At 39.4% G+C, this 131,035-nt stretch overlaps 3 protein-coding genes and 1 long non-coding RNA gene across 4 annotated transcripts; 2 read left to right on the plus strand and 2 right to left on the minus strand.

Annotated features, from left to right (window-relative positions):
• Positions 1-1,765: 1,765 nt before the first annotated feature.
• On the minus strand, positions 1,766-19,510 carry ATP6V1D (ATPase H+ transporting V1 subunit D). The gene is made up of 9 exons (XM_021004657.2): positions 18,901-19,510; positions 13,231-13,348; positions 12,366-12,445; positions 11,324-11,391; positions 10,616-10,660; positions 10,005-10,108; positions 9,372-9,438; positions 3,707-3,785; positions 1,766-2,474 (listed from the first exon to the last, which is right to left on the minus strand). Exons 1-9 carry the CDS (start codon positions 18,939-18,941, stop codon positions 2,333-2,335), a joined length of 744 nt encoding a protein of 247 aa, XP_020860316.1. The 5' UTR covers positions 18,942-19,510; the 3' UTR covers positions 1,766-2,332.
• Positions 19,511-19,640: 130 nt separating this feature from the next.
• EIF2S1 (eukaryotic translation initiation factor 2 subunit alpha) lies at positions 19,641-38,716 on the plus strand. The gene is made up of 8 exons (XM_021004656.2): positions 19,641-19,797; positions 23,482-23,723; positions 30,110-30,189; positions 32,314-32,465; positions 35,110-35,216; positions 35,962-36,059; positions 36,410-36,553; positions 38,184-38,716. The coding sequence occupies exons 2-8, from the start codon at positions 23,483-23,485 to the stop codon at positions 38,307-38,309; spliced, it is 948 nt and encodes a 315-aa protein (XP_020860315.1). The 5' UTR covers positions 19,641-19,797; position 23,482; the 3' UTR covers positions 38,310-38,716.
• A 3,271-nt stretch (positions 38,717-41,987) lies between these two features.
• PLEK2 (pleckstrin 2) lies at positions 41,988-59,839 on the minus strand. Its single transcript, XM_078151541.1, is given in 10 exon segments — positions 41,988-43,284; positions 44,219-44,297; positions 46,304-46,387; positions 47,314-47,415; positions 47,651-47,838; positions 48,199-48,282; positions 48,285-48,289; positions 49,345-49,526; positions 51,365-51,529; positions 59,498-59,839. Coding segments are annotated over 10 exon segments (1,065 nt in total). The 5' UTR covers positions 59,546-59,839; the 3' UTR covers positions 41,988-43,156.
• Positions 59,840-60,713: 874 nt separating this feature from the next.
• LOC110220580 (uncharacterized) lies at positions 60,714-75,662 on the plus strand. Its single transcript, XR_013485465.1, has 3 exons — positions 60,714-61,378; positions 63,592-63,658; positions 74,099-75,662. It is a non-coding gene; the product is annotated as an uncharacterized LOC110220580 (long non-coding RNA).
• Positions 75,663-131,035: the final 55,373 nt, after the last annotated feature.

A 131,035-nucleotide genomic window follows, 5' to 3' on the forward strand; every position in this document is an offset into this window, starting at 1 on the left:
ATTTAATTTATAATTCCCATTTAAAAATTCTTCCAGAATTTCTGTAGTGCCTGTTGAAATCTGTGATTTTCTTTAAAATGGTGAAGATTCTTTTTTTTCTGTTTATCTTGAGTGTCTTTGGCTCCCTATTTCTTATGTTTGTTTATTTTTCCAACCTTCCTTCTTATATCGGGCCTCTTCTGTTGTTATGAGATTTGGGTAATGTGCACTGCCTTCTACAAGGACCTTGGTAGTGTATAACCACCACCTGCCCCTGGTAGTCTAATGCAGGGTACATCCCAACTGTTGCTCTCCTGGGCCCCAGTTTGCTATTAAAGGGACACAGCTGCAGTCCCCAGGAAGGCCTGCCTACTCCCTGCCTTAGCTGTAAGCTTTTTCCCTGGCTTGGCCCTAGTCTCCAAGCTTCATAAGGAAGTGTTCTGTCTAGATCCCTTCTCTAGTGCCTCCAGGATTCTGGATTCTCCTTGGATTTCTTGGCCATTTTTGGGGTTTGCTGCTTTTTTATCCTTGTTGGGAATAGTTTTAAGAGGGCCAGACTATTCTGCTTCCATTCATTCTGCCACCTTGAGGAGAGTTAGGTCAAACATGTTATTTATTACAAATATTCCTTACAAATACTGAGAAATTATCTTATCTTTAATTCTCCAAAGAAAGAATTTATCACTTTAGATAACTCTGAACTTTAGTATTCAAGGGACAACAAATGACCTGCACTTTGTACACCTTCTACTTCAAACAGTATTGTCATAAATAATAGAAATGTAAAGTAAAACAATTCAGACCCCTTTTCCTAGAGGGATAACTTTGCCTTTTGTGTAAACCTGGGTAGGTCATTTAACCTAAGTGCCCTTAGGTCATTTCAAAGCTCTAACTGCAGGTCTTCACAGTTACAGGAAAAAACTTCCTCACCTATAGTTTCCTGTATCTATGAAATAACAGGTCTAGACCCCTGCCACAAAAAAAAAAGATGGTATATAAATGTAACAGAATATTACTGTACCATAAAAAGCATTGAGGTGACAGTGGGAAAAGTGCTTAGTCCAGCACCTGTGTTCAAACCCCAGCTCTGCCCTTACCATCTTTGTGACTAAGGGAATTGAACTAGGTAGCCTCTGCAGTCCCTTCCATCTCTCTATCTATGATCCTAAGAGGTGACAAACACAAGAATTTCTGAGGAATGTGATGCAGATTACTAAATGAATTACAGTTAAGTCACGCAGAATAAAGTAAAAAGAACCAGAAACAACAACCGTTAACAGTGAAAAGGCAGTTGAACTAAGATCGACTGTAATGACCAATTTTTGTCCCATATAACATATTTTTAAATGATGAAACACTTCCTCTTAAGAGGTAAAAGATTATGGCTTCAGATTGAGGCATAAACTATCAGAAACAGTTGCTGTCTGTTAATTATTTTTGTTATAAGGGAAGGTTTAAGGGGGAAGTCAAGGATTGTGTATATATCCAAAAATCACTGCCATAAAAATATAAGTCATCAATATAACATTTTTAAGAGGTAGGCTTTAGGGGCAGCTAGGTGGCGCAGTGGATAGAGCTTGGGCTTTGAAGTCAGGAGGACCTGGGTTCAAATCCACCCTGACACTTGACACTCATTAGCTGTTGTGACCCTGGGCAAGTCACTTAACCTCATTGCCTAGTCGTCCCCCTCTCCGCCCCCCCCCAAAAGAGGTAGGCTTTGGATAACATTATTATATACAACGTTCCAAGCGGAATAAGGCATCAGAATAACAGCAAATAAAAGAAGTCATTTTTAAATTATTTTACTCTGCTTATACTACAGTTACATAGGAATTGGCAGAATTTCTTCCATAATGGAGGGGAAAGTGTTCTTCCATAGGACTGAGACCAGCCATGCAAGAAAAAAAAGATGTGACGTTGTTCACACAATACTAGATTGAAGCACCATGTGACAAAAACACAGGCTGAAAGTAAATCAAAACGATGGCTGTGTATGTAGGAGTCAGGCTACATATCCGCATGAATCACTGCTATTTTCAAAGGAATGTTTTTCAGATATGATTAAAGCATACACCACCACAACTGTTTATATACACAGACCCAGAAGGGGATAAACATCGGTAGGTCATAGTTCTACTGGCTCCTAGGCTGGTCAATCACCACTAAACAGCAGTCAGTCCTACAAATGACTATTATGATCATGATCTCTCCAAATAATCCCAATAACTTCACAGCAGCCAGTGGGACTCTTGGGCTATAACAAATAGCCCCATTACATATAGAACCTGGATACCATGTATTGTAAGAAAACCACAAGGTCAAGGTCTCAAAGATGACTACGGAATAGGAAGGGCTATTCAAACAGAAGATCGTCATCTTTCTCTTCAGCCAGTAGATTAGCAGGCTCCAACACTTCTCCAGCTGCTTTCCGTAACTCCAATTCTCTCTCTGTTTTTTCTTTGAGAACCTTCTTCTTCTCCTGTATTTTCTTTAACCTGGAGAGTAAGGAAAGTTTTTCCAGAAGCTACTCAACACTAAACACTAAAAGAGACACCACAGCTACAACAACCTGCTCTCTCCCCCCCCCCAACAAGGATGATCAACACACAGACAGAAATAATCCTAAGCTACTATTTTAATTTTAAAATAATAATAAATAAGCAGAATTCGAAGCTTCTAACATTCAAAGTTCTGAGTTATTAACCGTGAACATATTAACTACAGGTCTCTAATAAGCATCTAAATTGAGGTATTCAATAAAATTCTAGATCATGAGTCCAGCCAGTCTAGCCCCTAAACTAGTAGTTCTTGACCTTTTTTGTTATAAATCCCTTTAGCAGCCTCAAGAAAACAATGGACCCCTTCTCATAAAATATTAAAATAAACCTGACAAAGTAAACCAATTACAACGAAATAAAAGATGTATGTTTTCTCCCATTCAAGTTCATGGTTAAGAACACCTGCCCTAAAGACTGTAGTTCTAAAAGCATCCAACAATGGCAATGATACAAATAACACATTCACACTGTCAACAACAACAACCACCACACTTTTGGCATTCTCAAAGCCCTTCCTCCGTCATCGAGGCTTCCCTGACTGCTGCAGCCTTCACTCATCGTCACCCCTCCAGATTCCCCACTGAACTTCACTACATCTTGTACTGTGCTGTTCATGAGCTGTTTTAAGTACACTGCCTTCTCTCCCTATTCCCACAATATACAGTACTTTACCCAGGATACTATAACATGTCACTGGCTGATAATAACACTACTGTCCGCCCTCCCTTCATTTTAGGGATTTTAAAGTGAAACAGTTGCACGTGACAGCATTTTCATCCAGTGTCAAGATCATCGTTTAGAGCTGGAAAGGCTCACACAGGTCATCTTATCTGACTACCTCATTTTCCAATTGGGCTAAGAGAGGTTCAGTTACTTGCCCAAGGTCATATACAGAGCAAGAAGATGGAGCTGTGGTTCCAAACCTAGCCCTCCCTCTCCTAGGTGTCCTAGGACACCACTCAAGTTACAAGAAGCGACTATGTCTAAGGAAGCAAAAGCACACCAACCTTCAAATTAAGAGTTCTTGTTTTCAATGATACCCTTATGCTTTCTATTTATCAAATCAAAGACAACTGAAAAGGCTAAATAGGAGATGTCACCATAGGCAGCAAATATTATATTTGGATACCGGTTGTATCCCCAATCATTGAGTGCCAAGCCCAACAAACCTATAAAACTCTTCACGCTCTCGTTCATCCAGCTCTGTGATGATGTAAGTAAGTGTACGTTCTATCCGGGGAATGATCACTAGAATAATAAAAGACACAGTAAGAAGGCACATTATCTTCACATCCTCTTCTCTCAATAAAATGTTGATGCTATGTTACAATGATACAATGTTACAATAATTGTACATTACAATAATTCATCCTTAATAAAAAAAAAGAATAAGTTAAGGAGATAAACCCATTCTAATACTAAGGCCCATGCAAATCACTTTTCTTTTGGGGGTATCAGTTAACTCATTTGAAGATATGAATAATACTTGCTCTCTCCCTACCTAGGAAAGACCTAGGAAAACTAAAGAAATGTAAAAGCTTTCATTTCTTTAAAAGGCCATGTAAAGACCAAACAATCAAATAAGGAAATAAGTTGAAATTTAATTCTAGAAAACATTTACTATTATGCAAAGTGATTTCAATGTCCATATCCATTGATTCCAAAATTACATGGCTAGGCATATACACCAAGGAGGTCAGTGACAAAAAAATGCCCCCCCCCCAACATACACACCAAAATATTTACAGCAGCACTTTTCATAAGAAAGAAGTAGATGCTCATTGACTGGAAATGGTGAAAAATAATTATGGCACACAAATGCAAGGGAATTATTGCTGTGATATAAAGAATATCATGTGAAAATATCATGAACACAGTAATATGGGAAGACTTAGGAATGATGTAAAATAATAGAACTAGTAAAACAATAGACAAACGGTAAAAATGCAAATGGAGAGAACAAAAAGAAAAATTGAAACTGAATGCTGAGAAATTTATAAAGAAGCAGCTTGGCCCTAGAGAAGAGATATGAAAAGGTACCTCACCCCAATCCTTTTATCTACAGAGCGTGGTACACTGCATTTTTCCTTTTTTTAAAAATTTAGTATAAGAAATGTTTTAGGCTGGGCCTGACTCAGATCAGTTGTCTAATTATTTAGTTTCAATACCAGAATGAATACACTCATAGGTCATTCAACAGTTAACAAAAAAGAGATTTATTTAGCCATATGAGGAAAACATTATTTAATAAAGATACGCATCAAAGATACTGCAAGCTGCTTCAGGTAAGCAGAGCTCCCCTATATCCGAGTTGCTCACAGCGGTCTGCAAAGAATCATTTTATAGACCATGGAATTTTTCATGAAGTTTGTACTCAAGTGACCAGAAAGTAATGTCAATGTCCTAAACTATTAGTCACCTAAACCAATTAAGTCTCAAGAATAGTTTAGCCTTTTAAGGAAAAATAAATCTACCTTGGATGGGAGTAGGAAGTTAGGATTACTGTTTCTACCAAATAATGAAGATATAAATAAAAATCTATTAAAATAAATAAAATGAAATGTGCATATTCTTTGACTCTTTCTGCTAGGCATATTATACCCCCACCTACCCCCCCCCACCCGGAAGTCAAAGACAGAAAAAGAAGGTTCCATCCATATGTGCCAAAATTTTCATGACTATCCTTTTGGGAATGAATACAAACTATAGCACAGAAATACAATGGAATATTACTTAACCATAAGAAATTAGAATATAAAGAATTTTTAAAAAACATGAAGAGAGAAGCAGGACATTTACATTTTACATCTAGATTTTCAAAATCTAGAGGGAGGTAAAAACCAAAAAAGAAATAGAAGCAATTGCAAAAAGAAAAATTTTGATTACATGAAACTGAAAAATTCTTGCAGAAACAAAACTAATTCATCTACACTAAAAAGAAAAACAATCACGGGGGGGGGAACTTTGCATCAATCATCTCAAGTAAGGGCTTGATTTCTGTGATATAGAAAAATAACAAATATATGTAAAAAAAGTCATTTCCTAATAAATAAGTTGTCGAGAGACATGAACAAGAGTTCTCAAAAGCAGCCTTGGAGTCAGAAGACCTGAGTTCAAATACAGTCTGAGACACTTGACACTTACTAGCTGTGTGACCCTGGGCAAGTCACTTAACCCTGACTGCCTCACCAAAAAGGAAAAAAAAAAGAGAGAAGAGTTCTCAAAAGAACTGAAAACTATTCAATATATGAAGAATACTCTAAATGATTAAGAGAAATGCAAATCAGAACAACCACAAGGTTTTACTTCATACTCAGAAACTTGGCAAAGGTGAAAAAAGATTATTTTAGTCAATATTGGAGAGGTTGTGGAAAAACAGGCCCAATAATACATTAGTGGAGAAGTTGTGAACTAGTCCAACCATTCTGGAAAGCAATTTGGAACTAGAGCCTTTGAACCAGTGGAACTACTACTAGGCTTATACCACAGAAATCAAAGGAAAAGGAAAAGGACACACACACACACACACACACACACACACACACACACAGCTGAACAAATTACAGTATATGAAAATAATGGAATACTATTATATCATTAGAAATGATGAAAAGGATGATTTCAGAGGATTTATATGAAATACTGCAGAGTGAAGTGAGCAGAATCAGGAGAACAATTTATACGATAACCACATTATAAAAAAAAAAACTCTGGAAGATTTGAAAATGTCGATCAACGCAATGACCAACTATAATTCTAGAGCACTAATGTAGCCTGTTCCATAGACAACAAACTTGTTTTCATCATAAACCTCCTCCTCTCCCACTCCTCCTTCCATCTTCTAGTAATCACTGAAATCTGGCCGCCTCCCTGGTCACCCTTTCCAGCACTGACTGTACCTTCACTCATTCCCCTCTGCTCACTTGCTCCTCACTGACATTTCCAGGTTCTCCTCCTTCACTCAGTAATGTCTCCTACACTGAGGTTCATGTAATTCATATCTGCCACCCAATCAAAATCCTGATTAATTACTGCTGACAGATAAGGTCACTCCCCTTCCTTCTTCAACAAGTGTGGAACCTGGCTCACGATTTCTCTCTCTTCCTCAACACTTGTCTCATAATAGGGAATTTTAATTAATTTAATATTAATTAACACAGACCCTCCTTCAAACACCCTAACCACTCAGCTCCTCAACCTACTCCTCCCTTCTGACTTCAGCCACACACAACGATGGTCATTCCCTTAATCTTGCCATCACCCAGAAATGCAACACCACCATATTCAAGAATTCTAAAATCCCCATTATCTGGCCATAATTTATTGGCTCTTCACCTTTCCCTCTGCCTTCCCTTTCCAGACCCTACTCTTTGTCCATTCTATGATCTCCAATCTTTCAGCCCCTCAGTTCTCTCCCAGACCACCTCCCCTGCATTAGCCCCTCTCCTCTTTCCCTATCTTGACCCACTGATCAATCAGTTAAACTCTATATTATCTTCTTCTCTTGAATTCCTGATTTCCTTGTATCACTGTGATATAAGTCTTACCTCATGGACTGCTCCCACAATTCACTACCTTCACTCCTATATACATCATGATGAAAGAAGGGGCAAAAAGAAAAAAAAAATCACACAACTGTTCCAACTGGGTGCACTACAAATTTATGTTATACAACCTCAACTGGGTCCTCGTTTCTGTTAGACAATCCTTTTACATCTTGCTTACCAACTCACAATCCTACTCCCCACGGCAGCTCTTCCAAACATTTTCATTCCTCTTCAAACCTCCCATAGTTTCCCCTTACTCCCTTCCCCACTCTCAGCTGAAGACCTTGCTTCATATTTTACAGAAAAAAATTGAGGCCATTTGCTATGAGCTCCCTTCTTTTCCCATCTTCCTCATCTCCTATCAGATCCTTCTGCTATTATCTCTTCCTCAACCCTCGTCTCACCTCTTCGGTGGCCTTACTCCTTTCCAAGACTAATCCTTTTATATACATGGGTGATCCCATTCCACCCCACCACCTCCAACAGACTGACCCCTCTATCATTCCCACTCTATTCCTTATCTTCAGTTTCTCTTTATTGGATCTTTCTCTACCGCCTACAAACAATGGCCATGGACTCTGCTCCATCCTCAAAAAACCCTAACTTGATCCTTCCATACCCTCTATCATCCTGTTATCTCTTTCTGTCCTTTGTGGCTAAACTTCTTGAGAAGGCCATCTATAACAGGTGCTTCCACTTTCTCTCCTCTCACTCTCTTCTTAGTCTTATGATATGGATTCTGACCTCATCATTCCATCTAAGCTTCTCTCTCCAAAGTTACCAATGATCTCTTCATTGCCAAATCCAATGGTTTTTTTCCAATCCTCATTCTTTTTGACCTCTACAGCTGTGACACTGTTAATCACTCTCTCCTCCCTGATATTCTCTTCTCTCTAGGTTTCAGAACATCACTCTCTCCTGGATTCCCTCTTACTTACCTGAAGCCTCCTACTCTGTCTTCTTTGCTAGATCCTCACCCAAATAACATCCTCCAACTATAGGTATACTACAGGGTTCTGTCCTAGGCATCTTCTCTTCTATACTTCCCCCTCTATACTACTTCATCAGGTAATCTCATCAGCTCCCAAGTATTTAATCACCATTTCCATGCTAATGCATCTCCAATGTACCCATCCTGCCTCAGCCTCTCTGCTGACCTCCAATCTGATGTCTCTAACCGCCTTTCACACATCTCAAACTGGATATCCAGTGAACATCGTAAACTCAACATGTCCACAGTGGAATTCATCATTGTTCCCCATGAAAGCTTTTCCCCTCCTAACCTCTATTACTGTCAAGGCCAATGTCAGCTTCCTAGTCCCTCAGGCTCACAAACTAGGACTCATCCCGGATTCCTCACTTTCCATCTGCAAGCTGTTGCACGTCCCCTTTTCTCCTCTGGCATTCTCACTACTCTGGGGCAGGGCCTCATCATCTCATGCTGAGACTGCTGCAACAGTCTGCGGGTGCATCTGCCTGCCTCAAATCTCCCCCCACTCCACTCCATCCTCCATTCAGCGGTCAGGAGTCAGAGTTAATTTCCTAAAGCACAGGTCTAACCATGTCACACTCGTATACTCAAGAAACTCCGGTGACTCCGTGTCACCTCCAGGATCAAATATAAAATGCTCTGGCCTTGCCAAATAACCGACACTCCCTCCTCACTCCCAATCTCCTTACCCTTTACTACCTGTTATGTACTCTTTGATGTAGTGACATTAGCCTCCTTGCTGTTCCATGATTGAGACATTCCATCTCTGAGTTGTGGGGATAGTCCCCCATATCTAGAATGCTCCTCCTGCTCATCTCTACTTACTGGTTTCCCTGGCTTCTTTCAAGAACCAATTAAAATCTCATCTTCCACAGACAGTATTTCCCAACCCCTCAATGCCTTCTCTCTTTAAACTGTTTCCTATATATTCTGTATGTAGCTTATTTGTATTATTTGTCTTTTGCCTCTTTTTATGTCTTCAGCACTTAGCACCGTGCCAAGACATAGGTGCTTATTAAGTATTTACTGACTGAATGGGCTTCATACAGCTTATGAGGCTCTTATTCTAGGCAAAGGATGGATTGAGCACATTTAACAAGGACAAAACTGGGGCCTGAAATATGTTAAATGTTCAATGTTTTGTTTTGGGAGAACAGTGGTACAGAGAACAAGGAACAGATATGCATATAATAAAGAACTAAAGAAACACTGGAGACCTTGGGAATTCGTCCTGTGTGTACAGTGGGTTCCAATACTCTTTTTGAAACCACTTCTTCTAGAGCTGCTCATACTCACCATGCTCAATGGCATTCACCCGTCTGTTCGTAATTTTAATGGCCTCATCCAGTGTAACAAATGAAGTCTAAGACAAGACAACAAATTATAAATAAGCAAACTTTTGCTCGTAACCAGTATAATCAACTCGTCTGGCTCAGCTCCAAATGCTGAAACAACTTTTTTGGAAGCAAGCCCACTTCTTGAGATGTTTTTAAAATGCAGATTTCTAATAAACATTGGAGTCCTACAGAACTGTGACATTATTGCATTTTAACTCTGATTAAAATTAAATCACTTCAACCAAACCTGTTAAGAAGACCAAGCATGTTAAGAAGAAAGAGGAATAATGGTAAAAGGATGTGTATACATATTAATAAGAACAAAGTCATTCTTCTACAGTCTTTTAGATGCCATTTTCTATGTTTAACATATGAAGTCTTGTCAATCATACTAGCAAAATACTTTGACAACAGCAAACACTGGAGATGACAGCATAAAATTCATTTCACCTTAAACGAGCAGACCTTAGATTTGTTTCCTATTTATTCAGGTTCTCAGGAAGTTTAAGCACTATTTCTTTGCATGCTACTCAGGTTCAAGATTCAACAACTGGAAACTGGACTTTTTAGTCTTCCTGACACTTATACCGACCTGCAGTGATGCTAGCTCCACCAGCAGCTCCACTGCTTTGGCATAATTCCTCTTCAGTTTGGCCAGCTGTTCCCCACCTCTGGCCAAACCAGTCAATTCATAACCTAAAATTAACCAGTGAAAAAACATTACAGCAAAAAGATAAAAAGTCAACACTTTTCCTCTTATTTCTATCCCAAGAACATAACACATCTAGAGGCTGAGAGTTGCTTACATTTAGCAACTCACAATATGACTAAATCAAAAAACATGTACTCAGTGAGAGGTGGGATTTCCTTTCAATTCCAAGGAATGCAACTGAGCATAAGAGAGCTGATGTCATCTTAGCCCTTTGTAAAGGCCTTTGTCCATCTTTCACGTAATAGGTACTTACTGTCTGTTCAATTGAACATCAAACTTCTGTCTCTCCCACCATATACAACACAAGGAAATGGCTCAATAGCACTTACCTCTTTCTGTGGCAGAGACCATTACAAAAATAACTACAGAATGGTCATCTCCAAGGAGTTCCATCCTACAATGTGCTCTATAACTGGGTTCATTTTAGGAGAATCAGAATTACCCAACTGCACAGTATGCAGGCAACAAAAGATAAACAATTTACTACTTACTGTCAGCTCCTTCTTGATAATGTTCAAACACTGGCAAGGTGACACCTATAAATACAAGTTTATTAATATTTATAAAAATAACTCAGGAAAAACAAAGTATAATTATCTGTACTGATCTTGGAATCTTTTTCATTTTTGCCAAATCCTCAAAAATCATGGGAGTGGATATTCGAATTAGCCAGTTTCTACTAAGTGTGGGGAGTTCTCCCCTTTCATAAATATTGATAGGACTTTCATCTTCCAACAGCAAAAAACTCTTCTGGTTCCTAATAGAATGGCCATGTCAGTGAAAAGTGGATAAGGGATTGTCTTCTATCTTTGTCAAGAACTGTGCCTTCCACATAGTAACTCTTTAATAAATTCTGGTTAACGGGGCAGGTAGGTGGCACAGTGGATAGAGCACCGGCCCTGGAGTCAGGAGGACCTGAGTTCAAATCCAGTCTCAGACACATAACATTTACTAGCTATGTGATCCTGGGCAAGTCACTTAACCCCAATTGCCTCATCAAAAATCAAAAACATTTAAATAAATAAATAAATGAACAAATAAATAAATAAATAGATAGATAGTTAGATAAATAAATAAATAAATGCTGGTTGAAGTTAATTTACTTCTGAGTAAAAAGTGAAAACATCTATTTGGTAAGCAGCTCAACTGAATAATTTTATCCTGCCTCTAAAAATTTCTAAAAGTATAATAAGTCTTACCTGCTACATTATCTTTCTTTGCTCTGATCTTCACTTGGGCTTTGTTCACATTCTGAATAACAGTGGTACTACAAAGGAAAAAAAATATTAAATTTTATTTTAACCTGGCTAAATTTTCATGAGAAAAATTAACCTAAAGGACCCCACTATTTCTAATTTTTACATTAAATTGTAAATGAGAGAAAGAAGAGTATGGATTGGGGCTTAACATTAATCACTGAAAAACTGCAGTCAGAAGAATGAGGACAAACATTCCCTCCTGCCAGGTTCAGAGAACAGATATTAAACATTATTTTTTAATTGAGAAAAAACTAATAAATAATAATTTGAGAAGTAAAGTGAAATTATAGATCTATAATTATGTCACAGAAGCTAAAATATTTCCACTTGCATCGGAGATGTATCTATGTGAAAAATACTCTTACCTTAATTATAATATTTTGGTAGTAAATGGTGTCTAAGTTACATTATGCTATTCTTTTCTCGCAGGATTTGGTCATTAAGAAGCCAATTAATAAGTGCCTCATGTTTCTATCCTGAGTCTTACCTAAATGAAATGCTGTTAATTTTGTTAACACAGGACAACAGGACTCTGTAGGATTCCCGAATCCATTTATAAAATATACAAATTATTATTGTTATATAATAACAACTCTCCAGTTCCTTCACCCTCATCCTCCCTTTCAATTCTCAGGATACCATCTGTTCTAAAGTCAGTATTGAGTAGTTATCTTGTCAGAACTATTCACTGAGCTGCAAAAATTATGGAGTCTATTATTTAGGTGACAGTATGTTAACACTAAAAGAATTTAGTCATTTTTAGGCCAAATCCCCCAGACGAGAAAACAGACCTAGAAAACCTAGAGAGATATAACTTGTCATCTAGTGAATCAGAGGCAGAGCCAGGATACAAATGGAAATCTTTGGACACACCAGCCTATTCACAAAATCCAGGATTACTCCAAGGGCACTAGCAGGCTGTGGCTCTGGAAAGCCACCTACTACTTATTTTTTACCTAATGTCCTGTGTAGATTGTCTCACCTGAAGTCACCAGCTGTGAATTTGGCCTCAGCAAGGGAGAAAGCAGCTTCCCGCATCACTTCACCCATTAGCATTTTGGTCTGTCAAGAATACAAATCAAAAATTGACAAAACTAAGCTGCTTATAAGGCAAGACTTTGATAAGGTCAGGGTGGAAAGGGACCCTGGGGGCCACTTAGTCCAGACAGGCCAAGAGTTGGTCATCTGTCCAGGTATTACACTGGTAGCAATCACAGCGACAGGAATCTAACCAAGGTCCAACTGAACATGGACTCACTGGTCTTTCCGCACTGCGCCATGCTACCAGCTTGGTGCTCTATAATGCCATGCATACTGTGTTATTAACCTAATAACATCAGGGCCAAAAGATTTATTCCCATTTTAGCTTGAGATGTTTGATTTATATCACCAGAAATGTGAGAGAAAAATGAAATTTTAAAAAATCTTCTTATTGTTGTATTTTTACATCACAGTCATTGCCTATTAAGCTCCTCCGTATTAAAAACAAAACAATTAAGCCAAGTCAGCTGACACAGAAATGATATTTGATAGTGTATACTAAATTCCAAGGTAGAAGCATGAATTTTATGAACAACCAACATTCAAATTTAACTACATTAATGGAAAACGGAGTGCACAAGGATAAATTATTTCCACTGATGTTTTAGAAATTTGATGTTTCAATGCCCTTTTCCTCAAACTATTTTCCAATTACTAGTAAGCAAAACTGATCTTTCATTTTCTTTCCCTTTAATGAAAAGTGAGATATTCAAGTCAGGAAATAACAAAGCTAAAGATAAATTAAAGCATAATCAATCATACTGAACTCTCATACAATTCTGATTAAAAAACAAAACTCATAGTACCTCAATGATCTTCTTTAAGATCTGCCGAAATCGAAGAGTCAAGGCATCAGATTTTTTCTTTAAGAGATTTCGGCCTGTCTGTGCTCCTTTTAATCGAGCCTTCATAATGGTCTGTGCCCTAATTCCAATAGAAATAATCACAGTTACACAAAATCCTTAATATCATCTAAGAGAACAAGATCATGCACAAACATTTCCCACACAAATTGGCAAAATTACACTCTACCCAGCTTTGATGCCATGGTATCTAAATAAGGTTGCCAGGCAGACTATCCACTACTTGAATGTGCAAGTTTAATTGATTTTTCTAACTCTATAGGTCCATGTCTCTATTAAGATGCTAAGAAGAATGCTATGTAGCCTGTAAACATGCCATATTTATAATGAAGAAAGAACTAAATTACAACTGAAAATACTCCTTTTGCATCTGCAATTAGTTCTGCCTAGCTGTAATGGAATGTAAATAAAAATCTGTTTTTTAATGTCAGCTTAGTATAAGTGATGTGACTTGTGCAATAAATTACATTTTCTGTGCAAAATTTTCAACTGCCTAAGAGTATTTTTAAAATCAGACTAGAGAGCACTTGAAGATCTTCAGTTAAGACCCCAAATACCAACCATTATGTAATATGCTTAATTTTAAGGTTCTAAAGAAATGTGAGCTATTATTATTATTATTATTATGAGAGCTAGTAGCTGTCTAATAAATGTGGAGTTGCCTAACAAGCTGAAATTATACGGCATTTTTCCTTCCCGTTCTCCTCCTCAAAACTTAGTATTAGTTTAAAAGAAAATAATAAAAATGATTATTCTAACTGCAATGGTTTAAAGAAATTTTATTATTAAGGTCAATAACATGCAAGATTAGTAATCAATTATACAACCTAAGGACTCAAAACTGTTTTATGAGAGAAGGTATACCTGTACAGCGCTGGGCAAGTCACTTCCCTTCTCTGGGGCTCAGTCTCCTCATCCGTAAAGTTAGGAGGCTGCACAAGATGACCTCGTTTATAAAATAAGGGAGTTGGACTAGATGACCTTTAAGGCCCCTTCTAGCTATAAATCAATGATCCTAAGCTGCTGCATGTGACACAAATGCTGAATCCAAAATATATTAGTTTTTTTTCTTCTACTGATTTTCAAAAAACAAACAAACAGAAATACCATTGGAATCATTTTAGCTTTAATGATAACATTGGCTGGTATAATCAATGACACTAAAAGAAAAATGCCATTGTCTAAGTTCTTGAGTAAATATGAGAATTTGAACCTTATAAACTAGAGATGAGAGGCACCAGGAGAGTGACTTCTTTACATTATAAAGAGACTAGTTTAAGGTTTGTTTTTTTTTTTTTCAGTTTGTATCTTTAAAAGAATTAAACACAATTTCCAACTGCACATCACGAACTAGGTCCTGCTAACCGGGACTGGTTCAGTTTCTTGCCTAAGCAGGAGGTAACCATCTGAGTGTGTACAATTCACAAACCACACTGTTTACATTCAGAGTCAAAACTATTTCAAACATGATTTCACCTTCTGATACTAGAAACCACAATGTAGCCTTACAATCATTGTTGAAAGCAATATTTTAACACAGATGAGTTTAGCAAAATCCTTTTTTCTCCAAACTCTAAAGTAGTTTATTGGAGACTTAACTAAGATAGACAAGAGTTTCAAGAAGAAATTAGTATCAGATGTTAACAGAGGGCAGGGACACAGAAAAGGTATAGTTTCAGCACTACAACAGAGACAAAAGTCAAGACTGCCAGGGAATTATGAGGTAATGGAAGCAGGAGATGGATGGTATTCTTTTTAGATCTAACTTGATGGGCACCAAATATTGACAGAGAGATGAAAGTGAGATAATTGGCACTAGAAAACTCTTTCGCTTTCTAGTAATTTCTCTAGAGTCAACATTTTTAAAGTACAAAATACAGAATGTGTTCTTACATACTGAATAAATAGTTATCCCCGCTAAAGGTTATGGTACTCCATAACCATTTTATCAGTTACCAAAAGGAGTCAAGCTGCTCAAAATATACTTCTATTAGAGCTTCTTAAAAGCAAAAGGTAATCTGCCCAAAGCCTAAAAAATATTCAAGAAACCTCCTTGGTTTTCACTATTTATCTTCAAATCCAGCCTGCCTCTAAGCAAAGGATCTTATTTTGAACTGAATTCCTTCTTAACCGGAGTGTACAGATTAGGGCATTACACTGAAAAGAACACAGGATTTGGAATCAGAGTTTCTGGGTTCAAATCTAGATTCTGCCAATACACGGCAAAATGTATGGTCTTAGGAAAGTCACTTAACTCCTCAAGGGGATAGTAATAGTACTTACCTCTCAGGGTTGCTATTACAGTACCTGGCACATAACTCATACTAGTAAGTGCTAGTTAATGATTATTATTTTTATCTGTAAAATGATGAAGTGGGATGTGCACCTAAAGTCCATTCTAACTCTAAATGTTATAGATGTCTTATTTCACCCATTCTACTTCCTACAATACTAAAGTATCACAGGACTATAACATTTTGACACAATGGTTTTCTGGAAGTACAACTAAAAAGCAGACCAGCTTTTGCTAGATCACAACCTGTTATGTATATAAGCTTGTATTATTTATTATTCTGCACACTTTACATGTTTTTATTTTTCTGGCAAGAGTGGTAAAGGTACCATCAACAGCATTTCACAACACTATAAATGAATAAGAATAGCTAGTATTTATATATGATGTTTTACATATATAATCTCATATGAATCCTGTGAAGAAGGTATCACAGGTGTTATTATTCCCCATTTTTCGGATGGAGAAATTGAGGCTCAGAAGAACACGACCTGCCCATAACATTTATAGCTAGTAAATGTAAGAGGTAGGATTTGAATCCAGATCTCTACTGATTGCAACTCTAGCAATTTTCCCATTACTCTCCATTTTTGCTAATGAGTTGCTTCTTTCTTCTGAGCTCCCCAGATTTTCAAAATGAAACATCTCAATTCCACAGCAATTCACTCCCACTTTGAACTGTGGCCTTCAGCTTGTATGATGATAGTTTTGTTTCCAGCTGAATCAAAGACATCTGACCGTATGACAAAATGTCTGTGCCAGCCCCTGGAAGAACTGATGTGTTCTGACAACAGATTACTCCCTGCATTTGAATCTTTTCCTCATCAGCAGACCCATACACATACCAATCACGCAGTAATTTCCACATCCACACAACTAGCATTTCCTAGCCTAAAACCTGAGAGGCCTATTTTCATGCCACAAATTTTAAAAATATAGACGGTTTGGAAATCAAAAGAGAGACAACTATAATTCAAAGTAGTTGTAAATACAAAGAATCCTCTGAGGAGGGTGGCCACGAGTACATTGTTCTCTAACAGAAAGCAGCCCACGTTCTTAAAAGTGCAGTTTAATATTCTGGCCTTTAAGGGGACTTCATTTTCTAGCTTTGCAACCTGCTTAAGAAAACTTTCCAAAATTGCTATTTAATATTTTCTTTCACATGCACTTAAGTAAATATTGGCCAAAAGTCATCTCATTCGCAAGAAGAGCAGGAGAAAATTATATTGCAGTTGTAAGATCACTGGCCTCAAAGTCAAGAATCCTCAGTTCCCCTTAGTACTTGGGTGATCTTTAGCAAGTCACTTCTCATCTGCAAAATGAACTCGACTATTTGGCCTCTACCTTTCCAGTCTTAATAGTCTGTGAAATCAAACCCAGCACCACCACAGCACGGAAAGGAAGACGTAGGCTACTCACTAGAAAATAACAGTAATAAGGATACTAGCTAACATCTACACAATGCTTCCTATATGCCAGGCGCCATCTAAATGCTTCACAATTATTACCTCATTTGATCCTCACAACATCTCTTTGAGGTACTTGCTGTTATTATACTCATTTTACAGCTGAGGAAACTGAATTGCTCAGGGTCACACAAATAGTGAGTCCATATCTGAACTCCAGTCTTCATAACTCCAACCCTGATACTCTTTCTTATCTATTGAGCCACTTAGCCTGCCCCAAGTTCTAGCTTGGATTCTCTGCAATACAGGCTAACAGCACAGAGGCGGAAGACTTCAAAAGTCATTTAGTACATTTTATGAATAAGGAAACTCCTGTAGGCCCCTATAGCCTCTAGGCCCCAATAAAAACTTAAAGGCATTTACAATCTGACTCCAACCTGTTTCCAGACCTGATTCCCTGTTATGCACTCTAGACAGGCACAGCCAAACTGGCTTTTCTATACTTCCTCACACAAAACGTCCCTCCATTCAGCCTATTTCCCCAGGCCTGGACTGCATCCCCTCCTTACCTCAGGCACTTAAAATCCCTAAATTCTTTAAAGCTTAGCTCAAGCACCAGGAAAAGGCTTTTTCCTGATTTTCCCCAAAGTAGCCTGTATTTACTTTTTTATATACAAAAGATGGGCAACTAGGCAAACAGAACTAGCCTCAGAGACACCGAGACCTAGGTTCAAATAATAATATCAATAATAACAACTAACATTTATATAGCACCCACTTATGTGCCAGGAACTGTGCTAAACCCTTAACAAATACTATCTCATTCGATCTTCACAAAAGCCTTGGGAGGTGGGTGCTATTATTATTCCCACTTTACAGATAAAGAAAGTGAGGCAAACCAAACTTAAATGACTCGCTGCTGCCCACCCGCCACCCCCCCCTCCCCCCATGCAGCTAGTAAGTGTTTGTCACTTTATCTCCTGGTACCCATCCCAGGCAACTATGGGCGTAAGTTAAACAGAAGATACCTTTATGCACTGGTGGAGGGAGTTTAGTCATTCAAAATTCCCTAAATCAATTACATTATTTATACTTTCTCTATCTTTTATCTTATTCTATATTTAGTATGTACTTATAAGCTTCTCACAATACAATGAAACTCTTTTAAGTATTTTTGTCTTTATATCCTCAGTCCCAAGGATTTTTCTTTTTTGGATTGGGCCTATAATTTTAATTGCTATAGGAACTCATAATGAGGAAACTACTGAGAAAAAGCAACAGAGGATCTTCAACTTCGTAGTCTTAAAGCACTGATCACACATAGTAAACACTTATTGTAAGTTGGTTGAGGCTCAGAGAGGTAAGTCACCTAAGACCACACAATTAGTAAGAACTGTGGCTTGAACTCCAAATCCCAAAATCTTTCCACTATACCACTCTACACCTTTCTTTCTTTCCCTGACCTTCTGTAAAAAAAGACCAGAGAAGGAAAAAATTACCCTACCCTTACTGGGCGTATTCTTAAAGAAGAGAAAATACATTATAAGTTATTGTGAGCTCTTCGTAGGATGGCACAAGTACAGGATATTGCTACCATTCACTGTTCCTCCCGCTGAGTTCATCAGGCCTCGGGAGGCTAGCTTCGGGATGTGCACACATTGAGGGGCAGGTCTTCAGTCCTACAAAGTACGTAAGAGGCCCAGGATCGGGACGCCCCTCTCCCGCCGGGGAGAGGAATGGAATAAAGAGGATCACAGCGTCTAGGTCCTAGGGTTCAAGGAGAGGACCCTGGGGGCTGCCTGAAAAATAAGGAACCTAGGCAACGAGATGAGGAGGGAAGGGCTGCTGAGGTCTCGGGGAAGCCGCGGGCTGAGGGGGACAGGAGGACAGGAGTCCTCATTCACCGCCACTCACATTCGCGAAGGAAAGATATCGATGCGGTCTTTGCCAGACATCCCGGCGGGCTCTGTCCAGCGGCGGCAGCTCGGTCCCGGGCCTATCGCTTCTGGCGCGCAAACCTCCAGCTGCTGCCGAAGTCCTCCGCCTCCTCATACAGTCAGCTGGAAAAGGTCACCTGATCACCTTCGCCGCAGGCTAAGCGGAAGCGGCTTCGGGCAGTCCTCTTCCGGTTCCGTCCGCTACTGCCGGAGGTTGAGGGCCGGGTGAAGAGAAGTGAGGAGAGGAGAAAAAAAAAGGGGAAGGGAGGAAATGCCCGGATGTTAGTGACAGGCGCACACACCTCGAAAACAAAACATTTCACACGCCTGCCTTGACCCCTCCCTCTAATTCTCCCCCTCCTCCCGCGGCGAGGGCACTAGGCACGACCCGCGCCGTGTAAAGGAAGGGTGAAGCAGTGGGGGAGGGGGTGAGGTAACATCTGCTTCCGCTCCGACTTTAGCCGCAGCGCCACCTGGCGGTCGGGAAGATTTTGGTAGCAGTTCATCGATTCAGGAAAGGGAGTCGGGTTTTGACGCCCGTTCTGGGCAGTTTCCTTGGCGGAAAATAAGCGGGAGCGAGGAAGTGCGTACTTTCCCCTTTCCTAAAGGTCAGCAACGTCACCCACTTGCCCAGCGCCCCCTCCCTCCCGGGAAGACTGAGACTCTATGGTTAAATAAAGAAAAAAAAAGGTCTCGCCGACGTCGGCGCCTGCGTAAGGGGTGAGGGGTGGCCGCGCAGGCGCAGAAAGCCCGGTCTCAACGCACGCTGAGGGCAGCGGCGGCTGGTTCTGGTGCGGCCCGAGTTCTGGGCATCTCCCGGAGTGTAGAGAGCGGCGCGGGGACCCGGTTCGGGACCCTCACTCACAGATTTCAGGTGACTCCTCCTTCCCTTTCAGTTCCCCCCGTCCCATTCCTCTGGGGCGAGGACAGGCAAGCGAGCGGAAGCGCTGGGCCGGCCGGCCGCCCGCTGCTGTCCTCCCTCGTCTGTCCCTGCCTCGCGCCGGCAGCCGTCGCGGCCTCGTGGCTGGCGAAGGCGGCCGTGCGGAGGGAGAGGCGCTCATGGTGAGACGGGCCCGGAGGGGGCCGCTTCGGCCTCGGCCTCGTGGGCTCCCGGGAGAGGCCTCGTGGGGGGTGTGGCCGCGGCGGCCGGAGAGCTCTGTGACCTCCCACCCCCTCCACATTCGGCCCTCCCGGAGTGGGGACCCAGGCGGCTGGGTCTGCGGGGACTACCCGACTTCCGGGCTTTGTGTGCAGGGGCCTCCACCGCCCCCCCTTCCCAGGCCCTCCCTCGTTCCGCCCGCCAGACCCTGGGCCAGACGTGCTGCTGGGGGAATCGGGGACCTGTCGTTCCAACCTCTGAGAGTACGACGGGGCTGCTAGAAAAACCCTGAAAGAGCACAAATGGGCGAGCGAGACGTTTATGGGCCCGGTCTCCGGTGTCTCGAAAATCCAGGGTTTAATTCTATAGGGATAACCCTGAAGTAGAAGTGGTGAAGGAGCGCTGCTCTTTTTCGTTAGGATCGGGAGTCTCAAATCTGGGGTCATGTTCATCTCGTTGTACAAATGGAAAAACTGGCTCTGGGAGGTAGAAGTGACGTTGCCCGAGGTCTTGGCTTAATAAGCTGTAGAGTTAGAATCGTGGTCAGGTTGGCATAAAGTTGGCTGTGCTGTGATTTCGGAATTCTAGAGTTTAGCGTTTTCAGTTTTGTGTTTGAACACATCAGTGAAATTTCACTATCACATACAGCGTCCATTCTGTGATCTTTCACAATTTTTCCCGAAAAGTCGATTACTTGCCCTGCCTGAAAATTAGTTGCAGTTTATTTTGTGTAAGTGTAGCACAGTGGATGGAGAATTGGCGTGTGATCCAAGGAACCTGGGTTCGAGTCTCACATCTGAGGCATACTGGTTGTGTGACTCCGAGCAAGCCACTTAATCTCTCGGTTATGTGAGCAACTCTCTGGAAGAAAGTGCAGCATTTCCTTGTATCAGTAACATCATAGGTCTTGCCCCTAGCTGTTATATACATACAAACACATTCTCTCTCCTCTCCTTCCCTCTCTCCTCCTACCCCTCTCTCTGCTCTCTCCTCCTCTGATAGGACGTAAACTCCTTAGGGATAGGCCGCTTCTTTTTTAATATTTGTAAGGAGTAAGAGGTTAATAAATGTTCAATAACTGAGTTTTTGTAGTATAAGAAATACTGTTTCATTTTAAGTTTAATGTTTTTTTTTTTTTGGCTAGGCAGTGGGGTTAAGTGACTTGCCCAAGGGTCACACAGCTAGTAAGTGTCATGGTGTCTGAGGCCGCATTTGAACTCAGGTCCTCCTGACTCCAGGGTCAGTGCTCTATCCACTGCGCCACCTAGCTGCCCCTCATTTTAAGTTTAAAGGAATGTCTAAGATAATTTTTTTCTCCATTTTCTTACTAAATTACTTTTTGAAGTTTGAAAAATAGAAATATCTTAATTTTAGCCATTTGGGAATTGTTTTTTTCTTAATCTGTTATATGATGGGTTAACTCCTTGTATAGTGCTCATAGCTGATAAATCATCTTCATAGCTATACCCTCATTTACTCCTATAAAGTAGTATTAACCCTATTTTTCAGAGAAAGAAGCTGGCTAAGCAATTTTCCCAAGATCCCATGACTAAGTAGCAGAACTGACCAAAATAACCAGCCTGCCATTGAACGCCAAGGCATCACAGTTCTCTGATTCAAAAGAATTTATTAAGTTGTTTGATGTGCGGTATTATTTATGTGGGATTTGGTAAGGCAGCAAACTTTTATGTGTAATGAAATACCATGTTATTTTATAAGTAGAAGCAGTGTGGTGAAGTGGATAGACTGCCGATTCTTAGAATCAGGAAGTCTTGGGTTCATTCACTCTGTGACACTTAGACCTCTGGGCAAAAGTCACTTTACCTTGTTGTGCTTCAGACAACTCCCTGGGGCTTTGAAATAATGGATTTCTTGAATTCTATATTGTAGAGGAAGTTCTCACATTCATTGGATTGTGATGAAGTAGAAATGTTTCTGGTGTTTTCCAGTAGATTATTTTGGCAATTGTGCGAAGGATGGTTAGAGAGGGAGAGACAAGGCAAGAAGTTATGAAGCCCTATCACCATTGAAATATTGGAAATTGAGAATGCAAAGGCTTCAGCATCCCCTCTTGTGTCTACCATCCTGCAACTGAACCTAGTGATGGAATAATATAGAAAATATGACCAGGAGAGTTGTGGTCCCAGAGATTGTTATTATTTCACAAGTATTGCAATGAGAACTAGAGAGTATCCAGAAATGGAAACACTGGAAATACTAATTCTCAGGAGCAAGAAGCATAATGGAAAAATAAAAAGCTGTAAGAATTGGGGAAAGGTCACTATTGCAAGGCAGGATGAACAGCTACAAGGAACAAGAATAAAAGGACAGCCAAAGAAGATTTTGTAAATAACAGGGAAGAGACTTTTCACTGCACTGAGTGGAATGTGTGACTTGGTTGTGTGATTTTTCACCTCATGTCTTGCAAGCTGGACAAAGATGTCTTCCGAAGTGGTTAGACCTTATCTTCCTCAAGCAGATACCTCCCCATCCAAGTTCGATGAAGAGAAGAAGCCTGATGAAAACACTACAGTTGCAGTACCTTAATCTTATTCAATAAAGCTATTTACAGTAACTGGGTTAGTTATATTGGGGGGTTTGGGGGATCATGGCTTGTGTTTACAGTTAAGTATAGGAGTAATGAGAAAAGTGGAAGGCAAGACAATATTTTTTTTTAAATTGGAGAAATGGACTTGCATCTGTGGTATTGAATGTAGAAAAGTTACAAGACACCGAGGGATCTCAACATGGATGTATGAGCAAATTCAAGTGGCAAAAGAGAAAGAACCTCCTAGAAAAAAGTGGCATTCGGGGTTTTTTTGTTTGTTTGTTTTTTGTGGCATTTAATTAAGCTAGTCCTTCTATGTGTCTGAAATTATTTCCTTGTTTGTGATAGTGTTATCACAACTCTTTTTTCTCCTCTTAATATACGTGGTAACACCTGTTTTCAGAGAAATTAAGGCTAGGGTGAGGTGGTTGTCTTTTGGTTGGATTTTTAAAAAATATTTTTTAAAAAATTACAGTATGAGTTTTAATCTTATCTGCTGTGAAGAAAGCATGCTTCTGGTTTTACTTCCTTGACAGACTAGAACATATTTATAACAACAATGCTGCCCTACCCATCGTTTGATATTGCTTAAAATGGGAGTATTAATAGTACTTTACTCCTGGGCAATACCTTTCATCCTTAGTTCTCAGTGTTTTACAGACACTAATTATTTTTACAGTATCTCCTTGAAACTAATGGTAAAGACACACCCATGCGCCACAAAAATCTTTAGCAAAATTAGAAATAAAATTTGTTTCTTCATAGTGTACTCAGAAAATGGTTAAAATTTGAAAATAAGCAACACTTTTTTCTTTTTGGTGTCAAGATATAGAAATTTCGCCACCTTAAACCTATAAACTTTGTGTTGGCTTCCGTCTGAGCACTGTTTGGTTTTTTCATTCCAATTGCAGAATGCCAGGACTAAGTTGTAGATTCTACCAGCACAAATTTCCTGAAGTGGAAGATGTAGTAATGGTGAATGTACGGTCCATTGCTGAAATGGGAGCTTATGTCAGCCTATTGGAATACAACAATATTGAGGGCATGATTCTTCTTAGTGAGCTCTCTAGAAGGCGTATCCGCTCCATTAACAAACTCATCAGAATTGGCAGAAATGAATGTGTGGTTGTCATTAGAGTGGACAAAGAAAAAGGTAAGTTAAAAATGAACTAGGAAATTGTTCTTGATTTGAATGTCGGAATCACGGTTTTTGAATATTTTTGTAAATTGTCTACTTCAAATAAAAAGTGTCAAGTACTATTTTTTTTAATAAGCATGGCTTAATCAACCCCTTTTATGGTGTATTTCTTTGACTCCTTTAATAACCTTCCCTTCTGTATAAACATTAAAGCAATTCTCATCGAAGAATTGCAGGCCTGAATTGTAAAATCTACTATCACAACTTGCCTTCTTCTCACTCATTCCCACATGCCTGCATTTTCATCCCTGTCTGTCTTCTTTCCTCAAGGCCCACCTTAGCTGACACCAGATTTGGTGGTGTCATGGATTGATGAGGTCTTCCCTAATTGAGCCACCTAAAAATGATTTCTCCATACTCGTATTTCCCAAGAAAACTACCTGCATCTTTCCTTTGCATTCATCACAACTCCATCTTTATACTTATGCATGCATTTCATGCAGTCCCTAAGCTCTTGCATGGAACTATCCTGGTTTATCACCTGTGTATTCCCACTGCCTTGCAGCTGGTAGGTACTTATTAAATATTTTGGGTAATTTGGAAGGTGTGGTAATGATGAATGTTAAAACAATCAAATGACATTTATTAAACATGATAAGCTCGTAATCTAAGCAAGAAGATAGATACAACATGTACACATGTCAGTATATACAAAATAAGTAAACAGTGATTTGAGGGGAAAGCACTAACCAGCAGCTGGGGAGATGAAGAGGGACTTTATATAGAAAATAATGCCTTAGTGAGAGAAGTAAGGAGGGAGTGCATTTAGCCTGTGCAAAGGCACACACCACAGGAACTATAGAAATGGAACACTGTGTATGAGAAATGGGAAGGTTTGTGTGTGTGGTGGGAAAGTGTGTAATCAGTCCAAAAAGTTAGGATGGAGCCAGTTTGTGAAGGTGACAAGAGTCTATGCTTTATCCTAGAAGTAGTAAGTAACTACTAAAGTTTTTTGAGTAGAAGAATAACTGTTTTAGGAAAGTCATTTTGGCATCGATGTAGAGGATGGTTTGGACAAGAGAAAAACTTAAGACGGGGTGACAAATTAGGAGGCTGTTGCAACAGTCCAGGTGAGATAAGGGCCTGGACTATGTGTTGTTCAGTTGTGTCTGATTCTTTGTGACCCCATTTGAGGTTTTCTTGGCATAAGATACTAGAGTGGTTTGTCACTTCCCTCTCCAGCTCATTTTAAAGCTGGAGGAAACTGGGGCAAGCTAGGTGAAGTCATACGGCTAGTAAGTGTCTGAGGCCCGATTTGAACTCAGGTCTTCACTGTACCACCTAGCTGCCCCACTGTGTCACGTAGTGAGTAGAAAGGAGGAGACAGGTACAAGAAATGTCGTTGAAGTAGAAACAGCACAATTTAGCACCTTATTAGTATGAGAGGGGAGGGAAAGAGAAAGTAGAAGGGGCAGCAGCATGGTTGGGAACTGGGTACCTAGAAGGACAGTGGTGTTCTGGATAGAAATAGGAAAATTCAAAAGAGGTCCAGGTTTGAGGACATAAATAATGGATTCACTTTTGAATGTGTTTAAAATATCATGCTTTCCAGTTCAAGATGTCAAGTAGATACAGAGTAGTGATGTCGAGCCTGGAGCCCTGTAAAGACACAAGGGCTCCATATATAGTTATGGGAGTCATCTGCATTAGCAGTGATAATTAAACCTGTGGGAGATGATGTGATCACCTAGAAAGAGATGATAGAGGGATGAGAGAACAAGGCCCAAGACAAAACCTTGGAGTATTCCTGAAATTAGGGGCCATGAAATGAGCCAACCAAAGGAGACTTGAGAAAAAGTGATTCTGTAGGTAGAAAGAAAAACCAAGAAAGAATAGTGTCACAAAAACCCAGAGAAAAGAGAGGATCCAGGAAGAAAGCATTGTTAACACTGCAGAGAGAACAAGGAAGGTGAAGATTTGACAAGACTGTTAGACTTGGCTATCAAGAGACCATTGGTGACTTCAGAGAGAATAATCTGTTGTTATAAGATTGGAAATCAGATTGCAGAGGGTTGAGATAGGTAACTTTTAAAAAATAGTTCCTGAGAAAGGGATAATACAGGGTATGTTAGGACCTAGTGAGTTGTCTTTCCCAGGATGGGAGACACTTTGACATATTTGTAGGTGCAAGTAGTAGATTGAAAAGGGGAATGAGGGTTCACGTAGGGAGAGCTTGGTGTCCTGGTAAGTAGAAAGGCTGTCTGTGCCAGAAACTAGAGTAAAGGAAAGAGACCATGTTAAAGGGATATAGGATAAAAGGAGAAGGGTGAGTTGAAAGTCTCTCTTTTCAGTAAAATATGAGACTAAATCTTTTTTTTTTCCAGTAAACTAAAAAAAATCACCAACAAACATGAACATTTCCATACAGCAAAGAAGGTCAGAAAATGGGGATTGTATATAAAACCACGGTTTGACTACATCTAGTTTATTTCTGTTAAAGTACATTAAATCCAGCAGTAGGAACAGAAAGGAGCCATATAGTGGGAGTGTTCCAGAGTTGGAATTTGGTGAGGAATGAGTGGTGATTAGGAATAAGGGATTTGACCTTAGAAAGTAGTGTAGATTTGAACTGGCTAATTAAGGGACTGAGATTGGGAAGAGAGGAGAGAATGAATGCAGAGTTGAGAGCTTATTGAATTTATACTGTCCAATATTGTTTACCACTTCTTTATGGACCATCTTATATTACTCTGTTTCACATGTTTAACTTCTGAAGGAGATTATAAGCTTCTTGAAAACAGGGACTTGGTCTTAAATTTCTTTTTTCTCCTTCATGGAACTTCCCATAATGCTGGCTACCTAGCCAGGTACTCAATAATAATCAAATAATAATTTGATACCATTAACTAAGCCTCTGTCTTTCCTTTTTAGATTTAGAAAGCTAGATAATTTCTGTTATGTCCTTTGGGGACAGAATGTAGTCTTACACTTTTTGTTCCTTCTGTTATACACTTCCCAAAGTTGTTTAAAGGGATCAGTTTAACTATTTAGTTGATTATTTTTCTGCCCAAAGCAAAAACTGACAAAAGAATATAGCTTTTTGTTTGTACTTCCTCTTAGGCAACTACCACTGTCTTGATTGCTTGGACAGCTTTTAAAATTATTTTTGTGTGTATATTTCTATTCCTTAAGAATAACTAAGTTGGGAATTTAAGAGTGTAATTGTAAGAGTAATTTAAGAATTTGTAGAGTGCTTTACAGATGTATCCTTAACCAAATAGCAAGGTGTCATCTCTATTTTATTTATGGTTGAGAAAACTGAGGCACAGAAAAATAAAGTGGCTTTCCCATAGGCACACAGCTGTTATCAAAGGTGAGATGAGGGAATCTTCCTGATTCTTAAAAGCTGTTACTCAGCATTGTAAGACCTGTGGTCTAATTCATATGTGCCCATCCGTACATACTTCATCTTATGCAGCTCTATTTGTGTCCTCAATAGGGCCGGATCCAGCATGCCACGGGCATTTCTCTAGTTTCTTTGACACTAGGGTAGGTCCCAGGAGAACACGTAGCTCTCCATCTATTATCCTTCCCCTTTCATTACATGACTGGCCCACCTCCGCTTTCTTTTGTTTGCTTCTTTGATGATGTCTTTTGGTATGTAATTATTGTTTTTGGCAGCATATCGTAGGCTGTTAAAATCCAACATCCACCTCTCCATTGATGTTTACCCTTGTTTCAGGGTAAAGCTTGGGGTCATTAAAAGTACTGCTCAGCTTCCAAAATGCAATCCAGTCAGTTTCCTTTCTCCTATAATTTGTTCATTCAGCCAAGTATCATAGTCTGGACAACAGTCATTTTTAATCCATTTGTTTTTTCTTGTGGGGAAGGTGAAGCCAAGCTCTAAGTGATTGTGGCTTTCACATGCACTGCTCTGGGACTCAGTGCAGCAGGCACATCTGGCAGACAGAAGCATCGGTAGGATCTGAACATCTAACAAGAATCCCTCTTTCATTGGGACTCTTGCTTGAACTTCCTCACTGGTTTTGATAGATGTCTTTGGCAAGTTTGTGTCTCTCTATTGATATTACTAATTAAAGGGGCAATGAAAAAAGGCATATAGGTAGCAGATGCCAGCCTCCAGGTAGAAAAGTCATGGACTCAAGGCAGATGGGGAGTGGGGGTGGGAGCAGGGTATGGGCAGATGGATATAGATATGGACATAGCCTATGTGGGATTCGTTTTGACTACACGTGTTTGGGGGGGGTATCTTGTTTTCTCAATTTGAGGAGAGGAATGATAGAATATGGCCCTGGTAATAAAATGAAATTAAAAAGCAGATATCAGAGAAAGAACTATGCAACTTTTATTTCCATCAAGGAGAACAATCTTCTAACTTAAAAAAGTAGAGCAAATTTGGTTAGAACAAAATTGAATCCCAAGATGGGTAAGGAAAATAGTAAGGATGCCACATGATGTCATGAAAAAAGTACTGGGTGACCGATCAGGTTAAGTTGCATTCTAGTTTTTCAACTTATTAGCTCTGCATTGTTGACTAAGTCACTTAGACAGCCTCAGCTTCTGCAAATGTCTCTATTTTCAGAAGAGAGAAGGTAAATTCAAAAAAGTGATAAATCAGTTTGATATGCATCTAGGCAAAATTACATAGCAGGTTATTAAGTGGTAGTTTTTGAGCATTTAGAAAGGGTGGCAATAATCACTGAGTTAATATTGGTTCATTGAAAACAAGTCATGCAAAACCAACATTGCTTCCTTTCAGTTCAGTTCAACAAAAATCTAAGTGCCTGCTTTATGCAGACCACTTTAAACAACAAAGGAGGATACATAAGACATTTCTGATCTAAAGGAATTTAATTTAGCATAGGAATTAGGCATACACAGATAATACATGAAAAGGTTGTTAACTGGCAAGTATTGGGTTTAGGAAGACTTTCTGGAGAAGGTGGCACTTGCATTGGCCTTAAAGGATAAATAGGAATTTAACATGGAATTGACGGAAGAGAGGACATTCTAACATGAGTAAAGGTACAGGAACAAACCTCAGAGCATATTTGGGGACAGAGTGGCTTGGCTGGATTATAAATAAAGCACAGGTAGGAAATAATTTGAGAGGAGGCTTAAGGACCTTGAATTCCAGGCAAAGTACACTTACTTCTGCTATAACACCTGTTTCAATAGGGTAAATTTGTTCCAGTGTGAGTGACATATTAGGGAACGTTTTGAGCATAACACAAATTTCAAGTTTGCTTCTGCACCTCCACAAGTAAGCTTCAGGTCTTTGTCAAAGTAAAGGGCCATATTTATTGTATATCTTCTGGTGTAGTAGGAGCTGTGAAAGGAGAAGAATTGAGGCTGGTGCACATCACTCCCTTGCCCTTCTACTATATGGCACAGGCTGACCAGCAGCCTAGGGCTATTGTATTATTTATTGTATATTACTGTATTTATATTATTATATATTATATACATTATATATATTATATGTTATTGTATTTCTTAACCAATTGACATTTATAAAACTGTGCTACAATTTTTTATTATGTTCCTATCTTTTTTGAATGTGTTACTGACAAGTTTTGGAATGTTATTCCCCAAACCCATGTTTTCCATAAGTTCTGTTGTTTTATTGCATAATTTTGCATAGCATATATTGAGTTATAGCAGAATGACCTATAATATGACATTTAATCTGTAGGCAGTAGGAAATGACCAGAAAGTTTTGGACAGAGTAGACATATATAAGGATAGATTGGAGAGAAGTAACAACATAGGCAGTCAAAATGGAAAAATGTAGGAGGGTTAAATAGATTTGTAGAGTCAACAAGCATTCCTAAAGATTGCCAATTGATGGATTAACCTGGGCTAGGTATCTTTTTTGTTGTCACTGGGCTCTGATCTTTGCTTTATCCTTCTCTTTTTTTTTTTTCAACAATTTGCATGACCCCATGTTCATCAGATTTTCAGATGGCACAAATCAATGAGAGATAACCAGTGTGAATGTAATTTATTAGGAAGCATTCAAGATTGAAGAACATCTCCACTAGTAGTTAATAATATTCTGAAACTAGCAAGCTGAAATATGCATGGGACAAATGTTAAAGTCTCACATTTCAATTTGAAAATAATGTTGAGGGAGACTTGAATTCACAGTGGATCCATAGGATTATAGGTTTTAGAGTACCCAGTCTCCTTTGTATAGAGAGAAAACTCAGATTTAAGTTAAGTAACTTATTTTAATCCATTCAAGAAGCAAGTAGAAGAGCTAGGAATTGAAATAGGTCTTCTGACTCCAAATTCTGAATATTTATCTTGAGAGTAAAAGTTGTGATCTCAAGAACATTGTTTGGAAATCCTAATTTTTCTTAATTTCCTCACATCAGGATATATCGATTTGTCAAAAAGAAGAGTTTCTCCAGAAGAAGCAATCAAATGTGAAGACAAATTCACCAAATCCAAAACTGTAAGTTTAATATTAGAAGAAAACTGTTTAAATCAGTGTCCTTTGCAACCAGATTGCCTTCCCATAACTCAAAGGAACATACATGATTGATGGCATGTTATATTTTGAAATAATATGAAATCAAGACTAATTTCAAGAGAATATTCATTGGTTAGGTTGAGGACAGACTAGTGGCTCTAATAGATATTCCTACGTTTGCTGTTGGCTTTAAAATTGTTAAAAGAGACTCTTGGAGTCAGAGAGGTTTCACAATAAGGAGACCTCAGCGATGATATGCTACAGTTTTATATCCAGTGTAAGGAAGTTAGTGTTGAAAGTTATTGTTTTAAGGTAGCTTTTAGCCAATTTACATGATTTCTGCTAGTTTTGGTTGGTGGCTAATTAGGTAGTCCCCTTTTCTGTAAATTTTGGAAGTTTAGCCATTTTTTGGCTCCTTTTGGCTCTTTTCTTTGGGGATGAGGATCACAGATACATCCTGCTTTCTGTTTTAAGGAGGAGTAGGACTTGGGTAACAGCTTACAAGATCTCTGAGCTTGGAAGGACAGCAAAGGATCTGTAAACTGGTTTGTTGTTATTGCTGTTTTTGCTTTTCTGGTTCCCCCCACCCCTCCCATTTAGTCCTTTCTGGAAGTGTCCCTGCATGTCAGTCATGGGCCAGGAGAAGCCTTGAGGTAGTAGAAGCACTGACTTGGAGGCAGATGACCTGAGCTTTACTGGCTCTGGTACTTAGTATGTAAGTGCTGTGTGAACCATGCAGTGTTGTATGAATGCCAGTTATTACTATTCATTGTGTATCTCACTAAAGCTCTACCTCAGAGGCCTCAGTGTGGTGTGCAAGCGACTCTGGGTTCATTAGAGCAGTCATGAAACTGTCTACTACAAATTGGAGCTATAATGCAGTCTGTGTGGAGGAATACCCACATGGATCCTTGAAGTCTTGCCCATTTCCATTGATGCATGCTTCATCATTTCTGTGTTTTAGTTTTTTATCTTTTGCCAACTCCCATCCAGATTCACTACCCATACCCATGTTTATGTTGTTTGTTCCATTTTCCTGGGATCATAATTTGTCTTTTGTACCATTGGTTCTTTTTTTGTTCTAATTTCAGAGGTAATTTTCTCCCTTGTCCCATGCCCTCTCTAAAATAATGTCAAAATCCCAATAAATTAATGGTTAAAAAAAAAATTGCTGGTTATCACTTAATGTTACCTTTGTGATCCTTGGCAAGTGATTCGACTTCATTGGTCTTCCTCATCTGTAAACTGAGGGAGATGAGCTAGATAGTTTATCTTTTCTATCCCTAAATTCTATGAGACTAAAAGTATGAAGACTTGAGCTTTCTTACAGAAAAAAATAATAACCACTCAAGTTTATTTTCTTACGGAGAGAATGCATATTGCAGATAACATTCCTTTTTTTTTCTTTTTTTTTTTTTACAATTTTTTTGGGGGGGAGCGGCTACGCAGTGGGGTTAAGTGACTTGCCCAGGGTCACACAGCTAGTAAGTGTTATGTGTCTGAGGCCGGATTTGAACTCAGGTCCTCCTGAATCCAGGGCCGGTGCTCTATCCACTGCACCACTTAGCTGCCCCAAGATAATTCCTTTTGATAGCAACCTTTAATATGTGCAGAAAGCTTTATTACAGAAACTCTTAATTGTTGTATACTCAAATGAACTACAGCAAAATGTTGAGTTCTATATTAAAAAATCCAAATGTTATGTTACATTCATAGGAGATGTTTCTTGAGTGGGCTATAGCAGAGGTGTCTGGGAGAAGCTGCCTCTAGGATCCATTCTTTTTGAGTTTGACACCATTGATCTACACTGACTAAATCACAGATCCAGGACCTACCTTCCCTTTTCCCCAAAAACAAAAAATTATTTACCTGCTTTATTTGGAATTGTATCTGAGAGGGAGAGTAGTCTTGGCTGGTGCCACACACACGCGCACACACACACACACACACAGAGCTTTAATTTCGTTTCATTTATAAATTAAATGGGGGAAGGGAATGAAGACTGTGGAGCAACATCACCAGGAAATTAACACAGTCTAAAAACCAAAGTGATGGTAATGCAGATGAGTGTTTTTCAAATTGTTAAACCTCCCTTTCTGATTCTAGGTTTATAGCATCCTTCGCCATGTTGCTGAAGTGTTAGAGTACAGTAAGGATGAGCAGCTGGAGAGCCTATTCCAGAGAACTGCCTGGGTCTTTGATGACAAGTACAAGAGACCAGGATATGGTGCCTATGATGCATTTAAACATGCAGTCTCGTAAGAATCTTTTTAAGAAATTGCATTTCTGCTCTCGTAGAAGGCAGGTGCAGAGTCTTAATGCACTTGTTAACAACATTTAATAGTTTAATAATATAGTAAAATCTTGTTCTTTCCATCAGTGCGAATCAGCAACTAGTTTATAACTTAAAATCTTAGGCAGTTACAGGGAACACTGAGAAGTTAATTGACTTGCTCATGTAATTACTATTTTTTTGAGTGAGAACTTGAACACCAGGTCTTCCTAATTTCAAGTCTAACCCTCTGTCTTCTATGCTGCACTATAAACAGATTTTGCACTCAACAAATACTGATGGAATAATAGCTCTGTACCAAAAAAACCAAATCTTGATATTTAAAAGACTGAGATTGCTTTAAAGATATGCAGCTACTGCCACTTTTCCTCTTGAGTTGCCCTGATTTTAAAATAGGCAAAAATTATTCTGTGTTCCATTTTCTTACAAGTCATCCTAAATGGAAGTCACGTCCAAGTGGTTCTGTTTGCCCCTTAAAGTAAGCAAGCTCTAATCCTTACAGGAAGTAGATTTCACAGTTGAGACTGATCTGACCCTTGCCCGTTCTCTGAATGAGCAGGCTATGTTTTTCCTTTGCTTCTCAAGGATTTCCTGAGATACTTAAGTTGATTGTCAAATTCATTTAGCTGTGAGCATTCTCTAAATTTAGAACCCTGATTGGTCCCTTAATGCCTAGATTTTGACCTGTGGGTTTTCAAGATGAATTTTAGACCAACCATACAAAAGGCCTTGGTGTTCCTTCTGTTGATATGACAGTCAAACATGGGAGACTTGTTTAAGGCAAAGAATTTGCATATTTTATTTGTGTGTTGCTTATTATACTTTTTTTAAAAAGTACATTCCACATTTTTTTCAAGTAAGAAATTATTTAGCTGATATTTACATGCTGCCTTAATGTTTACAACGTATTGCATATTCTAATTTGATCCTTGCAGTGCTCCTTTGAGATAGATATAGGTATTGTCCCCATTTTACAGGTAAGGAAACTGAGATCTAGAATGATTAAGTGATATACTCGAGGTCACATAGCTAGTAAATGTCAGGAGTAGGATTTGAACTGATGACTCCAAATCTTGTGTTCTTTGTTTAGACTGAACGTCACAGTCTCTCATTTCCCACTGTATTGAGTAGGGGCATTGCTGGCGGGAACGACAGCAATATAAGAATACAGAGAGGTTCGAGCCTTTTGATTTGCTTGTGGCTACTCCCACAATTTCTATTTTGATGTTGACCTTCAAGATTTTGTCTAGGTTAATGTGGCATATAATCAGTCAACCAGCATTTATTGATCACCTCTTATATGCCAGGCACAGGTTGTCACTATATTTCCACTTGGCTTAATGAGCGTTTGATACATCTAAAATTCCTTTTAATTCCTTCTTTAGATTAAATTCTTAAAAGCATAATTAGAAAAAATAATTAGGGGCTTCTTTGTTCTATGGCCACACAGGTGTTTGAGGTGCCATTCCAGGGCATCGGTATTCCATTTCCATCCACAATAAGAACAGATTAATAAATAAGTAAAATAGTTCATGGTTTGGTATTTTTTTAATAGTTGCAAGGTAATCTAGATGTGTTCAATATGAATCTTGGTGCTTTTGTTCTGTCTTACTATTACTACCTTCCTGTACTCAACTAGATGAATATCATTACATTGGACTTTTGCATATGAGGTTCTCTCTTGAAGACTAAATAGAAAGAAAAAGGAAGTGATTTGTTAAATTTATTTTCAGCCCACTGGACAGTCTGGATTTCCCATGTACCTTTTAAGGAAATAATACATTAATTTTAAATGTCGCCATTTAAACAGTGCTTACTAGGTACCAGGCACTGTGCTGAGAGAGAATAGCCTCTGCCTTTAAAGCACAGGCAACATGCGTACATAAGTATAGGCAAGATACAAGCCAGGTTAGGCACTACTAGCAGCTGGAGGGAGCAGGAAAAGAACTACTGCAAAAAGAGATGCCTATAGAAGAAAACTGGAAAGGTAGAGAATAACTAGGCTGGGGAAAGCTTTTAAGTGTCAAGCAGGAAAGTTTAAATCTGATCTTAGAGGCACTAGGGATCCACTAGAGTTTGTTGAGGAAACATGGTCATATTGGCACTTTAGGAAAATCACTTTGGTAGTTGTGTAAAGGATGGCTTGGAGAGGGAAGAAACTTGAAGCAGGGAGAAGAATTAGGATTGTTGTAGTAATCCAGGCAAGAGGTGATGAAGATGGTAGTTGTTGAGGGAGAGAAGATGACATGTACGAAAAGATACTGTAGAGTTAGAAATGAGATTACAAAGAGGGTATATTATTTGCAGAAACTGTCAGAACTTAGTATGTCATTGGAAAGAGCTATGAGTATGTTCAGATATATTAACAGTAGTAACACTTTTAGGGGTGGCTCTAATTACAAGGTGAATTTAATGAAGCAAATTTGTGAAGTGCAGGTTACTATGCCAGGCAGTGTAGAGATAGTAGATACAATGAAATGTTAGAAGAATTAGAAAACTCCTAATTAAATTGCCCATCTTCCTCAGAGCCCCAGAAATTTTGTTTCTAACAATTTGTATGTAATATCACAGTCAATATTAGCACATTCAGTTTTTTAAATTTGCTTCAGAGACCCTTCGATCCTGGATGGACTGGATTTGAATGAACGTGAAAGACGAGTGCTGATTGATAATATAAATAGGCGCTTGACACCACAAGCTGTCAAAATCCGAGCTGGTAAATATTAAGTTGTTTTGGTTTAAGATTTCGCATTCATTAAGAAAACTTTTAATAATGAATCTTACTGGATAAAAAATTTCTGGATAAGCAAATTGAATAATAGCCAACATTTATATAAAGTTTGCTCTGTGCCAGGCACTGTGGAATTATTATTTCAATTGATCACAACAGTCTTCCAAGGTAGGTGCTATTTTGAGGAAACTGAGGCAAAGAGGTCACGGTCACATAGCTAGTAAGTCTCTGAGGCTATATTTGAACTCTTTGTCTTTCTGGCTCCAGGACCAGTGCTTTATCTACTGTGCTACCTGGCTGCCCCATATAGTAATGTATAATGAAAAAGTATTTGCAAACATACCAGTCTTTTGATCTTTACCAGGAAAGAATACTTAGAATATACTATTTTGCTGCTATTGAATTTTCACAAAATTTATATGTTGTAGCAATGAAGCCTGTTACAATTATCAATTCAGCAAACTCAAAAGTGATTTCTTAAATTTGGGGGGGGTAGTTTAATCATTAGAAGAATTTGTGTAAAGATGAAGGGGGGACATAAGCTCTTTAACTTTATGAGTAATAAATGATGAGATTACAAAATAGTGTAGCTTCCATTTTGTTGTGTAGTTGAGGTAAATGAGAATTCATGGTATGAGATATTATATACAGAAAATCTATGTCAGATTTTTAAAACCTTAAAATCTTTGGACATTCTATTCACGTTAATTCACTATTATCTATTTCTTAGATATCGAAGTGGCTTGTTATGGTTATGAGGGTATTGATGCTGTAAAAGAAGCTCTGAGAGCAGGTTTGAATTGTTCCACAGAAAACATGCCCATCAAGGTAAGTGACACCCAATCCACATAAAAATCTAGTCTTGTCATTCTATTTTCCTACTTCACAAGAAAGCAGTTTCTTTTTTAGTTCATGTATATTCCTTATATTAGATGAGTTTATGACTGACCATGATAATGTGGGGTTTTTTTTCCCCTTAATCATAAAATAAGGCAATTGCTCAGAGGTAAGATTGTATGGAAAGAGACATTGAGCACTCAGGTCTGATGTTCCTAAACTAAATGGTATTTTAAAATAAGAAGGATAGGACTAATGATTTAATATAATAATTTATACTGTGAAGAGAGTTTCATTGTATTCAGAATTTGGTGGAATTATTATCTTCCCTTCTCTTGTAGATTAACCTGATAGCACCTCCTCGGTATGTGATGACCACTACAACCCTAGAGAGAACAGAAGGTCTGTCTGTCCTCAATCAGGCTATGGCTGTCATCAAAGAAAAGATTGAGGAGAAAAGAGGTGTCTTCAATGTTCAAATGGAGGTGAGAGAGGTTTTATAAGGCTCCTAATTAGTGCCTTGGTTATTTATATGCCATTAAACTTTTAACTTTCATGGTGAGAAATGAAGTATTATGGCTATTCTTATTAATAAAATTTACGTGTACCTGAATGAGCAAAATTTTAAAAATTAAAATCAGATACAAGTATTTGGACTAGTATTTTGGATTAATAAGAGGAGCTGTCAGTGGAAAACTATTCATTTCTGTGGCTCTCAGATCTTATTAGAGGGTTTTTTTGTTTTTTTTTAACCCTATTTATTTATTTAGTGAGGCAGTTGGGGTTAAGTGACTTGCCCAGAGTCACACAGCTAGTGAGTGTTATGTGTCTGAGGCCGGATTTGAACTCAGGTACTTCTGACTTCAGGGCTGGTGCTCTATGCACTGTGCCACCTAGCTGCCTTGAGGATTTTGTTTTTGAGGGAGAAATGGCCCTTTAAGGGAGAAAATGAGTAAATATTTCCAGAGTTTGTTGCATACAATTTCATTTTCTTCTTTGAGGTTTCATATAAAAATTACCTTTTCCTTTTTAACTAAAAAATGTTATTAATCTCAAAATAAAGAGGTTACAATTAACCCCTGCCCCACCCACTTTCATGCCGCCTTGGAATGTATGACAGAAATGTCCAGAGAAGATGAGAGAGGCAGGAGTAATAAATTTGCTATTAGTATTATTCAGATTTTGACTTGTCCAAAGCTAGAATGTTAGGTACTCTTCACTCAGCTGGTGAATTATCTCTTTTTTACTATAACAGCAATAAAAGTAGTAATAATAACTGGCATTTATACAGCAATTTAAGTTTTTCAAAGTACTTTACAAATATTAATTCTCATTAGATCTTCACAGCAACATTATTAGGAGGATGCTAATTACCATTCACATGAGAAAACTAAGGTAGACAGAGGTTGACTAACTTGTTCAGGGTCAGACAATTAGCAATCATCTGAAGCTAGTCTTTCTGACTCCAGGCCCAGCACTCTACTCCGCTTCACTGCTCTACTCCTTACATGTTTGTGTCTAATGGCAACCACCTTTAAGGCAGGGTAGAGGAGGCAGAAGAGCGAAGGAAAAAAAGTAGCATGATGACTTTACTCTGTATTAAAAAGGAATAGCAAGTTGTACATAAAGTTGGCATGTGCAGTCATCTTTTTTTTCTGTTCTGTGTTGGGGGGGAATAAAGAAGTTAGATTTATGTAATCTCAAAGGTCCTTTCTATCTCTAAAAGCTCTGAGATTCTGTGATTCCTGCTGTGGATCTTATTTTGAAATTCAAACTTTTTTCCACGTTTTGGTGGTATTTTAGATGTTCCCTAGAGTAGTCACTTTCACAAACGCAAATATGTTATTTTTTAAAGTTGTTTTTAAGAGTTTAATAAAATGCCTGGTCACAGGGTTTTTTTGTTTTATTCAAATTGAAAAATATTCAAGAATTTCTTCTATTTGTGACTGTCGATAACATCATTTATTTTGAAACTGTCAGGTATTTTACAGGGCAATTATGAAAGTTGCCATTTTGAAGAATTTACTGCTAGACATTAAAATGTGTCAGAGAAACTGAATTGGTTGCTTGCTTAGCTCTTAAATTTTGTGTAATATGCTGATCCTCTTTCCACAGCCCAAAGTGGTTACGGACACAGATGAAACTGAGCTTGCGAGACAGCTGGAGAGGCTTGAGAGGGAAAATGCTGAGGTGGACGGAGATGATGATGCTGAAGAAATGGAAGCCAAAGCTGAAGATTAACTTTTTTGGGAAAGGGCGTCCAACTGGAGGAACACAGACCAGCTCTTCTTGGCTTAGACACTGTAGACTTGAAAGTTTTCCAGTATTGAAAACTTCAAAGCTGAATATTTTGTATTTGAAAGTATTTAAATGTTTCAACAGACCAGCATGTGAAATGCCCTCCCAAATGCTGGCACATTGATCTCTTTTAAAGGGAGTGGCCTAATTTCACTAAGAGACTAAAACCTCACAAGCTGAGACCATCCACACAATTGGGCCTGAGGTTTTCAATCTCTACTTCTGATTGGCAGCCGCTTCCATTTAGTGCCTCTTTGAGATTTACCAGGAGCACCAAAAGCAAACAGTCCCATTCTTTCTACATTCATTGTACTCAAGCAGAACGTTCAATAAATTTCTGGGATATTTAACTAGGCTTCTTCCTTCTTCACTCCTATTGAAAGCATTCCCCATCAAAGTATAATGAGAATAGGGAGTTAAGAATTCAGAGTTAGGAGTACTTGGGTAGGTGAGCAGCTGGCCTTTGGGATCATACCTCAGTGAGAAAAGAAAGGATTAACTCCTTGGATTAGAAAAGTTTCTGTCAGCTAGAAAAAGAAGACATTGCAACATCCTTTCAAGAAAGAAGGAAAAGCAGAAATAGGTAGTTAACCTCCACAATAATAGAGTGTTGCAGTTTAGGTATATCAGACATAAAAAGGTTTAGGCATTTGAGACTCTTAGGATGATGGTTCTTAAAATGCAACTAAGTAATTGTACTGTACCTCTTAACTGCCTAAAAATAATGATCATAAGTGGTGTGATTTATCATCATCCAGGTTCTGTATTGCTTCACTTGATATTTGCCTTTTAAGTTATAGTTGAGAATAGTAGAATAGGAAAGGATACTGTTCCTTTAAAATATTTTTTTATTAGAACTTTAAAAGAATGTTTAACAATGTTTAAAATGTAGAATTGAGGTAGCTTTTTTAATAGGGAAAAAAAATAGATTAGGGAGGTGCCATCAAGGGATCGAACTCCCTAAAAAGGAAGAGTAATTTATACATTACAGATTTGGATGGTGGTGTATTTCTCATGAGTTTTTCTTTGGAGTCAAGCTAATTGAAATTAATACTATTAATTTGGACTATGATTGGATTACATTTTGCCTACTTTTAAAGGTAGGTAAGAAAATCTAGGGGTAAGTGGCATTGTCACTTTCTGGTATAGTTATTGTGGATATTTGTATGATCTCTTTGATCATAGATTGAGTCTCTAACTCAGACTATTGACCTTATAGGAGGTAACTGTGGAAGAACATGCATGAGATTGATCCGGGCCAACCTCATTATTGTGACTCAAACAAATATGTACTGAGCTAATAGGCACTTCTGGTGCTATTTCAAGGTCAGATGTCTTACTTCAGTCTCTTAGGGGCTGGGGTCACTGTAGCTAATAGGGAGTATGGAATAAAAGTGAAGAAGATTATGTAACGGAGAAATAATTTCTGCTCTGTTCTTTAGTCACCTTCAGGAAGAACCCTTTCAACTACTCGGAATATTCTAAAAGGAGCAGGAAAGGTCACTTTCTTCCCTCTTTGATGTCTAAGTGAAGCAAAATGATCTGCTTCTCAACATTTGGTCAGTGAAATTTGTCCCTTAGTGAATCTTTCACCTTCACATTCCTTCTGAGAACAAGTACTCAAAGAAATCATAAACTAACTGGTGTGGGGCACTTCAGACATACCTTGGAATGGAAAATTGAAATGTCATCAAAATTTTTCTATAGACATTTTTCTTTAGGCTTTGAAAGTCCAGGGTGACGGGGTAGTGCCAAGTGTGCACAGAAGTGGATAGACATTGAATTTTCCACTGTGAACTCCAGTGGAATTTATCATGTAGAATTCAGACCATTGTTAAGTGTCCCCTCCTAGGTGAATATAGCATCTTTTGTCATTTCCCATATTACTCTTCAAGGAGTAGATCTGTGCAAATTTCTCAGCATGATGGAAAAAACAAACATGCTCAACTTTAGAGCATGTTCTATTGATTGGCTTAGTGGCATCTTTTTATATGACATGTAAAATTTGTATGTGTGTGTATTAAACCAATTCTTAAAAACTCAAGGAAAAGGAGTTGGCACTTCAGAGAGCTGCTGTAGGTTTTACCTGTGGAACTATGCATCTTTGGAGATCGTGCTAACAAGATTAACAATTGAAAAAGAGGAGCTTAATGCATCCCAGCAGTCATTAGCCTCCTGTATGTGGTTGAAGTGCATAATGCAGTGTGCGTGTGTGTGTGTGTGTGTGTGTGATACCATACACAGCTAGGTGATACAGTGGACTACTAAGGGAGATCAGAATTCAAATCCTACCTCACACTTAAGTTTTGTGACCCTCGGCAGTTCACTTAACTTCCGCCTCAGTTTCCTCACCTATAAAACAAGGATAATAACACCTATGTTACAGGATGGTGGTGAGAATCAAGTGAGATAACATGTAAAACACTTTGGAAACATTAAGGCATACATAAATGCTAGCTACCATCTGTGTACGTATTTGTATGCATGAAGCTTATGAGTATAAAGACCTGTGTTTTCATCAGTTAAAGGAGTTTCCCAATCAGGAAGTGCCCCATACAAGTGCAGATCAGCAACTATTATGCAATTTAATAGTTTTAGGGATTTAGTCAGGGCATCAAAAAAAAAAAAGTAATTTGCCTTGGCCTCCCATCTCATTGCCAGTATGTTAGAGGCAGAACTTGAACCCTGGTTATGCTAACTCTGAGGCCAGCTCTTTGCCCATTGCAACATGTTGCTGATTTGCAAAAAGAAATATAAATAAAATGCAGGAAGAAAATAAGTCCTGTTTTCACTATTTGTTTTGGCCAGCTCTGGTGAGGTAGGAAACAGACCAAGACTAACATATCTGTTGAGCCTTCACGTACCAGATTGTTGGAGGTAGGCATCACAGAGCTTGGTCACTACATTCCCAATGTTTTTAGGTTGATAGTTTCATGTTATGCACAGGTAGCTTTTTTTCCTTCATTATTTCCTCAAGATTCCTAGCCTTTACATTTCAGTCCCATGAAACTTTCTTGAAGATGAAACCATTGCTGCTTCAAAGCTATTGGGAGATGTAAGTGTTTAAGCATATATAACATAAGAGATAACTTTGGGATGGGGGGGGAAGGCACCAGCAGCTGAGAGGGATCGAGAAATGCCTGTTGTAGTAGGTAGTACTTAAAGGAAACGAGCATTTTGAGAGGCAGAGATAAAGCTGGAGAGCATGCCAGGCTTGGAATGTGCTCTCTTGCATGGCCCAGGCAAAGGCCACAGAGATTTGACACTGGACATTGGGTTCAGAGAAAGGTGATAATGTAGGTGGTCGAAAACAGGCCACAATTTTCAGTCCTAGTCACCAAGCCACATGGTATCAAATGAATTTGTCTAAATTTCTAAAAATTTTTTGAAGGTTTTCCCATCATCCCTTTTCTGTTTTTGAGAAGCTGTAAACTAGATGCGTAACTCCATAGAAATTTAGAAGTTTGATTGAAAAGCAAATGGAAAATTGTGCTTTAAAGAGTGGTCTGAAAACAAGGTAAGGTAGAACATTTGGGTTTCCTGATCATTCAAGATAAGCTATAATAGAATTTGAGAGAATAAAGAGAACAAATTAATATTCAAGCTCTTTGGTTGTATCTATTGACAAATTATGCCTTATTTTATTCATTCAAGTAACTATAAGAACTTAGTTTCATAAGGCCAGATACTTTATTAGCTTAATTTATCCAGGTTGAAAGTAACAGATAAGTCAGATTAGCCTCTTCCTTACTTGGATGCCAAGAATTCTCACTAATTTAGACTAATTCTCAGCAAACATTCATTTCAAGACCATACCTGATTTAGTCCCTGTGACCTTTAGATTTTTCTTTACTGACTTTTAATCTACTTTTAGCAGCTTATCGTGCCGTAGTGACCGATCACTCTTCCTGGTGTGCTGCGTCTCACTGGACAGCCATTCTCAGAATCCAAGTAGTGCAAGACCACCCACTTGACTTATGGCTCGTTTTATGCCAAGTGCAAAACCAGAGTTTTCTGTCACTCGTGATTTAGGGGAAGAGTTAAAATAGTATTCAGCTTGAAGTGCATGTCACCACCACTGTTCTCATTCGTGCTTCTAGGATGGGGTGCCGTTAGGTGTAACTGAGGTTACTTCCAATCCAGAAGTCATAGTTTTTTCATATACAGTCAGTCTCACTTGATCTTAACCAGGACCCTACGAGGTCAGGGATTCTTAGTGAGTGGCATCAAATTAAGTGCTGGAGCCAGACTGAGTCCCACCCCAGAGGTCTTGTCCTCTAAACTACCACCGATTTTGTTGAGAAGCATTTTGAGAGCTGTCTCATTTATTCAACAAATATTTATTAAGCACCTGTGTCTAAAGTATTCGTAAAACATTTCAGGAATTCACAGAGCTAAAAATAGCCTCCCATTTCCATTTGTCATCAAGAAAGAAGAATTGCCCTATTTTATCCCTCCTCGGCATCTGTGAAAATTGGTGGGAGGCCATGGGAGAATGTGATTTTTAAGCTTCCATAAAAAAGCAGTTCCTGGTCTGGCACCAAAATGAAGATGCTGGAATAGTGACCATCAATGAGACAGCTTCCTAGTTGATAAGGAAGATGTTGGTAGTTTCTATAACTAGAATGTTCCTAGGAAGCCCTCAGCTCCAGTCTCACATCAAAGTGCTACCAAATGTATATCAAAAGTGGCTGAAATGTTCAAGGCCTTGACAAAAGGCCTGATCCTCCCTTTTCTAGAAGAGGTCATGCAGATGTCTTCAGAGGTAGGCGTGAGCCTGGTGACCTCAGTCATGTTAATCGCTTGATAGCTTCAATCCACTCAGCTCTCTCTGTCTTGCTGCTGGCCTGGATGTAGTAGTGGACGTCATCCTTTGTGATCACTTTGAAGAGGTTGCCTTGCACGTTGCCTTTAACACCTAGAGAGAAAAGTCAGCTAGTGAAATGATGGATTGCTTTTAAAACCCCAGCTTTGAGCTTCCATGTAACAACAAACTTGCTCTTACCCACCGGGCAAGAAAGAAAAGTTTTAATAAGCTACAGCGGCTTTGGCCTGGCAAGAAGATGCACTTGTACCTATGATACTTCACATGCATTAGAGCAGTACCAAACGATGCTAGGTGAGGTATGGAAAGGGAGGTGGTTGGAATCTAGAAGATGCTTGTGAAAAGTAAAGTTAATGGAAATGGGAGAAGGTCCTCACAATGCATATTGGTTGCTATATTTGTGAATATGAACTGAAGGGTCCTTCACTGTGGCAATTAAAAGTAAATGCCTCTAGACAATTCTCAAGAGGGTAATTACAAGATAAGCGGCAAATCTGCATTGGTGGGAAGAACTGAAATACTGCAAGTTCCATCACCAGTGAAATCATAGGTCTGAGCCAAATAAAACAATTCACTGCTCAGTAAGTTAGAGAGCAAAGGAAAGCATCTATGTGATGTAGTCCATCTCATTGTTTTCCTTTATCTCCTGACTGCTTTGGTCTTGAAAAGTGGAACGCACAAATATTATACTGTCTTAGCACAGTGGTACCTGGGACCAAAAAAAAAATGCTTCATCCCTGTGCCAGAGGCATAGAAATTCCATTTTCTAGGGGCATGAGTATGTAGAAAAATACTGAAGTCTCCTCGCCTGCCATTTTTTTCCCCTATCTGTTCTAAAATAGTGGCAGTGAACAAGATCCTTCCTATTGTACCTCCAAGAAGCAAAAGGTATAAAGGGACTACCCTTTTCATCTATCAAACCTGTGCAATCCCTTTTTTTTTTTTATCAGCGTAGTGCTTCTGAGATACTGGATGAATGCGTGTGGTCCTTGCTGTCTTGGGGTAGGATGCAGAAGCTGTCTCTTACCAGTGGGAACTCCATTATCCTCCAAAGCTGAAACCAGGGAGCCCCGGAGAGAAATTCCACCAACTGGCTTGTTCTCTTCCTGTTGACACAAAAGAAATCCAAGTGACGCAAAAAGGAATGAGTTGCCTTTAACTACAGAAGTAAGATTTGCTTGAAGCTAGAACAAAATAATGGCAACAGAAGTCATGGTGACAGCTGACAGTCACGTGGTCCGTTTGCAGGGTCACTCCTCTGATAAGGAAGCTTGGCCTTTTCTCTCTTTTTAAACTTTTATTTATTTATTTATTTAGGCTAGGCAATGGGGTTAAGTGCCTTGCCCAGGGTCACACAGTTAGTAAGTGTTATATGTCTGAGGCCAGATTTGAATCAGGTCCTTCTGAATCCAGGGCCGGTGCTCTGAATTCACTGTGCAACCTAGCTGCCCCGTGGAAGCTTGGCTTTTTTTTTTTTTCATAAATTTACTGAAATGTTTATTAAGATTCAACTACAGAATAACGGACTGGAACACATGTGGAGTGTATGTCTAAATCCACTCCCCTTCTATTCATAAATGAAATTAGATAATACAAACAGAAAGTGCAGAATAGTAAAAACAGTAGATCATGCAACAGATCTTTTACCTTAAAAAACAAATCCCCCCAAAGCTCAACAGCATAGAAATAAATGCAACATTGTGCCACTGATGCACTAAAAAAAAATCCATCATCTGTGACATTACTTTGCTTTTTAATCCCTTTTTCCTCATAAAATTTAACATTATATTTTTAACACACACATATAATATTGCTAAACTCAGCAAGAGCTAGTATAGTGCCCCAACTTAATAAGTTGTCATTACCACTAGTTCACAACGGAACTAAATATTTCTGTTATGAGATGCCTATGTGCAGCTTTTCCATTGACATGAGGCGTTTAAACAAGGAAGCTTGGACTTTTCAAGTCAGTATCAACTCTATAATGTTGGCCTCACTTGTTCATTCATTCTTGCTGACTTGGGATGTCTATTAGCTACATCTTCACGAATAAAGTCTGATAATTACTTCTGGCCTGACCCTTTTCCCTGACAAAAGAATCGTCCTACCCAAAAACTTTCTTTTCTTAAAGCTGAATTTCTGTCATAATGACATCTGACACCATGCTCATCCAAAAACTTTTTACCTCTATTTCTAACAATATTATAGAATTGGCACATTCATCAAGGGATATCACAAAGAAGTACATCATTCGTTGTTAAATTAGTGTAAATACGAGTTAGGAAGAGAGAGAGATGACTATGGGCTTTAAGTCTCTAAAGGCTTCATGGAAGGGATATTACTTTAGCTGGGTCTTAAATGATAAGTAGCATTTGAATAGCAAGAGAAGTAGGGGGGGGGCAGCTAGGTGGCAGTGGATAGAGCACCGGCCCCGGATTCAGGAGGACCTGAATTCAAAACCAGCCTCAGACACATAACACTTACTAGCTGTGTGACCTTGGGCAAGTCACTTAACCCCAACTGCCTCACAAAAAAAAAAAGAGAGAGAGAGAGAGAGAAGTAGGGATGGATATCATGAGCAAAAACAGGAAAGGGCAAGGGAGTATTTCCAGAGAATCTGTGTGGCGAAGTGAGAGGGTCTGTGTAGAAAAATGAACGAAAAGACTGGAAAGGTAGGACTGGGGTTAGATTATGGAAGACTTGAATGAAAAGATAAGACTGAAATGTTTCATCACAGGGGAGGCAGGCTTTCCCAACAGGTAATCACAAATAATCTTGAAGACAGACGTACAGAGAACCATAATGAAACTAATCTTCAAGAAATATCTGCTCTACTTTGGAGGGGGAGGAAATTGAAAGCAAGAACAGAAAATTCTGTTAGGAGGGTTCTACTGCAGTAATCAAATGAAAAAGGTCCAAACTGGTATCACTATTGTCCACTGAAACAGAAAGGAAGAACAATTATAAATCAATTTAGGAAGAAAGGCATGGCTGGGAAGGGTAATAATCATCACCTCTCACATTTCATCACGAGCATTTTCCTGAAAATAATCCTTCAAGGTACATGTGGCTGCAAGGATCACCCCCAGGGCTGGTGCTGAACTGTGCTCACCTTGGAAGGGTTGTAATAGTGCAGGAAAGCAGGGTCACTCCTCAGAACAAAGCGCCTCACCTTCCAGTTTTTTCTCTTATGTCCCTGGAACAGACAAAAACAATTGTTCCTTACAATTCTTTCACACATTAACTGCATCTTTATGCAAGTTCAAGCAGAACCTGCAAACCAAAATGTGCAACATTGTTTTGGGACCTTTGCTGAAGTCATCCCCGGATCAGAGGAGTTTTATGAGAAAAGGAGCTCCCTTTTGCAGAACTGTTAGGGCCAAGAAGGGTAAGCTCAGAAAATTCAGCGTCTTATCCTAATCCAAACAAAACGGGGGGAGAAGAAGCAGGGAGGCAAGTTAGGCAAATAGAGTGTGCTTTTGTTAGCAAACTTCACATTGATATTTTTTGTGTTCAGTCATTTCCGATTTTTTGTGAACCCATCTGGGTTTTCTTGGCAAAGACACTAGAGTGGTTTTGCCATTTCTTTCTCTAGCTCATTTTAAAGATGAGGAAACTGAGGAAAACAGGGTGAAGTGACTTGCCCAGGGCCACACAGTTAGGAAGTGTCTGAGGCCAGAGTTGAACTCAGGAAGACGAGTCTTCCCAACTCTAGACCCTATCCTCTCTACCACCTAGCTGCCCTTCACAGTGATGCAGATATACGTATATAGTTCAAGTCCTGGCTGTAACCCATGCTGGTGGTGTGGCTTCAGTGCCCAGTCAACTATAAGACTAAGTCGCAGATGAGTTCTTGATCCAAATGGGCGGAGGAGAGAATTTCCATATGCCAATAACACCCCATGTCCAGACCTCCTCCCCTCACAAAATAAAAAAATAAATACAGGTATATTTTTGAACTTCCTTCCCATAGCAGTTTTTGTCTGTGTAATCCAAACTGCACCATAGGATTCTTACAGGTATTATCCTTGTCTCTGTTCTCTGCTCTTTCCTCATTCCCTGGCTACGCCAGTTGGCATGGAATTCTCTTTCTGCCCAGTTGAGAAGCCCACTTAGCTATACCTGCTTGGCTAAATATCCTTGTTTAATCACTGTGCCACTCAGTTCAGCGGTGCTAAAGTTGAATTCCTCTTTCGAATTTGTCTTCTTCTTAGAGCTTTCAGTCTACAGAAAATAAAGAAAGGAGCAATGATTAGGCTTCCAAGAAAATTAAATTCCTCAAGTCAGAAACAGGTCAGAACCCATAATGGAATTGTCCGTGTGACTAATTCCACCCCTTCCCATAGCTGCATAGCACACACTGCACAGTTTTTCCTAACCTCCTCTATGCAAGTCTGTGTCTCCAGCGGCAGGCAGTGGAAAGGAAGGTACCGTTAATGGGCGTCCCACTACCACTTACAAAAATGTACAGGGCCGTGGAATCATCTACAAACTGCTCTGCTAAATCCCCAGAGCGAATGGCCTCGGTGCTCCGGTTTCCAATGGGCTTAAGGAAGTTCTCCTCGACCAGCATGGAGGCCAGAGTGACAGCTTCAATCCGACTAGCAGCAAAGTGACTGGAGATTAGCCAGTCCACCAGAGACGAGCCTGGGGGAAGGTGAGGACAGGTCAGATCTCCCTAGGGCAGAAGGTACTGCCACCCTCACAGCCCTCTCAGCAACCGGCCCCGTTAAACAGCCAGCGTCATCCCAAATAAAAACAGATGGTGTCTGACAACACAACCAAAAAGCAGACTGAAAGACTGCCAGTGTGCCCCCCCCCATAATGACAAAGAACGTTGATGGCATACCCCACCACCCAACTGTTTGCTAACAAATTCTACCTCAGCACAGCCAAGCTCTCTGTAACCCCTTGAGCAAAATTCCAGACTCCCATCTATCTGTGTATTTGCATAGTGCAACCCACCCTCCCCTGCCAGCCAACGAGCGGCCATCCCTTTGGGCATACCTATGAAGGTCTTTTTATAGGTGCTTCCCTGTTCCATGTTGGGTGATGGGCGTATTCCACAGCTACTGTCATGCATTTTATCATTATATCACTATGCAATGGAAAAGAAAGTAATTAGTGTCTTGTTCAATGTGGGAAAGGCACCCTTTGCCAAAATGTACCCATCTGGCCACGGAGTATAAGGGAAAAGACTTGGCTGAAAGTGGTCTATATTATTAGCAGGTAAGCTACTAATAGACAGAATAATAGCAAAATGGCTTGGCAGGACCAGGAGGTAGTTCTGAGTCTAACACGGTGGAATAGAGGGATTGGGGGGGAGGAAGAAAGACAGAATTTGAGATCAAATATAAAACCCTTCATAAGCTGGCCCCTTCCTAACTTTCTAGTCTTTTTACACCTTACTCCTCCCAATGTATTCTGCAATGCAGTGACACTGGCCTGCCTCCCTGTCCCTCACACAAGTGCCAGCCATTTCCACTGTCTGTCCTCTATTCCTGGAATTCTCTCCTTCCTCATTTCCACATCCTGGCCTCCATGGCTTCCTTCACATCCCAGCTACCTCTTCTATCTTGTTCATACAGTTGTTTACGTGTTGTCTCTCTCACGGAGAGCAGGGACTGTCTTTTGTCTTATATGCCCAGGACTTAGCACAGCGCCTGGAACACGGCAGGCATTTAATAAACGCTTCTTGACTGACTGAGGTGCTTCAAAGAACCATTTATAGGTTGAAGTAAAAAATATCAAACGGGAATGGGAAGATTGATACCTGGAAGAGTGGTAGGAACCATGGATCAAGTATGTGGCATTATTGGGCAGCTAGGTGGCACAGTGGATAGAGCAGTGGGCCAGAAGTCAGGAAGATTGGAGTTCAAATCCAGCTCCCAATATTTACTAGCTGTGTGACTCTGGGTAAGTCAATCACTTTATTTGCCTCAGTTTCCTCATCTGTAAAATGAGCTAGAGAAGGAAATGGGAAACTACTCCAGTATCTTGGCCAAGAAAACCCCAAATGGGGTCACAAAGAATTAGGCGTGACTGAAACAACTGAACCACAAAGATGTGGCATTATTAATCACTTGCCCTTAAAAGCTCTGAAGATTAGTGATAAATGAAGCACAGGATGTGGAAAGACGGAGTCATACTCACTGAAGGCTGATGTGAGAGGGAAGCTGGAAGGAGTTTTTCATGATGTGAAGCTGCTGGACTTTTCCTGGTTGTCCGGCATGAATTGCACCTGTTATTTCAAAGGCCCAGGCATCCCTCTCTTCTCTGGAACAGGCCTCCAAGAAGTAGTCTGTGGATGTTCTGGTCCTCAGCTTAATGAGGAGCTGTGGTAAGAAACAGTCAGCCAATCACATTGGAGCTTGGCAAGAATATGCAAAAGAGTGGAAGGGTCAGGACACCCTCTGGGACCCAACCAGGATGATTCAAAGAACCCTATGGATCCAAAAAGCCTTGGAGATCAACGAGATTGGATTCTGGACACCAAAATCCCTTAGCATCTCAGGTCCTATTGGATAATGATTTTCTAAAAGTCTAAAGTTCTCATTACCCATAAATTGTCATCCTGTCTCCTGAGCTTGCTTGGGCTTTGAACAGCACTCATAGGCAGAGACAAGACTTCATCATAGCCACAGTATTTAAAGCTAGAAGTGACCTCCACTTGTTATCTCTTGAAATTGGTCATTTACTTCATCTTAAATCATTTACTAAGAATTCTTAAAATGCAAAGTGTAGGGAAGCTCTAGAGAAAATATAGCAAAGTGACAAGAGGACCCTCTTTGTCACCTGTTAACTATGGAACTGTGAACAAGTCACTGAATGTCTGTTCTCCCATCAGAAAAATGAAGAGGTCAGAGTAGACGACCTTCTGGTTCTTTGTGGCTCTAAATCTGTGAAATGATGACCTCATGCCTACTCTTGCCCTCTCAACACTGGGTACTAACAACAGAAGACTTCTTCCAGGTAAGACAATCTGACCACATTTAGAGGATGTATCCAGGTAGGGTGCAGAAGACCAAGCCTCTCAGCAACCTCTGGCTGTATTGAGAGACCCACTTCATGAGACCATATTCCCAAGGTCAATTCTCATCCTTCTATTCGTGATCCATATTCTGTCATTTGTCAGTCTCCCACATCTTACTCTCTAGGGCAGACCCTCATCCCCACCCCCACTCCCTAATTCCATCTTGTCCTTTCATTTGCCTGTTTTAACATTTTGGTTTCATATTAACTTTTTATAGCCTACAACTATAAAAGGCAGCTTTATAGTTAGGCACAGTGGATAGAGTTCTGGACCTGGAGTCAGGAAGACCTGAGTTCAAATCTAGCCTCAGACACTTACTAGCTATGTGTGACTCTGGGCAAGTCACTTAACCTAACCTCTGTCTGCCTCAGTTTCCTCAGTTGTAAAAGGGGGAAAATAATAATACCACCCAGAGTTGTTGTGAAGATAATATATTTGTAAAGTGCTTAAGAACACTGGATTTTTATTTATTAAGCATGATTTAATTTATTATTGGCAATTATAAATGCTTTTTTTCCTTTCTTCTATAAAGGCAGAGTATATGTCTTATACGTGGTAGTCCTAGTACCTAGCATATTCCATTATATAAGGAAAAAATATCAATTGATTCATTAATTCAGTTGCTCTATAAGGATGGGGTAGGGTTGCCTCTAATTTTAAGAAGAACAAATCTTAACACAAGTCAAGAGTCAATCACCAAAGTGGTAAAAGACAATGTGGCTTAGTAGTTAGAGCGCTCAATTTATAATCCAGAATCTTGGATTTTAATTCTGTTGTGATCTAAGTATCGCTTCTCAGTGCCTGAGTTTCCTCATCTGTAAAATGGGACTAATAGCAATTATGCTACCTACCTCAAAGGGTTTTTGTTAGGAAAGCATTCTGGAAACGAAGTGTCATATAAATGTGAATTACTGTCATCATTACAACTACTAAAAATAATAATAAAGTGGTAAAAACATCCTAGAGAGGTCATATCAAAACATCAGATTTACCATAATAAGAACAAATCCAAGTGGGCAATGGTGGTAAGAGTCTGCGGATGAGTAGAGAAAGGAAGGAGCTAAAAGGAAGGGACTTTCATCCCACTGTTTTTCTTTTTTTTTTTTTTTTCAATTAAAAAAAGTAACTTTTTCCACATACCGGTCTATTCTCATACTCCAGGCAAGGGCACGTGATGGTACAGCCATCCAGGAGGATCCGGCCTTTAGGAGAGGTCCCTCTCCGGCCCCCCTCAAGCTTATAATACAGCAGCGTGTTCTGCCTCAATACAAACCATCTCACTTTCCAGTTGTGGACAACGTGGCCCTGTGGGCAAATGAAAATTCCACGTCAAAAATTATGCAGCGCACCAGCGTGGAAAAGGCACCCATCCTCCTCCCTCAAGATATCAGCGAAGCTGAATACAGGCAAGTGTGCCCCGTGGCCAAGTAGTAACTGGCATGGACATGTTCCCCTGACCCTCCCCTAAACAAAAAGGGCTGTGTCATAGCACTGAACTCCTCTTCCAACCAGAGAGAAGCGAACGCATCAATTTGCCTGATCACTCTTTCTGTTGTACATGTGACAGGAACTTGGCTTAGGTCTCAGTTTCCTCATCTATCAAATCAAGGTTTGGAACTAAATAATTTCCAAGGTCCCTCCCAGCGCTAAGTCCTGCGGTCCTATGATTCCAATCCTGACTTCAGGTCCTTGGTCTTGAGGTTTTTGACTACCTCCTCTCTCTGTGCCTTTGAACAGACCATCCTCTATGCCTAGAATTGCCTCTCTCCTTACCTCCTCCTTCTTAGAATTCTTATTTTCATTCAAGGCTCCACTAGTTCTATGGGAAGACGTTCCTGATGCCATTATCAGTGCTCGGAACCTCCTCAAACAAAGATCTTGAATGTTTTTTAATTCTGGGCTTCTTAAAACAACAAACCTAGCAAAATGGGTAAGTCCTATGCTCTGACCAGGGTTCCTCCATTTTGTGAGTAGGGCCAGCAGAAGAAGGCATGGTAAGCCTCTGTAGCTGAGAGGTCATCTTGTATCCAAAGGATTCAAACGTGCACTAAACGAGAAAATTGGTTGCAAAGGGGGAGTTTTTGGACTTAAATAGGTCAATGGAAAGAGGGAGTGTTCTTTCAGAGGCCAAAAAAGAATTGAGTTGGTTCCCAGCCAAGCCACAAGGTACATCAGAAAGCAAGGTCTGGGCTTGTTTCCTTTTGGTTAGGCTCCAGCTTGTTCCCGTTGGAGTCAAAACCCCCATGGGCACTCACAAACTCATTCTTTCACTCATTCATGCAATAAGCATTCATTTGTGTATCAAGCAAAAACTTCGAGCTTAAGCACTCTATTAAATGTTATTGAGGGACGCAAAAGAAATAGGAGATATGGTCCCTGGCAACAAGTGTGAACAGAAAATCATATTATATAACAAGTTTTTCAGACTAAGAATACAGGCATAGAGGTTACTACTGTTATCAAATAAAGCTTACAAGAAAGTTTGTCCAAAACATAATGAAATACATAATAATTATAGCACTGCGTGGTGATCAGACCAAATGGGAAGCAGTCCACATAAATTTCTATAAGGAATGTTACATCTCCAAATCAAGCTTCAATGTTAATTTTTTTCCCTCCTAGCTTTTTGGGATCTATGACATAGATTGAATACTTTCTTTTACGCTATGTACAGTTTAATTTTCTTTAAATATACACATACATTAAGAGGCAAAGAAAGCTTCTTTTTTTTTTTTTTACTTTCTGTTCTCTGACCTGGCATTCTATCTTCTCTCCCTCTGCCTTCAGATAGGCTGTTCTCCAGGGCCAGAATGCTCTCCTTTTTCACCCTCCCCTCTTAAAATCCCTAGTTTCATTCAAGGTTTCCACCTGCTACAAGAGAAATTCCTGACACCATTAGTTATCAGTGCTCTATACCTCCTCAAATTGTGTGTGTGTGTGTGTGTGTGTGTGTGTGTACGCTTATCTGGTGATAAGTTTCCTTTCATTAGAATGTAAGTTCCCTGAGGTCTGGGACTGTCTTACTTTTGAAGACCTGAGCACATAGTAAGCACTTTATTCATTCATTCTTTTTTTTTTTTGGCAAGGCAATTGGGGTTAAGTGACTTGCCCAGAGTCACACAGCTAATAAGTGTCAATGTCAAATGTCTGGTCTGAAACCAGATTTGAAAGCGGGTCCTCCTGACTCCAGGCCGGCGCTCCATCTGCTGTGCCACCTTGGTGCCCCCATTCATTTTTTTTTATCCCCAGTACCTGTCACAATTCAACATACTTAGTAAGTATGTAGCTCAGGGGATTGGACTGCTTTACAATCCAACTCCCTAGTTTCTGGGATACTTTATATCCTTGGCCAGGGATTGAGGACTTCTGTAATTCTTCTGGATCTCCAACAACAAAGTATCTTCCCTTGTCTTCTCTTACCTTAGGGGTCTTTAGGAAGAGCTTTAGGTGTCTTAGGTGTAAAAGACCTTAGCTGTTGTGTAGGGCTAGCCTTAGGGCTAGGATGGGGCAGGGCCTGTGTCTTCTCCTAACCACTAGAAATGAAATCTTAGTGGTGGAAAGGACTATATATATGTATGTATGTATGTATATACACATGTATATATGTGAATGTGTATATGTGTATGTGTGTGTGTACATATATACAGAGAGAGAGAGAGAGAGAGAGAGAGAGGAAAGGAGCATGGGGGAGTGGAGAGAGACGGACAGAGATGGAGGGGGGAGGGAGAGAGACACAGAGAGAGAATTTATTGAAGGCTTATTAATCTGTCAAGTACTGTGCTAAGCACTGAAGATACAAGCAAGAAAGAAAGCCCCTGTCCTCCCTCAAAGGGCTTATATTCTAATGAGGGAAGGCAACTTATAAAGGGTACTGAACAGAGGGAGGAGAGGAGAGGAAGGATACCCACTCAAGAGCAATGTGGCTAGCAAAGAGAAGGAGGTGGAGTGCAGAGAGAATTGAGGTGAAAGCAAGATGATTTGTGACTTCCCAAAATGGTCTTGAGAAGGAAGTCACCAATAGGGAGGGTTTCCCAGGGTAGTAATGCTGCCAGGTAGGAGGAGGAGATGGAATCTGGAGAAAGTAGAGGAAAGATACAGGGCAGTATAGACATTAGACATCTTCTCTTCCCAAAACCTATATTTTATGTGAATGAGTGAAAACCCAGGTTCAATTTCTCGCCCAAGATCAGACAGTAAGTGGTAGTCTCCTAAGCTGTGCTCTTTCTATTACATCACATTCCCTACAGGAAGGAGTAAAGGAAGGAAGAGGAATATGAACTAAATATAAAAGGGCACATCATTTAACAAAAAATAGAAAAGGAGGAAGGAGAGGCCTAGGGTGAACATGCTCACACAGAATGAGAAAGGAAAGAATGCAGTGAGAATGGGCCTTCCTTGAAGCCTTCATCATACCTGCTAATCTTGGGAAGGAGAAAAGAGAAGGAAGGTGTTGGAGGAAGAGACAAGAACGAATAGATTTGGGGGAATGTCAGATTGTGTGTGAGATGATGAGGAAAACTCATACAGACTGTTCTTTTTCTCTCCTCTCCAATTTGAGTGGCAGACTGATTGGCTGAGAAGCATGCCTGAAAGTTTAGAATTAGTGAATGAGCTGAATGAGGCAAATCCCAAAGACTGGAGAATACCATTCTTTTTGTAGGCTATAAGGGGATCTGGTCCAGAGAATTTATGGAGGAGGAAGCAGCCACCATATTTAGAATGAAAAGACCTGTTTTTGAATCCTGACTGTGCTACTTACTTATGTATGTGACTGACCTTGGATATATCATTTAACCTCTCTAAACCTCTGAAAAATGCCTAGGTTGGAAGAGATAAGTAGCAAAAGAGTCAATAAAATGGTTTTGAAAAGAAGAAAGGCAAATTATCAACAATTACATAAAAAATGCTCCCAATCATTAATAAGAGAAATTAAAATTTCTCTTATGAAAAGAACTCTGAGGTACTAACTCCAAACGCTCTGAAGCATTACCTCACACCCACCAAACGGACAAAAATTATTATTTTAAAAAGGGAAATAATCCATGTTTGAAGAAGCCGAAAGAAGACAAGAACATGAAAAAGCTGTGGGCAGATGTATGAATTGGTCGGACCATTCTAGAAAATTATCTGGATCCATGTAGGAAAAAACTGGCTAAATTGCTCATACCTTTTGACTCTGTTCACAGAACAACTTATGTGTGTATGTATACATATCAAACACCATTCTACATTCTGTATGTTTGCATATATACACATACACTCCATAGTACACACACATATACACTCTGCATATATATATATATATATATATATATATATATATACACACATACACACACACACAAACACATATAACCTGTAAATATATATACACACAAATGTGGAAATACACACACACACACACACACACACACACACGCACACACAGCAGGAAATGGTAATTGGGTCGTCGGTACAACCAACCTCTAACCCTGGGATTCAAGCAGGCTCACAGACTCAATTAAGAAGCCTGACATTTAAGGCTAGAGTTTACCAATCAGAAATACGGGAAAAAAATAGAGAAAAATTAAAGCCTGGGGCATTCTGCGCAAATCCCATTGAATATTGAAACAAAGTAAGGGAAGGATTTATTCCTAAATATCAACTGAATGAATTCATTCATTCAACAAACATAAGACTAGCTTACTTTCTTTTCGGCACACCACCCCTCCAGCCCTCTGCCTGCTCCCCGCACTCCCCCTCTCAATTAGGATCATCTTATGGACAAGGTGTCCAGGGATGAAGGTAGGAAAGGCTATAGAGAGAGGGTTTCCGGAAGCCCCTTCATCTGGAAGGAGATAGGATGATAACATGGCTGGCAACTTTATCTGCAACCACTGGGCTGAGAGCAAGGAGCTATTAAGTAAGGGTCATGGAATTTTTAGAGCCAGAGGGACCAGTTTTATTTCGCAGAGGAGAAAACTAAGGCTCACAGCTGTGGATCCAGAGGCGGTTTGCCCAGGGTCACAAAACTCAGCCAGGACCAGAACTCAGGGCTTCTAAACTCTCTCTCCAGAGCAACGCATGCTTTTGTTTTCAAATCTTTTCTACCACCAGCCCCTACCTCCTCAGTGCTCGAAAAAACGACTTTGAGGAGGCCCCAGCTTTATAGCCTAGAGCAGTGATTACTAGTCTGTTCTGGGCTGGGCTGACTTCTCAAGCCTCAGCCTGTTTTCATTCTTTCCTCCTCACCTCTGGCACAGGTGGCTGTACTTTGGCTATAGCAACTCCCAGAGTAGGGAGCAAGTCCTTTGAAATGCTCTTTTTGAAGATGCCAATCCCCGAATCACCATGAGCTTTCTCATGACTTTCCCAAAGGACCTCAGTGGGCTGCTCTTCCCAGCTTGAGGTGAAAGAGTGAGGCTGGGGCTGGGGGTGTGAGGTGATGCATGGAGGAAGCAAGCAAACTAGGTCCCCTTTACTTTGCCCATGGGATTCCAAGGCCAGGGAGCTGCTTGGTGCTGAGTAGCACCCTACCCAGGGCATCCTTCCCTGGGAGTTTCACTCTACTGCTCTCCAACAGTCTCAAGCAGAAGCATGACGTTACCCAAGACCACTCCCCTCCTTCCCCACCACCCCAACAAGTTTCCATCAGAAGAGCTTGAGATAGGAGCTACAAAACCCATTTCAAGGGTTCGGAGGTTAGGATCTAGCTCTGTAACATTTCCTGACAGATTCATTCAGCACACATTCATTGCCTACCATATGCCAGTCACTGTGCTAGATTTGGGGATGAGCAAAGACAAACAATGAACAGTTTCCGTCCTCCAAGAACTTACATTCTAGTGGTAGGGAAACAACACGTCATGAAAAACAGCTGCAAAAGATACAAAGGAATCTCTGAGGTGGGGAAGCGTCCTAACAACTAGAAGGAGGTTGAAATCCAAAGAGGCTCCTTGTAGAAGATGGCACTGAGGTTGAGTTCTGATGGAAACCAGGGACTCTCTGAAGTGCCATTAGGGAAGGAGCTGCCTGGCCAAAGGGGGACCGCTGACCAAGGTCACTGGAATGTCATGGCGGGTCAGTTTGGAGTGCATGAAGGAGAGTGATGGCCACTGTGCTGGCAAGGTGGGTTAGAGCCGCATGGGGAAGGGTTTTAGAATTCGAGAAGAAAGATTTCTCTGTTATCTTAAAGCTCTGTTATCTTGAGCTTCTGGTGGAGTGATTATTAGCTTTTCTCTAGGAAAGGTCCACCCCAAGTAGCTTGGAGTGAAAGAACTTTTTATAGCTGCTTAGTCATTTCAGTCCTGGCCCACTTGCCATGACCCCACTGGGGGTTTTCTTCACAGATACTGGAGGGGTTCGCCATTTCCTTCTCCAGCTCATTTTACAGATGAGGAAACTGAGGCAAGCAGGGTGATGTGACTTGCCCAGGGTCACACAGCTAGGAAGTGTCTAATGTCATATTTGAACTCAGGAAGATAAGTGTTCCTGACTCTAGCCCCAGCAATCTATCCACTGTGCCACCTAGCTACCCCTACTGAGTTTGTTTTCTCTGTTAATTTCATCCCCCTACTAGAACCTCTTCCAGAGCCCCCTAATCTTGACTAACAATACTGCCCTGGCCTGCCCCTAGTCTATCACAAAGCTCTCAATGTTTTGTCTATAACCTAACAATTCTAAAAAAAACCAGACTTTATCATTCCAATTCAGTCAAAGCCAATGTAGCCACATTTCTGTCTGAACCTTGGTGCCAGCATGAGCCTCATCTAGCCCCTCCTTTAATTCCTCCTACTTAAGCAAATAGTAATACCTTCCCACATAATAAACATTGCATAACATAGATATATTTGTTTTATACAATAATATCTCATAACCGATCCCGAGTTCAAATCCTGTTTCAGATACTTACTAGTTTATGATCTTGGGCAAGTTACAATCTCTTTGCCTCACTTTCCTCTTCTAGCAACAAAAGCTAGCATTTATATAGTGCTTGAAGGATTGCAAGTCACTTTATGAATATCTCATTTTATCCTCACCGCAATCCTGGAGGTTGATGATGTTATTATTCCCATTTTACAGATGACGAAACTGAATTAGAGGTTAAGTGATCACTAGCTTCTGGTTTTCAGTCATGTCTGACTCTTCGTGATCCCATTTGGGGTTTTCTTGGCAAAGAGACTGGAATGGTTTGCCATTTCCTTGCCGGTTCTTTTTACAGATGGAGAAACTGAGGCAAACAGGGTTAAGTGGCTTGCCCAGGGTTACACAGCTAGTGTCTGAAGCCAGATTTGAACTCAGGTCTTCTTAATTCCAAGTCAAGCATTCCATCTACTGCACTATCAAATGTGCATAAAATAGCACCTACCTCCCAGGGTTGTAGTAAAAACCAAATGAGAAAATAAAGTATTTTGCCAACTTTAAAGTGTATATAAATACTAGTTGTTATTATTTTTATTATTAATCAAAAACTAATTATTAATTGTATGTTGGAATTGTAGCAATGAAAGGCTGCCTAGTGACTTCAAATCTCACTTCTGATGCTAGCTGCCTTGTCCAAAGGCAAGTCTGGCCTCTCTGGCCTTCAGTTTCCTCATTTGCTCATGGGGTTGTTGGACTCCAGTGAGATGATATACGTAAAGCTCTTTGCAAACCTTAAAGCCTTTTATAAATGTCAGTTATTAGTAACATTAATATAAAATTTTACTATAGTGGATATTTGGTTTCCTTCACTCTTAACACTGACATCATCTGTGTCTCTCTTGCAGAGAGTTGTCCTCTTCCTTCTGGACAAGTTGGGTTGTTTCCTACCCACCTCCACCCTCCCCACAAGCCACAGGCCACAACTGGAAATGTTTCTCCCTCTTAATTTTTCACAGACCACACCTTTAGCCTCCCAAAATACTTCAGGGAAGGGCCCAGTTAGGTTGCTCTTTTGAATTCAGTAAATTGGAAGAATGCTTGTCACATGGCATGTCTGCCTTCTAATCAAGGTAGGAGGGTGCAGGTCAGGACCAGAGAGAGGGGCACTGGGAGACTTAAAAGATTGGGGAGGTGGGGGGGCGGTGTTGAGGATGAGGGGGTGGAACTCCAGGGCTGAAGCACAGCCCAACATTCTGTAAAAGGATATAAAAAGGGATCTCAGGGGCTGGGCAGGGGAGGCAGGGAAGGCCGGGAACCAGGTCTAGCCCTCCACCTATAAGACAATTTCTGTCCCTCTAGGGAAAAGTCCTCCCTGGAAGGAAAAAAACAAAACCCCAGGGATAGTTAGCCTGTAGGTGGACATTCACTCACCCTTTTCACAAGGAAGCCTTCCTTTAGCACTCCGCCTTCTTGCTCCATCCTCGGTGAGAGGCTAGCTCCAGCTTGTGCTGCCGGGAGGAGAAGCCAGCAGTTAAAAGCAGCTCCACCCTCTACGGCTCAAAGACCTCACCTCCGAAGGCAGACTTCCTTCTTCTCCCTCCGCCTTCTCTGCCTCCCAGATCTACCTTTGTCTCCTCCTTTTCCTCTGATATTGCAGGTTCTCCTTCTTCCTGCCTTTCCCCTTTTGTGAATTAGGCGCTGTATTAGTAAGCAGGTAATTTACACAGGGTTGCTTCCAAGGAACACCCCCTTGAGACTTCCTCTGAAAAACCGCCTTCCTGGCTAGTGCCAGTCCCCAACTCTGGTCAGTGCCAGTCCCTGACTCACTCAGGGCAGGGCCCCTTGGACTTTGATATCATCTACATCACTTTAGTTACTTAAGTTAGTTAAGCCATTCCGGAGAGACAGAGATGCAGGTTGGGGATGAGAGGAGGCCTATTGCCAGACTTGGAATTGGGTCAATTTTCTTTCAAGTGCAATGATTCCCCAAACTTAAATTTGTTGAATTTTGAGCTACAACCCATTTCCTCTTCAAAGTGCTACAGAACAAATGGAAAGGTATGGGTATAAAATGTTACATACACTGTCAGACTCCTTTGACTGAGACTCCATTCTCTGAACTGCTTGCTTCCCATCCTACCCCCCTTTCTTTTTCATTCTTTGTTACTAGAGAAAGCTTGCTGGGTAGGGGAGTGGAAGGGACCTAGCTGGGTTTTGCAGTTCAATAGAAAGAATAACTGGATCTGTAGTCAGAACCTCCAGCTTCAAATTTTATTTATGTTACAAATACCCAAATAATATGTATCTGACTACCAGCTAGGAATAAGCAAAGATTGTCAGATATTGAGAATGCTTGGTGACTGTGCTTTGAATTAATTACTTTCCAAGGATATAGCGCAAGAAGGAGTCATAGAGTCCAATCTTCTCACTTCATAGGTAGAGAAACAGACTCAGAGCTAAATACCTGAAGCCCCAAAGGTAACAGTGAATAGCATTAATCTACCAACAAAAGCATTTGTTAAGCACAAAACAAAATGAAAGCATTCCTGCCCTCAAGGAATTTATATTTAATTTATGGAATGGGGCAGGACAGGACCTGTGATTACACTGGTACATGGAACTCTCAGTGAGGTAATTGCCTTGGGGCACTGAGGTGTAAGGTGATTTGCCCAGGTGTGTATTAGAGGAAAGACTTGAAGCCATTATGATACTATATCAGTAACGGCTTACATTTATATAGCTCTGTGCTTTGCTTACATTATCTTATTTGATCCTCACAACAACCCTGTGAGGTTATCCCCATTTTATAGATGAGGAAACAGGATCAGAGAGGTGACTTAATCTTTTCTAAGCATTCAAACCCAGATCTTTCTGACTCAAGTCCAGCACTTTATCTACTCTGCCAAGTTGCTTCAGAAAGTATTGCAAATAAGGGACTGACCAAACAGGGCTCAGCTCCGGAAGCATACAAAGGAGACTACTCTAGTGGATGTTTGGAAGGGGCCCAGTACTCCTGACTTTTCAAAGTCCATAAGGTTGTAGCCTAGTACATTATGTTTCTAATACTCCTTCACCTAAGAGTAGCAAAGAGCAGAAATAATAAAGGCAAGAAGGAGAGGGAGGAGGAGGAGGAGGAGGAGGAGAAGAGAAAGAAAAAGAAGAGGAGGAAGAAGAAGAAGGAAGAGGAGGAGGAGGAGGAAGAAGAAGAAGAAGAGAAAAAGAGAAACTGAGACCTATTAAAGCCTGCTAATGATTTTTGAACACTCAGCTCCTACTCAATTGCCAACTGAAAAGCCTTTTCATCACCATGTGGTAAGCAGACCTGAAAGAGTCTGAGATATCTGCATATGCTCTGAAATGGAGAGCTAGGCTCCTCCATTCCAAATCATCATAAATATCTAGAAGCAGTCTCTCGAACATTCAAATAAGTCCCCCATGTATACTCCCAGAGCTGAACCCTCATTGGCCAGTCCCCCATTACTGTATGTTTTGAGGTAGGGGGTTTCCCCTACTTCAGCTCTAAGGTCAGAGTATCCATGCAACTCTAATAATCTTATTAATTCCTTCACTAACAAGGTCTTTCTTCTGAGACACAAATACCCTCCTCCTCCCCAAGAAAGTTATATTCCTATATTTCCTATAATCATGAATTCTGATTTTATCCCAGATTGTTTCCTATTTTCTCAAGTTATATTACAAAATTCTTGGCTTTTATAATTTGGAAATGAATATATAACCTAAAGCACTTAAATTTTTTTATTATATTTTTCTATCACTCCCATGTCTCAATATCTGACAAAATATTTTTTAATTTTAATTTGCATTGTCAATAATTTCTCCATCACTTTCTTAAGTTTAGAAATCAGCAAAACAATAAGTCAAGCACTGGACATTGGTTTTTGCCAGTTTCCAAGGTGTAAATGCTCACACTGGAAATTTACCAACAGGTCCCCTTTCTCTGGTTCAAACAGACTCCAGCACCTACCTGCATGTAGTCTCTATTCACCCGAGACTCAATCAGGACCTATTAATGTTACTTCTTATCTCAGGAAGCTACAACAGAGAATGTTTCAGTAGCATACAAAGGATGGGAATGGGCAAGGTAATTTCTGTACTGTGTTCTCTACTCAAAGCAAAAGGACTCTCTAAGATAGCAAAAAGGAGACTGTGCCGGTCTTAATGACACTTCTTGAACCAATTTAGTCTCCATCGGCCCCTATCTGCTTGCAAATGGGAGAGAAAGCATTACTTTATCTTAATCTGCCATACATGGAACATTCCTTTCATTCCAGGGACGGCTCTTTGCCCAGAGAAGTGGATGAAGTAGCATTCACTCATATGGTTATGGCCTGGTCCAGGCCCTTATCACCTGTACTATTGCCAGTGGCCTCCCAATTGGCCTCTCCTTTTCAATCCGGCATCTATACAGCTGCCAAAGTGATCTTCCTCACTTCAAACCTGTGACTTCCTAGACTACTCCACCTCTATCCTGGCAGCCTTCACAGGCTGGCAACGCTTCTTCCCCATAACTTCCTTCTCCAATCAGTTAATTCCTTCCCAGAAGCTCCATTTGAGGAAGTATACAGTCAAATCACACTCACTTCAATTCTAACTCTACCCATAACTGCTCTTGATGACGTCTCTACCTTCCCTCTCATCTCTACATTTCCCAGTTCCATTTCATATGTTATTTCCCCATTAGAATGTGAGCTCCTCGTGGTCAGGAATGATCTTTCTTTTTGTTTGTGCTTATATCCTCAGTGCTTAGAATGGTACTGGCACATAGTATGCACTTAATAAATGCTTGCTCACTATGTCTAGCTAGCTAGATAGTGAAACTAATCGTGAATTCTGGTTTTATCCCAGATTATTTCCTCTTTTCTCAAGGTGTATTACAAAATTCTTGTCTTTTATAATTTGGAAATAAATATATAATCTAAAGCATTTAAATTTTTTATTGGTATTTTTATATCACCCCCATGTCTTAGTAAATTAGTGAAGCTTGGCAGGAGATAGAGAACTAGACAGACAGTGGTAAGCACCAGGGTTACAAAAGAGGCAAAGGGCAGAATCTGCCTTTAAGGGGCTTAAGATACAATGGGACAGAAAATATGCAAACAAACATATGCAAAGCAAGCTATGGGTAGGATAAATGGGAAATAGCTAAAAGAGGGAAAGTACTGGAATTAAGAGAGATTAAGGAAGGGTTGCTATAGAAGGTCGGATTTTAGTTGGGACTGTCTGTCTAGTTCTCTATCTCCTGCCAAGTTTCACTAATGTACATCTGACCATGTCATTCCCCTTACCGAAAAGCTCCAGTGACCTCGTGATGCCTGTTGGACCAAATACAATGAGAATCTTTCCTGATTCTTGCTCCCCCACCCCATCCCCACCCCCAGCTTTTAGTCTACCTCCAAAACTGCCATTGACTTACTTCATATATATATATTATATAAAAATATACTTTATGTATTGTTATATATGTTATTTTTATTCACGTGTACCTCTTATTTCTCCCATAACAGGAAGCTCCTTGAGGGCGGAGACTTCTTTCTTTTCTCTTTCTTCCCTCAGCATCTCGCACAGTGTATGGTAGGTGTTTAATGAACACTGGTAATCAACAATTGTTGTTTGTTCTCAAAGAGGACCAGCTGATTGATTCACTAAACATGAAATGTGAGTCACATCTCCTGCTTCTTCATTTATGATTCTGTGGCTGAAAATCCCTCCCAGTGGGGATCTGTCCCAACATGAGCTAAGAGCCACTAACCACAGGGAGGGAAAAAACAAAGGAAGCAGACGGACAACAAAAAAACAAGATTTCTGTTTGTCTGTGTCTGCAGTGTGGGGTGGTAGGAGTGGTGATGGCCAGCTTGTGAAAGGAGAAGTATCTGTCTCGCTTTTGTTCGGCAGCCATCCATCCCTACAGCTGTCTCTCCCTTCTCTGACCACATGGAGGTTGGGGGATTACATACCTATTCCCTGCCAGTATGGAATTAAATGGTGAAGAAGTTTGAGAGACGGATGGATGGATGGATAAATAGATAGACAGACAGACAGACATTACTGTCTCGATTACTGTAATAACTTGCTGAGGGGTCTGCCTGCCTCAAGTATCTCCCCACTCCAATCCATCATCCTCCATTCTGCCACTAAAGTGATTTTCCTAAAACCCACGTCAGCCCCTTCTCCAACCTTCACACTCAATTAACTCCAGCAGTTCTCTATTGCTTCCAGGAACAAATACAAAATGCTGTTTGGCATTCAAAGGCCTCCATAACCTAGCCCCCTCCTACCTTCCAGTCTTCTTCTTCTTTGAGCCATTTTTGTTTTTGGAGGCAATTAGAGTCAAGTGACTTGCCCAGGATTATACATTTGGTAAGAGTCTAAGGCTGGATTTGAATCCAGATCCTCCTGACTCCTCTGCTGTGACTTCTAACCCCTTGGCTTTAAGTTCCAACTAAAATCCCACCTTCTATAGAAACCCTTCCTTAATTCCACTGCTTTCCCTCTTTTAGTTATTTCCCATTTATCCTACCCATAGCTTGCTTTGCATATGTTTGTTTGCATATTTTCTCCCCCATTATATCACAAGCTCCTTAAAGGCAGACACTGTCCTTTGCTTCTTTTGTATCCCTAGTGCTTACCACACTGCCTGGCACATAGTAGGAGCTTAGAAAATGTTTGTTGATGGATTAATGGATGTTGTTGTTCAGTTGTGTCTAACCCTTTATGACCTCATTTGGGGTTTTCTTGGCAGAGATACTGGAATGGTGTGCCATTTCCTTCTCCAGCTCATTTTACAGATGAGGAAACTAAGGCAAACAGGGTTAATTGGCTTGCCCAGGCTCACACAGCTAGTATCTGATGCTGGATTTGAACTCAGGAAAATGAATCTTCCTGACTCCAAGCCTGTCACTCTATCCACTGTGCCACCTACCTGCCCCTTAAATGAATAATAGGAGGAAATAGATAGTAAAACTATTCTAGTGGGAGACCTCAACCTGCCCCTCTCAGAGCTAGATAAATCTGATCATAAAATAAATAAGAAAGAAGTTAAGGAGATGAATAAAATTTTAGAAAAGTTAGATATGATAGACCTCTGGAGATGGGAATAGAAAGGAATATACCTTTTTCTCAGCTGTACATGGTACCTTCATAAAAATTGACCATGTATTAGGGCATAAAAATCTCACAAACAAATGGAGAAAAGCAGACATATTAAATGCACTCTTTTAGACCATGATGCAATAAAAATTACATTTAATAAAAGGCTGTGGAAGCACAGATTAAAAGTTAATTGGAAACTAAATAATCTAATCCTAAAGAATGAGTGGGTCTGCAGGAGATAGAGCACCAAGCCTGAAGTCAGGAGGACCTGAGTTCAAATCTGGCCTCAGACCAAACACTTGACACTTACTAGCTGTGTGAACCCTCGGCAAGTCACTTAACCCCAATTGCCTAAAAAAAAAAAAAAGAATGAGTGGGTCAAAAAACAAATCATTACAATCAATAATTTCATTGAAGAGAATGACAACAATGAGACAACATTCCAAAATTTGTGGGATGTAGCCAAAGTAGTACTTAGGGGAAAATTTACATCTTTAACTTCATACAACTATAAAAGACAGAAAGAGCAAGCTAGTGAATTGGGCATGAAACTAAAAAAGCTAGAAAAAGAACAAATTAAAAATCCCCAATTAAATATCAAAATGGAAATCCTGAAGTAAATCTAGTTTTATGGGGAGAAAATCAATAAAATAGATAAACTATTGATTAATTTGATTTTTAAAAAAATAAAGAAGAAAATCAAATTACTAGTATCAAAAATGAAAAGGGTGAATATACCATCAATGAAGATAAAATTAAAGCAATTATAAAGAGTTATTTTGCCCAATTATATGTCAGTAAAATGGATAATCTAAGTGAAATGGTTGTATATGTACAAAAATATAAACTGCCCAGATTAACAGAAGAGGAAATAGAATACTTCAATAATCCTATCTAAGAAAAAGAAATTGAACAAGCCAACAATGAGCTTCCTAAGGAAAAAAATCCTTATGATCAAATGGGTTTACAAATGGCTTCTGCCAAACATTTAAGGCACAACTAATCCCTATACTGTATAAACTATTTGAAAAAAATAGGTAAAGAAGGAGTCCTACCAAATTTCATATGGTTTTAATACCTAAACCAGGGAGAGCAAAAAGAGAGAGAGAAGACTGTAAACCAATCTCCTTAATTAGTATTGATTTAAATTTTTTAAATAAAATACTAGCAAGGAGATGATAGCAATATAGCACAAAGATCATACACTATGACTAGGTGAGAGTTGTACCAGAAATGCAAGTTCAATACTAATATTGAAAACTATGAGCATAATTGATCATATCAATAACAAAAACAATAAAAATCATATTAGGATCTCAATAGATACAGAAAAACCTTCAACAAAATACAATACTCATTCCTACTAAAAATAGTAAAAAGCATAGGAATCAATGGAACTTTTCTTAAAATGATAAATAGTATCTATCTAAAATCAATAGCAAGAACTATCTATAATGTGGATAAACTTGAAGCCTTCGCAATAAGATCAGGAGTAAAGCAAAGGTGTCCATTATCACCACTATTATTCCAATATTGTCCTAGAAATGCTACCTATAGCAATAAGACAAGAAAAAATTGAATAAAATAGAATAGACAATGAAGAAATAATCTTTGCAGATGATATGATGGTATACTTAGAGAATCAACTAAAAAACTACTTGAAACAATTAATAATTTCAGCATAGTTGCAGGATATAAAATAAATCCATGCACATTATCAGCATTTTGTATACTACCAACAAAACCCAGCAGCAAGAGATAGAAAGAGAAATTCATTTAAAATAACTGCAGACAATATGAAATACTTGGAAGTCTACCTGCCAAGACAAACCTAGAGATTATACATACATAATTACAAAATACATTTCACACAAATAAAGACAGATCTAAACAATCGGAGAAATGTTACTTGCTCATGGATAGGTTGAGCCAGTATAATAAAAATGACATTCTACTTAAATTAATTGCTTATTCAATGCCATACCAATCAAACTATCAAAGAATTATTTTATGGAGCTAGAAAAAACAGTGACAAAATTCACTTGGAAGAACAAAAGTCAAGAATATCAAGGGAATCAATGGGAAAAAAATGTTAAGGAAGGCAGCCTAGCAGCACCAGATCTCTGACTGTATTACAAAGCAGTAATCATGAAAATTATCTGGTACTGGCTAAGAAATAGAGTGGTGGATCAGTGGAACAGACTAGGTACACAATATTTCGTAAGTATAATCTATATCAAACTGTCTGCTTTCAATGAGGGGTGGGAAGTGGGAGGGAGGAAGAGAATTTGGAACTCAAAATTTTTTGAAATGACTGTTAAAATTTTTTTTATGTGTAATTGGGAAATATTTAACAACACAACAAAATCACTTGGATAGGCAGATGGCTGTGAGCAAAGCAGGTTAAGTCTCCAGTGTGCTGGGTGGTAGGGGAGGGTGTCAACTCTCTACTTTGATGTGCCTTTTTTTTTTTATCTCTCTCCTCCCCTGGGGTATAGAAGCCTTTCTTTTGAGCCCACACTAATAGAATAGTGACCTTGAGTTTGAAAATGAAAGTGAATTTGCCCACTTGTCCCTCTTATTCTAGTGCTTTCTCTCTGTTTATTTCCGATTTATCCTGTCTATAGCTTGTTTGTATATTGTTGTTTTTATGTTATCTCCCCCTTTAGCTTGTAAGCTCTGTGATGGTAGGGACTCCCTTTGACCTTTCTTTATATCCCCAGTGCTTAGCTCAGTGCTTGGCACAGAGTAGATGCTTAATGTTTATTGATTGACTGTCACATCCCTACAGCCTGCCACTCTCACTGGCTTGTGATTTCCAGGGGTAGCTAAATCCTGAATTTGTAGGTCAAGTTTCTATAGTAGAATTTTCCCCCTCTTTCTCCTAATACCTCCAAGTCTGTGGATCAACTCCCACTGAAAAAAACCTGACCCAATCTTTTAGCTCCCTACAGCAGCAATTCCCATACTTTTTGGTCTCATGCCCCCTTTCTACTCTTAAAAATTATTGAGCTCCCACCCTGAACTTCTGTTATATGTGTTATATCTGTTGGTATTTTTGTATTAGAAATTAAAATGTCTTAGTTTATTATGAAAATAGTTTTGACCTCATGGACCCCTTGAAAGGGCCTAGTCAGGAGTGTCAGCTATACTGGCCTATTGTCAAGTTTTCACTGTGAGCATTTACACTTGGGAAATCTATGAAGATTACAAATCAGGGGTTAATCTACTGTTTTGTTAATTATCTAGGCTTAAGAATGATGGAAAATGCTAAGAATGCAGGCTAAACTTAAAAGTATGCCATGCCTTATTTTTTGAGAACCAGTTGTTAAATATTTACTAGTACACCCTTGTCCCCATGAGTCCCTGGACCCAGACTTTGAAAACTATTGTCCTATCATAAGGAATGTGCTTGTATTTATCCTTTTCTTGCTTAGGCAATTGGGGTTAAGTGACTTGCCCAGGGTCACACAGCTAGTAAATGTCAAATGTCTGAGGCTGGGTTTGAACTCCTTGATTCCAAGGCAGGAGCTCTATCCACTGCACCACCTAGCTGCCCCTCTTTCTATAGGTAAGCTTTACATACCATACACATAGCTCAGTATTTCTGCTGGTCAATGAGGATTTATGTGAGGTAAGTGAGAGTGAAAGCAACAAACAGGGAACAAACACTAACATACCAGACTAACCAGAATAGGGAAAAGCTATACTAACTTTCTAGCCTTTTTTTTCTGCAGAAAAGGATGCAGACAGTTGGTAAAAGTATCCTGCCTAAGTCAGCTGCTCTTCTTCCCCAGTTAGGAGGCATAAGTAGCAGTTGCAGTCAAACCTGTTGAATGCCTTAGCTTTTTTGCACCATGTGCCCTTTTGACAGTCTGGTAAGGTCCACGGCCTCCTCAGAATGTTTTTAAATGCATAAAATAATATGCATAGGATGAGAAAGGAAGCCAATTACATTGAAAAACAAGTAGCAAAATATTTTTTAAAAAGAGTCCGCAGAACACTGTGTTCTGTGTTGAGAACACCTGAAAAGAGATTAAGTAGGATGCAGACTGGAAAGACATCACTGATCTGGTGAGTGTTAAAGAAGCAGTATTATAAGAGAAAGACATCTGAACTGGGAATACTGGCTTCAAACACTTGCTTACCAGCTCAGTGATATTGTACAAGTTATGTCCCCTCTCTTAGCTTTGCTTTTTCACTGCATAAAACGAAGGAGTTGGCCCGGATTGATGATCTCCATGGCACCCTCTAGCTGTCATATTTTGTTAATTTAAGGAGATGAAAGTCAGATTGTAAAATGTTGAGAAACCCTGAGGCGTTAACTGTATTATTAATAAAATACTGTATTTTGGCTTAGAAAATGCCAGTTATTATTAGCAGCAGCAGCATTGTTGTCACCGAATACTACTAAAATACGGAAAGGAGGTCTTTGGAGCAGGTAGCGTTTTACAATGTATCTTGTAAGCCTGAGTGAAGAAGTAAAGGACGGTCTCTAGTCATAGTAAGTCATCACCTTATCTCTGTCCTGATCCCTCTAGGAACTATAATGAGGTAAGTCAGAGCAAATATGCAGAGCCAAGGGGTTCTGGGAAGAACTGGTAGCTGGCACAGTATGTGAGATCAGAATGAGCAGTACTAACCACTGAATCATGGATTTCCTTCTTCTCCTATCAAAGTGATCTGCTGCTGACCTGGGAAAGCATAAATAGATGGATGTTTGGCATTCAGTCCATTTAGGTTGTCACCAGGAGTAGGAAGGTTTAGAAGTAGATAACCAAGAGGTAAAAAGTTTTGTAACCACCTGACTTCTGAAGCATCTTTCAGGAAAGAAAGGGAGAGGAAGGAGAGAGAGAGAGAGAGAGAGAGAGAGAGAGAGAGAGAGAGAGAGAGAGAGTGAGAGAGAGAGAAGAGAGGGAAGGAGGAAAGGGGAAAGAGAGAGAAAGAGGGAGAGAGAGAGAGAGAGAGAGAGAGAGAGAGAGAGAGAGAGAGAGAGAGTTAGTACAAGGTTGAGACATTTTGGGGGGGCCAGAAGTTAAGTCCCTTCTTCCATGTCACTAAACCCCTGGGCCAGATCCTAGTTGCTGACTGATGCATCTGTCCCAGTTTGGTGTCTTAATGATGAGAGTGCTGCATGGCTCCCTGCAAAGCCTGCTCAGAACATTGGCCTGCTTTGGTGTCAACTTTGGTAGGAATTTTTTTCTTTCTTTTTTAAAACATACTTCCACATTACTCATGGTGTGAAAGAAGAATCATAATGAAAGAGAAAAACCTCAAGAAAGAAAAAAAACAAAAAAGAGAAAATAGTGTGCTTCAATCTGCATTCAAACTCCATAGTTTTCTCCAGATGTGGATAGCATTTTCTATCATGAATCTTTTGGAATTGTCTTAGATCATTGCATTGCTAAGAAGAGCTAAGTCTATCAAATTGGTCATCACACAGTGTTGCTGTTACTGTGCACAATGTTCTCCTGGTTCTGCTCACTTCACTTAGCATCAGTTCATGTAAGTCTTTCCAGGTTTTTCAAAAATCCACCTGCTCATCATTTCTTATAAAACAAAATTACATCCATATACTACCACTTGTTCAGCCATTTCCCAGTTGATGGGCATCCCCTCAATGTCCATTTCTTTGCCACCACAAAAAGAGCTGCTATAAATATTTTTGTACATGTGGATCCTTTCCCCTTTTTTATGATCTCTTTGGGATACAGACCTAGTAATAGTATTTCTGGGTCAAAGGGTGTGCACAGTATCATAGCCCTTTAGGCATAGTTCCAAATTGTTCTCTAGAATGGTTGGATCAGTTCGCAACTCCACTAACAATACATTAGTGTTCCAATTTTCTGGTGGGAATTTTTCATCTCCAATGCCCTAGTTGCTGAGAAATGCTCCCTAAAGGATAGCCCTTATTTTCCCTTTATGCCTGGGCACAATTTCAAAGTAATTGTCTATTGACTACTGATTAACAAGGGGAAAAACATAGGAGGATAATGTGGTGAGGGCATATTAGCTGAGAGCATCCCCAGAACTAGGATCCTTGGCAGAGCCACCTCAGACAGCAGCAAATAAGCCTCCAAAAAAGAGAAAGAACTTTTGTTATTTTCAGGGATAAAATCAATAGTGAAAAAAAATAAATTCATATTGCACCTAGGAAATATTAAAAGACTTTGAAGAAACTCTCCAGCATGTTGAGTGATCTTCTGTGGAGAATTTATGGGAGAACACGGACAAGAATCACTTGGATAAGAAAGTGTGGTTCAGATGCAATCTGAGCATCAGTGAAACTGATAGTATCTCTAACTATATACGGTGTCTTGAACATCTGTGTGCAGAAATGGGTTTGCTGGGCCTCCTGTTGTCTCACTGAATCCCATCTACTGTGGACATGATTTATCCCTAAGGAAGGAAGTACAGGTTTTAAGTCCTCTTCTGTGATAGGAGGTTTGTGCTTTTTTATTTTTTTTTAAATCTCCTCACCTTCTCTAACTTCCTACATCCAGACGCCACTGGCCTGAGGAGCACCACTTATTCTCTCCTTCCCTCCCTCCCACCTGCCTCTTTGTAGTAGGATATGCCATGATCACATTCACAGATCTAGGTCCTCCTGGATGTCTGGTAGCTAAGTGACTTTGCCCATCACATCAATTCCGATCTGAGGAGTAGGTTCAACACCACCTCCTGAAAGCCTGCCCTGTGTACCAAGGCAAAAGCATCCTTTATCAAAGGATAAAGGATCCTCTTTCCCACTTTCCCATTGCCATTCCTGGTGCTTCTTAACATTGCCTGTTCTCGGTGCTGCTTGACGGAGAGGAACTGCCAGGAGTGAGGCCCATTCTCTGGTTATTCCTCTGTTTCTACAACAGTGATCAAGGGGGATTTAGGGATGTTGAAAGTGTGATGCAGACATTTCAAAAACTGTACGTTTAAGCAACTTTACATTTAAAAAAGTATATACATCAAAACCATTCTATTCAATCCGATAAACATTTATCTTGTCTACTATGTACCAGACACTATTTGTATAAATAAGAACAAGAAAGACAATCTTTGACCTTGAGGAGCTTAATGGGTGAAGACAATACATAAAAGGAAACTGAAAAGCAAGGGGTACCTGGTGCCAGGGCACGATGTTCCATGGAGTCAAAACCAAGCAGGGCTGCTGATGGAAACTGGAGAGTTACCTGGACCCTGGAGTTCACTGATGCTTACCACATCTTCTCATCCTGGGTGATTTTATCTATGCCTATCCATAAATTTTCCAAAGATCATCCAATTTGCTGGAGACCTTCCTCAAAGTCTTCTAATATTTCATGGGTTAATATTTCATTTGAGGTTTATTTTTTTGTCACTATTGATTTTATCCCTGGAAGCAACAACAAAAACCTCTCACTTCTTTGGAGGCATATGATTGTCCAGATGTAATAACTCATTTCAGTATAAGATTTTAAGGTTCACAAAGACTTTCCTCACAACAACTCTATGAGATAGGAAATAAAAGTATTATTATCATACCCTTTTATATGGGAAGAAACTGAAGCTCAGAAAAGTGAGGTCCTTGCCAATGGCTACATAGATAGTAAATGCTGCGATTCAAACCCAGGACTTCTGACTCTTCCTCCAGCACCATTTCTGTACAACTACATGTACTCTCATGTTCCTTACATAGTTCCTTCTGAATCCTACTTAACGTTATTTTGTAAGGATGTTTCTGGGCAGCTCAGTGGTGCAGTGGATAGAGTTCTGGGCCTAGAGTCAGGAAGACTTTAAAGTTATGAGTTCAAGTATGGCCTTAGACACTTACTGATTGGGTGATGCTGGGCAAGTCACTTAACCCTGTCTGCCTTCATTTCCTCATCTGTAAAATGAGCTGGAGTAGGAAATGGCAAGCCTTTCGGGTATCTTTTCCAAGAAACCCCAAATGGGGTCACAAAAGAGACAGAAACAACTGAACAACAAAGGCCTTTTCATATTTTTGAGATGTCTTCATATTTGTTATTATCATTGGATCATAGATTTAGAGCAAGAACGGATGGATTGTAGAGGTCACCTAGTCCTAATTTTATAGCTGAGGAAACTGAGGCCCTGAAGAGGTTAAGTGATTGTGCAAGGTCAGTGAGTAGTAAGTAGCATACCTGGGATCTCAGGCTCTCTTATCTAGAACCCAGGGTCTTTTTCGCAAGACCTCACTCTGTCTCTCAATAGCAATACTGCATTGCTCTAACATATCACACTCTACCTAACATTTCTTAGACTTTGAGCACTTGGATTATTTCCAGGTTTTATCTATAATAGTGTTGTAAACATAGTTGTGTAAATATGGGTTCCTCCTCACTTTTGCGTTATTTCCTTGGAATACATTCCCATTTGTTGAATTACCAAACCAAAGGCTTTGATCACTTTTTTAACTCTTGCTTAAAAAAGATCCAAAAAATCACAAAAGATTGAAAGTGCCTGGGCATACGTATTTTCCCTCATAGCCCATGCATGACTTTCCACCATCCGTCCATTTTATTGTGATATAGGGAAAAGAACATGGGTTTTAGTACCAGAGAACCTGAGTTTGAATCCTGCATAGTTAATATACAGATAAACCATCTTATTCAAGTCACTTAACCCTTCTAGGCTCCAGTTTTTTTCTTCTGTAAAATGGAGGTGGTGGTAGATGAGATAATCTCAAAATTCCTTTCTGGCGCTAACTAAATTCTATAGTCCTATGAGCCTGTAATGTTTTTGTGATTTAAGCTATGAATGACAAGTGTGTCTTGAAACATCACATGGTGGGATTGTCAGATATTATTTGGTATTGTATTATAAAAAGTCATAAGCATGGACCCAAAATAATCCTAACCTCCCTCAACTCACCAGCTACAAGTGTGTTTTTAACTTACTTTTCCATTTCTTTTCCATGGTCAAATGAAGCCAAAACTTGCTGTCTTCACCCACTCTCTGACTCTCTATGAATGACTAAATAGTTACAAAGCTGGGTTCTTCTAGAAGCACTGGAATCCTTGTTGAGGACTCCTTCCCTTGCCATCAGCCAGCTCTGACCTGATGAACCCAAGACCTCCGAGATCAGCTCCAAGCCTGGACCTGGCCATCTTGAGACTGGTGCCCCAGTCAGCTTGGATCAAGCCAAGAAACACTGACACAGAAGAAGCAGCCTAAAACCCAAGCTCTAGCTTGCCTTGGTAGTACATACTTTAATACCCATGTTCTTTGTAAATCGGCCATTTTTGTTGGAGTGGGAAGAAGGGTGGTCCCAGTTCCTACCCCTCATGGGACAGCTATCTGGCATAAGGAAGTCTGAGGTAAAAGAAAGCTAGCGGAGAGTCATTTCCTTTTTCAAGATTCAATGAATCATTGGCTCTTCCTATTCAGTCACCAATAAAGTGATGGTTTTGTCATCCTAAAGCACCTTTCAGCACTGAGTCATCAAAAGCAGCCTCATGCTTCATCATCTCCAAAGCACCCAAGCACTGAGCGTCAGGAGGGCCAGTTTTGCTCATCCCCTGTTTAATCTCTGGTTGTACTTTATCAAGAGCAGGGCAAACTAGTGATTTCAGCCACCTAGGAGTTCACTGGTCTCCTCAGGAAAATCTCTCTGTATAATAATAATAGCTCACATCCATATCATGCTTTTTTTTTTTTCCATTTTGGTTAGCATCTGTGACTTTATCTTCTATCCCTTCCCCCTTCATTGCTACAGATGGTGTTACCAGTGGTGTGTGGAGGCAGCTTGTACTGGCTCTGGAGGGCTGATTGTTAAATTTTCAGCATAGGCATTTATACCTTGGAAATCAGCAAATGCTACAAATCAAGGCTTGATTTGTTATGTTGATTGTCTAGACTTGGGGCAGCTAGTGGATAGAGCACTGGCCCCGAAATCAGGAAGACCTGAATTCAAATCCGGCCTCAGACCAAACATTTGACACTTCCTAGCTGTGTGACCCTGGGCAAGTCACTTAACCCCAATTGCCTAATGGGGAAAAAAAAGTCCTCAGTCTGATGATTGTCTAGACTTAAGAAAGTGATGGAAAAAATGTTAATGATACAGATGGAACTTAGAAGTGTATTGTATATACATTTTTCTCCCCAGAGTGTGAGTCGTTAAATATTTACCAACATAATGCTGCTACTCTTGCTGTGCATTATTACTGTAGGAAATTCTTTTTGCACAAGGAAGATTAATTCAATTACTAGAAGTATCTCTTGGGTTCACCTTTGACCAAGCTGAAAGAAGAATCCCTAGAGAGAGTGGTTAGAGTGGAATTGAATAATTTCAGGAAAATAATTTTCCAGAGTATGCCCAAAGGTGATTACTGTTCTCTTTGATGAATCACAACCATTAACTGATCTTTAACCCAAAATCCGTAACTATGCTTTATCTTATTGTAGAATTTTGTCTTTGGGAACACTGTAAATTATAAATGGAAATGGGATGTGTAAGAGATTTTTAAGAGTAGAATGAATTTCTTTACCTTTTCTTCCCCTCTCTCACAAAAGGTGCCTAGAATTAGAATTTCTTTTATTAAATTTTAATTTACCTTAATGATTTTATTAATTGGTCCATGTAAGGCTTGTGCCCCAAAGGCAGAGTACATTATTTTTCTTTCATATAAATATTAATTTCCTCCATTTATAGATGAGGAAATCAAAACTTAGTGAAGTTAACTGACTTGGCCAAGGTCATATCATTTATTAAGTAGCAAAGACAGGATACAAATCAAGTCTTCTGACTCCAAATCCATTGTTATTTCTACTATAAATACTTTTCTCCCTCTAGAGTTAATTCCATGGAGAAAATCTCAAGGAGGAGGGGCTGATTGCCCCTCTCAGGATTGCTAGTTATTAGAGACTTTTCCTCTGTTGATTTTCTCCAATTTATCCTGTACACACACACACACACACACACACACACACACACAACACATACATACATACATACATACACACATACACACACAGACACTGTGTCTGTATATAGACATATCTACAGATATATATATATATATATATATATATATATATATATATATATATGTGGGTGTGTGTGGGTGTGTGTGTACACAACCACACCCACACACAGAGAGAATAAACTCTTTGAACTCCTTGTGATTTTCTTGACAGCAGAGACTGTTTTTCACTTTTCTTTGTATCCCATCACCGAGAGTAAGCATCATTGTGCCTGGAACACAGTAGGTCCTTAATAAATGCTTGTTGACAGGAGAGCATTGTACATAGCAACAGCAACATGGTGCAATGATTAACTATGATAGATTTAGCTCTTCTCAGCAATGCGATGATCCAAGACAATTCCAAAAGATTCATGATGGAAGATACTATCCACATCCAGAGAAAGAACTATGGAGTCTGAATGCAGATCGAAGCACACTATTTTCTCTTTTTTGTTTTTTTTTCTTTCTTGCAGTTTTTCCCTTTTCTTCTGATTCATCTTTCACAACATGACTAATATGGAAATATATTTAATGTGATCATACATATATAGTCTATATCAGGTTTGCATGCTGTCTTGAGGAGGGAGAAGGAAATTTTAGAACTGAAAATTTTATTCCTATAAAAGGAATATTGAAAATGAAAAATAAATAAATAATTAATTTCAAAAAATTATTGTTAAGTAGAGTCGATCACACTATATAGTGAATACATGAGGCATTCTCATCTACTCAATTTTAGTGGTATTCTCCTTAGCATGGGCTAAAATAATCAGTGGTAAGTCCCCACACTAGCACACATTTTTCACTATTTACTTTTTTGTCTTTATAACCCTGGTATATACTTTGTGCATAGCAGGCATTTAATAAATGTTTATTGAATTCAGTTGACTAGAGGAAGTCAGCCCTGGGTACAGCCCAGAAGTAGGGGGCCTTAGGTCGCAAAAAGAAGGCACCTGAGCTAGGGCAGGTGAGAGGATCCAAAAAAAAATGTTCTTATACTTTGAATTTTTGCCCAGGGTTTGGCCCTGGATTGTTGGTTTACTTCTCATTGGGAAGCCAAAGCTTGTTTACCTGCCCTAGGTATTTTATCAATGGAAGAGAAGAGAACAAAAAAGAATTTACTAAAGGCACAATAATAGTTGCTAGGGATAAAAAGACAAAAAAATCTTTACTCTCAAGGATCTTCGAGTCTCAAAAAATAGAAAAGAACAGAAGCACATGTAAGGGCTACTGCCTGTCTATATTGCCACTTGGTCTAGTGGTCTTTCAAACTAATTAGGGAATTTGAAGAGTAGAAGATGGAGAAAAGCAGCATGTAATCAGAGAAAGTCTCCAGAGAAGCTTTTTCACAGCAGCCCCTGAAAGTATATGTAATACTTTCCCTTGGCCTGGGAAGAGAGTTTCCAATTAATTTTTAATCTATCTTTGCATGCCCTTTTTTAAATGTAATTTTATTGCATCATGATCTGAAAAGGATGCATTTAATATTTCTGACTTTCTGCATTTGATTATGAGGTTTTTATGCCCTAATGCATGGTCAGTTTTTGTGTAGGTGCCACATACTGCTGAGAAAAAGGTATAGTCCTTCTATCCCCATTCAACCAGGAAGAGATTTGAAATCAGGAGTAGATGAAGTGGGGCAGATATGTAGGCATAGTTTATATATGTGGGTAAAATGTGTGACATATGTGTATATATATATATATATATATGTATGTATACATATATATCTTTTTATAAATGCATGTATTTAGTGCCAGAAAATTCCAGTTCCATGGGTACAGCAAGTTAACGTGTTTTCGTGGCTAGTTAGTGGCGGCAAGGTGACATTGCAGATAATCAGTAGACCACTGCACTTGCACTCAGAGAGACCTGAATTCAAATTTGTCCTCAGACAATTATTAACTGTATGACCCCAGGCAAGTCACTTAACCTCACTTTCCTCATTTATAAAATGGATATAATAAGAGGTTTGTGAGGATAAAATGAGATAATATTTGTGAAGCATTCTGCAAACCTTAAAGCATTAAATAAATGCTAGCTGTCATCATCATCATCATCATCATCATCACTACATATCACTATGGGTGACACAGAGCCCTGGACTTGGAAACAGAAAAACATAGGGTTAAATCCTTCCTCAGATACTTACTAGCTGTGTGATTCTGAGTAAAGCCCAACCTCAGATGCCCTCGGTTTTTTCATTTGTAAAATGGGTATAACATAGCATGTATCCCACAGGGTTGTTGGGAGGATGAAATGAGACAATGTATGTCAATTGTTTTGTCCTATACCTGATTTTTACTTAGAACAGTGAATGCTTTTCCCCAGAAGGCTCCTCTTAAGAGACAGCTTAGATATGAGCCGTATCTATGTCTTGTTTTAGATATTATCTAAAATTGTAGGGGGATGATAATCCAGAGAAATGGACCCTCACCTTTCCTTTGGAGTTGGGTCCGTCACAAGACAGACTTAAACTGTGTGACTCTAGAGCCCCCCTTGTGGAAGGACCCCTTCTCTGGGCCATAGGTGATAGAGTTTACATTTATATTGTGCTTTAAGGTTTGAAAAATGTTTTGTAGCTATTGTCTCATTGATCCTCACAAAAGTCTTGTGACTTTCATCATTCTTATTTTACTGATAGGGAAACTGACTCAAGGAAGTTAAGGTATTGCTCAGGGTTGAACAACTAATATTTAAAGAAAGATTTGAACTCAGATGTTCCTGAAGACTGGGCTACATAGGTCACTCTAGGGCCGGGGCTCTTAATTTTGCCTGGTTCAACCCATAGACCCATTTTCAGAATAATGTATTTTAAATAATAGAAAGGAATGCTAAAATTCAATTAGAGATCAGTGAAAATGAAGACCTAATTTTTTTCCTATCCAAGTTCACAAACCTCTGAAATCTATGGTAGACCACACTAGGGATTTTATTTGGCTTTATTTTGTTTTAACTTAAAACACTTGGTTATGAAGTGAATATATTTGGAAAGCACTGCACATTTTCTCCAAAATCTTTCCTGGTTCCCTATTGCCTCTAGGATAAATTACAAATCTTGACATTTAAGGTTCCCCATTCTGACTCCCACACACCTTTCTAGCCATTTCATATTACCGCACTCTCTTTCACGTACTCTCTGTTCCAGTCAAGCTGGCCTGCTAGCTATTCCCCATACATCACCTTTTATCTCTTGCAATTGTGTCTTTACACAAGTGTTTCCTCAAAGCACAACCCCGGGCCATTTCCTATTAAGAAGGAGTTTGTCCCTAACTTTTTAATTTTTTAACAAATGTTTGTTACCTTTTACTCTTACATCAGTCATTTCAAACACTCCTTTCCCTCCTTCCTCTCATTAAACCTTCATTCATGACAAAGAAAAACCATTAAGCAAAATGATCTGGGACATTCATTGGTTTTTCAAAGGTTTTAGAGTTTGATTTCATTTTAGTGATTTTCTCATTCTTACTGTTGCCATCATTGTGTTTGATAATAGTATCTAAAGTTGTGTAACTCTGGGCAAGGCATTTAATCAAGACCTCAAGGTCTTAGATTCTTCAAATGTTAATGTCCATTTCTGCTCTAAGCATGGATGTTCAAAATATACTCAAGGAAGTCAAGATTCAGCACTTCGGAGTTTTGGGACAGATAGATATTACCACTAGGGGGCAGCCAAAGCCCACACTCTTGAAATGGCATCTCTGGTCAGAACAGGAGCAAAAGTTTGGGTGAAAGAGCATGGATGGATACTTTGGGGTACAGGAAGCACCATGAACAGTTTATCTTCTACGTGATCAGAAAACTAGAAAGTCTATTGTAGATATGTAAGAAATTGCAGCAAAAGACAAAAAAAAACCCCAGCAAACTAGCATTTCACCAGAAATGAACATGTAGTGCTTATCCAGGGTTGTAAGCAATAAAGCAGGCATTCCTAAGGCATTCTGGGCCCATTCTAGGGTGGGATCACCAGAATTTGGAACCTTTCTCTCCCATTTTAGTTGTGATTATTACTCCATCATCATATCACTCGAATTATTAGGTCTAACCCTGAAGAACTACTGCTGTATTATCACAGGGGCTAGGGTTATACCGCTCTCACTTCCTGTTCTCTACCAAGCATACAGTTTAGACAAATTTAATCCTGGCACAGACTTTTTCGAATGAAAACCTTTTTTTTTTTGTATCCTCAGCACTTACTACAGTGCATGGTAATAGGCACTTAATGTTAGTTGACTGACTGAGAGGGCCTCCCTTTAAGTCGCCTGTTCTGGTGCCCTGGGGACAATTTTACTTGTTGTCTCACATCTAGGTCTCCTCAGAAAGAACTAAGAAAGATACACAATGCACAACATGAATTAGGTATAAGCCAAATAATTTATTCCTAATACAAAAGGAATGCTAAACACGAGATACACACACATATTTGGCAAAAATAAACTTAAAACAGGATTCGGTATCTTAACTTAAAATTAATGTTAACAATTTTCTAGAAGGCTGTTACTTAAACTTTATCAGAACACAGAGCTGTTTGCAGGACTGCCAATTAGGCATTTTACATTTTGCTTCATCCTGAGCTGTCTAAACAACTCTTGGTCCACATCTGTTGGTAAATGACCAGGCTTGACCCAATCCTCTTGTAAGTGGCCATTGTCCCCTAAGAGTGCTGTAATAGTTGCTGGGGACTCACAGAATCAGAGAAACTGAGAGTTGGAAGGAACCTTGGTGACCATTAGTCCAACTCATTACACAAAGGAATTTCCCACCATAAAATACCCAATGAACAGTCATCCAGTTTGAAGAACTCCAAGGAAGAAGAACTGACCACCTCTTGAGGCAAGCCATCATACCTTTGGACAAGCCAAATTGTTAGGGAAGGTTTTGCTGCCATCAAGCCCAAATTGGTATCTATGTGACCTCCTCCCATGGCTCCTGATTCTGTCCTCTGGAGTTAAGCACGTGACAGAAGATTTGAGGGAGAAGAAGGGGGATGTGATAGCAGTGTTAAACTATCATGTTTTTTCTAAACTAAACATCCCTTATTCTTTCAACTGATTTTAATAGGTCATGAATTCAAGGCTCTTCACTCTATTGGTGGTCTTCCTTTGAACACAGTGCAGTTTATCAGTGTCCTTCTTAAACCATGACACTCAGAATTAAACACAAATCTCCAGATAAGGTCTCATAAGGGCAGAACACAGTGAAATTATCAGTTCCTTTCTTGGAAGCTATGACCCTCCTAACACAGTCCAAGATTACATTATATTTTGGCTGCCACATCACACTGCTGACTCATCGAGCTTGTACGCCACTGAAAAATCAAAACGCCAGATCCTTTTCAGTCCAACTGTTGTCATTCAATTCAACCCAGTAAGACCCAGGGCCATTAGGCCTCTCAAACTTAGAAGGTTCATCTTGGGACAAGTACTTCCAAAGGTTGTTGTAAGAATCAAATGAGATAATGTATGTAAAGCACTTTGAAAATCTTAAAGGCATTATATAAATGCAAGCTATTATTATTATTATTATTATTATTATTATTATTATTATTATTATTACTTGTTGCCCAAGATTAGGGAAGAAAAACAAACATGAAAGAGGAATCCCAAACCCAGGCTCAGGTTTGCCTAGGCAGGATAAGTGTTTTAGCTGCTTTGATCTCACAAACACAGTGCGGTCTGAGGCATGGGATGAGGACAGCCACCCCCAGCACATCCAGTTCTCAAGAAGCGATTTGAGATAGTCCTGATGAAGCTTGACATTATCTTCAGCCAGAAAGGAAAACCAAGGACAGGCTGCTTCCTTTTGAATATCCAGCCAATAAGGGGGCTCTCTGTCATCTCAAAGTCCAAACCCTTCAGCAATGAGTATCTCAAGACTCCCCCTCCTCCAAAGCTTCCCTGTGGTCATCTGGAAACAGGAATAGCAACTTCGAGCTTGGCCTATAGAATAGCCCCCACAATACAGGAAAAGTAAAGTTTAGAGATGAGGAGGTCAAAAGAAATTTAATAATAATAACCATAAAATAATAATAATGATAGCATTTACATAGAACCTGTGCCAGGTTCTATGCTAAGTACTTTCCCTGTGTGACTACAGGTAAGTGGCATCACCTCTCTGGGCCTCATTTCCACCTCCTGGCTTCCTCCAAGTTCCAGCTAAGCTCTCACCTTCTACAGGAAATCTTTCCTGATCCCCTTTAATTCTAGTGCCTTTTCTCTGTTGATTACTTCCTATTTATCCTGTATATAGCTTGATTGTACATAGACTGTGAGCTCCTTGGAGCAGAAACTGCCTTTTGCTTTTCTTTGTAACCTCAGAACTTAACACGTAGTAGTGTGCTTAATGCTTATTCACTGACTATTTTCTCTTCTTTAAATGAGGAAGTTGTACTCACCGGTTCTAAGGATTGTCCAGATCTACGTCCTAGGATTCTATGAAAACATTTTTTGAATCAGTGGAAGAGTACTAAATAGCCTGGGAATACTCTGATCTTCCCTCTTCTCTTCTGCTCTCTACCTAGACAATAGATGCCATTTCTAGAAAACTCTGAATCTTCTGATCATTCTTTAGCACTGCCCAGTCCTTAGAAGATAATTCTTCTCATTTATTGTCACTCACCTGAGTCAAATAGCAATACATATTGGGTGACTAGAGGAAAACAAGTGCTAACTTTGTGTGCCTTTTAATTAATCAATCAACTAATTAGCATTTGTTAATCATTTATTGTGTGCTGGACACTGATGATACAAAAACAAAAATAAAACAGTTTAGTTACAATCTTTTGGGGAAACAAACATGTATACATGTAAGTAGATACAAAATATATAGAAAGGAGTGTGGTATGGGAGGAGGACCTTAGCAACTGGGGATCAGGAAAGGCTTCATATATATAGGAGGTGGCATTTGAACCAAGCTTTGAAGAAAATTAAGGATTCTAAGATGCAGAGGTGAGGGAGAAGTGCATTCCATGTATAGGGGCCAGCTTGTGCAAAGGTACAGAGATGGGACATTGAATTAGATGGGGGATTGAAGCTTAGGAAAGACAAGAAGACTAGATTTCTAGATCTGGGAGTCATCTGTATAGAGAGGATAACTGAACACATGGGAGCTGATGAGGTCGTTGAGAGAAGAGAGGCCAGGACAGATCCTTCTTTTAGAAGGAAGGAGGGTGGGTAGGTGGCTGAAAATCATATTTATTTGCCAGGCTGCCTGAGTGAACACTCACAAAGTAGATGATGAGTCCTACCAGGAAAAATCCCTGGAATCTTGGCTGAAGCCAAAGCTGCCTCCACATTAGAACTTCTCCCTTTGCAACACAACCACCTTCAGTCCCCAGCAGCTAATACGCCCTTTTCTGTTTTCGATTTCATACAGCATATGTTTCTGTGATCCATGTCCTTTACCTAGTCTGGCTTTTATTCCTGGAATGCCCTCCTCTCTTGCCTTTACCTCTAGGAACCTCTTTGTTGTGAGGTTGTTAAGTCATGTCTGACTCTGCGACCCCATTTGGGCAAAGATACTAGTGATTTGTTATTTTCTTCTCCAACTCATTTTACAGATGAGATCATTGAAGCAAACATGGTTAAATGACTTGGCCAGGGTCACACAGCTGGTATGTGTCTGAAGCCAAATTTGAACTCACGTCTTCCTGATTTCAGCCCTGGTGCTCTACCCTTTGTGCTACCTAGCTGCCCACAGAACCTCTAGCTCCCTTCAAATCTCAGCTCAAGCAGCATCTCCTAAAGAGGCCTTTTCTGATTCCACCAGTTAGGATTGCCCCCTCCCTCCAAAAAATGCCTACTTTGGATTTATTTTTTATTTACCCATTCATCTATGTGCTATTTCCTTTCTATAGAATGTAAGCTCTCTGAGGGCAGGGACTATCTTGGTTTTGTGCTTGCATCTCAGTGTCTAGAACACTGGCTGGCCTGTACAGGTGCTTAATAGATTGAACTGAGTCACCTTCTTGTCAACTCCAAGCTCTGCCCAAGTCAGTGGATGCTGCTGCTGATCTGTCGTGAATTGTGCTGTGTTCCTATCATCTGGCCCTTCAGAGGAACACAACCTTTGTATCAAATAAGGAAACAGGAAGGCTTCAACAGATGCACACTGGCTTCATATTTCCTTTTCAGGATTTTTTCATTATTTTTTTCCCCTGCTGGAATGAAGATGAGACTGATCACGTACATAGCTAGTATAATCCATTAATTTCTCTGGAACCCAGAAAAATTACATGGGAGAAGGAGTCAGCTCTTCCCTTCAAAAGAAACAGAAATCCCCCTTATTCCCACCCTGGGACTCTGCTTCGCATAGGATCTTCCCCCACCAACTCTCACAAAGGGCGCATTGCTTAGCTTCGGAATTGGAACCTTGGGGCTCTTTGCCGTTATCTGGGGATGTTTTTTGTTCCGTTGGGATCTGTGATTTCATTGGTGTGTGGAACTCTGGCTAAGGAAACTTTGTCTACCAATGCCCATTGGCAACTGTTCTGCAGCTAGTAGTGTTAGAGGGCTGCCTGGAAGAACTGGGAGAGATTAAATAACTTGCTTTGGATCACATGGGCAGTGTGTATGCTTCATGTGTGAGGAAAGACTTAAATCCAGGTCTTCATGACATCCTGGTCTTTATCTGTCTGTTTGGGAGTACCACAAGACTGTACTGGCCAAGGTTGGCCAATCGACACTGAGGACAACTGGAAAAATGCCTATATGACCAGATTACTAGGTATCTGGAGACAACGGGAGACACTTAGTTACCTGAGATTCTTCCAATATTTGTGTCTGGCCCAAAGGAATAAGTCCAGATAATTCAGTGTTATAAAGCCTTCTTGGACTCCCAGAGCTCCAGGTTCAAAGGACACTAGTCTCTGGCTCTACAGCCTCCCTATCACTTGACATGACCTTCCTCCCCACTTGTGCAGTTTCCAGTGGGGATCCTGAAGAAGGTCAAGCTCCTGCCAATCAATTCTGCTGGAACCCATTCTTCTCTAACTGACGATGCCCCATTTCTGTGTTTTAAAGTTCCTATCTGAGGGGAAAGCTCACACAGAATACCAGTAGTACTGCTAATGATGTGGGAATGGTCCCACTGTCCCAGGGGGTGTGCTGGACTCAGCTCAGACCAGCTTGTGGAAAGCCCATTGTTAAATTTTCAAAGCGAATATTTACACCTCAGAAACGGTCCCTGCTCTATGCCCTTCTTCCTTCCACCTCATCCACTCAGGCTCTTCCTCATTGTGGCCATTATTTGTTCTCTTTTCTGGGGTCTAAGTACTTCATGCGAGGACTTCAGGAGATAGTAAGTAACCCACGAAGTAACATGGGGGTGGAATGGGACACAGGAGAGGGGAAAGAGTGGAGAGAGAGCTGGACCTAAAGTCAGGAAGACCTCAGTTTAAATCCTGCGTCAGATGTTTACTAACTAGACAATTCATTTAACCTCTTTCAGTTTCAGTTTCCTCATCTGTAAAATGAAGATAACACCTCCTTCAAAGACTGCTTTGAGTATCAAATGTGATAATATATGTAAAGTGTTCTAGATATTCCTATTAGTGGGCTGACGCCTTTGGCAACTGTTTTACAGACATGGCACCATATAGATCTAGTCAATGTTTTTGAGTTACTCACCTTCACGATTTCTATATTATCAAACCCATATTCTAGGATGTGAAAACTGAGGCCGAGAGGGAGAGCAACTTGCTTTAGTCCCAATAAAGGCTAAAAACTGAAGTCAGTAATCCTGTTTGCCTCTTTGCCCAAGGTGCAAGGCTCAAGCTTTGCTTGGACACTGGACCAAAAAGGACCTCTCACACACAGGCAACTCCCAAGTCCATGACCAAGCCTATAATCCCTTTCTCCACCGAAAGGACAGAAGTGGTGCTGCTAAGATATTTAATAGCACTGGTAGATTGTCCTTCTTTTGACCCAAGGTTACACTGAGAATTTAAACAAGAGAAGATGGATAGGAAGGAGGAGGCTTAACTACAATTTCTGACAAAGCAGACCAGACACAATTTACTAGGGAAAACTGCTGCATATCAGAGGCATTCCTTTAGAAGAGTCAGAAGAGTCATACCAAAGGGACTGCTTTGTAGCTACAGAGCCCAGCCTCCTTCCCACTCCTCACACAAGGTCCTTTATGTACTGTTTACCCAGGGTGTGCTATTTAACCTCTTCCCAGATATCACCTCTGAATATACTTCAGGGCCATCCTTTAACAGATGCTCTCAGTTTAGACTGGTCTTACTCTCCAGGAACTTTTCCTTTCTATCTATGTAAATGTAGACTCTTCTTCTTCTCCTCCTCCTCCTCCTCTTCTCCCTTCTTCTTTTCCTTATTCTTCTTGTTCATCTACTCATTGCTGTTCTGCTCCTCCTCCTTCTCCTCCTCCTTAACTTATACTAATACCAAACTATGACTAAAAAGATTACTTATTGAGAATAGAATTAGAGCAAAGTCTCTCTTTCTTGAAACAATCCACATGGCTTTATTTCCCTCTTGTGGTTGGCTTTGAAGGGGCAGATCGAGGTACATGGTTGGGTTAGGTTGATGGCTTCGGTGCCTGCCTGAGAGTTATTAGGTCTGTCTCAGGATTTCTAGCTAATGCACGGCAAGTTATTTTCCTTTTCTGTGAATCCTTTCTCCTCATTTGAAAAAGTAATGCATAATCTCAGGATGGGGAGACAGAAGACCTATACAGCACTCTGGGACTTTGGGGGCACAAGAAGCCAAGCAAATAAGCTGTAAAAACACTCTCACTGGGGTATTCCCCTAACTTGTCACTCATACTCGTAGTGTTATTTCAGAAGGTGGCTGCTACCACCCTAAGGATTTCTTTCACTGCATCCCATAAGTTTTGGTATATTGTCTCATTATTGTCATTCTCTTGAATGAAGTTACTGGTTGTTTCTATGATTTGTTGTTTGACCCATTCATTTTTTAGGATTAGATTATTTAGTTTCCAATTACTTTTTAGTCTATCTTCCTGTGGCCCTTTATTACATATAATTTTTATTGTATCATGATCGGGAAAGGATATATTTAATATTTCTGCCTTTTTGTATTGGATTGTGCCCTAGCACATGGTCAATTTTTGTGTATGTGCCATGTACCCCTGAGAAAAAAGTATATTCTTTTCTATCCCCATTCAATTTTCTTCACAAGTCTACCATATCTAACTTTTCTAATATTCTATTCACCTCCTTAACTTCTTTCTTGTTTATTTTGTAACCACAAAAAAAGATTGATCTATTTCAGAGAGGGGGAGGTTGAGCTCCCCCACTAGCATAGTTTTGCTGTCTATTTCTTCCTGTAACTCCCTAAACTTCTCCTCCAAGAATTTGGATGCTATACCACTTGGTGCGTATGTTTAGCAATGATATTACATCATTGTCTATGGTGCCTTTTAGCAAGATGTAGTTTCCTTCCTTATCTCTTTTGAAAAGATCTATTTTTGCTTTTGCTTTGCCTGAGATCAAGATTGCTACCCCTGCTTTTTTTTTACTTCAGCTGAAGCATAATATATTCTGCTCCAGCCTTTTACCTTTACCCTGTATGTGTCCCTCTGTTTCAAATGTGTTTCCTGTAAACAACATGTTGTAGGATTATGGTTTTTAATCCATTCTGCTATCTGCTTCCATTTTATGAGAGAGTTCATCCCATTCACATTCACAGTTATGATTACTATCTGTGTCTTTCTCTCCATCCTATTTCTCCCCTATTTATCCTTTTCTTTCCCCTTTCTCTTTTTTTTTGTGATTTTTTTCTTTTTTAGGCAATTGGGGTTAAGTGACTTGCCCAGGGTCACACAGCTAGTAAGTGTGGCAAGTGTTTGGTCTGAGCCCAGATTTGAACTCAGGTACTCCTGACTTCAGGGCTGGTGCTTTATCCACTGTGCCACCTAGCTTCCCCTTTCTTTCTCCTTTCTCCCTTTCCCTCTTCACTAGTGTTTTGTTTTTGACCACCACCTCTCTCAGTCCTGCCTCCCTTTTATTAGTCCCCTACCTTCTCTTCCCCTTTACCCTTACTACTTCTTCCCTCCCTTTTCTTTCCCCTTTTCCCTCCTACTGCCTATAGGGCAAGTTAGATTTCTATACCTGATTATGTTATTCCCTCCTTGAGCCAAATCTGATGAAAGTAAGGTTCAACAATGCTTATCTCCCTCCCATCTTTCCCTCTACTGTAATAGGTTTTTGTGTCTTTTCCTGTAAGGTAATTTATGCTTGTCTGCCGCCTCCTTTCCTTTTCTCCCAGTACATTCCCTTAGTTAGATCAAATTAATTCACTTATTTAGATTCATTTAACCCACTTGATTAGATTTTTTTTATCATTACATCAAAGTCAACTTATACCCACCCCCTCTATGTATATCCCTTTAAAATGGTGTAATAACAATACAGTTCTCAAGAGTTACAAGTGTCATCTTCTCTTGTAGGCATATAAACAGTTTGCCCTTATTAATAACATGGTTTGTTTTTTTTTCTGTCCCATTTACCTTTTTATGTCTCTCTTGAGTCTTGTATTTGAAGATCAAATTTTCTGTTGAGCTCTGGTCTTTTTATCAGCAAGGTTTGGACTTCCCCTATTTCATTGAATGTCCCATCTCCTCCTCTGAAAGATTATGCTCATTTTCACTGGGTAGTTGATCCTTGGTTGTAATCCAAGCTCCTTTGCCTTACAGAATATTGTATTCCACGCCTTACAATTTTTTAATGTGGAAGCTGCAAGGTCCTGCGTAATCCTGACTGTGATTCCATGATATTGAAATTGTTTCTTTCTGGCTTCTTGCAGTATTTTCTCTTTGACCTGGTGATTTTGGAATTTGGCTACCATATTCCTTGGCATTTTCAATTTGGGATCTCTTTGAGGAGGTGATTGGTGGATTCTTTCTACGGCTATTTTGTCCTCTGGTTCGAGGACCTCAGGGCAGTTTTCCTTGATGATTTCCTGAAAGATGCTGTCCAGGCTCTTTTTCTCATCATGATTTTCAGGTAGACCAATAATTTTTAAATTGTTTCTCCTGGATCTATTTTCCGGGTCAGTTGTTTTAACAATGAGTTTTCATCTATTTTTTTTGTTCTTTTGTTTCTGTTTGACTGATTCTTACTCTCTCATAGAGTCATTAGCTTCTATTTGCCCAATTCTAATTTTTAACAAATTGTTTTTTTCTATTAGATTTTGTACCTCCTTTTCCATTTGGCCCATTTCATTTTTTTAAGGAATTCTTCTCCTCAGTGAGTTTTTGTGTCTCCTTTTCTGTTTGACCAATTCTGCTTTTTTTTTAATTAAATTTTTTTTTTTTTTGCTTTTTGGTGAGGCAATCAGGGTTAAGTAACTTGCCCAGGGTCACACAGCTAGTAAGTATCATGTGTCTGAGGCCAGATTTGAACTCAAGTCTTCCTGACTTCAAAGCCAGAGCTCTATGCACTGCACCACTTAGCTGCCCCTAATTCTGCTTTTTAAGGAATTGTTTTCTTCAGCTAATTTTTGTCCTTCCTTTTCCAAGTTATTGACTCTCTCTTGCATACTTCTCATTTCTTTTCCCAATTTTTCTTCTACCTGTCTTATTTGACTTTTAAAATCCTTCTTGAGCTCTTCCAAGAAGGCTTTTTGGGCTTCAGACCAGTTCATGTTCCGTTTTCAGGTTCCAGATGAGGGTTTGTTGACGGTGTTGTCCTCTTCAGAATTTCTGTCTTGATCTTCACTGTTTTCATAATAAGAATATATGGTACGTTTCTTTTTTTGCTCATGGCGTTTGCTTATTTCCTGGCCTTTAAAAATATTGAGCTGTCCTGCTGGGAAGCAGGAGGCACTGACCCAAGCTTCTTGTGCAGGGAGCCAGGGGCCTGGTTACTGGCTTTGTGTGCTGGGGTCTCTGATGCTGGCAGTTGGAGGCTGTAGGGTTCTGGCAGCTTACCTGGAGTTGGGCTGGAATCAGCAACACTGGAACTCTAGGGGTAGTCTGGTAGGGGTAGTCTGGCCCCTGGAGGTTACCTGCTCACCCAGGCCTTTCCTTTTGCTTTCTTTGGCTCCTTGCAGATGGATATTTTGCTGCTGTGGGATATTTCTCCACCTGGTACTTTCCCCATTGGAGCTGTGCTTCCCAGAGTTTTGCTGAAGCACTGGGAGACTTGGATGCCAGAGAATGCCCTGGTACATTGTGGTTTTCCGAGCCAGTTTCCCCACCCTAAGGATTTCTAAGGATAACCTTCTGGGGCCATGCTTTTGACACTATAACTCATGAACACCCAACAGTGTGCTTACCATTTACAATCAGCCATTATACTTAATTAGCTTTTAGAAAAGGTATTTACTAATAAGGAATAGTAAGAATAATTAGTATAAAACATTAATCCCAAACACTTGGAGCACACTGTCCTGAAACATCCACGGGAATGAGCTCAAGCATAGAGTACAATAGTATACACATACAGTGAACATGTGTGGCAAAGAGGTAAGTCACAGCTCTTGGTACTGAACATTCTTTCTCCCTTTGGGGAATCTTCATGAAGTATTCTTGGGGATAGCTCACTGCTGAGCCCTTGAGGTTCTGTGTTCTTCTGGGGTCTATATTTATCACTTCTCTTGGCTGCAAGGGGTCATGCTCATGGGAGTTGTTTTTCCTCACAGCTTCTGGTACTAAAATTCCTTTCTCCCTTCAAAAGTGTTCTCACAAAGCTTCCCTTGGATAACTCTCTCTCCATGTCCACTTGTCCCAGTTTATCTTTGTGGTCTTGGTCTGAGACATTTTTCCTAATGTCTTTTTCAGCGAGAGACAGGCTACTTTCATACATAGGGCCAAGAGGTACGACTGATTCTGTTGGATGATCACAGGATGTTTCTGTTGGATGGCCATAAGATGTTTCCTGTTTAGCATTGTCTTGTTCATCCAGTGGTCAAAGCCCTATAATCCTCCCAAATTAATCAAAAAATTATTTATGTATTTGTAGGGAAATTCATTAATATCTACTTACGTTTATTACCTGATTGATTCTATGATTCAAAGATGCATTTGTTCTAAGTATAGATATTAGGGCATAGGTTCATCTTATTAACACATTAAAAACTAATCATATCCATTGATTGAGTTGTCTGGCTCATTAATTGAGGTAGAGCATAGAGACACCCTCTCCTTACAAAATAATGGCCTTTGTGCTCTGGTCCTAAAAGAAATGGTAGACCAAATCAAGTCGTCAATGGACCCAAGTTAAACCCAGAATCCTTTTTCTTCTAGTTCAGCTAAGAAAGAATGGGTTCTTTTTGTGTTTCATTTTTGTGAGCATTTTTCTCTGTGGAATGATCTCTATTTGCTATAGATAGATGCTTATGGAGAGGTGACTAAGAGTGGAAGGTATGGGCAGGCTAACCTTTAGTCATCCAGATCACATTTTTTAAAAAGGAATTGCATGACTAAATAGATACGTCTTCCCATTATTTTGTTCACCATTGAAGTCCCATCTTATCAGGGCTAAATTCTTCACTTCTTGTTTCAAAGGCTGCCCCTAGACATCCTCAGACCAAATCAAGTCCGTGTCTTCATCAAATATCAAGCCCATCCAATTTTCTCTTGCTCAATGTCCCTTTCCTCTGATTATCTCATTTCTACTTCTAAGGCTGTTCCCAGGTTGTCCCTGGAAAACCTGCACTATTGGTGTTTTCCTTCATAGGGTGTAAGGGTAAGACCCCAGACTAGCAATCAGAAAGAATAATACTCCTTCAGCTCTTCCTAGTCTCGGGTTTCCTTGTTTGCCCTAATTTTTTGCCTCCACCAATTTCTTCCACAGAACTGATACAACTGAAGCAATGATTACACCACTACAGCACTTGTCCTCTAAGGATATTTTGTTCTCTGTATCTATCCTGGAGGTATAGACAAATCCATTTATCTCTTAGTTTAGGCAAAACAAGATGGGAATTTTGATGAGGAAAGTGTTATGCAAATGGACTTTGAAGCAAGGATTACATCAATAAAACTGACAAATTTTTGCATAAACAAATCTAAGTAGTGAAAATTAGAAGGGAAACAAGTAACTGGGGAAAATGTCTGTGGTAAATTTCTCTGATAAGGAGATATATAAGTATTTGATTCAAATTTGTCATGTGAACCAGGAATGCAAGGATAGTTTAACATGAGGAAAGCTATTAACATCATTGATTATATCAATAACAAAAATAACCAAAAAATTATGATTATATCAATAGATGCAGAAAAAACAAAATACAACACTCATTCCTATTAAAAACACTTGAAAACAAAGGTATAAATGGATTTTTTTCCTTAAAATTATAAGAAGCATCTACCTAAAACCATCAGCAAGCATTATTTGTAATAAGGATAAGCTAGAAGCCTTCCCAATGAGATCAGGAGTGAAACAAGGATATCCATTATCACTAATATTATTCAGTACTGTATTATAGCATTAAGAGAAGAAAAAGAAATTGAAGGAATCAGAATAGGCAAAGAGGTAATAAAATTATCTCTTTTTACAGATGATATTACGATATACTTGGAAAATCCTAGAGATTCAACTAAAAAGTTAATTGAAACAATTAATAATTTTAGAAGAGTAGCAGGATAGAAAATAAACTCACACAAATCATTAGCATTTATATATATCACCAATAAAACCCTGAGAGATGTAAAAGATAATTCATTTAAAAGAGCTGTAGACTGTATAAAATACTTGGGAGTATACCTGTCAAGACAAACCTAGGAACTACATGAACATAATTATAAAACACTTTTTATACAAATAAAATTAGATTTAAATAATTGGAGAAATATTAATTATTCATGGGTAGGCAGAGCCAATATAATAAAAATGACAATTTTACCTAAACTAATCTGTGTATTCAATGCTATCCCAATTTAATTGCCAAAAATTATTTTATTGAGCTAGAAAAAGTAATAATAAAATTCATTTGGAAGAACAAAAAGCCAAGACTATTAAAGGAATTAATGGGGAAAATGTATAAGAAGCTTTGGGGTACACTATTTGGTAAAAAATTGTTAGGAAAACTGAAAAGTAGAACAATCTCTTACACCATTTACCAAGATAAGATAAAAAATGGATATATGATCTAGATATAAAATAAAGGTAGATATCATAAGAAAATAAGAGGATATCATAAGAATATGATATCATAAGAAAATAATAGAACACATCCTTCTATAGATAGAAGAATTTATGAATAAACAAGAAACAGAGAGCCTTATGAGATATAAAGTAGATAATTTTGATTTCTTAAATTAAAAAGGGTTTGTACAAATAAGACCAATGTAGCCAAAATTAGAAGGAAAGTAGAAAACTAGGGGGAAATTTTATAGACAGTTTCTCAATAAAGGTCTCATATCTCAAGTATATAGAGAACTTTGCCAAATTTATAAGAATATGAGTCATTCCTTAATTGATAAATGGTAAAAGGATATGAACAGGCAGTTTTTTAAAGAAAAAAATCAAAACTATATATAGTCGTATGAAAAATGCTCTAAATCTTTACTGATTAGAGAAATGCAAATTAAAACAGCTTTGATATATCACCTGACACCTATCAGATTGGTTAAAATGATAGAAGAGAAAAATGACAAATGTTGGAGGAGATGTAAAAAAACTGGGATATTAATACACTATGGACCTGTGAACTGATTCAAACATTATGGAGAGCAATCTGAGTGATAAAGAGTTATAAAACTATGTATTCATACCACTATTAGGTCTGTTTCTCAATGTGATTGGGGGAAAAAGGAAAAGAACATATATATCCTAAAATATTTATAGCAGTTCTCTTTGTGGTGGCAAAGAACTGGTATCTGAGGGGATGCCCATCAGCTGAAGAATGGCTAAACGAATTGTGGTATATGATTGTGATGGAATACTGTTGTAAGAAATGTAAGAAATTGTGCTGTAAGAAATGATGAACTGGTTGATTTTTAGAAAAACATGGAAAGACTTGCTTGAAATAATGAAAAGTAAAATGAACAGAAGCAAGAGAACATTGTATACAGTAACAGCAATATTGTTTGAAGAATAATTGTGAACAACTAAGTTATTCTGAGTATTATAAATACTCAAATCAACTACAAAGAACCTGGGAAAGAAGATGCTATCCATCTCCAGAGAAAGAACTAATAAATAGAAGTATGTATATGTTTTACATATATTTCTAAATCTGTGTCAAATGGTGGCCTTCTCTAGTATGGGATGGGGAAGGAGGAAGGGATACAGTTCAGAATTTAAAATGTAACAAAGAATTAAATTAAATTTCAAAAAATTCATAATGTAACATTAAAAGTTCAACAAGAAAGGAGAAAATATGACAAACATGGAAAATTTTGTTGAACTGATTCAGAGTGAAAATAAGCAGGACCAAAATAATAGCAAGCGAAATGACTTCAATAATACAAATGAAAGATCACTGAAAGGAAGTGAACACTGATGTATCTAAAAAATAATAATGGTCCCGAATAACATGTGATGAAATATGTCTCCCTCTTCTCAGTAGAGAAATAGGGAATAATGAGACCAGAATGTTGCATGTGTGGTCAGAAGTGATCACTTTATCAGCACAATTTGTTTATCCATTCCCTGATGGCTAACTGGACAAAGATTTGAATATACAGTTCTCAAAGCAGTTATTGGACTGTTCCAAGCTGTCAATGTCCATATGAAAAATTGCTCAAAATCATTAATAATTAAAGAAATACAAATTAAGACAATTCTGAAGCTCTTCTAACACCATCAAATTGTCAGAGATGATAAAAGAGGAAAGTTATGAGTAGTAGAGGGGATACAAGAAAACAGATACATTGTTGGCATTGCTGTGTTGAATTGGTCCAACCATTCTGAAAAGCAATTTGGAATTATGCTAATAAAGTGACTAAATGACCTAATCCTTTGACAGAGATTTTACTGCTAAGCATATGCCCCAAGTAGGTCAAAGATAAAAAGAAAGATCTCAAATACATCAAAATATTTATAGCAGTACTTTTTGCAGCACAGAAGAACTGGAAACAAAGCAGATATTTATTGATTAGGGAATGGCTAAGCAAATTGGGCTAATACAGCAATCGTGTCCAACCCTAAATGCAACATTCTGACTTCATAATTCCCTATCTCTCTACTGAGGAGACATATTTCATTACCATTACTGGGTTTTTTTTCCCAATTACTCACTGTTCATTTCCTTTAAGTAACCTTTCATTTACATTATTGCATTCATTGTACATGCTATTCTTTTGGTTCTGCTTATTTCACTCTGAATCAGTTCTCACAAAACTTCTCATGTTTCTTATATTCCTTCCTTCTTGTTGAACTTTCACATTACAGTCTATTCACAGGCCACAATTTGTTCTGCTGTTTCCCGTCAATGGATACCTGTTCGTTTTCAGTTCTTTGTGAACACCAAAAGTGCAACTGTGAATATTTTTGTATTTTTAGCAAAGATTTAAATGCTCATGTGGACATTTCCTGTTGGGATTTTTTTTAGATGTCCCATGTATAGGGTGGATCTATTGATAGATATGGAAATGCCCCACCCCATGTCTCCGAAGAGACTTGATTTTCACCTTTGTGGATAGTAGGAGGATGGCCATGGCTGGGTAATCCTTCTTTCACTCTCCCAACTTCAAGAAGGGTATTGTGCTTAGAATGATATCTATTATAATTAGATAATTGAAGTCTAGGGCTTTGATTCTTTTATAGTTCAAGATACAAGCTACTTTTCCTATTTGTTCTAAATTACTCCTTTCTCAACCCACCCTTATCTCCCAATGGGTACCGGGGGGAGGTGGTTCTAACCCAGACCTAGAAGTTAATGATTTAAGCTTAGTTAGTTTAGCTTCTTCTCCTATCATGTGGGGCAGCTAGGTGGGGAAGTGGATAGAGAGTTGGTCCTGGAGTCAGGAAGACTCTTCTTCCTGAGTTGAAGTCTGGCCTCAGACATTTACTAGCTGTGTGACCCTGGGCAAGTCATTTAACCCTGTTTGCCTTAGTTCCTCATCTAGAAAATGAGCTGGAGAAGGAAATGGCAACCATTCCAGGATCTTTGCCAAGAAAACCCCAAATGGGATTATGAAGAGTCAGACATGACTGAAACAACAATGGTTATTACATCATATGGTTATTACACAAAAGACTATTGTGGAGAACCTGCAAACATATCCATCAAAGCAAGCAAATAAAACAATAATCAGGAAAGCCATACAGTGGAATACCTAAAAGTTAGGTAGCTCTGCAACCCAAGAGTAAAATGAAATCTCAGCTCCAACAGGACTGTCATCTTACCTAACCAGTTAACTCTTGGGAATTTCTGGGGTTGCAGCCAATGGAAATCAAGGTTTTTCCAAACATGCTTATGGCTCCAGGCAGTCTCCTATTTACTATTCAAAGTCTGTGCCTTGACCCTTTCCCCCCCTTTTTTTCTCTCTTTCTCTCTTCAGTTTCCATTTTCCAGAAGTTTCTCAGCTAATCAGGGGTCTCCCTGCCAGCACACAGCATCACAGAGCTGTCCCTTCAGGGCAGAGGTGTCAAACATCCAACCTGCAGTCCACATGTGGCCCACAATACTCTGAGTACAGCCCAAATAAGATTAAAATATAATTAGGAAATCTATGACTAAATAAATAAAAATACAATAAAACACAGTATTACATTTTAGAATTAAGTCAATATGCGGCTCACAGGGATTCTTATGTATGTTTTAGAGGGTCCTGTTTCTATTTGAATTTAACACCACTACTTTAAGGAACCTGCCTAGAGGGTAGGGGCACACATATTTTGGAACTTTGATTCTCCTTTTCACTGAAATTTCTCAAGGTGCTAAAGTGGAAAAGCCTGATCTGAGGATCTTTTTCATTCAACAAAAATAATTATTAATGAATTAATTCTTACCAGAAGTCAAAAGTTTCCTACTCAAACCTACTCTGCCCCACCTCTCATTCAAACCTTTGTTAAGCATAAACCCATTTGGGAACTTTGTGGTTCTGTGTCTAAGTGGGCAAAACAAATAAGGAATGACTGGGATCAGCATTTGGATTTGGAAACCCTGAACCTAATGCATTTACCATATCAGTGTTGAGAATTTATAGGCTCATTCGAGGGCATTCTTTACAAGGCAGAAGATGATGCACATGCTGTATCTTATGAAAGATTCAATTATCTGATGAATCAGTTACAGAGAACAATAATTAACTATTGATTCACAGCATTGACTCATGATAAAAGTGGTTCTTTCTTCACAGAAAACCTGTGAAGTAAGAATAGTAACTATTATTATCATCCCCATTTCATAGATGAAGAAACTAAGATCTATGTTAAGTGGCTTGCCAGAGGTTGCAAAACTAATAAACAGAACAGCTGCATTGTGGGCGCAGGTTATCTAATAAATACAGTGTTCTTTTAACCATCTCATAATACCTTTCAACAAGTGGTTTTTCTAATTTACAGACGACACAGAGCTGGGAGAGACAGGCGACTCATGGACTGACAGAATCAGGGTCTTAAAAAGATCTCAACAAGCTTAATGTAATAAGATGAAATATAATAGGGATAAATATAAAGTCATACACTTAGGTTCAAAATATCTTATACACAGATATGAGATAGAAGAAAATGTAGAATAACAGTTTTGTGGAAAAACATTAAAAGATGCTCAAACTCCCTGGTAATTGAAAAACTGAAAATCAAGACAACTCTAAGATATGTCCTTCTGCCCACTACAATGGCAGAGATAACAACAATAAAAGTTAATTTTTATTGTTAGTAGACCTGTGAAGGAATATGCATTCTAAGAAATTGCCGGTAGGAATACAGACACGAACATTTTGGAAAGCAGTTTGGCGATATGGAATGAGCTACAGAACTCATGGCTTTTGATCCAACAGTTCCAGTGCTAGGACTATGTCTTTAAAACATAAAAAAAAGTTACGGGTAAAAAAAAAGGACCTATCTCTACAATGGTTGATATTGGCATGGCTTAACCATGAGCAATGTGTTTGTTGTATAGTTGTTTCAGTCATGTCTGACTCTTCATGACCCAATTTGGGATTTTCTTGGCAAAGATACTGGAGTGGTTTACCATTTCCTTCTCTAGTTCATTTTACAGATGAGGAAACTGAGGCAAACAGTGTTAAGTGACTTGTCCAGAGTCACAGTATCTGAGGCCAGATTTGAACTCAGGAAAATGAGTCTTCCTGATTCCAGGCCCAGTGTTCTATCCACTTCACCACCTAGCTGCCATGAGCAATGTCTTATCTCTAATTATTTATGCTTCCCTTTATTTCTGTTGAATGTTTTAAAGTTGTATTTATATGAATTTTTTATATGTATGTGGCTTAATTTCTAGATATTTTAATGCATTTTGTAGTTTTATATATATATATATTTGTAGTTCTAATTTCTCTCCAAATCTGTGCTTTGGCTTATGTTAAAGAAGGACCCTACAAAGATATTCATAGCTATTCTATAACAAAACATTATATGGGAAAATATATAATAATAAAAGCTAGCACATATGTAGAACTTTAAGGTCTACAAAGTTCTTTAGATATGTGATCAGATTTGATCCTACTAACAACTTTATGGTTCTACTGTTATTCTCATTTTTTTTTTGGTTAGGCAATGGGGTTAAGTGACCTGCCCAAGGTCACACAGCTAGTACGTGTTATGTGTCTGAGGCTGGATTTGAACTCAGGTCCTCCCGACTCCAGGGCCAGTGCTCTATCCACTGCACCACCTAGCTGCCCCTGTTATTCTCATTTTACAGAATGCTATGTGTCCAACTGAAGAACAACAGAATGTTATGGAGCCACATAAATGATAAAGAGAAAACACATTAAAAATACAGAAAAATTTAAATGTGTTGATACAGATGAGATCAGAAGAACCAGAAAGTCACACGCACATAATGCACTGCATAATGCCACTTTTCCCTCCCACCATCATTCAACAAAAGTCTCTGGGTTTCTGTTGACTGGGTTTGATCTTATAAGCTGACTCCAAAGGAATATTATCTCTCCCTGGCTCTTGCCTTCAATTTGGAAACTTCAGGGAAATTTGAATAAAGCTTAGATATTGTGGTGCAGTAGATACAGTGCCAAGCTTAGAGTCAAGAAGACCCGAGTTCAAATTTGACCTCAGATACTTACTAGCTGTGCGCCCCTGGGCAGGTCACTTAATCCTGTTTGTCTCAGTTCCTTATCTGTAAAATGAGCTAGAGAAGAAAATAGCAAACCACTTCAGTATCTTTGCCAAGAAAACCCCAAATGGGGTCAGGAAAAGTCAGACATGATTGAAAATGATTCAAGAGCAGCAAATGTTTCCCCACAAAATGGATAACAGGCTCCCCAAATTCTACATAGGCACTATGCAGTACAATACAGCCCTGAGCTAAGAGACAGCCTTTATTTTACCCACCACAGAATATTTATGACATAATGGATTCATTGCCTCTGTTGAACAGATACAAAAACATTAAGCACAGAAATAGGCCATTAGATTCATTAGTCTACCCCCTTAAAGATAAAACACATTTTAGGGGACTGCTGGACAAATACTTCCTATTCACTTTGGACCATTTAAACAACTCATAGCAGCAGCAAGGCTACTAGATAGAACACTAGGTAAGAGCCCTGGGTTGGAGTGAGGAAAATCTGAGCTCAAATTTCATCTCAGACACTCATTAGCATGTGATCTTAGTCAAGTCACTTAACTTTTCTCAGTCTACCTCAGGCTTCCTCATCTATAAAAGGGGGATAATAATAACACCGATCTCACAGGGTTGTTGTGAAGATCAAATGAGATAACACATGTACAATGCATTTGCAAATCTAAAAGTGATATATAATGCTAGCTATTATTATTATTATTATTATTTATTGTTATTATTATTATTATTATTATTATTATTATCTCTGGCCCCTCCTCTCCATAGCCTCAACCCCCCACCCTCCAACCCCTGCAATCTCCATGAATTTCATCCTTCAGGTATTGAGTGGTGAGGTTAATCTTCCTTCTCCCAGAAGGATGCTAATAAATCTCTTTTCAGAGAATGGCACCTGACTCTTGAATAGTGAAACTCTAGTTCTCTTGGGAAACCCTAGTTCGGTCTTTTGGGAACCCTCAAATTCACGAACTCCAGATCTCAGGATTAACCCATAGGATAACACCCAAGACGAAGGAGCATCCTGAAATGCTGAAAAATATAGTCTGTGCTCTGAAACGGAAACAAAGGTAGGAAGGAGCCTGGAGCTCCAGGTCCGTGAACTCCTCCTCACAGGCCACCTGGACAAGCACAGGAAGCTGACCTTTGTCATGTATGTCTGCCAGTTGCAATTTTCTGCTCCTGGGGCAGAAGCAGGAAGGGAAAAATCCCTTCCCCTTCCTCGCTGTAGTCAGTATGGAAGGCCAAGGGGGAGAAACAAAGGGAAAAGAAAAGGGCTAAAACATTTCACAGCTCACTTTTTGGTAGCTTTTCTGAAAGGAGAGTCTATTTCCTTGACTCTTTTTTCTTTCTTTCTTTCTTTCCTTTTTTCTTGCAGATTGAACATACTATTTTTACTTTTTCATTGTTTTTTGTTTTTTCTTTCTCGCGGTTTTTTCCTATTGTTCTGGTTCTTCTTTCACAATATGACTAATGTGGAAATATATTTAACATGATTGTACATATATAACCTATATCAGATTACTTCTCTTGAGGAGGGAAAAAGAAAGGAAGGAGGGAGAAATATTTGGAACTCAAAATTTCACAAAAATGAATGTTGAAAAATATCTTTACATCTAATTGAAAAAAAAATTACTATTAAAGGGGGAAAAAATCCCTTTGCTTAAAATCCACCAAAAAAATTAAAGTGAACTGTTGTCTGCCCTGTCCCTTCCAATCTGTATTTTTTTTTTAGTCAGTTTTGTTTTAAACCACAATATAGGGCTTACCATTTTTACCTATCAAATTTCTTATTGCATTTGGCCCATCAATCTAGCCTGTCTGGATCTCTTTTTTAGACAATTGCTCTCATACATTGCATTATTGGTTTTCTCCAGTTTGTGCTGCTGTGGCAAAAAACCCAACATCATTATAATTTAGTTAGTAAAATGTTTATTCCAGTTATTGTTACAAGCCATAACATGCAGAGGCAACAGTTAAGATAAAGAGAAGTGTGTCTCTATTGGGTTTTTGAATATGAATCATTTCACACAGGTACTTAGAAAACAATTAGTCAATCACTAGTCATATGGGGTAGTGGGAGTAGCTTGCTATAAATCATTGGAGGAAATATGAAGCCTTTATAATTTGCTAATAGGTGGCTAAATGGCACAGTAGATAGAAAACTGGGCCTAGAGACAGGAAAACTTGTGTTTAAATTAATGCTCAGACACTGTGTGTGACCCAGGGCAAGTCATTTAAACTCTGCTGGCACTGTGCCTGGTGCATAGAAGGCACTTTCTAAATGTTTGTCCCCTTCCTCCTTCCATTCCTTCCTTTCCCCTTGTTACTAGTTTTTGGAATTCATGATGATTCTCTGACTACTTTTGTATGCCTTTTTTTTTTTTTGGTTAGGCAATGGGGTTAAGTGACTTGCCCAGGGTCACACAGCTAGGAAGTGTTATGCGTCTGAGGCCAGATTTGAACTCAGGTCCTCCTGACTTCAAGGCCAGAGTTCTATCCACTGTACCACTTAGCTGCCCCTTTATACATACATATATATATATATATATATATATATATATATATATATATATATATATATATATATAATATATATATATATGTATAATATATATATGCATTTATTTATTTTTAGTTTTCAACATTTATTTCCACAAGATTTTGAATTTCAAATTTTCACCCCATCTCGCCCTTCCCCCACCCCAAGATGGCACGCATTCTGAATACCCCTTCCCCTAGTTCCTTCTATCTCTTCCCCCCTTCTCTTATCCCCTTCCCCTTCTATTTTCCTGTAGGGCAGGATAGATTTCTGTACCTCATTTCCTATATTTCTTATTTCCCAGTTGCATGTGATAACATTTTTTTAAAAAACATGTGTTTTTAAAACTTTGGGCTCCAAATTTTCTCCCTTCCTCCCACCCCACCCACCCTCATTGAAAAGGCAAGCAACTCAATATAGGTTGTACATGTGCAGTTATGCAAAACACTTCCATAGTAGACATGTTGTGAAAAACTAACTCTATTTCCCTTAATCCTATCCTGCCCCCCCCGTTTATTCTATTCTTTCTTTTGACCTTGTCCCTCCTCAGAAGTGCTTCCTTCTGATTACCCCTTTCCCAATCTGCTCTTCTCTCTATCATCCCCCTGCTCTCTTGTCCCCTTCCTCCCCTATTTTCCTGTAGGGTAAGACAGATTTCCATACCCAATTGAGTGTGTATGTTATTCCCTCCTTAAGCCAAATCCTATGAGAATAAGATTCCCTCATTTCCTCTCACCTTCCCCTGTTTCCCCTCCACTGTAAGAACCTTTTCTTGTCTGTTTTGTGTGAGATCATGTACCCCATTCTACTTCTCCCTTTCTCCTTCTCCTAGTATAATCCTCTCTCACCCCTTAACTTTATTCTCCAAATATCACCCCTTCATCTTCAACTCACCCTGTGCCCTCTATCTATCTATCTATCATCTATCTATCTATCTATCCATACATATAATTTTTTTCCTCCAACTACCCTAATACTGACAAAGGTCTCATTAGTTATAAATATCATCTTTCCATGCAAGAATGTAAACAGTTCAACCTTAATAAGTCTCTTATGATTTCTCTTTCCTGTTTACCTCTTCACGTTCCAGTTGAGTCTTGTATTTGAAAGTCAAATTTTCTATTCAGCTCTGTTCTTTTCATCAAGAATGCTCAAAAGTCCTCTATTTCACTGAATGACCATTTTTTACCCTGAAGTCAGTTTTTCTGGGTAGGTGATTCTTGGTTGTAATCCTATCTCCTTTGCCCTCTGGTCCCTTAATGTAGAAGCTGCTAAATCTTGTGTTATCCTGATTGTGTTTCCACAATACTTGAATTGTTTCTTTCTGGCTGCTTGCAATATTTTCTCCTTGACCTGGGAACATTTCCTCTCTGCACATCAAATCACTATGGAAAAATGAGAGGATGACATTCTCTTTCACTCTAGCTTCTTGACGTTTTTCATGGCTACCTTCAGCATCATAGCATGACTGTTGAGTCCACAAAGCATCTACAATAAGATGAGCACAAGTATGTAAGCTGGTCCATTTTTGGGGGGGGGGTCATCTTCCCAATTTGAGGTAAGAGCAAACCCCTTATTACTACTGATCTCCTTTTCTCAAATATTCCTTCTTCCTTTCCTCCTTTTTTGTCTGGTCTCCATGGGGCAGCTAGATGCACAATGGATAGAGAGCTGGGCCTGGGGTCAGGAATATTTGAGTTCAAATCCAGCCTCAGACACTCACTATCTGTGTGACCCTGGGCAGGTCACTTAACCCTGTTTGCTTCAGTTTCCTCATCTATAAAAGGAACTAGAGAAGGAAATGGCAAACCATTCCAGTATCTCTGCCAAGAAAACCCCCAAAGGGGTCACAAAGAGTCAGGCTCAGCTGAAAAATGACTTAACAACACCAATTACTAGCCCCACTATCATTTTTTTTTTTTGGCAGAAGCAATTCTCTTCAGGGAGATAGGGAGAGCTGGGAGAAGAACAAGGCTACAATTCTGTCCCACTCCACTGGAAATTAGCATGTCAAAATCATTTTCCAAATCAGATTAGGAGGGGTAACTCTATACGGTTACAGTACTTAAACCATGGGAGAGTTGTGTTTTTTTTTTTAAAGTTCAAAACTAAAGAGAAGGTAGTGAACTATTTTCAAGGAGCAGGGAAGAAAATAAACTAAAAGTCATTATATTTTGCAGGCAAAACTGAATGATATGAGTTCCAGCTCAAGGCAAGCAGGATCAGTGAGAAATTAGTTAAAGATGCTATCTACCAGGTCCAGAGGCTTATCGACAGACAAAAAGTGAAGCTATAGAGTACAGAAATGTACCCAGAATATTTCATCTATGCGTTACTGTTGTTCAGTCATTTGCAATTGTGTCCAACTCTTCATGACCCCATTTGGGGCTTTCTTGGCAAAGATGCTGGGGTGGTTTGCCATTTCCTCCTCCAGGTCATTTTACAGATGAGGAAACTGAGGCAAAGAGGGGTAAGTGACTTGTCCAGGGTCGCACAGATAATGAGTTTCTGAGACCGTATTTAAACTCAGGGAGATGTCTTCGTGACTTCAGGTCTGGCACTCTATCCACTGAGCCACCCAGCCACCCCTTCATCTATGTACAGCTCTCTATTTTGATAACTTTTCTCCTTTACGGAAAAGAAAGAGGGTGTGGTTGACTCAAAGAGCAGCATTCGAGTTTGTCTGGCACTGGGCTACCTCTCTACTGAGCCCCCAGGGGCTGGGGTACTTGCCTCTCTCTATCCGGAATCTAACCATGCGGTTTGGATCGGGTTAGTCCTAAAGAGTCTGGCCTGGGGCATGAGGTGGTTTGCTTCTGATCACAATGATTGGCTCATCAAGTGCCCCACTCTGACTCCCCCAGAAGAAGTCTTCAGTGGAGTGCCTCAGTGATCTGTTCTCGGTGGTGAGTCATTCAGTCATGTCTGACTCTTCATGACCCTATATGAGGTTTCTTGGCAAAGAAGACACTGGAGTAATTAGTCATTTCCTTTTCCACTGGATTAATGAAAACAGAGGTTAAGTGACCTGCCCAAGATCACATAGCTAGTGAATGCCTGAGGTCTCAGATCTTCCTGACCCCAGGCCCGCCACTCTATCCACTGAGCCACCTAGCTGCCTCTGTTCTTGGGACTGTACTGTTTAACATTTTTTATCAATGACTTATATAAAGGTAGAGTCACCTTGCTTATCCAATTGGCAGATGGCACCAAGGTAGAAGGTATGATAGAATTAGCATCCCAAAAGATCTGAATACGTTATAACATTGGGCCAAATCTATAAAATGAAACCTAGGGGCAGTGAGGTGGTGCAATGGATAGAGCTCTGGCCTTGGAATCAGGAGGACCTGAGTTCAAATGTGAGCTTGGATACATGACACTTACTAGCTGTGTGACCTTGGGCACCCTGATTGCCTCACCAAAAAAAGAAAGAAAGAAAGAAGGAAAGAAAGAAACAAAGAAAGAAAGAAAGAAAGAAAGAAAGAAAGAAAGAAAGAAAGAAAGAAAGAAAGAAAGAAAGAAAGAAACCTAATAGGAATAAATGCAAAATCTTATACTTGGGTTCAAAAACAAATGACACAAATACAAGATTGGTAAGGTGTGGCTGGACAATAGTTTGTCTGAAAAAGATCCAGGAATTTTAATGGATTATAAGCTCCACATAGGCCAATCATTGCAACCCATCAATCTCCTAGAAAGCTAGTTCAATCTTAGGTTGCACTGAGTGAGATACATAAGGAGGTAGCAGTCTCGTTGTCGGCTACTCTAATCAGACCACATCTTGAGGACTGTGTTCAGTTCTGGGCACAAAATTTTAGGAAGGACAGTATCCATAAGCTGCAGTGTCCAGAGTAAAGTAACAAGGATAGTGAAGGTCCTCATGTCCATGGCATATGTTTTGTTATTTTTCAGTTGTTATAGTTGTGTCTAACTCTTTGCGATCCCATTTTGGGGTTTTCTTAGCAAAGATACTGGAATGGTTTGCTATGTCCTCCAGCCCATTTTACGGATGATGAGTTAAGTGACTTGCCCAGGGTCACCCAGCTAGTAAGTGTCTGAGGTCATATTTGAATTCAGGTCTTCCTGATTCCAGGATTGTCACTCTATCCACTGTGCCATATAGCTGCCCTCCATGGCATATGAGGGTGCATTAAAGTGGAGCAGATGGTCTGGGCCCAATATTTATCTCAAGTGATGCCCTGAAATGTAGCTTGCTCTCTGGAATGACTCTTCTAAACTCCCATTTGCACAGGGAGGATAGGTCCCCTAAGGGTGGCTATGATGTCTCCCCTCAAGGTTCTAGGGGTAGCCCTGAGCAGTTGGGAAGATGTTTTCTATTTATACCTCCTGAGAGACAGAGGTGATGGACTCAAGATGAAAAATTGAGACAAACATTTTTTTTAAAAAAATGGCCATTGTAAAAATCCGTTTTGCTTGATTATGCATATGTTACAAGATTTTTTGTTGGCTTTTTTTTCCCCAGCTGGGGGGACAGTAGAGGGAGAGAAAATAAATGCTTGTTAATTTAAAAAAATAATTAACTTATTCTGTTGATGAAAGAGTCAAGTTCTGTATACTGTATATTGTGCTCAAGAACTGTACCAAACCAAACCAGTTGCTGAGTCTCTAGGTTCCTAATGATTCCATTGTGTATTTCCTGAAGGGTTTCCAGGATTTTTCCAGTAGGCAGCCATCTAACATGGACTGCAGATCTATCTTCACTATTAAATCAATGTACCCTTTATACCTATACCGGATAGGCAAGGAGGACTAAAGAGGAAAATGGCAAATATTGGACATGCTGTGGAAAAACAAGTACATTAATTCAGTGTGAATGGAGCTCGGAACTGATCAAGCCATTCTGACAATTTGGAACTATGCTAAGAAAGTTAATAAACTGTACATACCCTTTGACCTAACTATGCAAATACTAGGCAGATAGAGAGAGAGATATATGGATGGAAAGATAGATAGATGATAGACAGACAGATAAATAGATAGATAGATAGATAGATAGATAGATAGATAGATAGATAGATTGAACATTTATTAGGTGCTTATTATGTGTCAGGCATTATACTACTGTGAATATAAATACAAACAAAAATTAAGACAGTCCTTACCTCAAAGGTTTACATTCTAATGAGGGAAAACAACTCATAAAAGGTAGCTGAAAAATTGAGATGAGGGAGAGAGGTCCTGGTGCAGGGGCAAGACAGAAAAGTCCTTAGAATCAAGAGCTGGGAGAGAAGTAAGCATGACTATCCCAAGATCTTCCTCTAATAGAGGTTCTGAAGAGGAACTCACCAACTGGAAGAGAGAGCCGCAGGGGCAGAGGCATCTCTAGGAATAGAAGACCACTGAGGCAGAGGTGGAAAGGTCTGGAGAATGAGGAGCTGAGCCAGGGAGAAAAAAAACAACCCCAAAGAAATCAAAGTAAAATAACCCATATATACAAAAAAAAATTTAAAGCAGCTCTCTTTGTAGAAGCCAAAAACTGAAAATTAAAGAGGAGCCTTTCTATTAGGGAATCATCAAGCAAACTGTGGTGTATGAACGTAATGTGATATTACTGTGCCATAGGAAATGATGAAATGGATAGTTTAAGAGGAAATTGGGAAGACTTCTAGGAACTGATGCAGAGGGAAGTGAGCAGAACTAGGAAAATGATTTACGCAATGACAGCAACATTATACAGAAGAGCAAATGTACACTTTACAGCTCTGATTAATGCAGTCATAAACCATGAGTCCTCTAGAGGACTAAAGATGAATCATTCTACTCACCTCCTTCCAGAGAGGTGACAGACCTAGAATCTAGAATGAGATACGCCTATTTGGGCATGGCCAATGTAGGGATTTGCTTTGCTATACTATGTGTCTATGTTGTGAGAGTTTTGTGTTTTGTTTTATTGTTTGGGGTAGGGAAACAGTAGAGGAGAGAGAGAATAAATATTTGTAAAAAAAACTATAGAAATTCATATTTTTTAAAAAAAAGTATCAAGGCTAGAGTATTTTGTTAGTTACTTTAAGTGGGATGGGATGATTGATTCATTTGACATTCAAATTTACAGAAAGAACAGGGGATATTTAGCTGGAGGACTTTGGTTGGGGGGGAAGGGTGGGGCATGATAGTTATCTTTATATATTTGAAGAACGTTCACCTGGGTGAAAGATTAGATTTGTTTGGCATGACCCCAGGAGACAGAACTATAGACAGTGAATAGAAGTTGCAAAGAGTAAATTTTAGGCTTGTTGTGAAGAAAAAATTCCCAATAATTAGAACCAGGGTTGTACTAGAGCCAGTCTGGACTGGATTTTGAGCAGATTGTTAAATTTTCAGTGTGAGAATTTACGTCTCAGTAATTGGCAAACACTAAAAATCAAAATCTGACTTGTTGTTTTGTTGACTTTCTAGACCTAAGAAAGTGATAGACAAGATGTTAATAATGCAGATTTAAACTTAAATGTTTGTCTTGTGTACTTTTTTTGGGAGGGAGTGAAGGGAGGAAGGGAAAGAAGAGATGGTTGTTAAACATCTACCAGCACGCTCGCTTACAACTGTCCAAAAATGTAATGAGCTGTCTCAGGAGGTTAAGGGGTTCCTCCTCATTAAGGGTCTTTAAACAAGCACTACTTCATTGTTGATTATAATGTAGAGGGAATTCTTGTTCAGGTATGAATTGGATTGGGGGCCCTTAGAGGTCCCTTCCAATTTGGAGATTCTGTGATTCTATGTCTCTATGTCCAAGTAGTAAAGGGATTAAAAAGGGACATGGTGGATGAATGGATGGTAGTTGGGAAACATAGACATCAAAACCCTCATCAGTCACAGGAAGGAAAACTTGAACAATCACTCATTGTTTAAGGAGGTGACCAAGTTAGCTAAATTGAACAAGGGGCTACGTGGCTTCTCAGGAAGAAATGTTTAAGTTCTATAAAAAAAAAAAGAGACTTACAAAATAGTGACCAGCCCTTAACATATGAGAGATATAAAAATCAACAATATTTGAGGTGTTTCCTGTTCCTATTTTGAAAGATATCAAAAGGAGGAAGATGTTTTTTGGTACTAGGAAGTTCTCTTCAGTGTTTTGTCCCTTTCTTTGGCCTTCTGCTCTTATACCACAGGACAGAATCTCTTCAAGAGCTATGTTCCTATGTTCCTACCTGTAGAAAAGGAGCAGACACTGAAGCTGTGCTACGTCTTGGAAAAGAACATTTCCTTCCTCCCCTTAACACAGGGGCTTAGATCACTTGACCCTGTTATATGGTTTGTCCTTTGTCCTTGAAGAGAACCATGACGTCAGAGAGGTGATGACATGACTCACAATTGACTTTAATCTGAGTGAGGGAGGGCTGCACAAAGTCAACAACCTCACTTTCTCCTCCATGGCCATTTGGGTCCAGTGGCCAGATGTCTATCAGCACCCACTGGAGATGGCCCAGGATGCAGTGGGAGACTTTGGTCCTTTTAAGCTAAGGTCTTTTCAGGTTCTCACTTTGAGTGAGGCAATGCCCATTCAATGAAGAAGCCTCTTTAAGAAGTGAGTCAAAGGATGGCCCCTTTAATAATAATAATAAAAAAATCAAACTTGGAGGGGAAGACTCTCAGGGTTGTTGGCCAAAAGAGAAACAGTTACTGTTTCCGTTCATTCTGAGCCAGGAGGACCCAAAAAATAACCATGATATACACCATGACTCCACTAATGTAAATAGAAGCAACAAAGAATCAAAACTGAATGTTGTGTGGTTTTAATGACCAAGAAGCTTGGCCCTGGAGAAGAATGGAGAAACTACACCTTTCTCCCTTCTTTACAGAGGTGGAGGGCTGTGCATGCGATATTGCATAAATTGTCAGACGTAATTTATGTTTTTGCTTTTTTTGTTGAATGTCTTTTTTCTCTATCTTAAACACTTTTTTTTTTGTTAAAAGGGATGTTACCCAGGAATAGAGGTGGGAAATAAAGGATGAATAGCAAGAGATGAGTGAGGAATATATTAAGAAATGAAGGTGATTTAAGAACACTTTTGGGGGGGGGCAGCTAGGTGGTGCAGTAGATAGAGCTCTGGCTTTGGAGTCAGGAGTACCTGAGTTCAAATCCAGCCTCAGACAATTGACACTAGCTGTGTGACTTTGGGCAAGTCACTTAACCCCCATTGCCTAAGCAAAACAAAAACACTTCCCCCCCCCATCACCATTTTTAAAAAATCACAGCAGTTGGCTCATGCCTCTGGCTATCATAAACAATATAATAATAATAATAATAGTAATAGTAATAATAATAATATCTGGCAGTAAGAGTGAAAGCTGCCTAAATATGACCTGGAATGTCAGTGAAAGCATCTGCCAGCATGCAGCTATCTGGGAGCAGGGTAGAGAGAATTCCTTCAGGCCTGGGAACCCCAATGTGGATTAATAATTAAATAATTAATAGTTTAAGATGTGAATGGGCTTGCTGCCTGTTATATTGATGCTACGACATTCTTTGCGTGATATTGCTATCAGGAATGCAGCAACAGTCAGAAATGCTGTTCATCAAGGCCCAGGAGAAGCTAACCTGCAACCTCTGGGCCAGCTACCCATGGGAATGACTGCCTGGGAAGTTCCAACTGTGGTAAAAAGCTCCGGGGCAAACCCAGGAGAAACTGTGTAATAATGAACGCAAAGGAATTCAGAAGCGAGGCCAGGTCTACAGCTGTCCGTGTATTTTTGCAATGGTTTCCAAATTACAGCCAGGACCCTGTGCCAGATGTCACACCCAGCAGAACTGAGCATCAGGACCTCTATACCTGCTTCCATCCATGCCACCCCCACCAAAATCAGCCTCATAGATGTGACCTGGGCAATGAATTTCCTGCCTCAGAGAACCATCTTGCAGATGCTCAGTTCTAATATTCAGGGCAACTTGCCATCATGAGTGAATGAGGACAGAGGCCCAAAGCCAATGGCCTCCTGCCATAGCAGCAATTATCCCACGTTCCCTGCCTGAGAAGCTTGTAGTCTCTTCACTGCGTATGCCCAGCTCTGAGCTGTGGGGATTAAATGAGATAATAACATGCGGAAAGAGTTTTGCAAACCTTAAGGTACTGCTAACTTTTATTATTTATACACATCCCCCAATCAGCCCACTACCCTATCAATACCCACCAACTACAGGCTTGAACAACCTACTGTGTCCCCAGGCACAGCTCCAGCAGCAGTAAAATTCCAAAAGACACATGCCTACTGACTGAGGGAAATGGTGGTAAAGGATTTATCAGAGAAAGAAACAAAAAGTAACAGCTAAGGCCTCAGTTCAAATGTGTCATTCACCTGTTGTCTACAGGTGGGGCCGTGCCATTAGTTAGGTGAGATTAATCAATAATCAGTCAACAAACATTGATTGAGCCCATACTTTGTACCAAGTACCTGCTACGTTCCCAAAAGAAAAAGAAAAAAGTAAGACAGTCTTTGTCCTTAAGGAATTTATATTATATTCTACTAAGCATATATGACATCTTCACAGTTCATGAAATACAGGAGATTATATATATGCATGTATACATACATAATTATATAGATTTTATATGTAATAGACACATAAACACATATATAATATATATCATTATAGGAGATATACATACACATAAGTGCACAATAGGGAGCCACTGAATGTTTATTGACTGACATATACACATGTATATACACGTGCATATATAGTATAATATGTAATTACACATGTTTATACATACTTATATGCCTATAGACATATACCTATATATGTATAACTACATACATACATGTACACATATACGTCCTTATAGATGAGACTGGAATTGTGATTTCATCAATGTAGGGAGTTCCTGGTGAGAAAATTCCTCTATTACTGCAGATGAGCACCTTCTCTGAACCTTATGTTCTTAGAGAGTTGCCTGTATTGTGTCAAAGACTAGATTAAACACATGTCTTCCTGACTCTGAGGCCAGCTCTCTATCTACTCTGCCATGCTGTCTTCTCACAGGACACACAGGACACACAGACATGGGGGCATTAACAGCCAGGGAAATCTTGTATGAAGTGGCACTTAATCTGAACCTCCAGAAGTGGAAATGAAGGTCAAGTGCATTCCAGGCACAGGACACAGCCTGTGCTGAGGCATGGAGGCTAGAGATGAAATTTTGTATATGGGAACAGCCAGTAGGAGGAAAAGTTGCATGATGGGCACTAGGATCATGGGATTATAGATTTAAAGATGGAAGAGACCTTAAAGGCCATAAAGTCCAAACCCCTCATTTTATAGATGAGGGAACTGAGACCCAGAGAGGTTAAGAGACTTGTCTGAGTTCACAAAGCTATCAAGTGGCAGAACCAGAATTTGAACCTAAAACCTGTGGCTCGAAATCCAGCCTACTTTGCACACTGGAGGCAGCTAAATAAATATAGTATTGAATCTGGAGTCAGGAAAACCTGAGTTCGAATCCTGCCTCAAAAAATTACTAGCGGTGTGGCTGTGAAATCTGCTAGCATACCTGTGACCCAATTCTCCTCTTGTTCATATAAGTAATAATTTTTAAAAGGCTTCCACTAAGCCAAGAAAATGCAGAGTATTAAATTTAAAAAAAAATTTTTTAACACTTTGTAGGAGCCAAACTCTGAAGGGCTTTACATACAAAGCAGGGGGAATATTTATCTTAAAGGCACAGAGAACCACCGAAGCTTCTTGAGCGAAAGGGTGATATGGTCATATTTGGACTCGGGGATATCAATTTGGCAGCCACGTGAAGGATGGATTGGAGCAGGAGAGAGACTGTATTCACAAAGACCAATTAGAAAGAGACTATGGTCCAGACAAGAGGAGATGAGGGTCTGGAATAACGTGGTTGTGGTGTGAGTAGAAAGGGGAAAGATACAAGAGATGTTGAGGAAATTAAAATGATAATTTTGTTTTTTAGGCAATTGGGGTTAAGCGACTTGCCCAGGGTCACACAGCTAGTAAGTGTCAAGCGTTTGGTCTGAGGCCAGATTTGAACTCAGGTCCTAAACACTGCACCACCCAGCTGCCTCAATGATGAACTTTCAAAGAAGATAAAGGATTGGTCTGATGGTAAGAAGAAAGAAAGAGCAGAATCAAGAAAACCCAAGCAAGACAGAGTTTCCAGAAAAAGAGAGTCGTCAATAGTGTCAAAAGCTACAGTAAGGTAAATAGCAATGAGGAATGAGAACAGGCTATTGCATTTAGCAATAATCAATCATTAGTGACCTTAAAGAGAGCAGTTCCTGCTGGATGACAGAAACGGAAGACAAACTGTAAGGGAGTGAAAAATGAGTAGGAGTTGAGAAAGTGGAAGCCTCTCCTGGAACTCTTTGTAACCTTTGGGGGTTGGCAGAGTAGACCCGGTTGGGCGGCCTTGGCCCAGCTCTCAGATCCTACTTTCTGTCCTTAAAATGATGTGAAGTAACATTTCCCATGGTCACCAGGCTGGATGGATGACAGAAGCTCATGCCCACCCATACATATATAGGAATATACACATGTTTTAGTCAACACCTCTTTCAACCTGAGGCTGAGGCAAGAGGAAAAGTCAGACAAAACTAGAGTAAGTCTGTTACATCATGTCTTGAGGTTTTTGTACCTTCCAACTTTTGAGGTGTGCTTGTGACACCAAGTTTCTCCCCAAGTGAGGAGATGTTCTCTTATCTCTAGCTCTGTAAGGCAGAGGCAACAAATACCTTATTCAGGCCTGGGATACAACACCCCCATAAAGAGCCCCACAGAGAACAGATGTCTTTTTAAAGAAATCATTATTTATTTATTTTTAATAGGTTTGGGGTATTTTTTGCATTCTGAGTTCCAAATTCTCTCCCTCCCTCCAGACCTTCCTCTGCCTGTTAAGAAGGCAAGCAATACGATATCAATTATATGTGTGAAACCATGCAAAACATATTTCCCTATGCTGCAAAAAAGCAGGAAAATAAAAAGTGAAAATGAATTTTACTTCGATTTGCACTCAGAGTTCATCAGTTCTCTCTCTGGAGGTGGATAGGATTTTTCATCATTTCATCCTCTGGAATTGTCTTGGATCATAGCATTGATCAAAGTAGTCTTTTATAGTTGATTATCATTACAATATTGATATTACTGTGTTACAGTATTCTCCTGGTTCTGCTCACTTTGCTTTGCATCAGTTTATATGAAATTTCCCAGGTTTTTCTGAAACCATTTCCCTCATAATTTCTTGTTGTTTTTTTTTGTTTGGCTAGGCAATGGGGTTAAGTGACTCGCCCAGGGTCACATAGCTAGTAAGTGTTAAGTGTCTGAGGCCGGATTTGAACTCAGGTCCTCCTGAATCCAGGGCTGGTGCTCTATCCACTGTGCCACCTAGCTGCCCCCCCCCATAATTTCTTATAGCACAATAGCATTCCATCAAAATGATATACCACAACTTGTTCAGCCATTCCACAATTGATGGGCATCCCCTCAATTTCCAATTCTTTGCCACCCCAGAAAGAGCTGCAATAAATATTTTTGTATAAATAAGTCCTTTTTTCCTTGTCTTTGATCTCTTTGGGATAAAGACCTAGTAGTAATATTGCTGGGCCAAAGGTCATGCACAGTTTTCTAACTCTTTGGACAGAGTTTCAAATTAATGTTACATTTTCAAATTACATCAGCATGCAGACCATGAGGATTCTTATATATGGATTAGCGGCCCCTTTTCTATTTGAGTTAGATACCACTGTTGTAGAGGATGCTACTTATTTAGTTTGAATAATTGGAGGTTAGTCTGGGGAGAGAAAACAATTTGATGGTGAAGCCAAAACCCAGCCTGATAGCATCTTATTTAAGCACAAAAGCAAATAGCAGACATGTCTGGAAGACGTCCCCTCCTCTTTCCCTTCTTCCTCCCCTACCTGTCACCTCGAATCTTCCATACTGCATGGCCACTCTTTCCGAAGAACATCAACCTTGTCAATGAATAAAAAAGGTTTCTTAAGGCAGCATGGAAGATATAGTGGAAAAAGTATTGGACTTGGAGTCATTAGGAGACCTTGGTTAGAATATTGTCTCTGATAATGGAAATGTTTTACATGACTACAAAGGTATAAATTATATTGAATTACTAGCCTTCTCAATGGGGGGATGCGGAGGGAGGAAGGGAGAGAATTTGGAACTGAAAGTTTTAAAAATGAATGTCAAAAATTGTTTTTATGTATAGCTGGGGGAAAATAAAATACTAAATAAATTTTTTAAAGAGAATATTATCTCTGACACTAGTTGTACCATCTTGGGCAACTCATTTAACTTCTCTGAGCCTCAGTTTCTGTATCTGTCATGCAACCTATCATTGAAGATGATAATGCAGGCAGCAAAACATGTGTCTCACAGGATTGTTGTGAAGCTCAAATGAGGCAACATATGTGTAGATGCCAGCTATTATTTTCTACAGTAAAACAATCCTGTGGCATGAGTCAAAACCAGGAAGGTCATGAAAATAGTAACAATATATTGCTAAGCACTGGGTTAACTTGGTTCAATATTCTCCCTGCCTGAAGTCTACGCTAAGTAAGAGTTCCCTTCATTCTTGACCAGAGTAAACTTGAGGACTAGGGGACAAAGATGTCTTGGCTGCCTTTACTGCCTAATTTTCTTCAGATCCCTGTGTCATTTGTACAAGTTGTTTTATTCAGGACACACCGTTCAGCTAAGCCATGGCTAGTAGTAGCCAGCTTACTGGGTGTGCTAGTAAATGCTTAACAACCAGCGGTCCAAAGGACATACTTTTATGTTTGATCTGCATTAACATTTTTTCCATCACTTTCTGAAGTCAGGACGATTGACAAAACAGTATATCAAGTCCTTATTTACGGGAGTTTGCTGATTTCCAAGATGCAGATGCTCACACTGAAAATGTAACAGTTTAAAATTGACTCCAGCACATCCTTGTTTATATGCCAAGTGATATCTGGAGCTGTGTAAGGAGTGGCCAGAAGGGTAAGAAATATTGGCCTACCAGTGGCATTCAGTTGTTGAATAGCTAACTATCAAAATGCATCTGTTGATGAACAGAGTCCTTTATTGTTGAGATGTGGGGTGGAATAAGAGTTGTACAATATAGTTAAAAGGCAAGAGATTTACCTTCAGGGAGGTTTCAGTCTAGTTGAGAAAAAGAACTACTGCATAATAGAACCACCAAAGAATATATTTATAGAGTCTCATAGTAAGTACATATATAGAGAGTGGGAGCATTCTACATAGACCCTCCATCTGTTCCTATTCCCCAAATTTACCTTAGTATAAACTAGAAGGGAGACTTCTCCAAAGAAAGGGTATATTCTGAACAACTTGAATCAATTTCAACAGTGCCTAAGGCATGAGTAGCCCTGAAGAAGTTGTTTTAAGCCAGTCTTTGAAGGAGATGAAGGTTATAGATTGGTAGAGAGAGGGGACAGGAATGATTATTAATTACCAATAATTTGGGGAGATCCAGAGTTCTCTCCTTTTTCTAAAGTCCTGATTTTAAAAGTTCAGTCTCTAAGGACATTGCTGATAACGAACTGGTACTAACACCTGACCCTAATAGAGTAGCTACTGTGTTAGGCTCAGGCTTGGGTGGGGCATACATTCTTCCTATGCTGGGAGTGGTCAGGATATAGAAATAGTCAGTCCAAAGACAACATGATGTCACTCTAAGGCTCTCATTATATAGCCCACCTCCCATTATGTTAACCCAATGGAGTTGATTGCCACCCGGAGGAACACCTACTCTTTGAAGAGTATATAAACTGAGGCCGCCCCCATGATTGTCTTTGGTCTAAGAGAGGTGGCCAAATGACCATCCTTTTATTAATAACATGGAAGGACAACATGGTCAATTTTTATTTAAAAAATTTAACCAGAATATAGTCATTTTTAAAAATCAATTTTTGTTAGCTTTTGGTTTTATACCTTCCAAATTTCCCCCTGCATACGTCCTTCTCTCTCCCAAAGAGTCATCCTTTATAACAAAGAATTTTTTAAAAACATTAATACATTGAAAAAAAATCTGAATGTATATGCTACACTCCACACCTGTGGACCTCCCAACCCTGTTTGTGAAGGAGTAGAGGGAGGTGCCTTCTCATATTGTTTTCCTTGGCCCTGCTTACTTCACTTTATATCATTTCAGGTAAGACTTCCGCATGCTTCTCTGCATTTGTCATGTCTGTCATTTCCTATAGCCTAGTGACATTCCATTATATCTATGTTCTATAATTTTTTTAGTTAATGCCCAATCCATGAAGCCTTAGTTCTTTTAGGATTAGCCTAATTTTCTTCAGATCCCTGTGACATTTGTACAAGTTGTTCTATTCAGGACACACAGTTCAGCTAAGCCATGGCTAATAGTAGCTAGCTTATGGGTCAAGGGCTTATGGGTTAAGGCTTCTGGCAGCAACTGTTTTTGCATTTCTTTGCATCCCCAGTGCTTATCCAGTGCCTGGCCCATATTAGTTGCTTCATTAGTTCTTGTTGACGGAGCAGCTAGGTGGCCTTGGAGTCAGGAGGACCTGAGTTCAAATATGACCTCAGACACTTGACACTTAAAGCTGTGTGACCCTGGGCAAGTCACTTAACCCTGATTGCCTCACCGAAAAGCAAAACAAACAAACAAACATTAGTACTTGTTAACTGACTCATATGCCCTAGGTACTAGGGGCAGAGCTCCGAGAGGAATCTTGATAACTTCTCCTTGTCCATTTGTGACACTCAGTATAGACTTTATCGAACACTCTCAGGCACACCCTCTGCCCACTGCATTCCTGCCTCCCCAACCTCCACCAAACAGAGCAAGGAACTAGGGCCAGCTGTAGCTCTAACAGGTATTATTTTTGGGAGGCAGGGCTGTGTTTGGTGTAAGAAGTATGTAAGAACAATTTTATTGCCACAGCCTTATCTAGTACTTTCAACTACTGTGCCCTCACTAGAAGATGTAAAGGTAAAGGCACTTGGAACATGAATGTTTGGGAAGACATTGAGTCACATCCTCTGGAGACATTGGCCTACCACTGAGTACAGAAAAAGGGCCAATCATTTGCTACTAGGGTCAGTAGCTTGGCTGGCTCTGTAGCCTTTCCCTGTCTTAGCTATTGTCGTTGTTTGTTCTTCCTTCTCGAAGAGGACCATGACATCAGGAAGATGATGCCATGACACACAAGTGGATTGGATTTAAGTGAGAGAGAGCTGTGCCAAGTCACCAGCCTCACTTTCTCCTCTGGAGCCATCTGGGTCTAGTAGCAAGATATAGATCAGGATGACTGGTGATGGCCCTGGATGTGGTGGGAGACCTTGGCTTTTTTAAGCTAAGCTCTTTCCCAGGTCTGTTTGACTGAGGCAATGCCCATTCAATGACTAAGAAATGAGGCAGAGAATGGCCTCTATTACCCAGTCAGGGTCTTCCCCTCCCTTCATTTTAGCACAGAACCCTGGAAGCACCATCCCAAATTCTTGGGTCTTATTTCAGCCCAGCAGAAGGAAAGGCAGCAGTGTGTGGACTAGTGACTACTCTTTACTTACTACTGACCTTACACGGTAGGACTAAGATTATAGCAGGATTGCATTCCTTAGCTTCCCATATTCCTTGGCATTAGGAACACAATACCAATAGTACCTAGCTCTTCCTACTCAAAGGACCTAGCCAGTATCAAAGTCCACACTTGCCACACCCTCCACTTGATCCTACTCCCCACTCTTATTCCAGCAGGGAGATTTTCTTTTCTATAAAAAAATAAATTATTATTGATATCTTTTGTCTTTATATTACATAGATTCCCCCTTTCATCCTTCCCCCTACAAGACACCTACCAACCCTTAGAACCAAGAATTTTCTAAAAACAAAAAAAATTAGGAAGAACAGAAAAAAAAAATCAGCAAAACCAACCAATATATTGAAACAGTTTTATAGATGCAACATTCCCTGCCCATTGATTCCCCACTCTGCACAGGATTGGGGAGCAGGAGAGGGTCTTTTTTGGGGCCAGGATTATTCTTTATAATTTTGCAACATTCATGTTTTGTGGTGATTATTCTTTCCATTTATATTGTTGTAGTCATTGTGTATATTGTTTTCCTGGCTCTGCTGACTTCAATCTGCATCAATTCATTTAAGTTTGTCCATGTTTCTCTGTATTCATCATTGATCATTTCCTATAGCACAGTAACATTCCATTACATTCCTATACCACAGTTGGTTTAGTCATTCCCCAATTGATGGACATTTATTTTCGCAGCTAGGTGGTGCAGTGGATAGAGCTCCAGGCCTAGACTCAGGAGGACCTGAGTTCAAATCTGTCCTCAGACATGTACCAGCTATGTGACCCTGGACAAGTCATTTACCCCTGTCTGCCTCAGTTTCCTCATCTGTAAAATGAACAAAGTAACAACTCTAGAACCTAACTCACAAGAATATCATTAGAATCAAATGAAATGACTATATAAAGCCCTTTTAAAAACTTATAATGTTATAACATCATCTGTTATTGTCAATGCCAGTAATCCTAAAACTTCCCTCAGACTCTGGAGTTACCACTTCTGTGGCCAATCACCTTGGAACATCCCTCTGTAAGGCCTGCCCCACTTTTCCCACTGGGGAGTTTCTCCTGGAGCCTCCATTTTGTGAAGGGGCCCAGACCAGCTTGCCATCATTCCCTTCCTGGCCTGTTCCTGATTTTCTCTGGACTTCAAAATCATGCCCTTGGCACCTTCATTCTCCTGTCCTCCTTTTCAGCTCCCTTTTTATGTTGTCTTCCCCCATTAGAATGTAAGCTGCTTGGGAGAGGATTCTGGGAAGATGGCAGAGTAGGTGAGAAAATTCCAAGTTCTCAAGATTTCCCCCAACAAAAGAGATAAAATTGAGCCTCAGGACAAACAAAGTGTGTGTTGGGAGTTGGGGGGGATAAAAAAATAAGAACAGGGACAATCTGAGAATAGGCAATCTGAGATCAGAAGAAAAATCCCAGGACGAAGTTTGGTCCCAGTGAAGAGTAAGCACCTCCAGGCTAGGGTCGCGGTTGGCTGGTTTGGGAAGCTGTCTGGGCCCCAGCCACAGGAAATTTTACCCCCAGTACAGTGAGGTATCTGAGCCCAGGAAGACCAAGGAAATCTCTGCTGACAAGGAACACCAGACCTAGCTGTGCTGTGGAGAGCACTGAGGCAAGGAGCCAGCACACACCCAGTGAGTACAGAGGCCATGAGGCAGGACACCCCTGGCTGTGGACACTTACAGGAGGCTAGAGGTTTGGCTTTGGTTCCAGGCTAGAGGGGGAGAACCGAAGATTTGAGGACCCAGGACTAGAGATGATTACAAAAATTAAGCTATTATTTTTAAAAAAATGCAAAAAAAGAGAAAGAATCCAACCATAGAGAGTTACTATGGGAATAGAGAAGACCAAGGTTCATCTTCAGAGGAGGATATTGAAGCAAAGAAACCCTCTTCTACCCCAAAGAGTAACATCAAATGGTCACCTGCCCAAGAATGTAAAAAAGACTAAAAATCAGAAGAGATTGAGAAAAAACTAAAAAATAAAAATAAAAAAACAATCCAAGAAAAACAAGAAGATTATGAAAAGAAAGACAACCAATTAGAAAAGGAGATCCAGAATCTTAAGGAAGAAAATGACACCTTGAAAATTAGAATTATGCAAGGGGGAGCTAGCAAAGTTATGAGATCAGGAAACAACAAAATAAAATATAAAGAATGAAAAAACAGAAGAGAAAGTGAAACATCTTATAAGAAAAACAATCTGGAGAACAGATCAAGAACAGAAAACATAAGAATAATCAGACTACCTGAAAGCTATGATCAAAAAAAGAATCAATACAATAATACAAGAAATAATTAAAGAAAATTGTCCTGAAGCATTAGAACAAGGGGAGAAAGCAGAAACAGAAAAAAATCCATCAATCACCACTTGAAAGAGATCCTACGAAGAAAACTCATGGGAATATTATAGTCAAATTCTGAAACCCCAGCTCAAGGATAAAATATTAAGAACAACAAGAAAAAAACAATTTAAATATGACACTGCCACAATTAGAATCCCAAAAGACCTAGCAGTGGAGACACTAAAGGACCACAGGTCTTGGGACACTTATTGAATAGCAAAAGAACTGAGGTTTCAGCCAAAAATATCATACTCAGCGTAATCCTGAATGAAAAAAAATGGATATTTGATCAACTGTCAGACTTTCAGGACTTTGTTGAAAAAAACAAACAAAAAGAAACGTGAACTTAATAGAAGATTTGACATACAAGAGCCAAGAGAAACATAAGGTACATACCAAAGACTAATTACAAGGGATTCAGTAAGGACAGACCAGACTGTTGACCTTTTATGTATGTAAAATGTAAAACGTATGTCTAAGATTGTCATTAGTAATTGGGTAGTTGGTAAGAAAGTTTGGGGGTAGACCTGACTATGATATGACTTTAAAAAGTAAAACCATTTAGGAACAGCTAAAAAGAGTAATTATCTTATACAAATGAGGTGCAAGAGGAAGAATCAAAACAGAGGAATTAGATGGGGGAAGAGAGCTGGCAGTTCTGGTACTTACTATCATTGGGAGTGGGTTTAAGAGGGAACAGTACATATATATCTAGAAGAGTATAACAGTCTTCTCAATTCAGAAGAAATAAAATGGTAAGGGGATAGGGAGGGGGGAGAGGAGAAGGGAGGGATCTCTAGAGGGGAGAGTGAGGGGATAGGCCAAAGGGAGTTATAGAAGGATGTTTAGATTTATGGGAATGGGAGGACAAGGGAGGGCTCCTTGGAGGCAGTGTAGGCCAAGTAATAAGAGGGCAAGGTAGAGGGAGAGGGCAAAAGTAAAGTAGAGGAGTCAGGAGAGATAGGAAATAAGAGATACACACAAACATAAAAACAAAGATTAGGAGTAGAATTTGTTAGAGAAAGTATATGTCTATATATATGTATTATGTATGTGTATATATGTATGTATGTGTATATATGTATATGTGTATGTAAATATCTATATCTATATACAAATATATCCACACTTAACTGTAGCCTTTTGATAGGGAGGAGGGGGAGGAAGGGGAAGCCTTGCAAAAAAAAAAAAAGAATGTAAGCTGCTTGAGGGCAGGGACCATCTTTCCTTTTGATTGTATTATCCTTAGTGCTATTAGCCAATATAACATAGTAAGTACTTAATAAATGCTTATTTCCTCCCTCCCTTCCTCCCTTCCTTCTTCACTTCCTGTTACCACTGCCATATTTTTTGAACATATCAGTGTTTGACCTTTCAGCTACAGAGATCACCCCCACAGTTATTGCTGAAATCCTTTTTCTCTTTCTAGGAGGCTGGATTCTGGGGATGCACGACATAGGAAACCCAGAGGGTGAAGGTTCAGGAACCTCTTCCTGATTCTCATTTCTGGGCCATTGTTTCTACCATGGCTGCCTTGTGGTTGAGAGCATTGTCTGTCATTGTGTCTCCAGTGCTACATGTAGGAGCTCTCAATACTTCACCTCTATCCTGCTTACTGTCATCACTTGAGCAAAGAGGCAAGTGACCCTGGGCAAGTCCCTAGGGAGCTATGGCAATATGTAGGCACCTTCCTGAAGACCAAAGTCCATTCTCAGGTCTATGGTCTCTGACATGTCCTGAGAAATGGGAAAAGACATAAAGAGACAATCACCTTTTTATAGGCCAGCACAAAGGTATGGCTCTTCTCCACAATAAGCTAAGGAATCACATTGCCAAGTACAATGTTCTAACTCTTATTCCGGAGCTTGTCAATGGGCAGGCCGGGCACTCTACATGGAGAGATATTATCAGTCCTAAACTATGTCCCTCACCCTGTAAGCAAAACAAACTTGTCAGGGAGCTCCCTAGATCAGTCCCTTATACTCCCATCTGTCATATGTCAGAGGAATTCTAAGAAGACTGGGAGGTGCAACCTTCTATTTTTAGTCAGTCAATGAATGCTTAATATTAGCCAGGCATTGTGCTAAGTGCTAGGGTTCTGAAGAAAGGCAAAGAAATCTTCCAAAACTCAGCCCTTAAGGAGTGTGCATTTGTAATGGGGGAGACAATATGCAAATAACTAGGTATATAGAAGATATATACAGAGTAAATGAAGATAATCTCTGAAGGCATTTGCAGTAGCAGCTGGGGTGACAGGGAAAAGTATCTTAGGAAAAGGCAGGATTTGAAATGATTTTTAAAAAAATGATTCTTGAAGAAATCCACGGAAACTAAGATACAGAGGTGAGGAGGAAGAGCTTTCTAAACAAGGAGTGCAGCCCAATGTTGTACAGAGACAGGGACTTGTTCAAGGAAGAGCAAGGAAGCCAGAGTCATTGGATTGTAGGGTACTTGGAGAGGAGTAAAGTATAATAAGACTGCAAAAATAGGAAGGAGCCAGGTTATGAAAAGCTTTGAATGCCAAACAAAAGAATTTAGTTTAGATCCTGGAGGCAATAGGGATAGACTGGAGCTCCCTGAGCAGGGGGATGACATAAACCAACAATTTATCTATCTATCTATCTATCTATCTATCTATCTATCTATCTATCTATCTATCTATCTGTCTATCTGTCTATCTGTCTATCTGTCTATCTGTCTGTCTGTCTGTCTATCTGTTTGTTTGCTTATTTATTCATTCATTTATTCATTAATTAATTACTTTATTTATTTATTCATTTAGATATCTATTTATTTGCTTATTCATTCATTTATTTGTTTATTTATGTGTTTATTTATTTTTGGTTAGGCAATGGGGTTAAGCAACTTGCTCAGGGTCACACAGCTAGTAAGTGTTATGTGTCTGAGGCCAGATTTGAACTCAGGTCCTCCTGAATCCAGGGCCAGTGCTCTATCCAAGCTGCCCCCTAAACCCACAACTTAAAAACAAAACAAAACATGTTGGTAGCTGAGCAAAGGATGGATTTGAATGGGTAGAGACCCGAGGGAGGGAAATCAATTAGAAGGCTGCCATGGCAATAGTCAAAGCAAGAGGTGATAAGGAACTGAACTAGAGTTGAGGCTGTATGAGTGGAGAGAAGAGAGCACATATGAGAGAGGTTATGCAGCAGGATTTCTCAGTGAATTAAATATGTGGCATGAGAGTAAGGAGCCAAGGATGATACCAATGTTACTGGCCTGGGTGAACTGGGATGATTGTGGTGGTACCCTTAATAGTTGTAAGGGAGTGTGGAAGTAAGGAGCATTTTGGGCAGTTGGAGATGTATGACCAGCTCAGCAGAGAGATTAGGGCTAGATAATATAGACCTGGGAGTCAACTGCATAGAAAATGATAATTCAACCCAGGGAAGTTGATAAGAGCATTAATTGAAATAACATAGAGCAAAAAGAAAAGGGAGCCCAGGACAGAGTCTTGGGGGCCACCTACGGTGAGAGAGAAGAAACAGCAAAGGGGACTAAGAAGGGGCAGGGGAGTACCTTGTAGATTTGGGTTAATTCATCAAGAGGTATAGATAAGGGAGAGAAAAGAATTTAGGCAATGCAGGGATGATAGCCTAGGAAAGAATTGAAAGGTAGAGGGAATGTAGATCATAAGATAAAATATGGAGTTAGGAATTTAAGGCATAGGGAAAGATGAAATGATAAAATTTTTCAAGCAGACAATGGAATTTTGGAGTTAATACATATGGATTGTTGTTTGTCTTTCATTCTCAAAAGTGGTGCTCAGATGATAGCAAGATGAAGGGTGTAAATATCTGTGTGTAGTTGAGGTAGAGTAGAAGGCCAGGTTGTAGGAATTGAGTAGAACTGAAAAATTAGGGTATTTGAGGGAATATCAAAAGGCATGATGAAGGACCTCGGAATGAGGGCAGGAAAAGAAGAGATTTTGGACCAGGCACTGAACTCCAGAAAGGAGGGAGAATGCTAGCAGGAGAGAGGCTGATGAGGGGAAGTAGAGCAGACTGAGGGAGCAACCAAGATGAGTATTGGGAGTGGAATTTGTATACCCACTTTCAGGGTTCAGGATTACTGGGATAGGATAAATATTAGGGGATGGCAATAAACTAACATTTGAGCAAGAAGTCCAGGTAGAGAGTATTAGTGTTTGGGTGTACGTGTACTGGGGGCTCCGTGTTTAACAAATGTTGACTGACTGATTCATTTGGTGCCTAACCCCCAAGGGATCCAAATAGCCCATAAGTGGCACAAGCATGTAACTTGCTATTTTCCCTTTAGGAATTTGCTCCATTCCATCCTATCCTGAAAAACTAAAACAAACAAAAACAAAAACCTATCCTTTGATTGTGCTAACCCTTCAAGCTGTCATCCTATTCCTTTGATCCCATCCCTTTTAATGCTAGCCTCTCTATAAACAAATAATCTATACTGGCTACTTCAACTTCCTTACCACCCACTTGGCCTCCAACCCCATGGGATCTGGCTTTCAACCTGGCCACTCTACTAAAACATCTCTCTCTCTCTCTCTCTCTCTCTCTCTCTCTCTCTCTCTCTCTCTCTCTCCCTCACTCTTAAGTCATTAATGGCCTTCTGGATAGATCTAATGATCTCTTCTCTATTTTCATTCTCCCTGACATCTTTGCAGCATTTGACATCATAGACCTTCTTCTTGATTCCTTCTTTTCTCTTGGTTTTCATGATGCCACATGCTCATGGTTGCCCTCCTACCTTTCCAACAACTCCTTTTCTGTGTTTTTTTTTCCTTCTGGTTTATCATCCTCCTTCCACTCCTTAAATGTAAATGTTCCCCAAAGGTATTATTCTAGAACTTTTCCCACTTTTCTCTGCTTTCTCTCTTAGTAATCTTGTCCATTCCTGTGACTTCAATTATCTTCCTATGCAGTTGACTCCCAAATATGTGCCTTTACTCCTAACCAGCCCCTAGAGCTACAATCTCATTTCCCAAATGTCCATTATATATGTCTACCTTTGTGTTGTGTGGCATCTCAAAGATAACATGTCTAAAACTGACCTCATCATTTTCCCCTTTAAACCTTCTTCTCCCCCTCCTAGCTTCTCTATTTTTAGGAATCGCACCTTCATCTTGCCAGTCTCTCAGCTCCAAATTTTGGAATCACCTTTAACTTTACCCTCTCTCTCACCCCACATATGTAATCCATTGCCATTTCAGGAGGAAGTAGAGTCATAACTAGAAATTTTTACACCTAAAACAAGGGACAGCATGAGAGAGGGACACTTCAGCTGGAATGTAGCCAGAGAAAAAATACATCCTGTCTGACTGAAGAATACCACAAACTTTCCAGGCAGGAAATGCCTTTGGGATAAGGGCTACCACCACTGCTGTAGCCATAGGGGAAATGCAGGTGGGGGAGGAAGTACTTTGGGGGCAATAATGTCAGTACTATATATATTTGCTATTCTGGGGCAAACCCCCAATAGTCTTATTTCAGTCTATGTGTCCTTGGCAATAGCCTCAATCAGGCTGTTTGGTTTCCTGTGCTTTGATCAGAGAAATCCAAGGATAACTTTGGAACCCTGTCTGTGCTTTCAGAAAACACCTTGCATGGGTCCCAGTAAGAGAATGTTAGAGCTGGAATGTTAGAGTAGGAAATGACTGTAGGAAATCCTAGAGGGAGAAATGAAACTGTCTAAGAAATGAGGTAAGCTCTTCAACAGGCACCTTAGGCAGGAATCACCTAAAACTTGAGGGCTATGCTGGCCTGGAGGCTGAAATTTTGATCCTGAGCTTTCCTAAGGCTCAGAGGCAAAGGTTTTTGGGGTTTTTTTTTGGCAATGGGGGTTAAGTGACTTGCCCAGGGTCACACAGCTAGTAACTATCAAGTGGTTGGTCTGAAGCTGGATTTGAACTCAGGTCCTCCTGACTTCAGGGCCAGTGCTCTATCCACTATGCCACTTAGCTGCCCCTATGGTGAGTTTTATCTATTAATATTTGCCACATTAGAAATTAGACTGATAAAATTTTAAATATATATTTAGTAATTCGTTTTTAAATTATAAGAATAAACCCATTACATGTTAATATAAATGACATTTTAATGAAAAATTGCTATATTTTCCAAAACAAAAATTTGGTGAGAAGAGTGACATTAATGTTTTTGCAAATCTCTGTACTGGCTAGCTTAATAGAAGATATTTGGATTCTCCTATCTGCTTCTGCATCCAATTTGTAATGAAATATGACGTTAGTTGAAATATATGAAGAAAATCCAACTTTACATACATTGGAATGTAGATATAATTGGAAAAGGGAAGCCTATTTTGATAGGCAAATAATGTCTTAGTGTTTATTAAAATAGTTTTGACCTCTTGGATACTGTGAAAGGGTCTCAGATACCCCCAGAAGTCCAAGGGCCACACTTTGAGAACTGCTGATACAATCTAACTCTTACCTCTCTCTCAATTTCACTCCCAACACATATACCTATTTTTAGATGAAGAACCTGGAGCCCGGAGTCTTATCCAAGGTTACACAGACTCTCAATCTGTTGCTCTTTCCCCTACGTCATGCTGTTTTCAAACAGAAATAAAGGAGGAGGGCTCCTGATGCAATTTCACCATTTTGCCTTGGACCAAGCCTGCATATGAGCAAATGAGTCAATTGAAATGTTTTTCAATTCCCACCCACTGACCTGGCACTTTGAAAATCTTCCTGGTCCGCTGAGAGAGACTGGTCTGATTTTTAGAATGCCAAAGCCCATTTCTATACTTTGGAATGGATCTATGAGTACACAGTATCTCCAACCATGGAGATGGGATCCACACTCTTTCATCCTGCACAGTTCCTTTTATGTCCTCCTGTAAATCTTCTACAGGGGTTTCACCTAATATTCCAAAGGATTCTCTTAGTCCCCTCTTCATTTTCTTTTCTTAAAAAAAATTTATCGATAGGTTTTGTTATTACCTCTCCTATACCACCTCCATCACCCTCGCAGAGAGCCGCCCCTTATAAGAAAAAAAAAAAGTCAACAAACTACCCAGCACATTGAAAAAGTATGATATTCTCTGTAGAGTTCTCTATACTGTTCCCCACCTCTGCAAAGAAGTGAGGGAGATGTCTTCTATTTCTTTCGGGGAAAGGGGAGGGCAAACTTGATTATTATCATTTTGAAGCATTCAATTTCCATTTTTTGTTGTTCTTTCCATTTACGTTGTTGTAGTTACTATATACATTGTTTCCTTAGCTTTTCTTACTTCCCTTTGTATTAATTCATACATCTTCCTTTGCTTCTTTGTATTCACAGTTTCTTACAGCCCAGAGATGGTCCATTACATTCATTTTCCACAACATGTTTAGCCATTCCCCCAGTGAATGATACACTTAGCACTAGAAGATGCCTTAAAGGTCATCTAATCCAATCCTCATCATGAATACCATCAATAACATTCCCTACAAAGGGGTTACCCAGTATTCTTTTTGAAGATCTCCAGTGACAGAGAGTTCACCACTTCATCAAGCAAACCTTTCTATGAATAGGCAAACAACTGGTAATAAGAATTACCTTATAGAGAACTAAAATCTGCCTCTCTGTAGCTTCTCATCTTTGCTTCTAGTTCTGCTTTCCAAGGCCAAGCAGAACAGAATTAAATATAATTCTTCTTTTACAACATAGCTTTTGTGGAGGGTAGATTTGATTATTATTGTAAATTAAGCCTTCTCTTCAGGTTAAACATTCCTATGTTTATACCATGTTCTATTTTCCTAGAACATGGTTTCTAGTCTCTTCCTCATCCTCTTCCAAGCATACTCCAGCTTATCAATATACCCCCCAAATACACATAGTGCCCAGATCTGAACAAAGTTCTCTAAATGGGTTCAGACCAAGATAGCAGATAGTGGGACCAGCTCCTTCCCGGTTTTGGACTTTCTGCCTCTGTCTGCATTAGCTCTTTGAGCTGCCACATCCAGCAGTTGACTCATGTTGTTCTTATAATCACTAAAACCCCCAGGGTTTTTTCGCATGAACTGTAGCCTAGCCAGCTCTTTCCCATCCTGAACTTGTACAGCTGATGTTTTGAATTTAAGTGCAGGATTTTCCTTGAGAACAAACCCATGAAGAGAGGCAATGGAAAATTAGAATGTTGAGGTAAGGCTTCCTTCATCTTTGGGGCTAATGTCATGGATAATCAGGGCATTCTGTGCTGCATTCTTGATGTCTTTGTTTTTCCTCAAATTTTACATCTGGAGTGGAAAGGGACTTCAGAACTCATCTGATTCAACCCCTTCATTTTATAGTTGAGGAAACAGGGGCCCTCTGAGATTAGGTGACTTGTCCAAAGTCACAGAGGAAGTAAACATCAGGTCCTCCAGGTGACTCCACAGCCACTACCACTGACTGTCTCTCTTTTTTTTTTATTATGAACTTGACAAGCACCAACAAATATGAGCATTTCCACACACAAAGAACAGAAAAAGAAGATATGTGAAACCTTAAATCTCTATTATATATAATTTCTCTTTTTTTAACATGTTAAATTTAACACAATAGTACCAATACTGCCCTGCATATGTGTGTTTTCTTCTGAATCTCCCACAATTTTCTTCTGTGTATTTTAAAAATATTTCATCAATATTCTTTTCTTCTTTTTACATCTCTATGACTACCTTTCTACCCCCCTCAGCTCTCTCCACCAATTAAAAATCCCCATTTGTAACAAATAAGTATAATTAAGCAAACAAATTTATACATTTAAAACATGTTTGAAAGCGTCTCATTCTGCACCTATTGTCCATCAGCTCTCCACCAAAGGATAGTAAGGATGCTTCATCGGTCTTGTAGAATTGCTATCAGACATTGAATTGATCAGAGCTCTTAAGTCTTTCAAAGTAGTTTTCCTTTACAACACTACAATCATTAAATACATTGTTTTCCTGGTTCTGCCCATTCCACTCTGTATCAGTCCGTACAAGTCTTCTCTGAATCCATTTCTTTTGCTATTTCTTACAGTGTAATAACATTTCATTACATTCATGTGGCATAATTTGTCCTGCCATTCCCTAGTTGAGGGATGCTCATTTCATTTCCAATACTAATAAGCCCTTTCCCCTATAATTGGTGTCCTTGGGTTTTTGGAACGCTGTGCTATGTTTAATTGCTTCTAGGTCTTGTGTACTTAATCTGTTCTGCTGATTAACGTTTCTATTTTTTAATCAATACTGAAGTTTTTTTTTTAATGACTCTTGCTTTGCAGTAAAGTTTAAGATCTAGAGTATTTCCTTCCACCATTCCCATTTTAAAAATAAATTATTTACCTTAAGATTCTTAACCTTTTGTTTTTCCAGATGAATTTTGTTATTATTTTATCTAGTTCTACAAAGTAGTTTAATTGGTTTGGCACTGAATAAGTAAATGGATTTATGTAGCATTCTCATTTTGATTATATTAAAATGGCCTAAACATAAACAATTAATATCTTTCCAATTATTTAAGTTCATTATTTTTGTAAAGAGTGTTTTGTAGTTGCATTCATATAATTCCTATGTATATCTGTTGGTAGTTGGAACCCCAAATATTTTATACATTCTGCAGTTATTTTGAATGGAATTTCCTTTTTTATCTCTTCCTGATTGGTTTTGTTGGTAATGCATAGAAAGGCTAATAATTTGAGTGGCTTTATTTTATATCCTGAAAGCTTACTAAACTATTATTCCAATTTTTTTAGTCTCTATAGGATTCTCTAAATCATGTCATTTGTGAAAAGTGCTAATTTTGTTTCCTATTTGCCTTTGCTTATTCTCTCAATTTTATTTTATTGTCATATTGCTATAACTAGCATTTCTAGAACGATATCAAATAATAGTGGTTACACTAAGCATCCTTGCTTTACCTCAGTCTAATTAGTAGGGCCTCTAGTGTTTATCCGCCATTGCAAATAATGCTAGCTCTTGGTTTTAGATGGATACTGTTTAACATATTAAGGAACAGTCCATTTTTCCTATGCTTCTTCATTAAAAAAAATAAATAGGTGTCATATTTTATCAAGTCTTTTCTGAATCTGTTGATATAATCATGTGGTTTTTTTGTTACAATATGGACTATTATGTCTTCCTAATAGTGAACCAATCTTGCATTCCTGATATAAATCCAACCTATGTTGCATAACCTTTTGACATTTCACTGCCATTTTTAATCCCACCACCTTTATGATCCACCCTCTGAAGTTGAAGTTGCTTTTGTTTGTAATTATTTCCTCCCAAATATGTGTTCCCTCTTGACCCTCCCTTCTTTCTACTTGTACTCATCAAAT

The sequence above is a fragment of the Phascolarctos cinereus genome, unplaced genomic scaffold (genome assembly GCF_003287225.1).
Source record: "Phascolarctos cinereus isolate Bilbo 61053 unplaced genomic scaffold, phaCin_HiC Scaffold_3;HRSCAF=262, whole genome shotgun sequence".
NCBI classification, from domain to species: Eukaryota; Metazoa; Chordata; class Mammalia; order Diprotodontia; family Phascolarctidae; genus Phascolarctos; species Phascolarctos cinereus.

Bases quoted from the DNA above. Each gene is read 5' to 3' on its own strand.
- ATP6V1D (XM_021004657.2), bottom strand. From the start codon at position 18,941: ATGTCTGGCAAAGACCGCATCGATATCTTTCCTTCGCGAAT. The intron at 12,446-13,230 runs GTACTATGAGTT...TATTCTTGACAG, and splicing joins TCTTAAAGAAGATCATTGAG to ACCAAAATGCTAATGGGTGA. The intron at 11,392-12,365 runs GTGAGACAATCT...TTTCCTTTGTAG, and splicing joins TTCACAGCTGGTGACTTCAG to TACCACTGTTATTCAGAATG.
- EIF2S1 (XM_021004656.2), top strand. From the start codon at position 23,483: ATGCCAGGACTAAGTTGTAGATTCTACCAGCACAAATTTCCTGAAGTG. The intron at 23,724-30,109 runs GTAAGTTAAAAA...TCCTCACATCAG, and splicing joins TAGAGTGGACAAAGAAAAAG to GATATATCGATTTGTCAAAA. The intron at 32,466-35,109 runs GTAAGAATCTTT...AATTTGCTTCAG, and splicing joins GCATTTAAACATGCAGTCTC to AGACCCTTCGATCCTGGATG.